We start from the raw sequence: 144,179 nt of genomic DNA, 5'->3' as shown, positions 1-144,179 counted from the left end.
CTGTTTCAGCCACTCAGGAGTCAGGATGGTGGAGACAGTCAGGAGGGTGGATACGAGTGATGGGTGGATCTACTGCACTGTGGGAAGTTTTATGTACTGGATGTGTGGCTCTAGTTGTAGGTAACAGCTGAGTCATTCTCTGTTACTTAAACGCCATCGACTTGTAGATACATGAAGTGACTCCATATCACCATCTGTACACTACAGTATTAAACTGCTTGCGAGTACTGATATGAATTATGTGTCAGCATGGATTGATAGATTTCTATCAATCCTGTTCATTATGTGGACCATCTTTGACTTAGCTCTGACATAAGTGACTATTTGTCAAATGACTGATTTAGTGGTTGTTTAATGTAGAACAATAGAATACATGCATTATGCATCGTTATGCAAAAAAATCTGGCATCGTGAAACATTATCAGCCAGAAGTCAATCGCTGTCTGGCAGACATCAGCAAAGCTCATCAACTGTCTAATTAGCAGCAAATAAAATGGGTGGGGATATCAAATTACAAAATATTCATGATATATGTACATTAGAACCAGTGAGAGGGGGGATGGGCTCTCCAATTACTCCCATCTCTCCACGATTCACAGAGTCCAATAAAAACAGGAGAGCATAAAGAAGCTTATGACACAGTTTGTGGATAGGACCCTGGGAATTTGGGGGGCACAAGGCACACCAAGTAATAGATAAGAGTCATAGACTATATCTCTCCCTTGCATGGTGAAACAAATGAACCATTGCCAGCTAGCAGGGCATGATTCAGATTTCAGACTGCCCTGGCATAGTCTGTGTATGCGACTTCCTTAGCATACGGCAGCATCGTTAAGACATAAGTGATTTTAGGGGGCATGGGTAATCTCTCTGTGGCTGCCATGTTCATGGGGGGCGTGCATTCTTTGAAAAAAGGGTTCCCGAAAAGGTTCTTCGGCTGTCCCCATAGGAGAACCCTTTTTGGTTCCAGGTAGAACCCTTTTGGGTTCCAGGTAGAAACCCTTTTGGGTTCCATGTAGAACCCTTTCCACAGAGGGAAGGTAGAACCCAAATGAGTTCTACCTGAAACCAAAAGGGTTATACATGGAACCAAAACGGGTTCTCCTATGGGGACAGCCAAAGAATTCTTTAAGGTTCTAGATTGCACCTTTTTTTCTGGTGTAGTGAAGGCTGTGCCCCCGTGCGGAGCGTGGTGAGGGCGGTGTGGGATGTAGCGTGAGAGGGAGTGGATGTGGCTGCCATGGAAACCCCTTCTCCTTGGCTCAGAACAGAGTGGCTCTGGGGAAAGCCCCAGTGTGTCTTCTCTTTCTCTCTTCTCCTCTCCTTCCCTCTCCTGTCCTCTTAGCACTGCTGCTAACACTGTGCAGATCTGCCTCAGTAGATCCGCTAAAATGATTCAGGTTCCACATTTATATTGAACAAAAGTATAAACGCAACATGCAACAATTTCAAAGATTTGACTGAGTTGCATTTCATATAAGGAAATCAGTCAATTTAAATAAATTCATTAGACCCTACTCTATGGATTTCACATGACTGGGCAGGGTTGCAGCCATGGGTGGGCCCGGGAAGGCATAGTTCCACCCACTTGGCAGACAGGCCCACCCACTAGGGAGCCACGCCCAGCCAACCAGAATGAGTTTTTCTCCACAAACGGGCTTTATTATAGACAGAAATACTCCTCAGCACCCCCCCCCCCCTCCCACACACATCCTGGGCTGGCGTGGATACACATGGTATGCGGATGTGAGGCCGGTTGGACGTACTGCAAAATTCTCTAAAACGACGTGGCAGTCAGCTTATGGTAAAAAAAATGAACATTCAATTATCTGGCAACAGCTCTAGTGGACATTCCTGCAGTCAGCATGCCAATTGCGTGCTCCCTCAAAACCTGAGACATCTGTGGCATTGTGTTGTGCGCAATTCTTTTTGGTTGTGGCCTTTTATTGTCCCCAGCACAAGGTGCACCTGGTTAATGATGATGCTGTTTAATCAGTTTCTTGACATGCCACACCTGTCAGGTGGATGGATTATCTTAGCAATGGAGAAATGCTCACTAACAGTGATATATATTTTAATTTCAGCTCATGAAACATGGGACCAACACTTTACATGTTGTGTTATTATTTTTGTTCAGTGTACATAATTGTGGGCTCAGAAACGTGTCAGTGGTTCCAATTAAAAGCATGTTCTTGTGACGTATAATGGTCTACGAGGCTGGAAGAATAAAGTGTGTTAAACCAGCTACTGTATTTCAGTACACTCTCATCTTTTTCCAGCCTCTTAGGTCCGAGTGTGTTGATTCATTATTCAGTTGGGTTTTTCCTCTCTGCTTCCAGCCCTCTCTGCCTGCCTCTGTAATGCAGTGGACTGGTGTTTTTGTTTTCAATACATGAGCCTGGCTGGTTTCATTAATCTCCTGTTCCATTTGCCTAGCAACAAAAACCTGCCAGAATGAAACAGAACAGAAGGAAAGGAACAGCGTAACGCAGGGCAGCAATTTCCACAGTGAACAAATCAATAGCCTGGGATCTACCCAGCTAACAACAAACCTCCCCACAATTTTAGAGGACATTCCCTTGAAGGTCTCATTAGGTTATTTAACTAATGATTTAATAGGAACGTTCCCGTGATGTGCAAAGAATATTCCCAAGAGACTATTCCCTTCATGTAAAATAGAACTTACCCAGAACGTGGTTGCCATGTTACCAATTTAAGATATTCATGTTCTAGACACGTTTCATGGGAACATTGCAAGAACATTCATGGGTCCAGTTTTCTGATGGTTAGTAGAATATTTGATCCATGTCCCACCAAACATGTACACGGAGCATTGTTGCCATGTTCTCAGAACAAAATATGTTAAAGTTCTATACACGTTTAATGGGAACGCTGCAAGAACGTTTCTGTGTATCAGTTGTCAGGGCATTTCCAAAGAAACGTCACCCCCCCCCCAAAAAAAAAAGTTTAATTACACATTTTAATTACACGTCACACCTTGTTACTGTTGCCAAGCCAATCAATGCCCTGATTGGTTAACCACTGATCCATTTATACAGTAATTATTATTCAACATGTCCTCGCCTGGGATCTCACAACCACTTGGTTAATGGTACACTGATCTTCCCGCTACGCCACCATGTGTCAGGTATCGGTTAATTTGAAAATTCTCATCATTGATTTGATTGACTTATTTTAGCAATTTAAGGTCTTTCTGTATAGTTGTCTAATGTTGGTGGGGCATGTTAACCTGTTTTAATGATACTCCTGAATAACATATGTTCTCTTGAGTGTACTTTTAAACAGAGCTGAGATTTACAGAAAAGGGCATTCACCCTATTGCTTACACCTATCACGTTGTTTCATTTACATGAGTGGCTAGGGAGGAGGGGTTATGGATTATTTTGGACAGGGCCTAACTATACTGGCCCAACAAGCACATGACCTAGAGATATCCCTTATTGGAACAGTGGTTAGGGCATTCGAGACCAACTAGGAGAATCACCCTACTCTCACTTTTTTTTGTTGAGCTTTTTTGTTGTTGTTACTTATACATATAATTTACATATTACATTTTATATACTACATAAATGGTACTTTTATATACAGCATTCACCTGACAAAGATATATATATATATATATACACAATACATTACCAAACGTATGGGGTTGAGGTCAGGGCACTGTGCAGGCCAGTCAAGTTCTTCCACACCAATCTCGACAAACCATTTCTGTATGGACCTCGCTTTGTGCATGGGGCTATTGTCACGCTGAAACAAGAAAGGGCCTTCCCCGGATATGCATCTGTTTGTCACAGATACCTTAAAAAAAAGGTAGGCGAGTGGATCAGAAAACAAGTCAGTATCTGGTGTGACCACCATTTGCCTCATGTAGTGCGACACACCTTCGCATGGTGTTGATCAAGCTGTTAATTGTGGCCTGTGGAATGTTGTCCCACTCCACTTCAATGGCTGTGCGAAGTTGCTGGATATTGGCGGGAACTGAAACATGCTGTCGTACACGTCGATCCAGAGCATCCCAAACGTGCTCAATGGTTGACATGTCTTGTGAGTATGCAGGCCATGGAAGAACTGGGACATTTTCAGCTTCCAGGATTTGTGTACAGATCCTTGCAACATGGGGCCGTGCGTTATCATGCTGAAACATGAGGTGAGGCTGGCGGACGAATGGCACGACACCGGGCCTCAGGATCACGTCACAGTATCTCTGTGCATTCAAATTGCCATCGATAAAATGCAATTGTGTTCGTTGTCCGTAACTTATGCCTGCACATACCGTAACCCCAATGCCAACATGGGGCACTCTGTTCACAACATTGACATCAGCAAACCGCTCGCCCACACGATGCCATACACGCGGTCTACTATCTGCCCGGGTACAGTTGAAACCAGAATTAATCTGTGAAGAGCACACTTCACCAGCCTGCCAGTGGCAATCGAAAGTAAGCTTTTTCCCACTGAAGTCGGTTACAACGCCAAACTGCATTCAGGTCAAGACCCTGGTGAGGACGTCAAGCTCGCAGATGAGCTTCCCTGAGGTTTCTGACAGTTTGTGCAGACATTCTTTGGTTGTGCAAACCCACAGTTTCATCAGCTGTCAGTGTAGCTGGTCTCAGACGATGGTCTCAGGTGAAGAAGCCGGATGTGGAAGTCCTGGGCTGACATGGTTACACTTAGTCTGCAGTTGTGAGGCTGGTTGGATGAACTGCCAAATTCTCTAAAATGACGTTGGAGGTGGCTTATGGTAGAGAAATGTACATTAAATTATCTGTCAACAGCTCTGGTGGACATTCCTGCAGTCAGCATACCAATTGCATGCTCCCTCAAGACTTAAGACATCTGTGGCATTGTGTTGTGTGACAAAACTGCTCATTTTATTGTCCCCAGCAACCTTGAGCTCCTGTGTAATGATCATCCTGTTTAATCAGCTTCTTGATATGCCCCACCTGTCAGACGTATGAATTGTCTTGGCAAAGGAGAAATACTCACAATAGCTGGGATGTAAACAAATCTGTGCACAAAATTTGAGAGAAATAAGCTTTTTGTGCGTATGGAACATTTCGGGGATCTTTTATTTCAGCTTATGAAACATGGGACCAACACTTTACAAGTCACATTTATATTTTTGTTCAGTATAGTTAGGCCCTGTCCTGTCCAGATGAAACCCTACCCCCATCCTCCCTAGGTCCTTGTGTAGATCTGAAACAACTTGATAGGTGTAAGGCTATAAGCAATAGGGTGAATGCCCTTTGAAGTAAATCTCAGTTTTGTTAAAAGTACATTCACTATACACTTGTATTGATAATAGGGATTCAGAAGTATCAGGTTATCATGCCCCACCAACATTAGAAAACTATACTGAAAGCCCTTAAATTGCTGACATAAGTCAATTAAATAAATTATTAGAATAGTTAGATAAACCGATACAAGACACATACATAGTGTCGTAGCAGGAAAATTGGTGTACCGTGAACCAAGAGGTTTTGAGTTCAAATCCCAGGTGAGGAATTGAGAATAATAATTACTGTGTAAATGAAAAGGCACAATGTAATCAGGTATCTCAAGTGTGTCAAATATGCAAGTTGGAAACACTCCCACTGGGCACAGATGTAATTTCAACACCTAGTTTTGATTTACATTTGGTTGAGTTGTCAACTAATGTGAATTCAACGTGAAATCAACAACAAAAATGTCACCATGTCTTTGAATCTAGATTGAAAGTTGGGCGAAAAAAATCTGAAATGAAGTTACGTCGGTGACTTTTCAACGTCATCACATAGATTTTTATGTTGTTGAAATGATGGTGAAACGGCGTGCTGTATGCTAAAAGCACTGCGTTTGTGAGTATCCATAACCTTGCCAACAGACAAAGAGCTGTGAATGGATCAGTAGTTCCCCAATCAGGGTCTTGATTGGCACGGTAACAGGCATGGTGTGTAATGAAACCATTTTTGGCGGAGAGAACGTTTCACTGGTTCCATCAGGCGATGACCTGACAACTGACACACAGAAGTGTTCTTGCAACGTACCCATAAAAAGTGTCTAGAACATGAATATCTTATGTTCTGAGAATATGGCAACAATGTTCTGTGTTTGTTTGGTGGAACATTGATGAAATATTCTCCTAACCCTCAGAAAACTGGAAGCATGAATGTTCTTGCAATGTTCTCATGAAACGTGTCTTGGAAATGTATATATTATATTCTGCGAACATGGTGACCACATGCTGTGGGACGTTGATGGAATATTCTCCTAACCCTCAGAAAGTTGGACACAAATGTTTTTGCAACGTCCCATGAAATGTGTCTAGAACATTAATATTGTGTATTCGGAGAACATGGTATCCATGTTCTGGGTATGTTCTCTTTGACATTAAGGGAATGTTCTCCGACCTCTAACGCCAAAACATGCTAAAAAGGTTCTCAGAAGGTTTTTGCTAACATAGATAGAATGTTCCGTTAATTAACGGAAAACTGGACACTCAAACATTAGGGGAACATTATGGGTAACATTACAAAAACGTACACTCTCCCTAGAATTGTTAGCTGGGTAACATCTCTCCTGCCCAAACTATGACTCAGAGCTCGAGGGGAATCAATATGGCCTGTAAGTGATTGCCATAATGGGAGGCAGTGGTGGTGCTTGTGTTTGTCTCTTTTTGGTTGTGTTTGTGTGTGTGTGTGTGTGTGTGTGTGTGTGTGTGTGTGTGTGTGTGTGTGTGTGTGTGTGTGTGTGTGTGTGTGTGTGTGTGTGTGTGTGTGTGTGTGTTTGGCCCTGCATTTGTCTGTGCGTGTGTTTGGTCTTGTGTATGTACTCCAGTGAAGGCCAGACATATGGGGCATGGTTCATGGCGGGCAGACTGGACCTCACTCCCAGCCGGGGGTGTATGATAACAGTAATTCAATTGAGTTGGCGAGCCGAGGCCGATGGGGTTTACAAAGTGCGGGCAGGTGTGTGTGTTTGTGTCTGCGTCTGTGTGCGTCTTTGTTTGTGTATATCTGTGCGCATGAGTGTGTATGTGTTTGCCGGTGTGTGTGCGTGCCTTTGTTTGAGTTACTGTGTGTGTGTGTGTGTGTGTGTGTGTGTGTGTGTGTGTGTGTGTGTGTGTGTGTGTGTGTGTGTGTGTGTGTGTGTGTGTGTGTGTGTGTGTGTGTGTGTGTGTGTGTGTGTGTGTGGGAGTTGACATTACAGGCAAGCCGTGATCTGTGATTGTGTGTTTTATTTCAGTAGGGGGCAACTTGAGAAGCCTGCCTCTTTCCCTCTGTGTCCAATAAAGAAATGATAAGTGGGAGTGGATTAATTATTGAAAAGCCTGTGGAGGCAGGAAGAGATGACATGTCCATACAGCTTGGGAGGTCAAGGGTCACCAATCTAACCAATGCCAGGGCCAGATTTCTCCAACACTGACATGTCTGCTGAGGCATGTCCTGTTCTCCTGCTCCTCCTCCTGCCCAGTCCAGTTTGAACAACCATACCTTGTTGGGACCTGCCCACAGTGTTGGGGAGTAGTGAACAACATTTAGTTCTAGTAATCGACTAGTAAAATAATTACATTTTGCAGTAGATTGGTGGTAGTTGAACTAAATTCAAACCTTGGTCGTGTTTTCAGTAGTTAATAACCTTTTTTGCCACGTAGTAGTGTTGCTAACTACTGGAACTACACATGACTTTCTTTTGTAAATAATTCAATATGGGTGAAGTAGGGCAAGAATGTCCTTTCTTTTTCAGCATCAGACCAACCTAATTCTCACTTTAAAAATAGTTTGTGTGCCTAATTCAACTGCGTTTAATAGGCTAAATGACACATTCTGTTTACATCTGACTCCAGATTGAACTGTTCTTGCAATTTGTAGTCTATGACATTTCAGATTTAGATATGCGGATTTTTCACAAAGTAGTTTGGATGTAATGAACTACTTTTTCTAAGTAACTTCAGTTAAAGAGATTCTCCAGTAGTTGTGTATACTTTTTAGCCAGTAGTTCTGAAAGTAGCACGCACAAGCAAAAAGTAGTCCCCGATAATTGCATACTACGTTACATACAGTACCAGTCAAAAATTTGGACACACTTACTCATTCAAGGGTTTTTCTTTATTTTTACTGTTTTCTACATTGTAGAATAACAGTGAAGACATCACAACAATGAAATAACACGTATGGAATCATGTAGTAACCAAAAAAAGTGTTAATTAAACAAATCAAAATACATTTTATATTTGAAATTCTTCAAAGAAGCCACCCTTTGCCTTGATGACAGCTTTGCACACTCATGGCATTCTCTCAACCAGCTTCATGAGGTAGTCACCTGGAATGCATTTCAATTAACAGGTGTGCCTTGTTAAAAGTTCATTTGTGGAATTTCTTTCCTTCTTAATGCGTTTGAGCCATCAGTTGTGTTGTGACAAGGTAGGGCTGGTAGACAGAAGATGGCCTTATTTGGTCATTGCTCTCTCTCGTGCTATGCTGTGTGTATCTTGCTAGCCGTCACTCAAAATACGAGAGGCTGAAGTTCATTGGCTAGAACTTGAACTGCTAGGGGGCCTACCCACGTGGGGGAAAATGGCGCAGCATGGCTTCCAGAAAAAACAATCACTTTCAAACTAGGGATTTTGTGGCTAACTGAGGTAAGACAATAATTCTGCTCATAGATTATGCATGAATGAACTACACATCCAGCCCGAAAGCGGGAGATATAAAAATGACTCAGTAGTTGCCAAAGTTCCGGGAACATGTTATTAAGTTATTAAAAATATATTCTTCTTAAGAGTAGCTTGAGTGTAGCTTAGCTTCTTCCAGTGTGAAGTACTTGGTAGCTTGGTAAGCTACATTTTCAGAGTAGCTTCCCCGACGTTGCCTGACCAAATGGAAACAAACAGCCGATTCCCCACCAAAACCACGCCATACTTCCCACATTCCCCAGTCTCCTCTCCCCTCTATTCTTCTGTTCCTGCACATGCTGTACTCTAATCCAAAGCTAATTAAGACACCAACTGTGTGTTGTGCTCTTTCTCTGTGTGTGTGTGTGTACTTGCGTTTGTGCATGCGTGCGTGTTAGTCTCTGTTGCCTCCACATGAGACAGTATTGTGCCCTGGTTGGGACGGGGAGAGATTCATGTAGCAGTGGGTGTATGTGGGGGTGGTGGGTGTGTGTGATGGATGCAAGCCCAAAATGCCCAGATTGTAAGCTCATGGTGACACTTTAATGAGAAGAGCTCAATATGCTGCCTGCCTCTGGCTTATGGGATCCCAGGCAGTCAGCCTGCAGACTGAGTGGTACCCCTGCCAGACTCCTGTCCTGTGATACTGTGACAATCCATTGTGCCCTCCAGACCCAGTTAAAATATGGAGCATGCATAGTTGGCTGAATCAGATGATGGCCAGCCTAAGGCCATATTGTCTGATATAGGCATTGGGAACAGGTGCTAGTCACCAATAAACCATGGTGAATTTGTTATATCTCGCATCAAGTCATATTGTATTCAGAGCGTTTCCTGCCGGGTCAGCTATAGCTATAAAATTGCTTCCATTCAGGTATCCCATGCATTATCCATTCAGCATTATCCAGCAGGAGCTCAGGAGCAACTCATTCTGAGAAATGTTCAAATCTCAGTTGATTAGAAGCGTAATCCTTTCATGCCCCCATTTTCCCATCCATTGGGATTCTAAATATAGGCTATGAATACTAGTAGGGATCCGGTTCACATGCAAGGTCTGATTACCACATGAGTGTAGCCCTCCTCGGGCACACGACGGTCATGGCTGGTAGAATTGTAGAACGGCACTGTGCCACTCTCAGGCTCCCATCATATTGGCAGGCTACAGTTCGACTGTAGTTAGAGCTTGTTGTTCTAGAGAGCAGGAGAGAGAGAGAGAGAGAGGGAGAGCGAGAGAGAGAGAGAGAGCAGGGCTTTAAATTCCCTATTCGTACCACCACAGACCATGGCAACTAATCTCCAAAGAAACACACTTCCTGTAGCTCCCCCTGTTCCTCTCTGGCCTTTGATTGTGATAAAGGCAGGCAGAAGGATACGTCTGACCCAGTCTCCCCTGTGCCCCCTCCCCAGCTATGTCGGGGACCAGAAGTCCACACAAGGATAGTAAAACAAGGACCATTCATAAAGTGGGGACATTTTGCCTGAAAATGCTGGTCCCCACAAGGACAGTAAAACAAAGGTGTGTGTGTGTGAGGGTGTGTGCGTTCGTTCATTCGTGGAAATAACAAATGGTTAAAGAATAAGGTTAAAGAGAGTGGACTTATCCCTTCTTCTCTTTTCCTTTGTCCCTGTAAAATCTCTGTCTCTCTCAGGCTCAAACTCTCATGCTACATCACATTCATCTTTCACATGACTGACTCATTAATACAGTTCCTCTACAGAAGTTTTCCATGGTCAATTATAGAGAGGATTTATGTGAAAAGCTAATCTAGCCAGCAATGCTGAGGTAACACTGTATCACACAGAGAGGAGCTGGAGAAACCCAAGATGATGGTCTAAATTACATAAAAACAGTAGAGGACCAGGATGTGGTTTGTATATCAGCTTCTACATGGGAACTAACAATGTTCCAGTACAGGATATGCTCAATATGGCAGATCTAATGATCTATGAACAAGACAGAAACAGGAAGAGAATATTATGAAGAGGGTAGCTCTCTCTCTCTCTCTCTCTCTCTCTCTCTCTCTCTCTCTCTCTCTCTCTCTCTCTCTCTCTCTCTCTCTCTCTCTCTCTCTCTCAGCAGGTGTAATCTTGGGCCGCTTGGCTGGGATCTGAGATCTGCAGCTCTGTGCCTCTATTTATGGCTCTCACATGCATCCTGTCTGATAACTGTGCCAAACCGGGCTGGGATAGGATGGGGTGGGTTAGATGAGATGGGGCGGGCGGGCGGGGTTGACCTGGACTGGTCCTGGACTGGTCTTGGACTTTGAAAGGGTGGGATGGGGTGGGGTTGGTTGGGGTGGGCACTAGCCCCCTGCACCACACCCTATGCACATCAAAGTCTCCATAGCGCAATTCATTTAGCCTATAGCAGACCTTCCCTGTCCCCGTGCTACTGTATGTGTAAATACACTACGACAGGGTCTACCTGGCTGGCACTTTCTTGTAGAAGGTTTTGCCTTCTGAACTAGGTCCTGTGCATTCTGCTTTTGTTTGTTCAAATAGCAATTTATGGATGTTTGATCACTGTGTTTAAGACCAAAGTGAATCCCGGTGAGGTAGCACCATTTGTTCCAACATTTTTACCAGACATGCCACTATGCAAATCTTATGCCATTAGTAATCCTAACATGCAATACATGTTGCTTTAAAAAACATACAGTGCTCTGCCTATAATACAATTAACAGACACTCACCTCTATTCCTCAAAATCAATATCTATTTACCTCAGCCCACTTACCCACTTACCCACACACCTAAACCCAATTACCCACTCACCCCAGCCCTGTTACTCCCATGCCCTAACCCTACACCCACATGTCAATACCCTAAAACTGATACAATACCGATACACCCATATCCTAGCCCTAAATGCCCTATTTGTTACTCATAGACCCCAGTTATTTTGCCAATACATGTTCATTTTCATGTTAATTGCCTATCTCAGCCCTGTTACCCACTTTCCTTATGCCTGTATTCCAAATAACCAACAGTAACCTATATCCAGCTAACCTATATCCAGCTACACATCCAAACCCTGTTATTTCCATATCTTAGTCATCAAATCAGATGTATTTATAAAGCCCTTTTTACATCAGTAGATGTCACAAAGTGCTTATACAGAAACCCTGCTTAAAACCCCAAAGAGCAAGCAATGCAGATGTAGAAGCACGGTGGCTAGGAAAAACTCCCTAGAAAGGCAGGAAGCTATGAAGAAACCTAGAGAGGAACCAGGATCTGAGGGGTGTCCAGTCCTCTTCTGGCTGTGCTGGTAGAGATTATACGAGTACATGGCCATTAAGGCTAGATTGTTCTTCAAGATGTTCAAACGTTCATATATGACCAGCAGGGTCAAATACTAATCACAGTGGTTGTAGAGGGTGCAACAAGTCAGCACCTCAGGAGTAAATGTCAGTTGGCTTTTCATAGCCGAGTATTCAGAGGTCGAGACAGCAGGTGCGGCAGAGAGCGGGAGGGAGGGAGAGAGTGAGAGAGAGAGAGGGGGGGGGGGGGGGGTTGAAAACAGCAGGTCTGTGACAAGGTAGCACGTCCGGTGAACAGGTCAGGGTTGTCAGAATTGATTTGAATGGGTAATAGGCATTCATCCAGACTCATTACCTGTATGAGCCTTGTATATCCCTAAACCCCATTACTCATACTGTATAAACCAGGTAAATCCATGGGCACACTCATATAGAAGAGGTTTACCCCAGTGCCGTAGCTTCCAGGTCTAGCTTCAACATTCATACAAACCAGTTCTACACTTGTACTTTAGCCCCAATATTCGTACAGACCAGGTGTACATCTGCAAGTCAAACTCAATATTGATTCAAACAAAACAGGTCTACTGCTACAGGTCTGTCAGCACCAATTGTCATAACAATAGGAGTACTCCTGCATTTCAGCTCCAATATTCATACAAATCAGGTCTACACCTGTACTTCAGCTCCAAATGACGTACCTATGAAGTCTGCGCCGGTGCCTGAACCCAATTAGTCAACTAAGCCAGGTCTTAATGTGTCAAAGCCTGAATACTCATAAACTGTATACCAGGTCTATCCCTACACCTCAGCTCCAGTACTCCTACAAACCAGGTCTACACCTTTGACTGAGTCCCAATACTAATATAAACCAGATCTACATCTGCATATCTTGGCCCGAAAACTAAAACGAACCAGGTTTACACCTGTAGTTATGTCCAAATTCTCTGAAAAACCAGGTCTACCCGAGTGACTATTCAGCAACTTACATAAACCAGTTCTACCATTGTGTAAGAGACACTAAACAAACGTATTGACATTCAATATTTGTTAAGTTATTACACTAATTCATGGCCAATTCTCCCCTTGAAATAACAAAATGACATTTTACAATACCTCTGTTTTTAAACATATTTAAAGGCTAATGGATAATGGTAAAATCATCTGAAAGATCGTCTTGAATTAAGTATATCCATATCCCGACTAAACTTCAATCTACTGAAACAATAAATAATCTGCTATGATTAAATATACTGTAGATAACAAATTAGACTCACTGCATTTTCCCATCGGTCACAAATGTGACGGCTCAGATAATTTCATACACAACAGGCATCATGGGTTCAATGTATTGAAAATGAAGGCACATATGTAAACTAGACCCTTTAAACATTATATTTACAAAGAAAATATTTCAACATTTCAACAATTCATTTTTTAAAGTTGTTGAATACAGACTTCTTGTGTCAAATCGTCTGTAAAAGTACACCTTGGAGATTTACGCTTGTGGTCTTCACCATTTTGAGAAATCATATGAAACTTCCCTGAATCACACTAGACACCTTAACAATGCAAAATATGGGACTTATTTGTTAATGAAGTACAACTTTAACTTCCCTAGAGGCTCTAACGTACAAACATTTCCCTTCTTCACTGTTGTGACCGCTGGGATGAAATGGGTTATTAATGGACTCTTTTAACTACTTATGGGAAAACAACTTTCATCAAAGGTAACACGGGTAGATTGAATGGAAACCCTTCAACATGGCAGCTAGCAGCTGGAGGGTTGGGTGGTACTGAACTGCCACATAGTTTCATGGCTCCACTGAACCATGTGCTCTGCGATGGAATGTGAAAAGCAAGTATCAGCACTATCGGCTCTAGAAAAAAAAAAGCCCAAACAAAACAGTAGGCATCTCTACCCCTCAGGCTGTTCCTGGCTGACCAACGACCTCCCGCCCCACTAGGTTGTTCATCTCTTGCCAGCCTTGAGAGTGAAAGGTTTAATCAGCTGAATTACTGGAAGTTATCGGTCTCAATCAATTAGGTCTTACAGGGAGAGCCGTGTGACCTCCTCCCACTGCAGCTCTGACCAATCCCAACAGCTATAGGGAGGGAGGGGATTCCTATCAGTCACATAGCACAGAACCTGCTTCCCTGCCTTACAGGGTAGAGGCAGTCAGGCAAACACACAGGCTATGCCCTCAGACTCTGTCAAAGAGATACAATCCACTCACTCCTACTCCTACTAACACAAACAGGTCTGTGTACACACTGTAACTGGCTGCACACACAGACTGATTGACGGGGGGGGATGTACAAACACACAGGCTCCTATGACCTACACACACAAACAGACTGAAAGCAAGACACGTGCCCAAGAACGACGTGCAAAAAACAGTGCGGAACTCAAGAATATCCTCTGAAAATGCATATTATAAATGCACGGGGACTGTATATTTTCAGTACATTCAGATTCTCCCTAACAGTATTGCAGACAGTGCTATAAAATGATAGCAACGGACTTTCACCACAAGATCAGAGAAGTTGGTTAAAAACACATTGACAGAGCTCATGTGGAGAAGGTCTCTGGTTATGGCAGGGGGGAGGGAGAGGGGGGGAGGTTATAGATAAGGGTGTGCCCTCCCTTCTCATTCCACAGAAGTGTGTGAGGCCTTTATCAGTCTGCCCTATCAGCCCCGCTGCTGTCATGCAGGAAAGACACTCCGCCGAGGTGAATGTCTAGCCCCTTCAACCTTTGAAACATGCTGGCTCGTCCCTCCTGCCAGAGGGAAAGGTCCGCTGTTGCTAGTTACCTACCTCTCCGATCAAGGTGCGTGATTAATGGATCTAACTGGGGAAATCTGAAGAATGTTCAGCAATTTCACGGAAGTTTGACTAGCAAAATGCATATATTACTATCAAGACCAACGATTGGTCACATTTCTAATGGTTCCTACCACACTGTACTGTACATGACCAGGTCACATGTGTTGTTGTTCTGTTTGGCCAAGGGCTTAGCATGGGTTGGTTATGCTGGAACAGAACAGAGTCAGAGCTGCATTTGTTAACTGGTGAGAATGAAGGAAAACAGCCCTGCAGATTAGATTAACAGTGGACTATGACTGACACTCACACAGCAGAGCTGTAGGCTCACCCCTCACCCATTCCACCCCCCCCCCCCCCCTCACCCCCCCTCGCCTTGTGTTAGTCCTCACATGACTAGCTCTCCTCTGCACACTGCACTGGCCCTCTGTCCTTGTGTTGTATCTCTGCTCTGCGCTCTGTTTGGGCAGTCAGCATGGCAAAGTACTATATGTGCAGGGCTGGGTGTCTCTGGGTGGCTAAATAGGCCACTAATGATCTATTTAGTCCGCCAAAACTAACAAGTGAGGGATTCTGAGCCAGCTTGTGAACAAAGCTACCATACAGTGCCAAGCTGTGTTTGACATGCGGATGTGACAGAGGCTGTGACGTTCCTTTTTCAGGCTCTTTAGATAAAACAGGATGGCACGTCCTCTAATTGTGTATGAGCATGACTAAATTGTGTATGTAAATCATTTTGGAATTTCTTTGCTTATATACTGTTAGAATGGACGGTTTTCTGACTAAGGTTGCCTTAGTCATATGTTGTACAGTATTGTTGTTTAACTGGCTGAACTAATGATTTTCATAATGAGTTTGACTTACTCTCATAGACATACACTCATGAAGACGAATATGGACATACTGTACACTCATGTAGGCATACTGTACATTCATGTAGACATACTGTACACTCATATAGACATACTGTACACCCATGTTTACATATCGAACACTCATACATACATACTGTACACATATAGATTTATGAGGACTCATAGACGAGAGGAAGTGTGACAATGATGCAGTGTAGTTATTCAGGCGCTCCAGATCCCTCCGAGGTCATGTGTCTGGTGAGAGGTTAGGCATGGCTGTGTGTCACATTGTCACCTGACCCAAAGTCTTCTGTTTTGCTGAATGAATTACAGAACAAGATTTGTGCAGAGATGTCCACATTTCTCTTAACTGGCTACCACGTGTGTTTGTGTTAGCAAAAAGCTAGTATGTTTGTGTGGGTGAGTGTAAAGTATGGTATAATCAGCTTGTGACTATGTGCCTGTAATCAGCTGTGTGTGTGTGTATATATTTTATTGCGCATGTGTATTTGTGTGTGTGTGTTATTGCGCATGTGTTTACAGTATGTGTGTGTGTGTGTGTGTGTGTTTGTGTGTGTGTGGGTGTCAGTGAGCGCTCTGAGTGTTGGGGGAAGGGTAGCTAGCTAAGTGAGTGAAAATTCAGAACAGTGCTAGCTAGTATGCATTTGCATGTGTAGATAGATACAGTCCACACGGTAGGGGGTGGATAACATAGAATTACATGAGAAGTAAACCGATAAACATGTATTTTATAAGCCATGGAGGGATGATAGACTGGCGCAGATGGGTAGTACGTGTTTCTCTTACACAATCCCCGAATTTCCATTGAGCGAAGAGAGCCGTAATCAGCACATGGAGTTCCTCCTGGAGGTCACCAGCCCCCAGAGCACCGTGTTTCTCCATCTGCAGTAACGTAACCCTTTATGCACATGCCTACATAATCATAGAACTGCGGTGTATTCACCAATGAAATGAGGATAACTATGTGGTCAATTCGCCATGTAACAAGATAATGGTTGACAATGCACCAAGGTTATAGGAGAAACAGACAGGGCCAAATAAATAGCTAGGTTTCCACCCAGTTGGCGACAGATTTTCACGCGAGTATTCCAAAATCTGTAGCCCAGAGGTCTTATTCCTTCAAACTGACTTGTTGAGGATAACATGCTGTGCGTGATGGCTTAGTGTACATAAATAACGCTTTTGCACTGACGTTTCCATGTACCCGAATATAAAGCAGAAGTTCAATGGGTTGAGATAAATAGCAAACTTTCTCAATCAGGTTTAAGTGCATGCTGTCTAAACAACAGTTCGCTGATCAAGTGGACAGGGTAGGTTATACAATGAGATATGGTGCCCTCAATATGTATTGGAAATTTGCGTCAAACTCATCACCGTCCATCACTTTACCACCATGAAAACCATCATAAATTATGATTTAATCTGCCTATAAACTCTTGATGCTTTCCAAGGTCGTAGTGGTAGCACAATTTAGCATGTCATTGAGTTTCCACCTCAATTGTGGCATAATTCATTTTACCGACACAAAAAAATCTACATTTATGAATTTGTACTGACACTTTGTGTTTCCATCACACTTGTCGTGATTTGTTTGATACGGCATGACTTCACTCGCATTAAAACTGTGGATGGAAACATAATTAATGTCATAGAAAAATCTGTATTGTAGAGCTGGTGAAACATAGAGAGACATACTGTAGATGAAGTGACATAATCCAGAAGGAAGGAATCCCACAAGACCCAACACTGTGGATTTCCGTGAGCACCGGCTTGTCACACTGCAGGCTTCTGAGAGAGAGGGAGAGAGGGAGAGAGAGAGAGAGACTCACATGGCCGAAAGTAAGTCACATGGGCTCACCATGTGCAGCTGCTCTGTGTTGGGTGGACTGGGTCGGCTGCACTGGAGCTCAGCCTCTCGGCTCCACACAACAATCCCCTGTTTGTGTGTCTCTCTCTCTCTCTCTCTCTCTCTCTCTCTCTCTCTCTCTCTCTCTCTCTCTCTCTCTCTCTCTCTCTCTCTCTCTCTCTCTCTCTCTCTGTGTCTGAGTGAGAGCCTTTGTGCTTGTGTCGCTGAATGTGTGCATGTCTGTGTGTGTATGTGTGAGTGTGTCGTTGTGTCTGTACTTGTGTTTGTCTGTGTCTCTCTGTGCATCTGTTTATGTTCCTGTGCACCCACCAGGGCCTGAGAGACTGTAGGGAGAGGGAGACAGAGAGCGCAATAAAGAGACAGAGACAGCGGGAAAGAGAGAGGCGGTAGGATGGGGATGGAGACAAAGTTCAGCATCAGTCACCGTCTAATTCCCGAGCACTGAATGCTGGCTCTCCCCGCTGCTCTAGAGTGTCTGGGTACCTAATGGAGTCTGAAAACAAACCACTGGAGCACCATAAACAGCAGCTGTCCCTACGGCCACACGGACAGCTCTGTGAAGGTATGCCACACAGACCGACACACTGCTGTCCCCATAGTTCTGCGAGGTACGCCACACAGACAGACACACTGCTGGCCCCATACTTCTGTGAGGTTTTGCCACACAGACAGACACACTGCTGTCCCCATACTTCTGTGAGTTATGCCACACAGACAGACACACTGCTGTTCCCATAGTTCTGTGAAGGTACGCCACACAGAGTGACACACTGCTGTCCCCATAGTTCTGTGAGGTATGCCACACAGAGTGACACACTGCTGTCCCCATAGTTCTGTGAAGTATGACACACAGACAGACACACTGCTGTCCCCAAACTTCTGTGAGGTATGCCACACAGACAGACAGACCGCTGTCCCCATAGTTCTGTGAGGTACGCCACACAAACGGACACACCGCTGTCCCCATAGTTCTGTGAAGATACGCCACACGGATAGAGTGGCATGAAGGTAGACCACCCCAGCAAAGCCACCCCTATATCCCATAGCTAAACATGACACACCTACCTCCTAAACAGACAACCACCCTACACAGGTGGAGGAGGAGAGGGGGGGGGTGTTAGAGGAGGAGGATGAGGGGTCAGTTGGACGGCAGTAGGATTAGCTAGGTATGGCATTCGATGACAAGGAGCAGGTCATGGCTTAACCTTGAGATCCCTGTTGTCTGGAGACCAGCCAGGTCTCCTCTCTCTCTCTCCAGGCACACAGGGCTGAGGTCCCTCAGCGCCGTTGTATAGCCAGTTCAGAGTAAAGTAAAGGGAGAAATGTGTTCAAGACAAAACACATTGCTGTCCTAGATTTCAAAAGGGTTATGTCGGTGTTGTTCTTTAGAATCCAAACATCCTGTTATTCATTGTGATCATGGCAGCCAGAGATGTAGGATCTTCATTTGGATCTTCATTTGATCATTCTTTTGTTGCTGGGAATTTTTCTGCACAGCAAGAAATGCAAACTTGTAGTGTATTTGATGTTTAAAAAGGCTTCTAAAGTTTGTAATTTCCACTTGAAAATGTCAGACTTGATTTGCCCTAACGAAAAATGTATCAACCCCTACAAAAATATTCCATTAATTATAATCCACATAATTCACATTTCCTGTTGCTGCAGGATTATTTAACTGCTGTAGCAAACCTGCTCAAATTAAGATCCTACATCTGTAGCTACTATTGTGGGGCGTAAACAGACACTGGCCCTGGATATGGAGAGGGGGCTCATCAAAATCAAGCCAGCTTCAAACAGGAGCCTGGGGTGGAGGGGTGGAGGGGTGGAGGGAAGGAGGGTATGATGTGGGTATGGAAAAGTGGGTTATGATGATGCGGGGGACATGGAGGGGTTTGATGAGTTCAGAGATGGGGCATATAAGGGTTGATGTGGGCATTTGATTAGGGTAGGGTAGTGAAAGTAGTGAGAGTGAGATGGAGGAGGAGGGGGATGGGTCCACCATGGAATGTGGTAGTGTGTAGGGGGACATGGAGGCCGGGAAGGGGGCACAGAGGGATGGTGTAGTGTGTAGGGGGACATGGAGGGTGGGAAGGGGCCACAGAGGGATGGTGTAGTGTGTAGGGGGACATGGAGGGTGGGAAGGGGCCACAGAGGGATGGTGTAGTGTGTAGGGGGACATGGAGGGTGGGAAGGGGGCACAGAGGGATGGTCTAGTGTGTGGGGGGACATGGAAGGTGGGAAGGGGCCACAGAGGGACGGTGTAGTGTGTAGGGGGACAAGGAGGGTGGGAAGGGGCCACAGAGGGATGGTGTAGTGTGTGGGGGGACATGGAGGGTGGGAAGAGGGCACAGGGGGATGGTGTAGTGTGTAAGGGGACATGGAGGGTGGGAAGAGGGCACAGGGGGATGGTGTAGTGTGTGGGGGGACATGGAGGGGTTGGCATTGAGATGGGATAGGTCATGTGGTGTGTTGCAAGAGGTGCGAGGGCCCTGGCGATAATGCAGGGCAGGCTGGGCAGTGTATGGTGGAGGTGGCTGGGGCTGTGCCCTGGGGCTGTGCTGCCTCTCCAGCCTCTGTATGGAGCTCATTGTTCCTAATCCGGTCATGAGAGAAGCCAGATCACATGCAACAGCTACACACTCCCACAGATACCAACCAACACAGATCCACCGCCGCACAGATCCACAGGGTTGTTGGTTGTCACACACACACACACACACACACACACACACACACACACACACACACACACACACACACACACACACACACACACACACACACACACACACACACACACACACACACACACACACACACACAGAGTCAATGTGTGGGGCACCAGTGGCAAGGTAATTCAGGTAATAGGTACATGTAGGTAGAGTTATTAAAGTGACTATGCATAGATAATAACAGAGAGTGGCAGCAGCGTAGAAGAGGGGGTGGGGGTTAATGCAAATAGTCTGGGTAGCCATTTGATTAGATGTTCAGGAGTCTTATGGCTTGGGGTAGAAGCTGTTTAGAAGCCTCTTGGACCTAGACTTGGCGCTCTGGTACCGCTTCCCGTGCGGTAGCAAAGAGCAGTTTGGTTAGCCATTTGATTAGATGTTCAGGAGTCTTGTGGCTTGGGGTATAAGCTGTTTAGAAGCCTCTTGGACCTAGACTTGGCGCTCCGGTACCGCTTCCCGTGCGGTAGCAAAGAGAACAGTCTATGACTAGGGTGGCTGGAGTCTTTGACAATTCTTAGGGCCTTCCTCTGACACCGCCTGGTATAGAGGTCCTGGATGGCAGGAAGCTTGGCCCTGGTGATGTACTGGGCTGTACGCACTACCCACCTGTAGTGCCTTGCGGTCGGAGGCCGAGCAGTTGCCATACCAGGCAGTGATGTAACTCGTCATGATGCTCTTGATGGTGCGACTGTAAAACCTTTTGAGGATCTGAGGACCCATGCCAAATCTTTTCAGTTTCCTGAGGGGGAATACGTTATGTCGTGCCCTCTTCATGACAGTCTTGGTGTGCTTGGACCATGTTAGTTTGTTGGTGATGTGGACGCCAAGGAACTTGAAGCTCTCAACCTGTTCAGCTACAGCCCCGTCGATGAGAATGGGGGCGTGCTCGGTCCTCCTTTTCCTGTGGTCCACAATCATCTCCTTTGTCTTGATCACGTTGAGGGAGAGATTGTTGTCCTTGCACCACACGATCAGGTCTCTGACCTCCTCCCTATAGGCTGTCTCATCATTGTCGATGATCAGGCCTACCACTGTTGTGTCATCGGCAAACTTAATGATGGTGTTGGAGTCGTGCCTGGCCCGTGCAGTCATGATTGAACGGGAGGGGACTGAGCACACACCCCTGAGGGGCCCCAGTGTTGAGGATCAGCTTGGCAGATGTGTTGTTACCTACCCTTACCACCTGGGGGCGGCCCGTCAGGAAGTCCAAAATCCAGTTGCAGAGGGAGGTGTTAAGTCCCAGGGTCCTTAGCTTAGTGATGAGCTTTGAGGGCACCATGGTGTTGAACGCTGACCTGTAGTCAATGAATAGCATTCTTACATAGGTGTTCCTTTTGTCCAGGTGTAAAAGGGCAGTGTGGAGTGCAATAGAGATAGCATCATCTGTGGATCTGTTGGGACTGTATGCAAATTGGAGTGGGTCTAGGGTTTCTGGGATAATGGTGTTGATGTGAGCTATGACCAGCCTTTCAAAGCATTTAATGGCTACAGCTGTGAGTGCTACGAGTCGGTAGTCATTAGTTAGGCAGGTTACCACTGTCAGTTTTCCTGTCCAAGCTTATCAACATGTAGAGTGGAACAGACTAAAATGACATTTTCTTTAACTGCAAATCAGTTCAGTATATGCATTACCTGCCTTGTTGCTCTTTTGATTTATTTTATGTTATTACAGACTCAGACAGGGACTATGGTGGGGCACAGGGACTATGGTGGTCTGCTTGAAACATGTTGGTATTACAGACTTAGACAGGGAGAGGTTGAAAATGTCAGTGAAGACACTTGCCAGTTGGTCAGCGCATGCTCGGAGTAGACGTCCTGGTAATCCGTCTGGCCCTGCGGCTTTGTGAATGTTGACCTGTTTAAAGGTCTTACTCACATCGGCTGCGGAGAGTGGGATCACACAGTCGTCCGGAACAGCTGATGCTCAGTGTTACTTGCCTCGAAGCGAGCATAGAAGTAATAGTTGGCTCTTGTCACTAGGCAGCTCTTGGCTGTACTTCCCTTTGTAGTCTGTAATAGTTTGCAAGCCCTGCCCCATCCGACGAGCGTCAGAGCCGGTGTAGTACGATTTGATCGTAGTCCTGCATTGACGCTTTGCCTGTTTGATAGTTGGTCGGAGGCTAAAGCGGTATTTCTTATAAGCTTCCGGGTTAGCATCCCGCTCCTTGAAAGAGGCAGTTCTACCCTTTAGCTCAGTGAGAATGTTGCCTGTAATCCATGGCTTCTGGTTGGGGTATGTACGTACAGTCATTGTGGGAACAACGTCATCGATTAACTTATTGATGAAGCCCGTGACTGATGTGATGTACTCTTCAATGCCATCGGAAGAATCCCGGAACATATTCCAGTTTTTGCTAGTAAAACAGTCCTGTAGTTTAGCCTCTGGTTCATCTGACCACTTTTTTATTGATCGAGTCACTTGTGCTTCCTGCTTAAATTTTTGCCTGTAAGCAGGAATCAGAAGGATAGAATTATGGTCAGATTTGCAAAATGGAGGACAAGGGAGAGCTTTGCACACGTCTCTGTATGCGGAGTAAAGGTGGTCTAGAGTTTCCCCCCCCTCTGGTTGCACATTTAACATGCTGATAGAAATGAGGTAAAACTGATTTGTTTCCCTGCATTAAAGTCACCGGCCACTATGAGTGCCGCCTCTGTATGAGCTTTTTCCTGTTTGGTTATGGCCTTATACAGCTCGTTGAGTGTGGTTTTAGTGTCAGCATCGGTCTGTGGTGGTATGTAGACAGCTACGAAAAATACAGATGAAAACAATCTTGGTAGTTAGTGTGGTCTACAGCTTATCATGAGATACTCTACCTCAGGTGAGCAAAACCTTGAGACTTCCTTAGATATAATGCACCAGCTGTTGTTTACAAATATGCATAGGCCCCCGCCTCGTGTCTTACCAGAGGCTGCTGTTCTGTCCTGCCGATAGTGTATAACCCGCCGGCTGTATGTTCTTAATGTCGTCGTTCAGCCAGGACTCGGTGAAACGTAAGACATTACAGGTTTTAATGTCCCGTTGGTAGGATATACGTGCTTTCAGTTCGTCCCATTTATTTTGTAGCGATTGAACATTAGCTAGCAGTACGGATGGCAAAGGCAGATTAGCCACTTGTCGTCTGATCCTCACAAGGCACCCCGATCTCTTTCCGCGAAATCTCAGTTTCTTTCTCGAGCGAATGACGGGGATGAGGGCCTGTTCGGGAGCTTGGAGTATATCCTTCCCATATGACTCATTAAAGAAAAATTATTTGTCCAATTCGAGGTGAGTATTCGATGTCCAGAAGATCTTTCCGGTCATAAGAGTCGATAGCAGCAACATTGTATATAAAATAAGTTCAACACTGCGAAAAAACGAACAAAACAGCAAGGTTGGTTAAGAGCCAATAAAATGGCAGCCATCACCTCCAGCGCCAGTTTTTTCTTGACACACTTAAATCAGTGTGCCTGGCACCTGCACTCTTAGAAAAAAGGGTTCCAAAAGGGTTCTTCGGCTGTTCTCATAGGAAAACCCTTTTTGGGTCCAGCTAGAACCTTTTTTGGTTCCAGGTAGACCTATTTTGAGTTCCATGTAGAACTCTCTGTGTAAAGGATTCTACCTGGAGCTGAAAGGGTTCTATCTGGAACCAAAAAGGGTTCTTCAAAGGGTTATCCTATGGGGACAGCCAAAGAACCATTTTAGGTGAGTGTACCAAGAGTGTACCACCATACCCTGTTCAAAGGCACTAAAATATTTTGTCTCCCCACTCACCCTCCATGTCTCAAGGCTTGAAAATCCTTATTTAACCTGTTTTTCATCTCTTTTCACCTGGATTCACCTGGTCAGTCTGTCATTAGGTGTTCCTAATGTTTTGTATACTCAGTGTATACTGTAATCACACACACTGACCAATGCGTGTGAATAAAATAGAAAGTATTCATACTTTCCTATCTAATCTTTTTTATATCCCAGTTTTTAACCTAGATTCTCTACTTGAGTACTCTTCCCTTGTAAATGACTAGAAAGACTCTCTCCACTCCTCCCCCACCGCCAGATGTGACCTATCACAAGCTCCATCTGTCTAACGCATCTCAGAGCACCAGCAGTGCCATTTCTATGACAGGGTCCAGGATACCTCTGACACACACACACACACACTCACAAACAGACCCACTCACACTTAAACACACTGTCACGCCAAATGGATGCTGTAGTCTCTAAAGGAACTAGAGTGCTTGGCAACCATTTTAGACTATCCACTGCATGAGATGCATAGGATTTATATCACATGCCTTTTCTCCATCTCGATCGTGCCTGTGTTGCAGTCTCTTGGGCGATTTTGGGGAGCTGTTTTTGAGTCTAAATGTCGATCACTCATTGTAATACTAAAGAATAAGGAATCATTAATCTGATTAACACCACCCATATATTCTGGCATGTTGTAGAGACTAATGTTTGGTTCCTTCATGTAGATAACCCACTCACCTCGCCTTGCCAGCTGTGTTCCCAATTCTTTCCACAGCACAAGATGGTGTCCCTCACTCCCACTAGCGCATGGAGATGCCTGTCTTCCCTCGGTTTGAATGTGCTCTCCATTGCTTCTACCCCGCAGCCTTCACGTGTAGGCTGCAATGCAATCATCGCTGTTGCCATGGAGAGGGAGTACATGCACCATTGGCGGTGGCGGTGGCGGTGGCTTTTGGGTATACATGGACACACGCTTGCATGACCTCGTGAGGAATAGCTTGGCGAAGGAGCAGCACGCTGCCTGAGTATGATTCTGCAATGAATCACCATGAGAAGCCGTGCACAGAACACTGCACTGCCACGCTGCTCCATCACGTTGTCATGGTAATTAGTGTTTTCTTCGTCACCCACAGAGCCATAATGCATTGTTTATGTGGCACGGCGAGGGACAGCAAGAGAGGACTCTGGGTATAGGGACGGACCGTTTTGAGCGCTTCAGTGGCATCAGCGATTTCTCTATCCGTAAATCAGCTTTGCAGAGCGAACTGTACTGTAGCCTATATGCACTCAGCTAAATCTGCTGCATGTCAGGGAGCACACCACACCACAGAACCCTGCTGCATTCAACCTTCCTTTTAAGTCTGACCTTGTGCTGATGCATTGACTGAGAGAGAAAAGAAGGGGGAAAAAAGCTTTTAGACTGTCAGCTGAATCCAGCCCTGGGAAAAAGCCAGACTTCTTCCTGTATGGGTAATTCAGTTCTGGGGTTGATACACTACACCGGCAGGCCACTGCACCTGAAACAAAATGGCCCCGTTGTTGAGAGTGACTGTGCAGTTTCTTCCCAACAGTGTGGTCTATGAGGCGTTGCCCTGAAACCGGGCCCGTGAGGTTAACAGTGGTCAGGGTGTGAGACAGGAGCCCCACTCCATGCCAGGACAGAGGGCTGGTCTGTGCCGGGCTAAGCAACTCTGTCCAGCCTGGTCTCATACACTAGACGTAACATCCGGGACACTCAAATTAGTATAATATGTTATGTTTGGTATGGTTACATAAGACAGAAGGTTACTTAAGGCAATAACGAAATTAGGGTGCTTGGTCGAGGTTAATGGGTGGGCGGGCGTATAACGTGAACATCTAGAAACCCAAAGGTTGTGTGTTTGAATCTCATCACGGACAACTTTAGCATTTTAGCTAATTAGCAACTACTTACAAATGATTTTCTACTTTGCAACTACTTAGCATGTTAGCTAACCCTTTAACCTAACTCATAACCCTAACCTTAACCCTAACCTTAACCCCTAGCGTAGCTTATGTTATCCACCTAGCTATCGTTAACATTAGCCACCTCACGTTTGCCACAACAAATTGGAATTCGTAACATACACTTTAAAACTTTTTGCAAAATTGCAATTCATTACATATTGTACGAATTGTAATTCCTAACACATCACATGAAATGGATGATGGACAAATTAATACATACCACATGAAATGTAATATATGTCAATTACCTTTATTATGTTATGCTCTACCCCGGAGTCCAGGTTGCTCGGTCGGGGGCTGGAGGAGCAGACTGGGACCCTTGTCAGGGCAGAGCTGGAGGGTAAACATCCCCAGCTCAAGTAGCCCTATCCTCCTCTCTACTTCTAGAAAGAGTAGAGTAACAGACTAAAGGAAAGAGAGAGAACCGGAGCACGGCACTCTATGACACACAAAATATATTTCCTCATTTGCGGACGATAAATGACACCTGAGCGTGAGATGGGAACCTGGACCTGAATGTAACAAAGTTAATCGTTAAGAGGCTGAGGCTAGGTAACACTGTCACCACCGATAAATCCATAATAATCGAGAATTTCAATAAGCATTTCTCTACGGCTGGCCATGCTTTCCTCCTGGCTTCCCCAACCCCGGCCAACAGCTCCGCACCCTCCGCAGCTACTTGCCCAAGCCTCCCCAGCTTCTCCTTCACCCAAATCTAGATAGCAGATGTTTTGAAAGAGCTGCAAAACCTGGACCCGTACAAATCAGCTAGGCTAGACAATCTGGACCCTCTTTTTCTAAAATTATTCGCCGCCATTTTTGCAACCCCTATTACCAGTCTGTTCAACCTCTCTTTCGTATTGTCCGAGATCCCTAAAGATTGGAAAGCTGCCGCGGTCATCCCCCTCTTCAAAGGGGGTGACACTCTAGACCCAAACTGTTACAGACCTATATCCATCCTACCCTGCCTCTCTAAAGTCTTCGAAAGCCAAGTCAATAAACAGATCACTGACCAATTCGAATCCCACCATACCTTCTCCGCTGTGCAATTCGGTTTCCGAGCTGGTCACGGGTGCACCTCAGCCACACTCAAGGTACTAAACGATATCTTTACCGCCATCATTAAAAGACAGTACTGTACAGCCATTTTCATCGACCTGGCCAAGGCTTTCGACTCTGTCAATCACCGTATTCTTATCGGCAAACTCAACAGCCTTGGTTTCTCAAATGACTGCCTCGCCTGGTTCACCAACTACTTCGCTGACAGAGTTCAGTATGTCAAGTCGGAGGGCCTGTTGTCCGGACCTCTGGCAGTCTCTATGGGGGTGCCACAGGGTTAAATTATTGGGCCGACTCTTTTCTCTGTATATATCAACGATGTTGTTCTTGCTGCGGGTGATTCCCTGATCCACCTTTACACAGACGATACCATTCTGTATACATCTGGCCCTTCTTTGGACACTGTGTTAACAAACCTCCAAACGAGCTTCAATGCCATACAACATTCCACTCCTTGGCCTCCGACTGCTCTCAAACGCTATTAAAACTAAATGCATGCTTTTCAACCGTTTGCTGCCCGCACCCGCCCACACATCTAGCATCACTACTCTGGACGGTTCTAACTTAGAATAAGTGGACAATTACAAATGACTGTAAAGACTGTAAAGTCTCCTTCCAGACGCATATTAAGCATCTCCAATCTAAAATTAAATCTAGAATCGGCTTTCTATTTCGCAATAAAGCCTCCGTCACTCACGCCGCCAAACATACCCTTGTAAAACTGACTATCCTACTGATCCTCGACTTCGGCGATGTCATCTACAAAATAGCCTCCAACACTCTACTCTGCAAACCGGATGCAGCCTATCACAGTGCCATCTGTTTTGTCACCAAAGCCCCATACACCACCCACCACCCCGACCTGTATGCTCTCATCGGCTGGCATCTGAGCAGCTAACTGATCGCTGCAGCTGTACATAGCCCATCTGTAAATAGCCCATCCAATCTACCTACCTCATCCCCATATTGTTTTTGTTTACTTTTCTGCTATTTGGAAAACCAGTATTTCTACTCGCACATCATCATCTGCACATCTATCACTCCAGTGTTAATTTGCTAAATTGTAATTGCATCGCTATTATAGCCTATTTATTGCTTACCTCCATTTGCACACACTGTATATAGACATTATTTTTGTCTATTGCGTTATTGACTGTACGTTTGTTTATTCCATGTGTAACTCTGTGTTGTTGTTTGTGTCGCACTGCTTTGCTTTATCTTGGCCAGGTCGCAGTTGTAAATGAGAACTTGTTCTCAACTAGCTTACCTGGTTAAATAAAGGTAAAAAAAAATAACATGACATCGCTGCCTGCTTGGCTGAGTGTACGGGCCCTGCACAAACACACACTCCCAAGCCCTGCCCCATCCTCCTACAGTACACTCTGTCCACCAGCCCCCTCCTCCTACAGTACACTCTGTCCACCAGCCCCCTCCTCCTACAGTACACTCTGTCCACCAGCCCCCTCCTCCTACAGTACACTCTGTCCACCAGCCCCCTCCTCCTACAGTACGCTCTGTCCACCAGCCCCCTCCTCCTACAGTACACTCTGTCCACCAGCCCCCTCCTCCTACAGTACACTCTGTCCACCAGCCCCCTCCTCCTACAGTACACTCTGTCCACCAGCCCCCTCCTCCTACAGTACACTCTGTCCACCAGCCCCCTCCTCCTACAGTACCCTCTGTCCACCAGCCCCCTCCTCCTACAGTACACTCTGTCCACCAGCCCCCTCCTCCTACAGTACACTCTGTCCACCAGCCCCCTCCTCCTACAGTACACTCTGTCCACCAGCCCCCTCCTCCTACAGTACGCTCTGTCCACCAGCCCCCTCCTCCTACAGTACACTCTGTCCACCAGCCCCCTCCTCCTACAGTACGCTCTGTCCACCAGCCCCCTCCTCCTACAGTACACTCTGTCCACCAGCCCCCTCCTCCTACAGTACGCTCTGTCCACCAGCCCCCTCCTCCTACAGTACACTCTGTCCACCAGCCCCATCCTCCTACAGTACAGTACACTCTGGCGGCACAGACATAAAGACTACTTTTTAAACACCTCCAAGTGTCCCAATCACATTTCCAGCAGCACCACTACAATACATTGAAATGCATGGCATGGTCCGGTATTTCTAAATCCGTCAGACTGACACGGAATAAGCAATCAGAGTATTTTACGATACAGTTGCAGCTCAAGTTGGTGTTTGAAGGCCCAATGGTTTCTCTGCCAAAGGATTTCCAGTTAGTTCATCCCACCCCTTGTGAGAGGAGTTACTCTTCCACATTAGTAACTTGCCCCCCTTATACTCCCCCACCCCCGGGGTAGGTCTGCCAAAGGGTTTAAGAGCACAAAGGTCAGACCAGAGCAGGGTGAAAAGGGCTGGTGCATAGCGGACCTACTCAGCCTTGAACAAGCCCCACTACCGCTCCTAGAGCAGCTACTTTTTTTTTTTTTTCAAAGGCAGAAAAAGAAAGAACACAAACTGTTTTGGCATGTGCACCCTACAGGATTCTCTGAGGTTGCTCTAGTGTGCAATTAAATCACAAAGCTAGTCTGCTCTTTGGCTCAGCAGCACTGGCGTTGAGGAGGAGGAGGAGTGGAGAGACAAGAAAACTCCTCTTTTAGCTGCTTGCTCTTTTTTTCATCTGGCGATGCAGTTTACTCTGTAAGATTTACCAGACCAGATATTTATTTATACATTTAACTAGGCAAGTCAGTTAAGAACAAATTCTTCTTTACAATGACGGCCTAGGAACAGTGGGTTAACTGCCTTGTTCAGGGGCAGAACAATAGATTTTTACCCTGTCAGCTCGGGGATTCGATCTAGCAACCTTTCAGTTACTGGCCCAACGCTCTAGCCACTAGGCTACCTGCCGCCCCATATAGCTGCTACAGATAAGGAGTCTGATTCAGATGCTGTAATTGGCGCCAGGAATCATCATTATAAAGACAGCCGTCTCCCTTGCCTGCCTGCCACCGACGTGCAATTATCTTTTATGGGTAGGTGGTGCCATGACACCCCAAGATGCGGTGACCCCGCCGTTCCGCTCCACTTCGGTCGCCGCTGCACCCCTCGTCTCAGTGGGGGTGGGATACCCCCTCTACCTGAATCCTCCACAGCAAGCAGCCCCAGATAGCCACCCAACAGGAACGTGTTATAGCCCTGGTGATAACACAATACCCTATGCACTCCCATCTTTCATTTTTATTTTATTTCACCTTTATTTAACTAGGCAAGTCAGTTAAGAACAAATTCTTATTTACAATGAGAGCCTACCGGGGAACAATGAGTTAACTGCCATTGTCACGCCCATCAGGGTGTGATGTGGGGTGGGCATTCTATGTTTTGTATTTCTTTGTGTTTGGCAGAGTGTGGTTCCCAATCAGAGGCAGCTGTCTATCGTTGTCTCTGATTGGGAATCATACTTAGGTAGCCTGTTTTCCCACCTATGTTATGGGAGCTTGTTTTTGTACAGCTCTTGTAGCCTACGGAACGGTAAGTTCATTTTGGTTTCACGTTGTTATTTTAAATAAATATGATGACCACAAATTACGCTGCGTCTTGGTCCACTTTTTCAGACGAACGTTACAGCCATGTTCAGAACAACAGATTTTTACCTTGTCAGCTCGGGGATTCAACCCAGCAACCTTTCGGTTACTGACCCAAAGCTCTAACCACTAGGCTACCTGCCACCCCAATATGATGTCCTGGCTGTTACATTATCCCCACTGGCAGAGTGCCTCCTGCCTCCTCGCTTCTGTGGGCAGCTGAACAAATGACCTTCCAGCAGGAATTTGATTACAGTGCATTTGCCGGGCATCCGCTCCATGAGATTAACAAAAAAAAACACTGGACAACGACAGCTTGCATAGCATCATCCTCCACTGCAAGTGATCCAGTACTATACATTTTTGCTTGGAATGCAGTCTTTTTATCATACGTAAAAAAGTTTTAACAATTCATTCTTATGTAATTGCTCTGTAATATAGTGCCCAAAGACCAAACATGTATTCCCTGTATCAAGCAGGACTTTCGTACAATACCATGCCATCCATAATTTGCAATCCACATAGAGTGGAAATATTTTACAGCAGCCATATAGGTACCTCTCACAAAGGTTAGCATGGCAGTGGGCCGGTCGCCTAGAAAAACACTCCATATACTCCAACAGTTATCTGAATTCTCTCCCCCACTGGGTAGGCAGGTGAACAGTCTTAAGGTGCTCTGACCTGGCCTCTCCTAAGGAAGGGTGAGATGGCTTAAAACATGATCAATGGTAATGTTTTGGCTTGAAATAGAACCGGACAGAGATTCAAGTGGACTTTGTATTGAGAGATGTTGCAGCGCTCCTATTGGATGTGATGAGAAGGAAGAAGATAACTTAAAGGATAATAGGGCAATGGTTGACTTGGCAGCCAGCACAGAGAGTTGTCGTTTACATAAAAAGACATACATAAAAGTTGCGCTTGAGAGATGACTTACTAGTGCCATCTAGACTAGCATGCCTCTGGTATACAGCGTCTATGTCTGTCTCTGTGTAGTATATTAGCTGATATCCCCTATCAAATCAAATCAAGGTTGATTGGCCACGTACACATACAATACAGCTTTGTCTCTGTGTGTGCTGCTGCGCTGGCCTTGCTATGGGGAATGGGCCACGGCCTTGCACAAGATGGCCCGGTTGAGAGCCTGGTGTGACAGAGACGTGTGCTGTCATCCACACCTTTCACTGCTCACACACTGCGAGATGCAACACACTCGGGCTCAGCCGTTGCCATGAGCACAAGGACAGAGGACCCCTTCTCAATGCCTGGCTGAATCAAAATCAGGTAACGGAAAAAGAAATACTGTGCTTAACCAGGATTCCTTAGAAAATGTCTTATCTTTTCCATAAAATTATGTTTTCTTAGATTTGCTCTTAATTGTTTAAGCTGTAAAATACAGTACCGTAATAGATATTTACGGGAAAAAAAGCTTAATAATACACGACAAAGATTGGTCCATGCCAGAGACTGTCATAATTCAATGGACAAATGCTAATGTTTGTGTTGTTGCAATGTTTGTGGGACGGTTGTTCGATAATGCCTGTGAGTTACTGTGAAGGTTAGAGCCTGAAAGTGCTATACATTGCATAGCAATTGTTTATGTGTCAATAAGGATTTATAGACAGCGAATGACAGAAATCAATCTAATCAGCTCTCATGTTGGGCTGTAGCAGAATGGCCTGCCAGTGACCCAGCCAGACCTGGCGAGTGGAAACTGAAAGAACATGTTTCCCAAAAAACTGTGCCACATCCCTTAACCCCCTCCCCCAAACAGCTCTCCCATCCCCATGAAAAGTAGGAGCTCAATGAATGCAGATGAAAGAGAAGTTCAATGGGTAGTATTGATCAGAGCTAGCTACACAGGTTTCAACTGAATTCATAAAGGTTTAGAATGGTCTCAGAGTATTGATGACCAGTAAACGTGTGCATGTATATGTCTATGGCTTCAAAGGTTAGAGGCACACATACACAGATGCATCAAACTCATCAGCAGATATATAAACCAAAGCATTGAAGCCTTTTCTCTCACACAGGTACCTATTCGCTCCCTTCCTTTCCTCCAACACCATCATGTTGCTCCGTGGCATCTCTAAGAGGACAGACAGTATGGGAGTCGACACATGCAGGGATGTCCTGTACGTAGTGTTTCTGTGAAGGTAACTGGTAACGGGAGACTAGCAGGGCGTGTTGTCCCAGGCAGGCACCAAAGGGCTGGGTCTGTCATGCTAGCCTTGGAGGGGGGTGGAGTGGTGGTGTAAATGTTTTGTGGGATTGCAGATTGCTGGTCTGATATGTTGCATCATGCCATCTGTCCCCTGCCTAGGCCTGCGTTCTGAGCGGAGAGATGGAGAAAAAGAGAAAGAGAAGCAGAAAGATGTAGTCATCGGCGCTCCCTTCCCCTGCCCATGAAACCGTAATATCAAGAGGTTATTAGAGGGCGTCATAAGTAATGATCAAAAGATATGTTAAATGGTTTCCTCATGGATTTTGTATGGTATTGATCCTGCATGGTGGTGCAGTGTCTAGGTGGGGCCGGGGATAGCTCTTTTTCATGCACAGTGCACACTGCAGGGCCTCTCCTTTGGTTCCATCGTTGTTACCTAGGCAGCAGTCCCGTTGTGCTGGGAGGCTAGGAGCATCCCAGGCAGGGCTGGGAGGAGAGTCAGAGAGAGAGATTTAAACTGATTAATAATCTATGTTATACTTCAATCAATGGGACCAACTATCAATCCGCCAGATTGTGAACTCTGCAAACTGAGGTCAATAAACATAACAGTGCCTCGGGGGGCCTGAGGGGAAATCAATCTCTTTACTAAAGCCCAGCCTCACTCTGGTCCTGATTAAAAGGTCAACAGTCCTCTTCCCATCATAAAAACACAGTGGTGCTAATCATAATGTTCCCAGGAAACAGAAAATAAAACTGAACTATGACTCTAGGATCAACGCCCTTCCATTTGTATTAACTCTGTCTTCGATTATTTATTCTGTAAGCACCGGCACCCACTTTGGAATATTGGATTGAATCATACATTAAAGCTACGGTACACTTATGATCATGTATGACCTGGAAGGCTGAAACCCAACCTGGGCATGATACAGATACAGTTTACCTCATGCATAGCCAAGCCAGTTGCCCAGACCCAAGTAGGCTACTGTATACTGAAAGCAGTGAAGAAAAGAATGGGGCTATGCCAAGCCTCAGGGAATCCATCTCAGTTCTCTTTTGTCTGGTGCTAAAACACAGGAAGTTTATGGGGACACCAAGAAACGAACATCTGGAGCAGTAATTAAGACAGAAGAATATAAGCTCGGAAAGAGAGCGAGAGAGGGAGTCAAAAGCACAAGTATCTTCCCTCCTCAGGCTTTCAAGTTTTATGATGATGATGATGGTCTCAAGCACTCCTGGGACAAGTAGATAACAGTTTAGTGACTGGCGCAACTCTTTTTCACTCTCCTTCAAATTTAAAACACTGTTTAGATTCTGTTGAAAAAGAGTCCGGTTCTTTCACATGGGAAGCCACTGCATCACAAGTGGCTGACACATAGACATTGTCCATGGGCTGACAGGGCATCAACTGATGAATGTTGAAACGCCATCCATCAGCTGAGTAGAGGTGGAACCATAAACTTTAGGCTATGTCCCCTCAAATACAGCATGGCGGAGGACTTTACATTATTGATGAGGCCCCACTATGCATCTCTGCCGGGGTGAAGGATGGCTCAGGTCGGTCTTACTCAGCACTTCTGCTTCCAAAGCTCCATTATTTAGGCCGCGTCAGCATTACGTGAGAGAGAAGAGAGAGATACATGTAGGTGGAGAGAGGGGAGTGAGGTGAGAGAGAGGGGCGAGAGGAAAGAGAGGTCGTTCTAGGTGGATTGGTAGTGTGAGTGAGATGATGCTAAGGTAGCCATTTTGATCATTCACCATCGCAGTAAGCTATGCCACTAGCTCTGGCCACTGTCAGATGTTCCCTGTCAACAGGCCAAGCTCATCAACAGTGGAGAGCTGCCCCAAAAGGAAAGTGGACCCAGTGCTGGTAGAGGGAGGATCTCAACTGTTACACACACACACAGCTGTTCCATTGTAATGTATTCCTTACAGTACCCAAAGGACTAATGAAATCAGCAAGACCTTTCTGACATCCACCATCCAACATTCCTCCCTCAAACACTGATATATTCCACTGGCCAGACCTCTTTGGCTTAATTAGTATTTCATCCCTGGGGAAAAATGCACTAGGACAAATACACGGAGAACAATATGAAAAACCCCTGGCCTGCTGTACTGGAACATAGTCCATGACTATATTCCATTCCTTTCAAACAAACTACGGTGATAAGGAATGGATTAAGTGTCAAATATAAGGAGGCAGTCTAGAAATATAGTGGAACATGCTAGTGTAAATTTAGGTTGGGCGTCTGGCACTTACATAGCAGTGGTGTTAAGCACATGTTGCTGAAAAAAACACTATGTTTATAGTATATACACAACACGTCAAACATAAATGATGCCTTTGTTGATCCTCCTGCCTTGCCCTCATGAGGACAGATGACTGCTGTGAACACAAGGCCATGCACCCAGTAGCTTTCCCAGATTGTTTTGTTTGGTGTATGTACACGGCTTGAATATTTCATGTGGCACGATACAATGGTATTACGCAACATAATGTGGCTTTGTTACAGTCTATTCTCAGCCCTCTAGGAGAAATCGCACCATAATTATGCCTTAGGTAGGGGTGATTAATTTTTTAATGGATTCAATGTTTTATTCATAGCCTCCGCGGCACTATTGCGATATATACACAGGAAGAACAGACACAGAACATGGCTGGATCTGCGATTGGTTTACATGCTACGGTGGACAAACAAATGCACATCCTGATAGGAAATACATAGTAATGCATAGTAAATACATAGTTTAAAAGCTATTATCATCCGCCAAGCTGCTCTCTCTTATAAATATGGATGTTATTTCCCTGGGTTGCATGGGAAGGAAGATGAGTTGGGGGGAGGGGGGGGGGGGGGGTTGTCTCTCTCTGAACAAGGCCAGTAAGACCAGTTCTTCTATTCATCTGTATTCTATTTGCCTACACTTCAACATCTCCACCCCACTGTGCGAGAAAAATATGTACAGTATATCAAATGTTCCCTTCCTCTGGCTCTTCCCACTATTGCCGAGGTGAATGACAAAATATCCCTAGGACCATGTTTGCTGAATTGGAGAGAAAATGGGAAAACAACGGGTATAGGACAGAGAGCTATGGAGGTGTCTACTGTCTACATCAGAGTTTCCCAAACTCGGTCCTCAGGACTCCAAGGGGTGCCTGTTTTGATTTTTGCCCGAGCACTACACAGCTGATTCAAATAATCAACTAATCATCAAGCTTTGATAGACCAAAACGTGCACCTCTTGGAGTCCCGAGGACCAAGTTTGGGGAAACACTGGTCTACATTAACTGACACTATGTAATTATTACTGTGGAAGCATTAGGCTGCTATCTGTCTCGGAACTGGAAAAACTATGGGTCTAAATAAGCATTTACTCAGTGTAAAAAAGCGGCTCCGCCACAGTTCTGAGAACAGCAGCACCCAGGGAAACAGAGTTGGTTCCCTTTTACTCCTTTACAGAAATCCTGAAATGTTGGCTGAAGTGAATGAACCCCATTTAAAAGGGACATGACACATGTAATGTCATGGCAGAATGATTGGATCTTGAACTGTTAAAAGAGATGTTCCTGAAGATTGAAAACAACCTCAGTATTTTTTAACGACCTCCCGTTTTGGACTCGACGTATAAATGTCTGGCTCGTACATGAAAAATAAACGATCTACAGTCTTTTTCCCAGTGGAAAAAGACCATCCTTACATTCTAACCTGCCGTTAAGACACGCCGTGCTTGTTCCTGTCATGTAGTGAACGTGCACTCTGAAGCAAGTTTTCAAGTGGCTGCATGGCTTACCATTAGCTGTTTTGATGACAGCAGAAATAAATTGAATAAATTGATCAAATCCATGCATCATACGTTACAAAAAACATCCGAAATTAGAAGTTTGATCTATTAGACCTCAGTATTATTTTTATGCTTATTTGCTTGTTGTAACATTTGTGCTTTTAGAAAACCTCAACATTGTGCTATTGATTTTGTGTACGTGTGGTATGTTGTTGTTGTTGTTGGTGACAGTATTATTGAAAATGTAAAATAATTGAAAGAACGACCTTGTGGTAGTTTCATTTCCCTGTCAATGCATTTCTCTGCGAACCAGAAAATGCCTGGTATGGCATCACTGCCTGGTACGGCAACTTCTCGGTCTCCGACCGCAAGGCACTACAGAGGGTAATGCGTACGGCCCAGTACATCACTGGGGCTAAGCTGCCTGCCATCCAGGACCTCTACACCAGGCGGTGTCAGAGGAAGGCCCTAAAAATTGTCAAAGACCCCTGCCACCCCAGTCATAGACTGTTCTCTCTACTACTGCATGGCAAGCGATACCGGAGTGCCAAGTCTAGGACAAAAAGGCTTCTCGACAGTTTTTACCCCCAAGCCATAAGACTCCTGAACAGGTAATCAAATGGCTACCTGGACTATTTGCATTGTGTGTCCCCCCCCCAACCTCTCTTTTACACTGCTGCTACTCTCTGTTTATCATACATGCATAATCACTTTAACTATACATTCATGTACATACTACCTCAATTAGCCCAACCAACCAGTGGCACATTGGCTAACCGGGATATCTGCATTGTGTCCCGCCACCCATCACCCGCCAACCCCTCTTTTACGCTACTGCTACTCTCTGTTTATCATATATGCATAGTCACTTTAACCATATCTACATGCACATACTACCTCAATCAGCCTGACTATGCCTGTATATAGCCTTGCTGCTGTATAAAGCCTCGCTACTGTTATTTTTCACTGTCTTTTTACTGTTGTTTTTATTTCTTTACTTACCTATTGTTCACCTAATTCCTTTTAGACATTTCACTGTTGGTTAGAGCTTGTAAGTAAGCATTTCACTGTAAGGTAAATCTCTCTACACCTGTTGTATTCGGCGCACGTGACAAATAAACTTTGATTTGATTTCAGACACGATCAGCCTACCTTTATTTTGTGTCTACGATCCATCAAAATGAAATAATTCCATGTATCCACCTTTTATCTTTCGAAACTTTCACACACAAATTCCACGTTATGGTGTAATCCAATGTGGGCACCACCGCAGCTGTTGATTGATTTGGCTGTCAACCGAACTTGATGTACAATGTTGATTGGCAGGTGGAATGATGTCCAAAGAGGTTGCAAGATTAAAGTGGGATCAGATCAGCAAAGTATTGTCCAATGAGGTTGCGGGGTGAGACCAACATACACAGGTTGTCTTTTTGGGGGGCACATGCTATAGAGGATAAAGAACAATGACGTTGTACACAATTTTCAGGGACCGGTTGTTGCTCGTGAGCGTTACATTCAAAACTACTGGCTGCAACTATACAAAACCTTTATAAAACATCTTTAAATGGCGCCTGATGCTGCATTATAATGCGGAGTAATGGAATCCATTGCAAACAAACGCCTCATTGTATTTGAATTCCGTTGGCTTGTCAAACACAACGATGGCAGCACAGGCAGATAATAACACACACATTTGAATTCAATTCAGTCAAAGCTGTTATCAGCAGGTGAAAGGACATGTCTCACTGAGTGAAGTATGAGGTTAAATAGAAATGAGACGGAACATTCTAAAATGGGCCATCATGCTCTAGTAGCCATGGCCACCACCAGCATGCGGTTACACACTCTGTAGAACCCCCAGTACACCACAATCACACTTCAAAAAAATAAAATGGGGCATTTATTTTTTTATTTGTTTCATGAAAAGGCAAATTAGAGAATTTCAGTTAGTTGTGTCCCGAGCAGCCCAGGAAAATGATCAGGCAGGAAGAGCTCGCTTAGTGGGTGAGAGAAAAGAAGACTATGTAGCAGCTTGGTTTAATTAGATCTCTGTCTGTGACACAGCTGTTCAGAGTGGAGGCTCTCTCTCGGTGCTCCCTGACCCATCATTTCACAGCCCACTGGTAATGAGATTGATCCTGCTTGCCCAAAAATGGAGAGAAGAGAGCAAGCAGGTGCCACCACCACTGCCACAGACAGCAGGCCTTTCCCTCACTGTCACAATCTGCCCCATCACCACCAACTTGCCTTTCAAAACCACAGAGATAGGAAGAATTTCAGGAAGTTGAAGAAGATATTTGCATCCCAAGCTTCCATGCCTATGGCCTGCAGTTAAAAGGCTGCATGCTCATTTAAGGCACATCACACGATCCTGGTTGTCTGTGAGTGTTTGATGGTGAATATATCTAAGATCAGAAGAGCAAGCTCTCTTTTCCATGTTGAATATTGCCCTCAGAACAGCCTCAATTCAATTGCCTTTTCTGGGTCAAGATCACTTTCCCAGTCAAAATACGAGCCGACATCTACCGCTCAATTTTTTTTTACACATCTTAATTTAACAGTTCTGTAGGAATGAGGTTTGTGCTGTAGGCTTAATACATTATCACAGCACATTGGCTATATGCCTGGCCTGACAATATTGTTCTTCTCAGACCATATCTCATATTTCAAAACTTGAGCTTTGACAAAATAGATCAGTTGGTGTAGCACTTGCGAGGCACAGCTCAGGATACATTGAAATAATCATGGTGCTTTCAAGACAACTGGAAACTCGGGAAAAAAACGAGGTCAAATCATGACGTCAATGATCATCAGGTTAGAGATCTAGGGTGTGTTCATAAATTCAATCTGGAGTGCCAGAGTGCACTCGTAAATTCAGAGCGTATCGCTCTGGAAGCGTCCAGAGTGCACTCGACGCTCTGGCCGAGGAGTGGGGTTGATCCGAGCGTTCTGACTTCACAACGGCAGTCAAGTGCCCAAGCTAATTGGCTAACGTTGGCTAGCTACTTCCAGACACATATGAGAGAACACCTCACTCTGACCATTTTACTCGCCCTAGCAGAGCTGGTTAGGCTGTTTTCATGTTATCCAGAGCGTTGGTGACTAACTGTACTGCTGGCAACAATTTAATGACCCTTTTTTTGCCGACGTTTACTGACACCGGCCATATTCAACGGGTGTTGAGTGTTCATAAATTCCTCAGTTATTCTGCGTTCTGGCACGACATTCGTCTCAGAGCAGCAGAGGGTCAGCCTCTCATGGTCCCTGCTCTCTCCTTCCTTTCTTCTGCTGAGACTGACCAGAGACCTGATGGCGAAACTCTAGTCGCACACCATCATGCACAAATTCATTTTGTTCCTATGACCAGAGAAAGTGAAATATTATTCGATATTCATTCACTCATTCATTCCAACTGCAACGCGTGTGGACATAGAGAGACGCGCTTTTTATATTTTGTAATAGTGATGAATAAAACAGTGTTGACAGTGTTGGATAAAAACCTAAACAGCCTAAACATAAACTAACTGATAACAGCAGCTCTTTGCTGTATTCTTTGACAGTCCCTCTCTGGTCATGGTTTAAAAATGATGAAATCTCAAGTAGGCTAGTATCAAACTGTGCTGTGGCAGGGGTCGTAGAAGCTGTAGGCACGGTGATTTAAGCTGTCTGATTGGCCAGCACAGTAGGCACACTCAATTTGGTCACAGATCTCCCGGTCCGCCAGGTAGGCAGAGTTTGTCTTTTCAGACAAATGAAATGGTCCCAAAATAGGAACACTTTGCCTATCCAGTGTACAGGGCTTTATCGTTGGCTTTTCTACAGAAAAGTTTGATGATCTATTAGGGATGCCTTGAAGATTGACCGCCTAATGACCACTGGACAACAAGGTGTTGAAGCATTCCACAGGGATGCTGGCCCATGTTGACTCCAATGCTTCCCACAGTTGTGTCAAGATGTCTGGATGTCCTTTGGTTGGTAGACCATTCTTGATACACACGGGAAACTGTTGAGCATGAAAAACCCAGCAGCGCTGCAGTTCTTGACACTCAAACCGGTGCGCCTGGCACCTACTACCATACCCTGTTCAAAAGCACTTCAATCTTTTGTCTGTCCCGTTCACCCTCTGAATGGCACACATACACAATCCATGTCTCAAGGCTTCTTTAACCTGTCTCCTCCCAATCATCTACACTGATTGAAGTGGATATAACTAGTGACATCAGTAAGGGATCATCACTTTCACCTGGATTCACCTGGTCAGTGTCGTGGAAAAAGCAGGTGTTCCTAATGTTTTGTACCCTGTGTATATGCATCTAAGTGTAAGGTAGGACTGTCACTATATCATCATAACTACAGCCTGGTCAATGCTTTAATTCTGCTCAGGATCCATACCATTCACCTTTTTCAATCTTTCTGTAGGAGGCTCATGACATCGTTGCATAAGATACCGTGCATGGAATGCAATTTCAGCTGGATCTCATCTCTCACGATTCCACCCTACTAGGTGGAGACTTGGCGTGAAGAGAATATGCATATCACGTTAAAGACCTTAAAAGGCGGACACATCTTTCGCATATGCGCCTTATTTGGAAAAAATGGGTGAGGCTACTTTTTGTATGACCAATTACACGACGCTGTCTCACGAGGTGTGGGTGGTGTCACGAATTGAGGCGAGGCTCTCAGCCATCCGTGGGAGGGCTTTAAGAAGGGGGCAGAGCTCTAACCGGAAGTGTCTTGCCGATGAGAACCTTGTCATTTGGCCACGGTCGGTTCTGAGGAGAGGTAGAGCTACGGCGAAGAAACACAGGAACAAGTCAGTTGACTAGAGAAACATTTGAAATAATTTAAACAATGAAACCGACCGAATAAGCCACTACACTTAACTAGTATTGAATTAGTTGTATATATTTAATTCAATGACGTATTTTTTTTTTTATACAGTCAAGGTTAGCGCTCTCCAGAGAGGGCTGTGCCATTGATCAGGCAGGACACGTCAGGAGAGAGAGAAAAGCTGTTTAGCCATAGCTACTGTATGAGCGAAAGGCATAGAAAGACCATATCGCTTGAGTCAAACTTTCTTTTAATTATTTTAGCAGACACATCGAGGTTGCAGGTTAACTACAGGACGGATCGAGTCATCGCTTGGATCAAGGGTAGCGACCAAAAGGTGAAAAAGGGATTTTATGATCGATGTTTGCAGCGTCGCTTTAGCCAGATTATTCAGAAGTTAGCTAGCTAGCATCTACGACTATCGACTTGATGATATCCGTTTCATATTTTGCCTAAAACAACCAGAAACTATATAAATAACGAGATGGCTAACGCGTTAGCTAGCTACGTCATAAGTTTTATGTAATTAAAGGGTCGAGTCCAAATAGCACCCACACAGGTAATAGGCTTTGACAGCTGTCACGCAAGGTCGCTTGTCTGTCATATTTTCGTTATAAATTTACCTAGCTAGATACATTTTCCAAATACTCTTGAATAATACTATTGCAACTATACAGCTAATTGCGCCTGTTATCGACAAAATGCTAGCTATTAAGTTAGTATGACTTAGAAATGTTGGATCAACTGTCGACTGTCCGAAATAGCAGGCTAACGTTTACTAGCTAGGTAGGCTAGCTTTCCGAGTTGCTAGCAAATTGGCTAGCTGCTAGCGCGTAACATATTCGGACTGTGGCAACGTCACGAGCCTGTAGTTAAATATGTTTCTAGCTAAACAGCTAGCATGCAAACAAAATAGTTAACTACATGGAACTGATGTGGCACAGAAACATGTCTCGTTAGTAAGGTTGTTATATTGACAGCTATTCTCGACAGACGTTAGCTGAGTATAGCTAGCTAACTGTTATTCGACTAGCAAGATGGTTAGCAACAGAAAATTAGAACGCTGGAGTGCTATCAATGTCCTGTCTGATTTCTCTATCGGCCTGATTCTCATTTACAAACATTGAAATAATAACGGGTGTATTTTGTCCCCCCCCCTCTCTTTAGGACCTAAAGATCAAGGGATAGCAGATATTGTGTGTGGGAAAACAAATGGGGGATTACGGGTTTGGAGTCTTAGTGCAAAATAACACTGGCAACAAGTCTGCTTTCCCAGTTAGAATTCATCCACATCTGCAACCTCCACACCATCATCAGAATGCGTCTCAAAGCCCTGGTGCTTTTATAAACAGTACCACAGCTGGTAATGGCAGTAACAATGGGTCACCTTGGCTGTTTTCAGCCACAGCTGCCCACAGCAGCATGCAAGATGAAATTCTTGGGTCAGAAAAGCCCAAAGCCCAGCAACAGGAAATGCAAGAAACGCAAGAAAAACAGCTACTATCCCCTGGCCACCCGGAGTCTGGAATCGTATCTGAGTTAGAGAAGGCGAGGTCAGAGGAGAACAAGGTGGAGGGCGGCCCCTCTGAGGGTAGCAATGGAAAAGAGAAGCTGCGCCTCGAGTCCCCAGTACTGACAGGCTTCGACTACCAAGAGACATCAGGTCTTGGGACTCCGTGCCAGTCCAGTACCTCCTCGTCCCTGACTGGCTTCAACAACTGGTCAGCTGCTATTTCCCAGACCCCCTCCACCATCATCAATGAGGATGTCAGCTTCTTTAACCCAGCTGCCTCTGCTAATAACGGGCCCCTCCTGTTCCAGAATTTCTCCCACCATGTCAGCCCAGGCTTCGGAGGAAACTTCTCTCCCCAGATTGGACCCATCTCCCAGCACCATCCCCCACACCCCCACTTTCAGCATCCCCACAACCAGCACCAACAGCACCGAAGGTCCCCGGCCAGCCCCCACCCGCCTCCCTTCCCCCATAGGAATGCTGCCTTTAGCCAGTTGCCGCATTTGTCCAATAACCTGAATAAGCCCCCGTCACCTTGGGGTAGCTACCAAAGCCCTTCTCCCTCCCCCTCCTCCACCTCCTGGAGCCCCAGTGGGGGCTATGGTGGCTGGGGAGGCTCCCAGGGGCGTGAGTACCGTCGGGGCCTCAATGGAGGCATGACTCCCCTGAACTCAATCTCCCCATTGAAGAAGACCTTCCCCAACAACCACGTGCCGTCGCAGAAGTACTCCCGCACCAGCCCCGGCTTCAACCCCAAGTCCTGGATGGACGAGAGTGTGAGCAGGAGCGAGAACATCTTCCCCTTCCAGGTCAGTGAATAATTCCCTCTGCTTTTATACCTCTTAATTCTGTAATCATACTTAGAGCCACTCAGCGAGATGTAATTGTGTTTTATGTACCCAAAGGCCCTACTCTCCGTTATATCATGAATTTTCACGATATTAATGTTAGTCCTATGCTTTAATTGCCAGATACCCCTTATGACTAACATAGCTTTGCCACTGCAGTGATGGGTGCCACGTATATGAGATAGAGAAGCTATGACATAGCCTAGAACGAATCAGATATTTTTCTTCATCCAGAGAACACGCGGTAGAGAAATAGATGGAGCATCAATTACCTATCTTCCCGTGAAATAGTGATTTTAACATTACAGGGCTAATAATAACCCAAGACTACCGGTCTACGCCGTCTTTATAATGCACTCATTTTTAATGCAATTTGATAGCACACAATTAAGATGACTTAGATAAGTGTTATGTGCAGAGAACACTGATAGGATTGATGGAAAGGGCATGGAGGTTATTTTATTGATTAAGCACCGGGGTGTCTGTGGGGTGAAGGTGGGTGCGGGGGTTGGGCTGATATAAACATGTGCTGGAAGGCCTGATTTGAAGGCTTTGAGGATCTCCTTCCCCCCCAGAAGTGCTGCATCAGCCATGATGCCATACCGACCATGATACATATTGCTAATAGCCTAGCTACTATGTTACTATATCACACAGCAGTGCTGTGCCCTTGTTGGTTTATAATCACCCTGTGTAGCTCAGGCTAGCTCGATTATGACACTCTGCCTTCTAAATGCATTGGGGGTAGAGGGCTAGATTGGGGGTTTTAGTTTCCCTTATGCAGGCTGTAATATTTAAATTTGTCTTTTCCAGAGGCTGAATATTCTCACACGTTAGGTTGGGCCGATCGGCAGTTCAGGATGCAGAGCGTTGAATAGAGACTGTCAGAATGAAGTTGTGGTCTTAAAATCCATTGGAAATGAGGTTGAATTCTCTGCAATGGTCTCTATATTCAACGGTTGAGTAGAGAAAGGACAGGCTACTTTTGTGTGACTGGACAGAGGGATCTGTTTTGGATCAAAATGCAGTATAGTAGGCTAAGGTTAGCTGTTTGAAAGTGCTGTTGATTTATTCAATTTCTACTGTGCACTCATGTTTAGTCACACTAGGCTAACTCTCATGGTTGTGTTCTATTTTGAGTGTTTCCTCAGCAGTGGTGGCAAGGTTGGTGGGGGTGAGTGCATTGCTACTAGCGTTAGCGCAATGACATGCTAGCTGTTCCCATCGACTTCCAATTATTGAGCCAACGACTATCCAATTAAAAGCACATCTCGGCAATTTTTAAAAATATATATATACTATTTTTGTGGCGTTGGTAACAATGGTCAGTCACCGCCACTAAATTAATTTCGGGGAAACACAGATTTTTGTAGTAAGGACATTACTAGGACTACTAGGTTTCCTGTTTGTCTCTGTCCCTGACCAAGCAATGTTTTCAGCTTAAAGTGGACAGCGATGGTGAACACAAGCCCATTTCCATGGATCACATGCCTTTCTCGTGTGACTGCCAGGCATTTCCAAATGGCTCCACATAGTTTCCATTTTATCACAGAGGCAACATGTAGATGTTGTCCCCCGTTTGTTCACTCCCTATTCATTCTTAACCACTCACCTGTTTTAAAATAATAGATTGCAGCAGCCTATAGGCTCACCAATTTCCTTTGTTAATGTTAATCAACACTGGATGTCTGTTTGTAGCCTATTTTTAAAGGAGGCTTCAGTAATTGTTTAGGTGTATGCCTTAGGGACTTAACTAGTTACATTGATACAAGTGATGTGATACCCATCTCTTAGTCAAAGCTTAATGGCACTGTAAGTTTCAATAGGCCTCCTGTATCTCAGCCTAGAATAACTCATGTTTGGTATGAAGGCAGAGGCGGTGGGGTAGGAGAGCACGGGTTCCATGCAAGCTGACACAGGTGAGGCGTTCATGATTAGGCTAACTAGCAGCTTAGGGAGAAAATAAGAGAAGGGAGGTGCTGCTCCCACTCAGGGGAGAACAAAAACGGGCAACAAAAGGTTTGTCAAGAGACAATGGTGCTAAAAACAAAAGGCCCCTCCTTTTTATTTAGATGTGACGTGCATCTTGTGATGGCCTTGGGCTGTGCTGCTGATCACAGATCAGTTCTGTACAGGGCAACCTAGACTACTGTAGGAAGGCTGTTTGTTTTGCTGGCTAGGCCACTGTACTCTGTTTGTTTCTGTATTAGAGTAGCTTTTGTCATTGGGTGCAGGTGCCCATGACAAATAGTCGTCTGTTGCCTAGGTCCAGTGTCATCTTTCAGGGATTAGTGATTGTGCCTCCCAGAGAGGGATGTCATGATGATATTATACAACGTGGACGAACACACACACACACACCAGTATCATCTCTCATGATATTCTTTCAACGATTGTACATAGGAGACAGTTTGTTTGAAGGGCCCTGGTCCCTACTATACTGTCTTTGGGTATGGTACTAGAGCTGTGTTATTAGGCCTCTCTGCACTGAGGCAAAGCAGGTCTTTCACTTTTTAAAACCCAAACTTCCTCTTAGCCCTGTGTAAGCTGCTCTACAGCCTTCCGTGACTGGGAGGAACAGGGCCTGCTGCCCGGTAACATGCCTTTTGGATTTGGGGCTGGGCAGGCACCCAAAGGGCCACATTAGCAATCTACGTGGGAAGTTGTTAGTAGATGTAGGTTATGGTATTCTGGTTAGCTAGTTTAAATGAAGGACATACAATTGCTTGAATGTATAACAGCTCCAAAAATGAGAATTGAGATTATCATAATCATTTATTTTTTTCATTGAACCTAATAGAATTATGGAGACATTGGGCTGTGCACAAGGACCTTATTGGTGATTGCATTGTGATTGCATTGTCCTTGTATACAAGGCTGAACGTTTTGAATCTGGAATTAATTTAATATTTTCTCATTTGAAAGAGATTCATAAATCCTGATTGAATAGGTATGACTGAAATACCTGTAAGTCATTAGTTTATAGTAGACCTTGCTGCTTTGTGTTTTTACAATCTATAAAGCATTACGAACATTCCAATTAGTCTGATATCCATTGGGTCACATTTAGAGGTCGACCAATTATGATTTTTCAACGCCGATACCGATTATTGGAGGACCAAAAAAAGCCGATACCGATTAATCGGCCAATAAAAAATAAAAATAAAATAATAATCCTTAAAAAAAAACACATATATATACTTTTTTGTAATAATGACAATTACAGCAATACTGAATTAACACTTTTAACTTAATATAATACATCAATAAAATCAATTTAGCCTCAAATAAATAATGAAACATGTTTTTGCATTATTTAAACCAAATTGAACAATGTGCCATGTAAGAAAGCAAACGTTTAAGTTCCTTGCTCAGAACATATGAAAGCTGGTGGTTCCTTTGAACATGAGTCTTCAATATTCCCAGGTAAGAAGTTTTAGGTTGTATGAATTATAGGACTATTTCTCTCTATACCATTTGTATTTCATATACTTTTGAATATTGGATGTTCTTATAGGCACTTTAGTATTGCCAGTGTAACAGTATAGCTTCCGTCCCTCTCCTCGCTCCTACCTGGGCTCGAACCAGGAACACATCGACAACAGCCACCCTCGAAGCAGCTTTACCCATGCAGATCAAGGGGAACAACTACTCCAAGTCTCAGAGCGAGTGATGTTTGAAACGCTATTAGCACTCACCCCGCTAATTAGCTAGCCGTTTCACATCGGTTACACCAGCCTAATCTCGGGAGTTGATAGGCTTGAAGTCATAAACAGCAGAGCTGCTGGCAAAACGCACGAAAGTGCTGTTTGAATGAATGCTTACGAGCCTGCTGGTGCCCACCATCGCTCAGTCAGACTGCTCTATCAAATCATAGACTTAATTATAACATAATAACACAGAAATATGAGCCTTAGGTCATTAATATGGTCGAATCCGGAAACTATCATCTCGAAAGCAAAACATTTATTTTTTCAGTGAAATACGGAACCCTTCCGTATTTTATCTAATGGGTGGCATCCATAAGTCTAAATATTCCTGTTACATTGCACAACCTTCAATGTTATGTCATAATTACGTAAAATTCTGGCAAATTAGTTTGCAACGAGCCAGGCGGCCCAAACTGTTGCATATACCCTGACTCTGTGTGCAATGAACGCAAAAGAAGCGACACAATTTCACCTGGTTAATATTGCCTGCTAACCTGGATTTCTTTTAGCTAAATATGCAGGTATAAAAATATATACTTCTGTGTATTGATTTTAAGAAAGGCATTGATGTTTATGGTTAGGTACAGTTGTGCAACGATTGTGCTTTTTTCTAAATGCTCTTTTGTTAAATCATCCCCCGTTTGGCGAAGTTGGCTGTCTTTGTTAGGATGAAGTAGTCTTCACACAGTTCGCAACGAGCCAGGCGGCCCAAACTGCTGCATATACCCTGACTCTGTTGCAAGAGAAGTGACACAAAGAAATTCATGTTAGCAGGCAATATTAACTAAATATGCAGGTTTAAAAAGATATACTTGTGTATTGATTTTAAGAAAGGCATTGATGTTTATGGTTAGGTACCTTTTTCGCGAATGCGCACCGCAATCGATTATATGCATCACAGGACACGTTAGATAAACTAGTAATATCATCAACCATGTGTAGTTAACTAGTGATTATGATTGATTGTTTTTTATAAGATAAGTTTAATGCTAGCTAGCAACTTACCTTCTTACTGGATTCACGTAACAGGCAGGCTCCTCGTGGAGTGCAATGAGAGGCAGGTGGTTAGAGCATTGGACTAGTTAACCGTAAGGTTGCAAGATTCAATCTCCGAGCTGACAAGGTAAAAATGTCGTTCTGCCCCTGAACAAGGCAGTTAACCCACCGTTCGTAGGCCGTCATTGAAAATAAGAATGTTCTTAATGGACTTGCCTAGTTAAATAAAGGTGTAAAAAGAAAAATACACATTTCCGATTGTTATGAGAACTAGAAATCGGTCCTAATTAATCGGCCATTCCGATTAATCGGTCAACCTTTAGTCACAATGTGGCAGGATGTCTTGTTGTTCACATCACTGTTGTATCAGTTAAGTGTACTAATGGGAATATGTTTTTGATCGTGTGGACTGGACTGTGTGACTGACTGCTGTTCTGAGGTCAGTTCCAGATTGAATCTTTTGTTCTACTGCTGTAGTAACGAGCCTCATTCATTGTCATTCAACACCTCGTTTATGGCCAGAACACTCTTCCAGCTATTAACATTTTGAGGACATCAGACAATTATGGAATGATCCTATGGCGTTAAATTCTGCAAATGTCCCTGGAATAATGAAATAACCTTCAGTGACTAGCGCATAACTGTGTTGTGTTCTATTCGCCCTTCTCCTACCCTTGAATGCCGTTTTGAAACAGGAAGCATCTTGTGTGTTGTAATGAGAGAGAGATGAAAGAAATGAGAGCGAGAGAGAAAATAAATGTCAGAAGTGTCACAGGCATTTAACACCCCTTCTCTGATTAGGCTCTGTTGCTGTTCATTAATTACTTTATCACCAAAGTAGATCTGGGTCCCCCGTGGGACCAGTCTGCACCCCCTGCCTCCCTAACCAGGCTCTGAGGCTGGATTAATGGGCTTGAGGGTGTTTTAATGTGCAAGGCTTTGAAATACTCTGACCAGCATCACAGAAATCAACAGTGTCAAAGCTGGGCCCCCTTATACCTACCTCCCTCCCCCCGTTCCATTCCCTTTTTCATTAGTATAGCTGTGACATTGTAGATTAATGTTGTAGCAGAAACACCCTTAGCATGCCATACTTAATCATTCTGCTCAGGGTGTTTCATCAAGGCCTATTCTGTTGTTCTTCACATTGGATAGTTTGGCCCTAGCTTCAAGCTCCCAGACACAGGCTCTTTGCCTGGAGAGAGATATTATGATACAAATGGGTTACACTGGTTTGTTCTCCTTCAGTTTCCTTTGTTACACCGGTTTGGTCTCTCCCTCACTGTTTCCCTCGATTCTTTTGTCTCTGTAAGGTGCAACTTTTTTTCCTCATAGTTGGGGTCGGGGGAATTCTTTGATTACATTCCTGTATATGTGCAACTCGCCTATTATGTGGACTAAAGGCGTCGTCATGCTTCAGTTTGGCTGGCGGCTAGCCGAAGTTCGTTAGGCGAACTGAAAGTGTGCTGGCATACTCCCTTAAGCCCTTTTGAAAAAAATGGCAATAGTACTGTTTGGTTATTTTGAGACGCCGTTGCCAGTACACACTACCTCAAAATAGTCTGAATTAATCTAATCTGTCATTAATTTAAAGTTTTTTGCAGTGCGTATCTTAGGATGTAAAACGACTCGTTTTCTAAGATGTTTGCTGCAGTATTTCTCAATGAAAAAATGTGCGTGAATACAAGTCGTCTCGCGTTGAATGACAACAGACTTTATTGAACAATCCCTACAGTTCACCAATCACAGACGAAGGGGTATGGACTTCGGGTCCCGAACTTCTGCTGGCTTCGAGGAAAACATTTTGTTTGCCCAAACAGCCGAAAAAACAAACAAAAATGTCAATGTCGCCATAATATATGCAAAATAACTCTTCTGAAACTGATTCGACTAGGAAGCATTTGTATGCCTAAAGCCTGACTTTTTATTTTATCATTTTTAAAACATTTTTTCAAAGGTTATTGTTGAGCTTGGTAAGGAAGTGCCTTATCTGACCCGTGCACCTTTCTATCTGTGTACCTTGGAGATTAACCAAACTTCTGAGGCTGTGAGATAGATACTGAGGGCCAGGCAGGTTCAGCTGGCCCATGCCATGTGTGCTATTATGGGCTGTTTGTGTGCACCTAACTACGTAGCCTGGGCCCTCTAAGCTTCCAGGGATGAGTGTTGCTGCCTGTTCATCAGATGGGTGGAGGTGCGTGAGAAAGGAGGGCAGAACAGATAGTTAATCGCTACGGTTGCCAATCCATTCAGATGCTTAGCAACAACAGCAGCCATGCTTGTGCGGCGTCGTGGTGGCGGCGGAAGGGTTTTACAGGATCTTGCACAATGTCACACCTTTATGGCATATTGTTACTTAGTACTGTACTAGAATTTAATTTGTAATGAGTATTTTTCTATTAATCTCTGGTAGCCTATTTGACTAAGTAGTTCATGTCTCAGCATTTTAGACAATAAACCACAGTCTACTGGAGCACCAGCCTGCTGGTAATAGTTTGGTTGTCCCTGTCAAGGCCATGGTTGTTAATGTTATCACTTTAAATGGTGGCCATGGAGCATTAAACGCCTGCTTCAATTCCCACCGCCTAGCATGATGTGTATTTTACCTGAAGGTGATAGGATGTTGCGTACATTTTATTCAAAGTATGGATTTTTCAGTAAACGGTATTGAAATTCCTGAAATGGGGCCTGTGTAGAAATCATGGTATTTGATTCCATGACATATGAGACGTGAACACCACATGAGCCTTCATACTAGTGCTTCCCCTGTCATTTGACAGCCAGATCTTGTCTGGCCTGGGTTGAAGGATACTGTGAATCATTTCCAGCTCTTGCGCAACAAGCCTCGCATTATCATCAGGTAGGACTTGTCTTGTGTTATTCATGGCTGGCCTCTGGTATGCCATTCAGTAGAGGGGTTTAACCTGCTTGCTGCTCAAGTAATTTTTAGAAATGAGTCGCGACTACCATTGTCATGGGAAGTGTTGAGTGTCCATTGAAAACCTTCAAGTCAAGGAGAGCGAGTGAGAGGCTGCCTTGTTTTAGTAGTAGGCCTCAATATTGTTTCTGTATACAAGTTTAACTGCTGGCTTGAGAACGTGTTTGGTTTAGGTTATGAGCGCTCTCTTATCGCACTGCCACGTCGTGCCCGACTGACTGAAAGAATTGAACGTTTCCAGTTTGGTCGTGGTGTCGGCCCTTTTTCATGGTCTGGTGTTTAAAGTTCATCTCAATCATTGCTTGCCTGAGCTTCCTCTGCGTGCACAGTGAGCGTGTTTTTGAGCCGACGACCTGCGTTCTGTACTGAATCATACTTGCAACGAAAATGTGTAGATACAGATTGACTTCTGTAAGAGATAAAGCTATAAAATAATTATAACACTGCAGCAAAAAGTAACGGTCACGATTGCATTTACTTTATTCACAGTATTCTGTATTCCATGCATGAAGTGTGTGTGATGAAAGTCGAATGGAAATTTCATGGCGTCGGACTCCGAATATAGGCCAACAAATGTAACATTTAACCAGCGGCGGCTCCATCCCTCTAAAGCAGAACTCTCATCTATCTTTTACACAGGAGCGCACCAGATCCTTTGATGGCTTCAACATGCACTCCCTGGAGAACTCTCTCATTGACATCATGAGGGCTGAGCAAGATACCCTGAAAGGTAAGATGACAATCACACAACACCAGGATCGCATGTCCGGTCACAAAATTGCTGTTAACGGCCGTATCTTACAGCCTTTGTCCTCCCAAATCTGCTGCAAGGTCATCAAGGACAGCCTTGTCAGATAACTGCTTATTTTGGGTTTTCATTTCAGTGGCCCTAGAGTAGACTAGGAAGTAAGGTGTGGTGTAATGGTACGCATTTGTGTACGGGGACCTCGGTCCGGTAAATGCATAATAATGATATAAATAAATAAAACCCCTAGGCATATAAGCTATGCCGGGTTGTATGCCATTGCCACTTGAGTAAATCTGAGCTGAAAACAAACATTGTAGGCTATTCCATTAAAGCTACACCTGACCAGATTCACATAGAAATTTGTGTTATAGATCTTTCATTCCTGTTGAAAGCAATTCTAAGAAGTGTATTTCTATTTCTGTGCTTCCTTTTCTGATATTCTTTAGTTTTTTACTTTCGGTTTTGTACACCAATTTCAAACAGCTGACTATACATTATTTTGGGTTATGGAAATATATTTCAGTGGTATAGATGGTACAATGATTCTCTATAGAATGACTGCTTGTTTTGTCACAAACTGAAATTAGGCAACCTATTTAAAATTTTAGCAACCAGGAAATGGTAGAGCGATTTCTGCCACCTTTTTAATACAACTAGAGCCAATACGCACTTCAAAATGCTAGGCTTTTCTACAGAGGGTGCAAATTGAGGTCTATTCCTGATCTGGCACATCTGCGTGTCACTTTCAGCATTCAACTGTTTGTAAAATGGCTTTCGCAATATTAGGCTTTATTTGTTGTGAGAGCCACTGCAATTTGCTAGGTTATTTTCATCAAATGCACTGTTAAATGTTTTACTGGAATAAAAGTAGCCTAAGCTACCACTGGATACTACCTGGCTATAGCCTTCCTCCCGTGTGGCGCAGCTGTCTAAGGCACTGCATCTCAGTGCTAGAGGCGTCACTACAGACCCTGGTTCGATTCCAGCCTGTATCACAACCGGCCCTGATTGGGAGTCCCATAGGGCGGCACACAATTGTCCCAGTGTTCGCAGGGTTTGGCCGGGGTAGGCCGTCATTGTAAATAAGAATTTGTTCTTAACCGACTTGCCTAGTTAAAGTTTTTAAGTAAATAAACCTAATCGGGGCTTATATTTTATTTTGATTGTCCAGGTTCACCATGAGTGGTAGTTTTACTTGAAACAATTAATATGGTCATTTTTAGATATACAGAGTGAAGTTGATACTTTCTTAACAGGGACAGCAGTCACTTTTGCTATAGGAAGAGGAGCTCACTCCGAGAAGCTCACATCGCGTCTGACAACTTCCAAACGGTCCAAAACATTAATAAAAATGCAACCCCCCCCCCCCCCCCCCCCCCCCCCGAGCTGATAGTGGGGGTTGTAGTTTTTCTCACGGCTCAGCTCAGGTGCCTACATACCCATACACATTCACACACCACACACAGATCCAGCTCATAAGTTCCATCAGCAGCAGATGCTAATTTACAATGGAAAACGAACGTGTTTGCATCGATTCCTTCCTCTAATTAAACCGTAATGTTGAAATGCCACGGCCCCCACTTGACATCTCAACTTTGCATTGCATTAGGTACGAAAGTCCCATTTCAGGTGTGAAGTCAAATGGAACAGACATGCAGAGATAATCACTGATGGGACTAAGTTTTCCTTCCCAACTCTTCCTTCTCGTTCATAGTTGCCTGTAGTTCCCCATTTTTGAGGTCGTTGCAGATGGATTTTGAGCAGCTGCCCAACTTAGGTCCATTAGAGCTGTGCGGCTGCACACGTACAATGCCGTGGCGCAGCAGACTGGTGTTGGCAGCAGCTACACTGACCTATAAACGCCAGCACCTCTGAAGGAGCAGACCTCCACAGGTGCATCTTTCCCTGGCCCAGCATGGAGCACTTGTGCTGGGTGTGCTGACAGGCCATCTCCGTGGTGCTAGTGATGCAAGGATAATCCTCAGGATTAGTCAGGCTGATCCAGGATGTGGAGGGTGGAGATGTTGTGACGTGGAGGAAGGGACTCCACCACTAATAAAACTGTCTGGATTTTGAATCAGTTTCTAATGATGTAAAGTGAGGCGTTTTAGAGGTCATCTTTGGGGGTTAGCTGCTGGTTGTGTGGGCGGTATTTTCATAGCTGCAGCTAGTGGGGTTTGTTGATTTCGCAGAGTTTTAAAAAATAAATTTAATAGGGCATGTAAATACAACGCTTGCGACAGTCTCTATAGGTTGTCCGTCTGGTTTGTGACGCAAACATTGCAAACCGGAACGTTCCTTTTGTCAGTCAGTGAGGACAACCTACTCTACACCTAGCCTACTCTTTGGTTTGTTTGGGTAAGGACAGACTGGGTCACGATTGGTTAGAGGGAGTAGCTTAGGCATGGGTTTCTAATGTTTATCTCTTCAGTAGCGTGTGTATTCATTTTTACAACTCCGTATTGAGCTGTTAAACCACACAGTGAAAGTCAACAACTTTGTCACACACAACAGCTCATCACCTCAGGCTCTCTGCCTCTCAGATGTTCTCCAATCTAGTTTGTGCCTTTGCTGATTATTGGAATGACGCTCCCAGTGCTGCGTGCCAGCTACAGAGGGCAGAGAAAAACATAATTCTGATGCATTATTTGCCTTGTGAGCAGCAGCAGTTCCTCGCCACTGTCTCCAGGGCAATGTGTTTCTACATTAGAAATATCCACACAGATGCAGGCCCTACTCCGGCTGTGTCCTGACCTTACAGGGTCGCTTTGGGTGAGCTCCAATGGTACCAAAGCAGCACCCCGGCCCCCCCTATCCCTAATTGAAAAGAATGATCTGACCGTCAAACGTGGACCTCTGTAGAACAGATTAAAAGGAAAGAGGGGAAAAATGGACTGTAGAAGTGGCTTTGAATCGATTCCAGCATTGTCCTCTGCGACTAAAAAGAGCACTCTGTTCTCTGAGAAGTTACAAAATGGTGTGTTGGCTCTGTGTCACCATTGACTGCTGAGCCTGTCCACCAGCCTGTTCGCTCTCTTTGATTGAATAGGTGGAGGGAGGGGAGGGGCTTAGAGAATTTGTGTGACGGAACGGATTTCACCAATCACGGCACTCTTATCTAGTCCACACAGGAGCCATCTGTATAGAGAGTTGGTCAAAGCAAATTATTGTTCCAATTCTAGACATGAAATATTCCCCATGTAATGCTTATGGGGCGTTGACATGGCTGCCATAGAATGTTGAAGTGTCATGTAAATGCATCAACGCTGAAACCTCAATTGCTCAACTCTAAATACGTGGCTCTGGTCCACACCAGTCACAATGGGTTTACTATTACGAGTTTTTCCTCTCATTATCCCCTTCACCAAGGCATCCCAGCATGGCACAGTTCAACACTCAAGTACATTTGGCAGGAGGTCATGGGAGGAACAGGGTGCGCGCAAATGGCTTAGTGTATATTGTATGAGGTGCCAGCGAGCAGGCGGCTGGGCGATGGACTACGTGGGCTAATGTAACCACGGCTCAGTTTGTGTATTGCAGCATATGCTTGTAACTGAATCTCTTAATGATTTATACTCTGTTTCCTCTCACCAGGTCGCATAGGATTCACACATCCAGGGGGAGATAGTCCTTTGCCCATAAATGATATGTAAATGGTTTTATAGCGCTAGTGATCTGATGGCTTTACCCATGCTAGCGGATGGATGGATGGATGGAGGGAGGGAGGGAGGGAGGGTGAAACAAGCCATATGTTAATGTAGTCAGCAAGATTGGCAGCACCATGTTTGTGCTTAGCGCGCTCTTGAGGCACCAGTGTGGGTTTGCTGCTCTGTGGATGATTCTTATGCCATTAGTTCTTTTAATGATTGATGTGGATTTATTGAATAGTAATCTCTTGTGGACAGATGCATGTAGAATTACTGGTGTTGTAGCATCTGTCAACAGACTATGGATTGCAACCAGGTGCGTAGATTCTTCAGCACGGGTAATTACAACAAATCACAATTTCGCAGGTGTAAGCATCATTTGAATTTCGGATGGGATGGGGACATTTGGCCCATAGACTTGCCTGTAACCTCCAAAAAAAGAGGGGGTGGAGCTCCTCGTTCCCCTACCGCTCCTCATTCTAGTATCTTTTCTAACACGTCTCCCCCAGAACTGAATCTTTAATTTTTTTTGCTCTGGATGTCAGATTAATTGAATAGTGATAGGATTGGAAATCTACGGTAGACTAATTTACCAAATCTACTGCAATCTTGGATCTTTTTGGTAATTAACAGAATGTATTGTAACTTAAGTAATTTTTACTAGAATACTAGAATAAAACTAGAATAAAAAAATGTATTCATAAGCCTCCCAAGTGGTGCAGCGGTCCAAGGCACTTCATCGCATTTCTTGAGGCGTCACAACAGATCCGGGTTCTATCCCGGGCTGTGCCGCAGCCACCCGGCCTGACCTGGAGAACCATAAGGCGGCGCACAATTTGGTCCGGGTTAGGGGAGTTTTTTTCCGGCCGAGATGTCCTATCCCGCTCTAGCGACTACTGTGGTGGGCCGGGCGCATGCATGCTGACACGGTTGCCAGTTGGACGGTGTTTCCCCCGACACATTGGTGCGACTGGCTTCCGGGTTAAGTGAGCAGTGTGTCAAGAAGCGGTGCGGTTTGGCAGGATCTCGACCTTTGGCGCTCGACCTTCGCCTTTCCCGAGTCCGTACGGGAGTTGCAGCGATCGAACAAGACTAACTACCAATTGGATATCACGAAATTGGGGCAAAAAAGGGGTAAAGTAGTACAACAACAATGTCATAGTCATTTTTAAAATATTATACCATATTGTCCATGAGTTTCTAGTAGATAGACCATATGGTTCAAGAGAGAATAGCCTAATCAATGAAAAAGCATCTAATCAACAATGGTATTATTTTCTATTAACTCTGCAACTCTTCCAGCTATTGACTTTTTTCACAACTGCCACAAGTTTGGCGCCAACACATTTACAACAAAGACATATTGACGTAGTAAAATAAAAATAAGGGTGTTAAACATTAGTAATAAAAGACATTTCATGCTGAGTCCCTCATATTAAATAGCAGTGGAATTCACTAAGTTGATGGTTTATATTTAGGATAATGTTTTACAGCTTTGTCATTCTAATTTCTGTTTTTAAATCATGTTTTGACACAGAGACTCTGGGAGAGACTCCGTGGTGGATCACTGGACTCTCAGTTGCACGTCGGCTTATGCATATCGAAATGCAGTTGAGGAAGCTGTATGTTATATTTTTGAAATGAACATGTCACCATCTCTAGGCAATGGGTTTCATTCTCAAGTAAGAACACAAATGGGGAGCTTAGTTCTTTCATTGCATAGGCAAGCTATTATTTTACATGTGATAAGGCCACAGAGGGCCAGAGGCTATGCTATTTGCATTCAGCCAGACCTCTAATTTGCCTAGCTATGCAATGAAAGAACTAAGCTCCCCATTTGTGTCCTTACGTGAGAATGAAACCTATTGCCTAAAGATAGTGACATGTTCATTTAAAAAATATAACATACAGCTTCCTCAACTGCATTTTGATATGCATAAGCCGACGTGCAACAGAGCCCAGTGATCCACCATGGACTCTCTCCCCGAGTCTCATAGTGTTAGCCTATATTGCTCGGTCATATGGTCAGACAGTGATCAAACCGTACAGATGGTGGTCCTGCATAGATACCATTCAGAGAGTACTAGTCTTAGAGAGGCAGTCACACCAGCTGGTAGTTTCTCTGTGGAATGCACACACGTGTATCAGAGAGCGTGTAAAACCACCCTCCACTGACTTCCTGAAGAGCTGCTCGCCATCTGACCCATGGAAGGGAGTGGGTGCGGGATCCTCATGACACAAGGGCATCCTCTGGCTCTCTCTGCCATGTACTGCTGGGCACTGAGGAGGCAATACAGCACTAATCACGTGTAGGATTTGACTGCAAAGGAGAAGGGCATGTGCTGTGCCTGAAAGAATGAGCATTTCAATGAAACTGTCACTGTTGATGTTCTATGCATTCGTTTGTTCACCTGTCTTGTTTTTACATGCAGCAAGGAATTATGGGAGGAGACGAGGTAAATTTAATCATTTTGGGTTATTCAAGTGGATTATGTTTGTTTGGTTTTACCTTAGCTGGCATAGAAAGACCCTGTCTTTTGCAGCCATGTCCAGTGTTTATGAAGGGGGACTGTATGTGTTTGCATGTAGTTGTCATGCTTCATTGTTGGTCTGTGGTGTTGTGGTTGTCAGCATTACATTTGTTTGTGTACAGAGCGAGACACACAGACACACACGTCAAGCAGTGACCACAAGCCGGCCCCCGCCCAGTAGCGTGCCCTGTACTTTAGTCACTGTCACTAGACGGCTACCACCCAGTTAGTCTACAATGCACCTTAGAGGCTGCTGCCCTATGGAATACTGGTCACTTAAATAATGTGTACATACTGTTTTACCCACTTCATATGTGTACACTGTATTCTAGTCAAGGCCTATCCTATTTAACTGTTGCTGCACGTGTACTATTATTCAGGTATACTACATATTCTATCCATATAGTGTCCATATTGTCTATACATCCCATCACATATACAGTACCAGTCAAGTTTGTACAAACCTACTCATTCAAGGGTTTATATATATATATTTTTTTACATTATAGAATAATAGTGAAGACATCCAAACTATGAAATAACGTAGTAACCAAAAAGTGTTCAAAGTAGCCACCCTTTGCCTTGACAGCTTGCACACTTTTGGCATTCTCTCAACCAGCTTCACCTGGAATGTTTTTCCAACAGTCTTGAATGATTTCCCATATGTTGAGCACTTGTTGGCTGCTTTCCCTTCACTCTGTGGTCTAACTCATCCCAAACCATTTCAATTGGGTTGATCGGGTGACTGTGGAGGCCAGGTCATCTGATGCAGCACTCCATCACTCTCCTTGGTCAAATAGCCCTTCCACAGCCTGGAGGTGTGTTGGGTCATTGTCCTTTTGAAAAACAAATGATAGTCCCACTAAGCGCAAACCAGACGGGATGGAGTATCGCTGTGGTAGCCATGCTGGTTAAGTGTGCCTTGAATTCTAAATACAACACTGACAGTGTCACCAGCAAAGCACCCCCACGCCATCACACCTCCTCCTCCATGCTTCACGGTGGGAACCACACATGTAGAGATCATCCATTCACCTACTCTGCGTCTCACAAAGACACGGTTGGAACCAAAAATCTCAAATTTGGACTCATCAGACCACTGGTCTAATGTCCGTTGCTTGTGTTTCTTGGCCCAAGCAAGTCTCATCTTATTATTGGTGTCATTTAGTAAAGTTTCTTTGGAGAAATTCTGCCATGAAGGCCTTTTTTTACACATTCTCCTCTGAACAGTTGAGACGTGTCTCTTACTTGAAATCTGTGAAGAACTTATTTAGGCTGCATTTCTGATGCTGGTAACTGTAATGAACATGTCCTCTGCAGAAAACGTAACTCTGGATCTTCCCTTCCTGTGGCGGTCCTCATGAGAGTCAGTTTCATCATAGCACTTGATGTTTTTTTTGCAACTGCACTTGAATAAACTTTCAAAGTTCTTGAAATGTTTAGCATTGACTGACCTTCATGTCTTAAAGTAATGATGGACTGTTTCTCTTTGCTTATTTGAGCTGTTCTTGCCATATGTACTTTTACCCTATTTGGTAAAAGTCCATCTTCTGTATACCACCCCTACCTTGTCACAACACAACTGATTGGCTCAAACTCATTAAAGAATTTAACTTTTAACAAGGCACAACTGATAATTGAAATGCATTCCGGGTGACTACCTCACGAAGCCGGTTGAGAGAATGTCAAGAATGTGCATTTGTGGTTACTGCATGATTCCATATGTTATTTCATAGTTTTGATGTCTTCACTATTCTACAATGTAGAAAATAGTTAAAATAAAGAAACCCTTGAATGAGTAGGTGTATCCAAAATTTGTGTGTATTTTTATATTACATTATTTTACTTTTAGTTTTCTGTGAATTGTTAGATACTACTTCACTGTCAGCGCTAGGAACACAAGCATTTCGCTACACCCGCAATAACATCTGCTAAAAATGTGTATGTGACCAATAAAATTTTATTAGATTTTGACAATACACACAGTGTACAGACTCAGGGTTAACTCTCTCACGTAAAGCTGCTCAGCTCTGGTTTCCGTCACTTGGTTAGGAATAAGGCTGGGGTGGCTCCAGGACACGCGGCCGGGAACAATATTTTAGGCCTGCACGGCCTCTGCTGCTTCCATGGGCTTGGCTGCAGGCGCTCATGTGGGTGGGTGTGTGGACTGTGTTTTGAGCTGAAACTGGGGGGTGGCTGGTGTAGTTCTGTGCTGGGGGACGGATGTGGAGAACGGGAGATTGATTAGTATCCCTGGCTCAGTCCCTCTTAACACAGCTCAGCAGGGCCTTATTGTAGCATTGTTTCTGGCACTCAATGATTCATGTCAGATGAACTACTGGAAAATGGGCATGTTGTTGTAGCTAAAATTGTTAGACCATACCTAACCATGCAATGATATCCCCCCACTCAACTCAGGTTGATGATAAACCTAGGAAATAAACCGAATGAGTATTGATCTTTTTGTTGTTGTATGAGTTGTGTTTAGTCATGCTATCCTCTGTTATTGGCTGACTGCGTTGTCTGCGATCCTCTCCTCAGTCCATTCTTCCCTGTTCCCCATGGAGGATGGTTTCCCTGACGACGAGCGCGGCGAGCAGAGCCTGCCTGGCCTAGGCTCGCCCCACTGCTTCCCCCACCAGAACGGGGAGCGAGTGGAGCGCTACTCACGCAAGGTCTTCGTTGGAGGTCTCCCCCCTGATATTGATGAAGGTAACCTTTTTTTTAAATAATTAAAAAAAAAATATATACAAACATCTTCACTGAACACCACTGCTGACGATGGTTACGTGGGTGGAGGCAATGAACTGTGAACACAAGGATGATACTGGACTGGATACCTGGTTGATGGGGTGGAGGTCTAGAACGTGCATGTCTTCATGGGCTGTAGTCTAGGGTTACACGACGGATGTTGAAGATGTCTCCCTTTTGGGACCCATTTCTGCCGTAAGAGCAGCGATGCGTAGTGAAAGTCTCTTGTCATTTTTCTCCCTGCACAACACAACATCTTGTGTTATTTTGTTCAGTTTCTGCCCGGTTCTTATTGCTTCCTGAGGGTTTTGGCTCTTAAGTAGGCATAGTTGTAGTACATTCTCTGTGTATTTTTTTCGAATAAGGAGTGGAGGACATCTCGTGTCAGATTGGTGTTGCTGGCGGGGGACTAGAGAACAGCTGAGGCCCTGCTTGTTTTCTTGATGCTACCATCTGCTCTGCTTTATTCTCCTTGTTTACCGTTACAATCTACACCCAACGTAGTAGGGACTCCCATATCCCTGTAGTCTACACCACTAAGAACAGGCATCTGATGTTACACACATGCACCATATCACAGTATAACTACTGTGAAGCAATAGTTGAATGTTTTTTTTCTTTTCTTTTTCGCCTTTTAGATGAGATAACGGCTAGTTTCCGTCGCTTTGGACACCTCTTTGTGGACTGGCCTCACAAGGCAGAGAGCAAATCGTACTTTCCCCCGAAAGGTGAGTCGCGTTTTAAGTCAACCTACTGCACTTATCGTCAGCCACATACGGCATTGCCATCAAAATGTACTATCAGAATTTACTATTGAGGCCTAAATAGTCTAAAATATTAAAACAAACTCACGAGCAGAGCGGTCTTACCGTTGACAGTCATTTCCAGCAGCAGATAAGAGAATGAAACGGCAGAGGTAAGTCCTCTAGTAATCTCTGTGACGTTGTTCCGTGTAGGTGGTTTGAGTGACCTTGTCCTCCGTTTGCTCTGTAGGTTATGCCTTCCTGCTGTTCCAGGATGAGAGCTCTGTGCAAGCCCTGATCGAGGCCTGTATTGAAGAGGACGGCAAGCTCTACCTGTGTGTGTCCAGCCCCACCATCAAAGACAAGCCGGTGAGCGGATTGCCCCATCACCCATCTGCTATTATCTTCTCTCCCCTTCTCTCATACTATTGTGAAAGGTATCAAGACGCAGCGCCACAGCAGCGTTTTACGGCTTCATTTATTATTTAGTGAGCCCATTATCTAGTGAGCCCATGAATGGGCTGACACTTGGTCAGCCCATTCAGTGGCTGACCAAGTGAATAGCCAAGCAGCCACCCTTCTTTGTGGAATTGGCTTTCCATCATTACAAGCGTAACATGGTAGACATGACAAACGTTAAGACGTAACATGTTGTGATGCATACGTCTCCCTGTGTGTGTGTGTGTCTAACAGGTCCAGATCCGCCCCTGGAACCTGAACGACAGTGACTTTGTGATGGACGGCTCCCAGCCTCTGGACCCCAGGAAGACCATATTTGTGGGTGGGGTGCCACGCCCTCTCCGTGCAGGTAACCTATTGACCCTAGTCCACACTCCCATTGGCACTTTAGTCCTGGGCTGTGTTCCAAATGGCACCATATAGTGCACTACTTTTGACTAGGGGCCCATAGAGAATTTGGGATGCAGCCCCTAGCTCCTCTATGGTATATTAAAACCGGTTAGATGAGCGTCGCATTTCATCACATCAGCATGTGTGTAATGGGGGGAGAAGGGAGGACTTTCGTACAGCTATTTGGAATATTATGGCCAAGTTCGGAATGTCACATTAAATCTATGAGGCTAGATCCTGGAACTGTGCTGTATTTGAACCCATCTGTAACCTGTGTTTCCCTCTTTTCACAGTGGAGCTAGCAATGATCATGGACAGGCTGTATGGAGGGGTGTGCTACGCCGGTATCGACACAGACCCCGAGCTCAAGTACCCCAAGGGAGCAGGGCGGGTCGCCTTCTCTAATCAGCAGAGCTACATTGCTGCTATCAGCGCTCGTTTTGTCCAACTGCAGCATGGAGAAATCGATAAACGGGTTAGTGAAGACTTTTTGTTTTTTTCCCTCTTTCTCTTTAAGGAAAATGCAGCATTACACACACAAATATGCAGAAGGACAGAAATGTTGTACAAAACAGATAATAGGCTCTTGTCTCCTGTCTTTTAAAAGGACAAATTGTTCTTTATTGTTCTGGTTTTAAAAGATTAAAGCAAAATATTTGTTGGCATTTTGACTGTGGCATACGAGGACAGAAAACAAATGCCTTGTACCGTTAACCAGCTGCCTCCTGCAGAAGAATTTGGCTATTTCACTCGGTCAAACTGGAATAATTGTTTACAAATTAGTATGTGCCAAGCCAACATGTCTCTATTTTTGTAGTGACTTGAGAATTTTTGTAGATAAAATGTTTTTGTAAAAAGGATGACGTGCGTAATGTCAGTACAATGATGTGTTATGTGTTAAATCTTTGAAGATACACTATATATCTATATACAAAAATATGTGGACACCCTTCAAATTAGTGGATTCAGCTATTTCAGCCACAGCCATTGCTGACAGGTGTATTAAATCGAGCACACAGCCATGCAGTCTCCGTAGACAAACATTGTCAGTAGAATGGCCTTACTGAAGACCTCAGTGACTTTCAACTTTGGACTCTGGAGCAGTGGAAATGGGTTCTCTGGAGTGATGAATCACGATTCACCATATGGCAGTCCAACGGACGAATCTGGATTTGGCGGATGCCAGGAGAACGCTACCTGCTCGAATGCATTGTGCCAACTGTAATGTTTGGTGGAGGAGGAATAATTGTCTGGGGGTGTTGTCATGTTTCGGGCTAGGCCCCTTAGTTCCAGTGAAGGGAATCTTACCGCTACAGCATACAATTACATTCTAGTCGATTCTGTGCTTCCAACTTTGTGGCAACAGTTTGGGGAGGTCCATACAGAAATGGGTTGTTGAGATCGTTGTGGATGAGTTGGAATGCCGACTGAGAGCCAGGCCTAATCGCCCAACATCAGTGCCTGACCTCACTAATGGGTGATGTAGTGTACATTAATGTAAATGAATCCTAGCTTTATTCTTTAGTGGGTGTCTGACAGATTGTTCTCTCCTCTCTCTATCTCTCTCTACAGGTGGAAGTGAAGCCATACGTCCTGGACGACCAGCTGTGTGATGAGTGTCAGGGAACCCGGTGTGGGGGCAAGTTTGCCCCCTTCTTCTGCGCCAATGTCACCTGCCTTCAGTATTACTGTGAATACTGCTGGGCGGCCATTCACTCACGCGCCGGCCGGGAGTTCCACAAGCCACTGGTAAAGGAAGGAGGGGACCGGCCTAGGCACATCTCCTTCCGCTGGAACTGACTAACACACAGAGAAAGAGGCAGAGAGGGGAGTAGGAGTCGCAAATCATTGTACAAATAAATGCACTTTTCAGTTGCTGGTTACTTTTTAGCTCTAATTTGAAAAAAATGTTTAATTTTAAATTCATATTTATTTTAAAGATGAGAAACTGGAATTATATCCAGATATGTCAAGGAAGGAAAAGAAAATGTTTAAATCCCATTCTTTACTTTCTCCAGTTGATTTTATATTTTATTAGTGCATATAGACATAAAAAAAAAGGGCTTTCAATTCTCACTCTGCTATCCAATTTGGCGTGTCATTGACCATGAATTTCAAAGCAGTATGTTCAGTTGTAATTCAGAGCAAATGTGAATATAAAAGGTGTCGCTAAAGAAGAGTGCACTTATTTATTTACTTTAGAGTGCAGATGATTCAGTATAAAATCCCAGTAGTTTAACCAAAGCTTAATCTCAATTGGTTTGAAAAAGAAACGACTACAGATCAAATGTTTGAAATAATGTTTTAAGACCATGCTAATATTTGATGTTACTGGACAAGATCGATTTCACAACAGGCGTTTGAGTTTGATCTCCATTTTGACATGCAAAAACTAATACCTCAAGCTTAGCTGCTAATGTACCGAATAAGTTAAAGAAAAGAAGCTGGTCTCCACCTTTCCCTTAGGACCACAATCAAAGGGAAACGGCATCAGCGAAAAGGCACACTTTTCTAGGCACTGCTTTGTCACTTCCTTATTTTTGTAATCCAACCAGGGTTGTAGTAAGAATGAACAGAGCATCTTATTGAGGAATGTATGGCGTTGGAGTTCCCAGAGGCCCTGAGTGCTGGCCGGTGTCGGGATGATAATAAGTGAACCCCCCTCTCTGTGTCTGTGGTCTTGCTAGCTCGGAGAGGAGGAGGGGATAGGGTCTAGTTCTCATCAGGGCTGCATGTGAGCAGAAAGCCCTGTTTTTTTTCTTCTCTCCATTTATTATTATTAATGCAGGTGTGCAAATCTCCCAAGCCTTTATCCACAATCCTATTTTGTTTTTACCCCCCCTTAAAAAAAGAGAAATTAATTAGAAAAGTCGGGGGTTGTCATCAACACACATTTACACCTAGAGGAGTTGATATAGCTAGAACAGCGACCTCTTTTCCTGTGCCAGCCGAGCTAACTCAGCCAGTGTTTTAAGCATAAATGAAGATACTCCATGTAATGTGCTCTACTATGTGCGTCCCACATGCAGTTCATTCACTCAAGACTGCAATAAAGAGTTTATACATAGACGCTTTAGGGAAGCAAAGACGGCTGTGCAGTAGTGAGTAATACTAGCTAATTTCTTCTAAACATTTTTTAAAGAGTTTTCATTCTCGTTTTTATATAATTTCTACCCTTTCCTTACGAATACCAGATGGACACCAGTAAACCAAAGATTGGCCTTGAATAGATAACAGTGCAGTCAAAATCCAGGAAAACATTAGTGAAAACAACTGGATTTATTGAGCTTACAAGCACCCAGGCCTTTTCACCAGTCAATCCGCTCATTTCCAAAGGTCAAAATGGAGAAGCTTCTTGCTAGGCAGTTGTGTAACTTGGATAGATCTGCAAAAGGTTTGGAAATGTAACACAAAAAGCTAAACAAAGACTCACAGTTGGTCTGGTTAATATAGTCATACAGTATCTGAATCTACTAGCGTTAAATATGTCAGGGAGTAAGTGCTGAAATATAACTTAATACACTAGTGAAATACGTATCCTTGTGTTGGCTTGATGGTGTGCTAATGCACCAGTTCTGCACCATGAATTTAGCTTGGGTGTGGTGGGTGAACATTTTAGAAGTTAAAAACCCTTTTTGAAGAATTTGCTGTTAATGAGAAAAAGATTATTTTATACATGGCCTGCTGATTTTTGGTACAGTGTTTTCTAGCTAAATTATTTTGTCATGCACATATAAACATTTATTATGCACTACTTTTCTAAACATTTTTTTCAACAGTCATTTTAGGCACATTTTTTCACAAATGGGAAAACTCCTTTTTGCAATACCTCAATTTTTCACATTGTGAAAGGTAGCTTTTGTACTTTTGTTACTGAGAGATCTGCATATATGGAAATTTTAATTTAAAGAAAAAAGTTGAGTGATTTCAATATATTATTTTCAATTATGCTTTTTATACATTTCAGTGCTGAGGAATCTTTACAACTAAGTGCACACTTGTGTTGATGCGACTTCAAAACTGCAGAGGAATGATGAAAGTGTATTGCTTAAGGTATTAGATCTCATACACTAAATGTTTCACAAAAATCTGATCTTAACAGCATGGTGAGAAAAAGTTGTCATTTAAAATGAATGTTTAAAAAAATGGCTATCCTAGTTGGAAAACGGTAACTTCTATTATTTTGGTTTCCTCTCTCCATAGCTGGAATGTAACAATTATAAGGAGAATGCAAATGATGGTTCATAATTAGGCTGAATCTCGTATCACAAGAATGGATGTTTGGTGTTTAGATATTTTAACATTGGAAAATGTATATTCTTGAACTTGCCAACTAGCTCCTATTATAATCCTTAGCATGCATGATAAAAAAAAAAGAAGATAAGTACATGAATTAGCTATTGAAATGAATTGTTGTAGTGCACCAGATGTTTCACAACTTTTAATTTGTTAAGGACACCCCCACACCTCACTCCCCTCCCATGTGTTCATCTCTTTGCCTTCCCCATACTCAGACCTCTGCAGGATGCACAGAAAAATATACAAGAAAATAAAAAATAAAAACTCTAAAATATATTTTAGCGGTGCAAGACTTGAGCATCTTTTAGGACACTGTTGAAAAGACTTGATAACTCATCTCCACTGTCTGTTGAGGCAAATCAACCTAGTTGGAGGAAGGGGAACATTAAGACTTGAATGTGGTAAATGTTGCAAGTTAACTTCGAGTTGTTATGTGCAATACTTTTTTTGAACTTTTTTCCAGAATAAGACTTTGCAATGTAATTCTTTAATGCCGTTTTTAATTGCAGACATTTAAAGAAGATGTTAATATGTTTTTCACAGTCATTTTCTACTGTTATTGTAATCCTTTTCATGCTGGTGTTTGTAAAAAAGAAAAGAAAAAGAAATCAAACTATTTGTACTAATATAAATAATTGAAGTTATTTTTTAAAACATTTAAAGGTTTTGTGCTCATTTGCTTAATTTGTTTATTTCAAGCTACTGTGATTGATTGCATTGTAATTATTAGGTCAATAATGTATTTAGCTGTTTATTGGTATATTTTTAATTGGAATGTATAATTTTTTATAATTTTGATCAGATTTTTGTTATATTTTTGAGGTGAAGCTTTTAATATGTTAGTGTCTAGTTTTTACTAATTGCTATATTGTGCTCCACAATATATGGTTCACATTTTCTGAAGGAAATAAATATTTAAATATTGGTCTGTTAATGATGTTATTACTTAATGGCAAAATGTCAATAGTTTTTAACTGTGTATGGGAAGGTTGTATTTATTAATATTTTTTTTAAACTGAAGATATCACCTTAATTTTTATTGTCATTTCACTTTATAAGTTACTATTTTTGTATTTTCCTTTCAAATTAAGTTATGTAATACAAAATGTCCATATTTCTAGGAGTTGGTCTGTAGAAGTGCTAGTGAAATGAAAAAGAAATCTAATGTTATTTAATTGTTTGCAGCCAACTATTTATAACAGTATGCATAACTTTTAAATATTTGTAATGTGAAACGTTGAATGAATAAAACTTAACTGTGACAATAAGGCCCATTGTGTTTTTCTTTGTGTGGACAGTGTATTGTGATTTCTGTAGATGCTCATTGGTTGCTGCTTTCATAAAGCTAGGCAGCAGCCATTGCTGGGCCCTGGCTGATTAAACCTCTGAATGAATTCAGATATCTTTACTACATACAAGAAAATAAGGTCGCAATGAGTTATGAGCGTTATGCTGTGTGTGAGCGAGAGAGGGTGTTAAAATGGCGACCACCAGCAGCTTTTGCAAATGTCGGTATCAGATTAACCATTAATATTTTATGAGCTGTTATTTTGCAACCATTATTTCCTTTTCCAGACTAAGAAGTCGGTGTGTTTGTATGCCAGTCGTTACTGGATCCTTTCAAAGAATGTCACTGTAATGCTACTCGTTCCATGGAGGGCCGGGTGTCTGCAGGTTGTTGTTCAACTTTTGTACTCGGTTGATGAATTCAGGTCATTGATTAGTAAGGAACTCCCCTTACCTGGTTGTCTAGGTCATAATTGAAAGGAAAAAACTAAAACCAGCAGACATGAGGCCCTCCATGGAATGAGTTTGACACCCCTGCTTTATACAAACCGTAGCTGATGAAGCCAGTCATTCAAAGTAGATGTATCATCACACATGCCAGGGTATTGATAATCTTGCCGAAATGTCCTGGGATAAAGAATGTGATTAATGTCAGTCTACAAACACACTGTAAGTGATCATATTCATCAGACTCAGCAGCTCCACCTGCCTGCTGACTGGTACATTACCAATATAAAGCACCACTCAGAATTCACTCTAATGTACTGTAGTCTTCTAATAATGTGTCAAACCTGAAAGAAAACCATTAGCTCACTAACCTTGGGACCTTATGTACCGTAGGTAGCAGCACTCACATTGCCTGAGTAAGTGTAAATCCTTCAATGTAGGCAAAACCATGAATTACCTTGCTATCATCAAAATAGGTAATACAAGAGAAAAAGTTGTAGGTCCCTGGGGTTGTGCGGTGCATTTGGGAAAACCTTTCCTCATGAGGTTGCATCAAAAACAGTAGTTGGGCTCCAGTCAATATGGACCCCAACCCTGTTCTCGGATGGCATTGCATGGATATACCGCTGCAGGAAGTGTACATATGCTGAACAAAAATATAAACACAACATGTAAAGTGTTGGTCACATGTTTCATGAGCTGAAATGAAAGATCCCAGAAATGTTCTAAATGCATAATAAGCGTATTTCTCTCAAATTTTGGGCACACATTTGTTTACGTCCCTGCAAGCGAGCATTTCTCCTTTGCCAAGATAATCCATCCACCTGACAGGTGTGGCATATCAAGAAGCTGATTAAACAGCATGATCATTAACCAGGTGCACCTTGTGCTAGTGACAATAAAAGGCCAATCTGAAATGTGCAGTTTTGTCACACAACACAATGCCACAGATGTCTCAAGTTTTGAGGGAATGTGCAATTGGCATGCTGACTGCAGGACTGTCCACCAGAGCTGTTGCCAGAGAATTGAATGTCATTTCTCTACCATAAGCCACCTCCAACGTCAATTTAGAGAATTTGTCAGTACGTCCAACCGGCCTCACAACCACCGACCACGCGTAACCATGCCTGCCCAGGACCTCCACATTCGGCTTCTTCACCTGCGGGATTGTCTTAGACCAGCCACCTGAACAGCTGACGAAACTGAGATTTTTTTTTGTCTGTAATAAAGCCCTTTTGTGGGGAAAAACTAATTCTGATTGGCTGGGCCTGGCTCCCAAGTGGGTGGGCCTATGCCCTCCCAGGCCCACCCAAGGCTGCAACACTGCCCAGTCCATAGATTAGGGCCTAATGAATTGTTTTCAATTGACTGATTTCCTTATATTAACTGTAGCTCAGTCAAATCTTTGAAATTGTTGCATGTTGCATTTATATTTTTGTTCAGTATAGAATAATAGTGACAAAAAACTTGGATGAAAGATCCAGATGACATCACGCCTGTCTCTCTGACAGTGGAGACAATGGTTCTGCTGAGCCAATTCATTCTGCGACCGGATGCCTGCCTGTCTCTCTCTTTCTCTCTCTGCCTCTGTAGCAGCCAGCAACCAGGTCACAGAGACATGGACCCCTCATTAAGCACAGCTAGGCCGTGGTGTCTGGTAAGACTCATAGCAAGGAAAAGCCTCTGCCCTGGACATGTTGTCCCTTAGGTAGTACATTTGTAAGAAGGAGTACTCTAGGACAGGAATTTGAAATCTCCTTAGATTATTGTTATTGAACACTGTTTTGGTCCTATGTGCCCTGGTCAAAAGTAGTACACTGAACCCTTGAAACAAAGAATGCAACGTTGTGACTACTGTTTCATGAAGGAGGGAAACGAGGTACATCATACTATGGGGAGTCGCACTCTCGCGACTTCGCTTGAAGGATCTACAATCACGCCTGACAAAGCCAATGAAATATGTGCCTCGATGGAAGCCCCGCCTTCCACAGGTGATAAGCGTGAGGCTTGGATTCATTCCTTCAATTTAATAATGCTCTTCACCAAGCCCAGGAACGGGCGGTGCGGGGCCAAACAGGTGTTGTATCTCCTTTCCCTCCTTCAGGGAACAGTAGTTATAGTCATAACGTTACGTTCCCTTTAAGTCAGTCAACTTTGTTAAAACGTACTATGGGGAAATATAATCAGGCCCCAATGGCCCATAGCAGACAACCTAGACCTGACACCACCAGATGTGACAGTCTGGGTATTGAGCACACGGTGCGCTGCCTAGTGACTTTCCCCTGTCCTTGCTGTAAGAAAAGTGTGTGGTGATGCCCGACTCGCTGCAGCACAAATATCTCCTATAGTCAACCCTTTAAGCAACACCCAAGATGCCAGTGGAGTGGGCGCTTACTCGTCTAGGTAACCCCTGCTCCTTGCTGCTATATGCCAGGGAAATATGCCACAATCAAATCAAATCAAATCAAAATCAAATCAAATTGTATTTGTCACATGCACCGAATACAACAGGTATTTCACCTTACAGTGAAATGCTTACGTACAAGCCCTTAACCAACACATTTTAAGAAAATACCCCCCAAAAAGTAACAAATAAAAGTAACAAATAATTAAAGAGCAGCAGTAAAATAACAATAGCGAGGCTATATACAGGGGGTACCGGTACAGAGTCAATGTGCGGGGGCACCGGTTAGTCGAGGTAATTGAGGTAATATGTACATGTAGGTAGAGTTATTAAAGTGACTATGCATAGATAATAGAGAGTAGCAGCAGCATAGAAGAGGGGAGTGGGGCAATGCAAATAGTCTGGGTAGCCATTTGATTAGAATTTCAGGAGTTTTATGGCTTGGGGGTAGAAGCTGTTTAGAAGCCTCTTGGACCTATACTTGGCGCTCCAGTACCGCTTGCTGTGCGGTAGCAGAGAGAACAGTCTATGACTAGGGTGGCTGGAGTCTTTAACAATTTTTAGGGCCGAGCAGTTGCCATACCAGGTAGTGATGCAACCCGTCAGTGAGAGAGATGCTGCTTAGAGAACACCATGCACTGCCCGAAGTGAGAGTAAATGGGCTCTGCTCCACAGCAACAGGAAGCCAAGGTGAGGAGGGGGAGGAACCGAGTTCCCCCTGCCTGTTGATGTATGCAACCGTTGTCATGTTGTCGGATCTGACCTGCACATCACGGCCCGGGCAACGCGGGACTAGGCGCCTAAATGCTAAGTACACAGTCAAAAGTTCCAGGTAATTCATATGCCAGGCACTCTGTGACACTGTCAATACTGCCCAAATTGAGTAACCATCGTACAGCGTGCCCCACCATTTGAGGGACGCATCTGTTGTGACCACCTTGCGAGACAACACCTGGCCCATAGGAGCCCCTTGTGACAGCAGCCGGGGATCCCTCCGCTGGGCCAGTACCCGAAGGAATGTAGGGGACACCTGAATCGACCAGTTTAGGTGGCAAAATGCATCCAAGCTCGTTGCTAGTACCCACTGCTGGAATGGCCGCATCAATAATAGTCCCAGTGGAATGACCACTATCATAGAATCTACTATCCCCAGTAGGCGCAGTAACTGGCAAAAACGTACTGTGAGCCCCAACCGAAATTGGGCCAAGCAGAGCTGGAACGCGGACACCTTCCCTTGACTCTGTTGCTATCAGCCAATCGTCCAGATAGGCCTATACCCTCAGCCCCTGGCTACTCGTGGGTGCCAGAGCTGCCTCCACCACCCTTGAAAAACAATGGAGACGAGAAGCTCGTAGGCTTGCCTCTTTAAGGAATCTCAGGAACTTTCTGTGACTTGGGTACATGGGCACATGAAAGTTTACATCCTTTAGGTCAATGGTGGTGAACCAACACACGGACTGTAACAGCCACTGATTTGTGAGCATTTTGAATTAGTAAACTCTGAGATGTTTGTTCAGGGCATGTATGTCTAGAATGGGGCGTAAACCCCGTCCCTTTTCGGTACCAGGAAATTCCTCCCTTAATACCGGTCCTGAGGCCGGGAGAACAGTCAACTTCATGACAAAGCAAACAAATAGGGTACGTACAAGAATTTGTACCACGATGTTATGGTTTGCATTACCCAGGGCGACACTGTGCATGCGAGCAGGCAACGAGTCTCCCGTAAAGGGCCATCTGAGGGGGTATGACGTCTGTCGTGGACAGGCAGAAATAGGTTATTTTTGTATCTTAAAAAAAAATCTCCACCACTCTTTACAACCTTGTGTCTGAATGTGGAGGAGGGACATGCTTTATTGAACTCACATGAAGAATTACACAACACTCTTGAAACCCGAAAACAATGGGGTTGAAACAATGTGTTTAGGCGCATATGTTTGCCTGAAGCCCGGTCCACTCTGGATTTGGAGGCATCATGACGTACCCCGATTGACCGTGCTGTTGTCACCACGGGTGTTTGGGGCAGATGGCAAGGCAGGACCTGACCCCGTGCCACCCCGTGCCACCCCGCATCCCTGAGCTACGTATGCGGGGGCTGTCTTCTTCCCAGTGAGGTTGCAGGTCCCTCTCTCACCTCGCCCCTGGGTGCGGGGCAGACTGGCGTTGCGGATGGGAACCATGCCTGTCTGACCTGGTTCTGACCCGAACCCAGGGACAGCCCGCTAAGCCGGCAGAGCTCCACTTGCCGACCTTCCAGAAGCTGCCCCACCGGCATCCCCAAAGTACCTCAGAGGAAGAAAAGCGTGCAACCCCTCTTCCTGCTTCTTTTTGGCCTCACTAGCCTCCATGGCCAAGCTTAACAACCCCGTGGGAGATATTGGCTCATCGATATATACATCTGTCTGTTCCTCTATGGCACCTGGGAAAACATCACAAAAGATGACGTTGTGCCACCCCTTGTAGTTGCCATGCTTTTCCCAAGCGCCAGAACGGTGCACCGGGAAATGCGTAGAATGAAGTCAGCCGTAACGCGGATCTCATCCAGGAGCTCTGCGTGGGGCTCTCCTGTGGCCAAAGCCATACCGAGCTCCTACAGCAACTCGGTCTGGTAGACCTGAAGCGTAGTGACAGACAACAGGGACCGGGCAGCCACCCCTTCTGCACTATACACCTTCTCCAGCTGAGCAGCCGAAAAGCAACCGTGCTTGTTAGGGAGCGTAGGATTCGCATTAGCAATGCTCTGGTGTGTGTACCAGCCCTGTCCATTTCATCCTTTCCAGAAGGGGGCACACCCAGGCAGCAACAGCTTAGCTGAATGTAGGTTGGACCAGGGTGTTGTCAATTCTTCGATGAAATCCAGAAACAGGGGTAGGTGGTGTTTGACTTTGGTCACCTCCAAACGCATAGCTACCCTGCAACGCAGTTCTATGAACGATGCATTGTAAACTATGTTTTCCCCTGTGACTCCCGTAGAGTGAGGAGGTGGCTGTCTCAGAACCAAGTCCTCTTCCTCATCCGAGAAACTCCCGGAGCCGTCCAGAGACACCAAGTCGTCATCCGAACCTGGGCTTTGTATGTAACCAACTGTCTCAATATCCCCCTGTTGGGATGCTAATTCCATCTGTTCCGACCACAGCCCCAAGTCTCTCTCCTCTTCCGGCACCTCAGTCCAAGCCGAGGTACCTGCATTCGGGAAAGGAAAATCGCCATCGGCAACTCCAAGCTTCCTCAAGAATGCTACATGTCTTTCCAGGGAGTTTGTCCGCACGTACGTGGCAATAGGCACACTGACTGGTTCGAGCGAGGGCCGCCTGAGCGTGTTCCAAGCCAAGACAAACTACACATAAATCGTGAGTATCTTTCAGAGAAATACTATAACCGCATGACTGGGGTCATGATCTCCACCACAAACCCAGCGTAGCCACCGTCGTTTCGGTTGCTTTCTTAGCCATCTTACTCATTGCGCTAGCAAATAGTTTGTGATTAGGAAACTAATGAGAACAAGTACAAACTTCAGCACAAAACGTCCAGCGGGTGAGCAGGCTATAACACTATGCAACAGTTTAGACAGTCTCATTTTCCAATTGTTTGTTTTCGTAGCGTGACTCGTTCCTGTTCACACCGAGGTGAAGAGAGGAATAATTGAAGGAATTAAACCGAGCCTCACGCTTATCACCTGTGGAAGGCAGGTTCCCAGCGTGGCATGGATTTTATTAGCCTTGTCAGGCTTGATTGTAGAACCTTCAAGCGAAGTCGCGAGAGTGCTACTCTCCATAGTATGTTGTACCGAAAGTTGACTGACTGAAAGGGAAACATGCATGTGCGTTTAGAAAAATTATGACATAGTCAAAACAAAAGGGGGGAGGGGATTTGTACTCCACATCAAGTGTCATTATTAAAAGAAACCTCTCTTTCAATTCTACTTGTTTTCAAATGTACTTGTTTTCATACATATTTTCCATAATTTTTATAATGATTCATGAAGTCTATTTAATTATTTTCAAAAGGCACATATATGGTTCTTGGATACATCCACTATTTATATCTACAGTACAACAAGTACACTGAGCGTACAAAACATTCAGAACACCTGCTCTTTCCATGACATAAACTGACTAGATTAATCCAGGTGAAAGCTATAATCCCTTATTTATGTCACTTGTTAAATCCACTTCAATCAGAGTAGATGAAGGGGAGGAGACAGGTTAAATAAGTATTTTTAAGCCTTGAGACAATTGCGACATGGATTGTGTACGCGTGCCATTCAGAGGGTGAACGGGCAAGTCAAAAGATTTATATAAGTGCCTTTGAACGGGGTATGGTAGTAGGAGCCAGGCGCACCGGTTTGTGTCAAGAACTGCAACGCTGCTGGGTTTTTCACGCTCAACAGTTTCCTGAATGTATCAAGAATGGTCCACCACCCAAAGGACATCCAGCCAAGTTGACACAACTGTGGGAAGTATTGGAGTCAACATGGGCTAGCATCCCTGTGGAATGCTTTGGACACCTTGTAGAGTCCATGCCCTGTTGAATTGAGGCTATTCTGAGGGCAAAAGTTTGTTTCGCAAGGTAAGAGACAAATGGAGCTAGGGTTAGGGTTATGTTTGAGGTTAGCATTACAGCTGTGATAATAACGGCAAACCCTAACCCTAAAAGGGTATAGCAATGGCCCTACAGCTGTAATGCTAAGCACAAACCTAACTCTAACCATAACCCGCCCATAGGTCTCCCCCACCCCAGCTCCCAATTCCACCTTTTTTTACTTGTTCATACAGTGGATTGATGGGATGGATGCATGTTTTCCTGTATATTTGCACCCTCTTGTGGTGTTTAGTGAAACAGATTTTGGTATTGATGGCCAGATTAAACAGGTGGAAAATACAGCCCTTTAATATAACGTACATACAGACAGATAAAAACATAGGCTAACACTTTCAATGCACTAGATTTACATTTGATGATGGACAGATCATTGCCTTTCTCATCAGATTATCTTTTCCATTAATTGTGCCGTAGGGGCTATAGCTGGATATACAAAACAGATGGCTTGGGACGTGGACCTATCTTGACATTAAATAACTTTTGATGTCTCAAAACATGCGTCGAATTTGGACTTTGAAGTGCAATAATGTTCCTTTTTACGGTCTTGCACTTTAGTCCTTCTTTACCTAGCCTATATAGCCTCTAGTGGATAGACTATTATGCAGAGGGAGAGACACAGACACCGCACAGTTCTAACTAAGTCTCTAGGTGGCGATAAAGACTAAAAAAATACATCTGAATGCGGTTTGTGGTCCTTTTTAAGTCACGCATAACAAATGTGCGATTTCATTCAAAAATCCCTCTAGCGGCGCCAGATGCAAGCATAAAGTGAGGAGGCAGTGTTTGGAATTGGGTTCTGGGTTGCTTACGGAGCCCGCTAGTCTCTGTAGGGATCGGGCTGTCTAGTTTCCTGCATCAGCATCGCTGAGTTTTGATTGCAACTACGCCCGGTCTGCCTTCACGCATCTGCTCCTTGCATCCTGTCTTTGATATAACAACAGCAGACGAAGAAACGAAAAGGACTTATACAAGTGCGTCCATCGTAAGTAGATGTTTTTGTTTGAGATCTTTTGTTTTTGGCCGATAAGAATGGCGAAGTAGGCTAGGCTACTGCAGGTGCATCCCTATGCACAGTTAGCCTATGAACGAACATAGGATTTATTTTGACGCCTGCTCTATGGCGTTGGAAAATGGTATTTTCCACCTTTTTTTTTTTTACCCCCAATATTTAATTTATCCAATATTTAGGAAATTAAAACGGGGTTTCAGAGCGTTTTATTAGACTGTAAAAAAGTATTATAAAGGTAAAGTTTAAATCCAATGAATGTAATGTCCAAAGAAAAAACATTGATTTGCGTGCTCATTAGATGTTTTATTGTTTGATAAATTAGACATGTACAATTAACTAACAGTGTCTGTCATATTTACAGCATCTGCTTGAGAAGTGCACTATTTTCTATTGGTAAAGATGGTTAAACTGGGGAGTAATCTACAAGACAAAGGCGCTAAACCGGTCAGTGTGGAGGATGGCTTCCAAAACGTGCCGCTCATCACCCCTCTGGATGTCGGTAATCTCCAGTATGGAGCCCCAGACAAGGTAAAATGGACTGTCTGTCTGCTGAGATTTCCTCTGATTCACACACACTCCTTGATTTATGGCCAAAGCCATAACAAATAAAACAGCAAACCCATCTCTTTGTCATCTCAATTGCCCTGTTGCCTCCTTTGTTTAAAACCCAGATTAAAGAAGCCCTTTTTGGTTTATAACTGGGATGCACATCATCCATTCTAGGAAACCAGCAAACATGTCATCCCTAATTTACTTTGACAAGGGGTTTTATTTTTGAACCAGACTGCTGCATCTTATTACACAGAATGATTAATGAATTGACTAAAGCCATATAACAGTTTCGACTATTACAGGTCCAGCGCTGCCTCGCTGAACTGAATATGTTAATATGATTGATATGAGTGATGATAGTTTAATAATGCACATAATTTAATCTTACTTTGAAGTGATTTTCAATCAAAACAGCTCCATATGATCAAAGTAGTTTAAAAAAAAAATATTCCATAGGAGTGAAGGACAGGTCCTTTGTTGTGTTATCACAAGGCCCACAGTACCTGCTGGAGTCATTTCATGCATGTTTTACTTCAGGAGTGAATGCTGATATGCTGAAATGATGCTCCTCTGTGATTTATTTGTCAGCTCCTAGCTTATCGTAAGGCTTGTGTTTTGGCTTATTTGATCAGCAGCACAGAAGAACCCATGGCCCCATGCAGGCCGAACCCGTCACTCTGTAGTAAACATTAAGGGAAGAACCCTGACACCTTTGCAGAGTGGTGCTTCAGCCCTTGTCTTGGATTCTGCTGTCTTAACCATGCCTGCCCGAGGAGGAATTGGAGCACCATCCAGGATTTTCAATGGGTTGATACATGTTTTTTTTTTTTTAAAGATATACCATGATAAGTACATATTTTGTGGTTGTTTGGAGATGGAGTTGTTGAAGTGGACTAGGGGCCATGCCAGTAGATTTCCCCAAGGTGGTTGGATAAATAGAGAAATTGTAAAGACTCTATTTGGCATACAGCCTTGGTAAATACCAAAGATTTTGTTTTTTAATGCGGAATTATTGACATTTGAAACAGTACAGTTAAGGCTCATTTCATGACGTGTTTACAGTGGCCCTGTGTTTGCTGAACAGGGCAAATTACATGGTTCAAGAAACACAAGGAAATCAGATGGTTTGAAGGGGCTACTTGGTTTGTCGTCTTTGAATATATGAAGAGTAGACCTCACTAGCTCCTTTTATCCCTGGTTCGAACATGCAACCTTTGTCCTGATCTTGTCCACATTCTGATTGTGCCAACATTTTTAGACAAGTGTAGACAATCAAAAGACACATTGTGATCAGATCATCCTGCCCACCTCCGCAGGTAGTCAGGCAGGCATTGTGTCTGGATATCTTACAAGTGTAGATGGATCTGGACAGTAAAAACATTTGAATCATCATTATTCCACCCTCTAAAATCATTGACCTATGGCATCAATATGTGTCAAAATAAATATTATGAAAGAATGTCAAATAACTTGCATATAGGGAGGGATGCGGATAAGATGGCAAACGTACAATGTTTAGACGCATGTCTGAAAATGTGGCCACAATCATAATGTGAACAAGATCAGGACACATTTGAACCGGGTATAAATTAGGCTACAGTCTCCAGATTCCACTCAAAGAACGGTCATTCTTGCATCCAGTTCATCCCCGTCAGAGATTGAGAGGTGGTCCATGCAGGCTCTGGGGTCAGTGGTGTGAGTAGAGTGGGCACAGGGCGGTTTCGTTGGGCTACAGATAAGGCATAGCTGTGGGAACAGTTCACATTCTGCTTTACGCAGATTCTATTTTCACCCTCATGTAAAATGCCTCCCAAGCCTGAGGTGATGCTAGAGTACCATGTTTTCTCAGAGGTTCTTGGCTGTATGAAAATAATGTCCCTGTATTACCTTTAAACATTTCTCAGATGAATGTATAAAAATGTTTGAAATAGATGAAAAGGAAAGTCAACCATTACTCCCCCTCTGAATATTAGAAGCCTGGTATAGAGGGTATTTACACATTGTACCTTCAAAAATAACACTATGGGAGGAGTTGTCAGTGAGCTACAGATGCTTTTATCGTGCTAAACACTGCTGGCTGTGGGACCAGGGCTACTGGGCAGCAGTGAGACAAACGTGCCTGATAAACACAATCCTCAGTAGGCCAGTGCTGAGGGATTGGGGAGGAATTAGCCTTGATCCCATCTGGACGGCAGGGGATGCGCCTAAAGGGGCACCAATATCTTGATTGGATGGACAGTGATTTCAGGGCAACTAGCAGAGCTTGACTATAAATAGTTGACCTGCGGAGTGTAGGGGAGAGTGGTATATGCAGCACTTTGAATAAATCATTTTCTTAAGAATTCAGGCTCCAGGCCGGGCCTTTAAATTGCACTTCTTTCAAGAACAAGCTGCTGTTTGCCAAAGTGAACTGGATGACTTATCACTTGGCCCAGAGATCTGAGAGCATGTTGGATGAGGGATGCCATGTTGTTACTTGTACAGTATAAATTAGTCAATATATAACTGCAGTGCTTTTTAGCAAAGCGAACACATCAAAACATCAACAAGAATATAGCATATGTAAAGAGCATATTTGGGTGCTTTGTATCTTGGTATTCTTCCTTTGGAGTTTCCATTTCACCTCGTCACTCCTGGTAGCAGTGATTCATGTGCATTATTCAGACAAGAAGTCATGGGATACGTCCCAAATGGCAGCCTATTTCTTATTTGGTGCACTACTTTTGACCAAGCCCTATCCCTAAAAGTATTGCACCATTGAGCATCTTGACTGGCTGCTTCACCGCTTGGTATGGCAACTGCTTGGCATCTGACTGCAAGGCGCTACAGAGGGCAGTGCATACAGCCCAGTACATCACAAGGGCCGAACACCCTGCCATCCAGGATCTCTATACCAGACGGTATCAGGGGATGACCCAGCCACCCAAGTCATAGACTATTCTCGCTGCTACCGCATGGCAAGCGGTACCGCTGCACCAAGTCTGGAACCAACAGGACCCTGAACAGCTTCTACCCCCCAAGCCATAAGACTGCTAAATAGTTTGTTACATAGTCCAGGCAGCTATTGGTTAATCCTCTGCATTGACCTTTTATTTATTTTAATTTTTTAAATGTTTAACCCCTTTTCTCCCAAATTTTCGTGGTATCCAATCACTAGTAATTACTATCTTGTCTCATCGCTACAACTCCCGTACGGGCTCGGGAGAGACGAAGGTCGAAAGCCACGCGTCCTCCAAAGCACAACCCAACCAAGCCGCACTGCTTCTTAACACAGCGCGCCTCCAACCCGGAAGCCAGCCGCACCAATGTGTCGGAGGAAACGCCGTGCACCTGGCCCCCTTGGTTAACGCGCACTGCGCCCGGCCCGCCACAGGAGTCGCTGGAGCGCGATGAGACAAGGATATCCCTACCGGCCAAACCCTCCCTAACCCGGATGACGCTAGGCCAATTGTGCGTCGCCCCACGGACCTCCCGGTCGCGGCTGGCTGCGACAGAGCCTGGGCGCGAACCCAGAGACTCTGGTGGCGCAGCTAGCACTGCGATGCAGTGCCCTAGACCACTGCGCCACCCGGGAGGCCCTGCATTGACCTTTTTTGCACTAACTTTTTTGACTCATCACATCAATGGGTTGATACTCCCTGACGAAGGCCATGCAGCCGAAACGCGTCGGTTTTTAAAACTTTGTTTCTATTGAACATGCCATACTAATAAAGGCATTTTAATTAATTATATGAAGAGTGCCTTGGTCCTCCTTTCTTTTTGATGACCAATTTACCCCTTTTACCAAAGAGCACCTTCTGTCTACCAAAATGTACTATTGTGTACCTTAGTAACGCTTCCCTTCCTCCTCTTTCTATGGTTGATACACGCCTCTGAATGTTTTTTAAAGATATACCATGCAGAGGGTCAGATAAGTACATATTTTGTGGTTGTTTGGAGATGGAGTTGTTGAAGTGGACTAGGGGCCATGCCAGTAGATTTCCCCAAGGTGGTTGGATAAATAGAAAAATGTAAAGACTATTTGGCATACAGCCTTGGTAAATACCAAAGATTTTGTTTTTTAATGCGGAATTATTGACATTTGAAACAGTACAGTTAAGGCTCATTTCATGACGTGTTTACAGTGGTCCTGTGTTTGCTGAACAGGGCAAATTACATGGCTCAAGAAACACAAGGAAATCAGATGGTTTGAATGGGCTACTTGGTTTGTCATCTTTGAATATATGAAGAGTAGACCTCACTAGCTCCTTTTATACCTGGTTCGAACATGCAACCTTTGTCCTGATCTTGTCCACATTCTGATTGTGCCAACATTTTTAGACAAGTGTAGACAATCAAAAGATACATTGTGATCCGGTAGTCAGGCAGGCATTGTGTCTGGATATCACTGGGGCCAAGCTCCCTGCCATCCAGGACCTCTATACCAGGCGGTATCAGAGGATGACCCAGCCACCCAAGTCATAGACTATTCTCTCTGCTACCGCATGGCAAGCGTTACCGTTGCACCAAGTCTGGAACCAACAGGACCCTGAACAGCTTCTACCCCGCCAAGCCATAAGACTGCTAAATATTTTGTTACATAGTCCGGGCAGCTATTGGTTAACCCTCTGCATTGACCTTTTTTGCACTAACTTTTTTTGACACATCATATACGCATCTGCTACTGTTAATTATCTATCCCGTTGCTTAGTCACTTTATCCCTACCTACAGTGTCTTCTGGAAGTAATCAGACCTCTTGACCTTTTCCACATTTTGTTAGGTTACAGCCTTATTCTAAAATTGATTGTTGTTTTTTTCCCCCCTCATCGATCTACACACAATACCCCATTATGGCAAAGCAAAACCAGTTTTTGACATTTTTGCTAATCTATTAAAAAAAAGACATTTACATAAGTATTCAGACCCTTTATTCAGTTCTTTGTTGAAGCACCTTTGGCATCGATTACAGCCTCGAGACTTCTTGGGTATGACGCTACTGTACAAGCTTTGGACACCTGTATTTCTAATGTGTCCTGAACTTGTCCACATTATGATTGTGGCCACATTTTCAGACATGCGTCTTCTCTACAGATTCTCTCAAGCTCTGTCAGGTTGGATGGGGAACATTTCTGCATAGCTATTTTCAGAGATGTCTCTCCAGAGATGTTCGATCGGGTTCAAGTCCGGGCTCTGGTTGGGCCAATCAAGGACATTCAGAGACTTGTCCCGAGGCCACTCCTGCGTTGTCTTGGCTGTGTGCTTAGGGTTGTTGTCCTGTTGGAAAGTGAACCTTCACCCCGGTCTGAGGTCCTGAGCGCTCTGGAGCAGGTTTTCATCAAGGATCTCTCTGCTCCGCTCTGTTAGTCGTTGCCTCGATCCTGACTAGCTTCCCAGTCCCTCCCTCTGAAAAACATCCACACAGCATGATGCTGCCACCACCATGCTTCACCGTAGGGATGGTGACAGGTGTCCCCCAAACGTGTGTGCTGCAGATGGTTATCCTTCTGGAAGGTTATCCCATCTCCACAGAGGAACTCTGAATCTCTGTCAGTGATCTCCCCCGATTGCTCAGTTTGACTGGGAAGCCAGCTTTAGGAAGAGTCTTGATGGTTCCAAACTTCTTCTATTTAAGAATGATGAAGGCCACTGTGTTCTTGGGAACCTTCAATGCTGCAGAAATGTTTTGGTACCCTTCCCCAGATCTGTGCCTCAACACAATCCTGTCTTGGAGCTCTACGGACAATTCCTTTGACCTCATGGCTTCTTTTTTGTTTTGACATGCACTGTCAACTGTGGGACCGTATATGGACATGTATGTGCCTTTTCCAAATCATGTCCAATCATTTGTTGTACATCTCAAAGATGATCAATGGAGACAGGATGCACCTGAGCTCAATTTTGAGTCTCATAGCAAAGGGTCTGAATACATCTGTAAATAAGCAATTTTTTTTATTAATAAAACAATGGGGGGTAAAAAGGTCTGAACCTGTTTTTTGCTTTGTCATTAGGGGCTGTTGTGTGTAGATTTAGAATGAGGCTGTAACGAGTGGTGATTTTAACATGTACATATTGGTGGGGCAAATTTTTTTAAATAAAAGTGGGATGCATGCCAGCAAAGCTACTACACAACACAAAACAATGCATTAATTGCACTATAATGGTGACTAACGGTTACATAAAACTGTCCCAACAGCAGACCAAACCTCTTACCACTGCTACATCTGGCTACCAGCGGAGCCTTGTCTGGCAGCAAAACAGTTAATTCAGCCTCATATACTGCCTTTAAAAAAAAATATGGCTGACTTGCTTAATCAAATGTGGTTTCTAATGAGGGGATGACAAGCGGATAAAAGGCAATCTGTAATTTCAATTAAGACATTAATGAGCGAACTAGGACGGACGTAGTCAATATAACTATTTGTTTAGCACTTTTGAAATGTACAGCGACAGAATTCAGAACATGGGCCGTTCTTACAGTGTTCTCCCTGTACACCAAGTCAGAACCGTAGGATAAATAAAGGAGCATATAAGCAGACAATGAAAGCTCTTAAAATCTTTGATTACATTTCTATAAAACAGGTTATAGGCTACACCAAGTCAGAACAGTAGGCAAAATTAAGAGGGGTAAATAGACCAAATTATTAGGGTGAGGCACATGGGCTACTAACATCTTACTACACAACACACTTAATATTACTTTCATAGCTAAAGTATACATATCCCCCTGACATATTACATCATTTATGCAGCAGCATACAATACATTTTTGAACTCACTTTGTTGTTCTGCGCTCATTTGAACAGGAAGTTGGCGTGCCTGTCCTTCGTGGGAAAATTTTGTCATCAAAGTCTGGCATTCTCTGGATTTATGGTGCTTTCAAAACAACTGGGAACTTGAAAAAAACAAGGTTGAATAATGATGTCGTTGATCTTCAGGTCATGGCTCTAGAAAGAGGCCGGATTTACAATTCTGAGTTGGATGACCGTTCAAAACGTATTTTCCGACTTCCCAGTTGTCTTGAATTTACTGAAGTCAAGTTTTCGCAGTTCTGAGTTAAGTTGTTTTGCGCACGGCACAAATCATGCTTCATTGACAGCATGGCCAATGTTGAATGTTAATCATTTTAAACTTGAAAAAGAGCCTCTTAATCCCAGATTTGGAACCACACAGCCACTGTCACTGATTCCTTCCAAATCACTCATTGTTGAATTTGCGATTTTCAACTCGTTGTGTAATGTTTATGGCCGTTGAGCACCGATGCGTTTGATCTATAATTTCTCTTTATATGACAAGGATTAAAAAGGATTTGCCAGTAGATTGTCGACTTCATTCATGATGATGACTGCTAGCTAAGATTTTCAAAGTATGATGTTGACATGATCAGCCCAATCAAAGCTACTGTACATTTAACGTCATTCTATCTGTGGCCAATGACCCTGAGCCTTCTTGGATTGGCTCTTCTAATGTAACTCTATAGCAGCACCCAAGGGGCTCGAATTTTCGATGTCTCCCCTTAGACTTGGCGGTGACGTAGTATCCCTATGAGTGACAGAACACTGAGCCAATCACGGCGCAACGCTCCGTATTTTCTGCTGGCTTGCCCCACCACCACAGAAAGCACTGAAATTGTCTGAAACACTTGCATTTTGGAGCTGCCTTACTCAAGAAAACAAAAAAAGAGACCGTGTTTGAATACGGCTTTATTAACTCAATGATACAGTTGAAGTCGGAAGTTTACATACAGTTAGGTTGGAGTCATTAAAACTCGTTTTTCAATCACTCCACAAATTTCTTGTTAACAAACTATAGTTTTGGCAAGTCGGTTCTACTTTGTGCATGACACAAGTAATTTTTCCAACAACTGTTTACAGACATTATTTCATTTATAATTCACTGTATCACAATTCCAGTGGGTCAGAAGTTTACATACGCTAAGTTGACTGTGCCTTTAAAAAGCTTGGAAAATTCCAGAAAATGATGTCAAGCTTCTGATACCTCCAATTGACTCAAAAGATGTCAATTAGCCTGTATTTGTGGATGCATTTCAAGGCCTACCTTCAAACTCAGTTCCTCTTTGCTTGACATCATGGGAAAATCAAAAGAAATCAGCCAAGACCTCAGAAAAGAAATTGAAGACCTCCACAAGTCTGGTTCATCCTTGGGAGCAAATGCTTGAAGGTACCACGTTCATCTGTACAAACAATAGTACGCAAGTATAAACACCATGGGACCTTGCAGCTGACATAACGCTCAGGAAGGAGTCGCGTTCTGTCTCCTAGAGATGAACCCACTCTGGTGCGAAAAGTGCAAATCAATCCCAGAACATCAGCAAAGGACCTTATGAAGATGCTGGAGGAAACAAGTACAAAAGTATCTATATCCACAGTTAAACGAGTCCTATATCAACATAACCTGAAAGGGCGCTCAGCAAGGAAGAAGCCACTGCTCCAAAACCGCTATAAAAAAGCCAGACTATGGTTTGCAACTGCACACGGGGACAAAGATCGTACTTTTTGGAGAAATGTCCTCTGGTATGATGAAACAAATATAGAACTGTTTGGCCATAATGACCATCGTTATGTTTGGAGGAAAAAGGGGGAGGCTTGCAAGCCGAAGAACACCATCCCAACCATGAAGCACAGGAGTGGCAGTATCATGTTGTGGCGGTGCTTTGCTGCAGGAGGGACTGGTGCACTTCACAAAATAGATGGCACCATGAGGGAGGAAAGTTATGTGGATATATTGAAGCAACATCTCAAGACAGGAAGTTAAAGCTTGGTCGCAAATGGGTCTTCCAAATGGACAATGACCCCAAGCATACTTCCAAAGTTGTGGCAAAATGGCTTAAGGACAACAAAGTCAAGGTATTGGAGTGGCCATCAGAAAGCCCTGACCTCAATCCTATAGAAAATTTGTGGGCAGAACTGAAAGCATGTGTGAGCAAGGAGGCCTGAAAGAAAGAAATGAAAGAAATAAAAGCTGAAATAAATCATTCTCTCTACTATTATTCTGACATTTCACATTCTTAAAATAAAGTGGTGATCCTAACTGACCTGAGACAGGGAATTTTTACCAGGATTAAATGTCAGGAATTGTGAAAAACTGAGTTTAAATGTTTTTGGCTAAGGTGTATGTAAACTTCCGACTTCAACTGTATATACTTATTTTACATTGTTTGCAAACTGATATGTGGCAGACATTAATGCCAAAATAACATGCAAAACAGGCAAGCCCACCCAAAAATATTTATACACTTCTGGTCAAAAGTTTTAGAACACCTACTCATACGAGGGTTTCTCTTTATTTTTACTATTTTATACATTGTAGAATAGCATCAGCATCAACTTCCGGTAGACAGGCGAAGTGCTAGTACGCTCAACTGAAAGGCATACCGTTCATTTACAGTATAATAAAAGTATATAGAAGGTAGTATATATTCATTATGTATGTAGTATACAATGTGTTAGTATGGGTATTCGAACACAGCTCTTGTCTTTTTATGGGGCCCACGTCATAAGAACTATATTCAAAAGTTTGTTTTTATTGTGTGTAGCAATGTCACAGAACATTTTCTTTAATTGAGACAAAGCCTTTTCATTGTTAAAATAGGCCTATGATTTTTTTTTTCTTCCAAAAAATGAATACTCTTGCAAGTATTCAAATACTAACGTCCGTTTGGATATTTGAATAACCGTGCCCATCCTTTTATTATTAGCCATTTTGATCCATGTAAATCATAATGCAAATACAGTCCCTTTTGATTATATGACTCAGGAGAAGCTCCTAGTACATCCATTGACTAGAATTACCTACCTGGGAAACTGCAGGTCCTCACCCGAGGGTAGCCTACACATTGCTTTTATCTATGAATGAGAAATGAAATGACAGTGGTAATGATAACAGGGTCTCTCAAATAATAAAGGGGCGCATGGAGAGAAAAATGGGTGCAGACAGCCTGGTAATTCAGGGGGAAAATTAAATGTCAAAGTGATCGGGAGGGAGTCGGAGGCTGTAATTGCAGTAGCCGAGTCTCTTCTTGGAGACTTCAGGATAATATAATGCCATTCATTCCAGATTGTGAGGTGGAGAGAGGAGCTACCAGGGGTTTGTGGAAGGCGCAATTATTTTGGAAATGTATTCCTTGATCCATCATTACTGGAAGTGCTAGCGTCACTCAGTTCCTGTGATTTTTGTCAAGTTAGAGAGGTTCAGGTGAATAGTGTCTAATAGCTGAGAGAAACAGTACAGTGACCTGTAGAAGTGATAAGGAACCAGCAGTACAAACTGCTGAATTCATCAGTCATTTACCGCATAGTACTTTCTGCCGACACCTTGGGTGTGACATTCATACAAGCAGCTAAATGAGGCTCACACTTGCACATTTTGTATCTCTCTCTCTCTCGCTCTCTCTCCCCCTCTGTATTTTGACTGCAATTCTGAGGCAATTTCAGTGAAAAATAGCAGAGTGACATTACTAGGACAGCCCCTTGCTTACCCAGCTCTCTGTTCTTCTACATCATGTTAAAAGAGTTGATTTGTTCTGATTGGCGGGCATCATACGGGACAGTGCCTAAAATAGCCACCCCCTGACAGTTGCTTGGCAGAGGTTTTAGTTTTTCTCTCTGCCTTTGCCCTTAACACAGTGATGACGTAACAGTAAGACTTTGTGGTATGATGGCTTATGGCTCTGTCTAACTGAAGTTCAGCCAACCCATTAGTGATAATGTGCTGTGTCACTGTAACCGACTATTGTTGTCCTCTCCCTGCAGGTGGTGGTGAAGACACGGACTGAGTACCAAACGGACCAGAAGAAAACCAAGCTGAAGGTGCCCAAGGTGGAGGAGTTCACTATCAGCTTCACTGATGGAGTATCAGAGAGAATCAAGGTACTAGGAAAGTTTATTTCTTAATTCACTGAGACATACCAACTATTCCCTCAGCGCTAAGATATGCTAAACAGCTACGTTGTTGCCGGAGGAGGCTGGTGGGAGGAGCTATAGGAGGATGGGCTCACTGTAATGTCTGGAATGGAATTCATGGAACGGCATCCAACACATCAATCATATGGAAACCACATGTTTGACTCAGTTCCATGAATTCCATTCCAGCCATTACAATGAGCCCATCCTCCTATAGCTCCTCCCACCAGCCCCCCCTGGTTGCGGCTAGCGTTTTCAGTATTATAATTTTGGTCCTAAGCACATAACCATCGTTCCTGATGAGGAGTTATCTTTGGGAAAGCGTCAACTTCATTGGATCCGGATGTTAGTTTAATTTCTTAGGTGCTCTACGGGAAACAAAATGGTAATGTGGTTGTCATGGTAACCAGACCTCATGCATAAACTCATGAGAATCTCTAATACTTGAGCTAGCAAGCTTGTACTGAACGCCTGTATGAATATTACAGTGTGCGATCCACAGCACCTGAGTAAATTCTGGCTGTGTCGTCTGAATTTCTCACATTATTTACATACAAATTAGATATCCAGAATGATATTCAAACCAAGATGCACTACTATCTTACCCAGAGCAGCTCTGTCTCGAACAGTGAGTGGAGACCCAGAGCATAGAGTGAAATGGATTGACCTCATCCATAATTAACACACCCTCTGCTTTGATGAGTGTCAATAGCAGTGGTCATTGTCCCCTCCACACCTCAAATCAAAGAGCTGCAATTCCTTATACAGTCGATGAGAGTGAGGGCAATAACCATTTGGTACTGTTACATTTTGATGGAAGAGTGGGTTCTGCAGAGTGTTTGACTATAATTCATGTGCGATGGAGGAAGGAGAGCAGAGAGAGGGGAAGTTTGGCTTTGCCGTTAAAGGTCATTTGAGGAGCCAGCAGAGAGGAGAGAGAATAAGATATTCAACACAAACAGAGGCTGTGAAGCTTGTCTGAGTGGGGTTGCGACTGACTGAGAGGCGGATATCTTCTGCCTTGCTCCCTCCGTGGCAGACTGGAGAGGCTTGATCGACCATGCCTGGCCTTTCCTCCCACACCGGTAGATGAGACGGAGACATATGACCCGGAAACAAGGAGGGCCCTCCCTTGCAGACTGCAAGGTGCAGTGAGCTATCAACTTCTGTTGGGTGGAAGGGAATTCAAATGAGACTTTTTTTTTACTCAGCCTGATTTGTGCACTGTAGGGACTTTTGGGGGGGCTGCCTGCCTTGCGTGACTGATGGACCTGGCCCAGCGCTGACTGAGGAGAGAAAGACGGATCTGTGTAGAAAGCTCGCACATCCCCTCTCCAAAGCCGTGCAGATTGTGTTGATGGATGAAGTTCTCCGTGCGATTGCTCCCTGATGAGCGCGGCCAAATTCCCCCTAGTTACTTTATCCGGGAAACAGGGGAGGAACGTTCTCCCTCATTAAACACACAAAACAAATGAAGACGGAGGTCTCTTGGTATCTGATGCAGCAAAGCGGAACATATTAACATATCATGTTGAAATAAAAGGGGGAATTAGAAGGACTCAATTAAAGTGGGGAGGCGGATTGAGGGATGGATGGATGAGTGGGTGGATGGATGGATAGGTGGACGGGGTTTAAGCCGGCTGCTGGGGCTCGGAGGGCAGGTTATGGCTCTCTCTTTCCTTTCCAGGCAGGGCGTTTGACACACACAACCTGCCAAGTAGAGCACACAGCAGCAGCCACGTCCAGAGTCCTGCCCACACCATACAACCAGAGAGACTCATCCAAAGCAATTATCCTATAATTATCTTCTGAGGAAATCAAAATCTGAGGATAAAAAGGCCTGTCGCAAGTAATGCTCCACTCCACCGAAGTGTTAGTGTTCTAACAGGTTGGAGATCACGGATGTTCTACAAACAGCCATGTGACCTACGTAGTTGTTTCAGTTGGATGAGTAATGCTGCCATACAGAATGTTCAGTGTGTGATTATTTTGTGCTAGTCATTTGTTGTTAGGCACGCACACATGCGCGCGCACACAACGGAAAATTGGTTCATCTGTAACAATAGCTAGGCTCTCCCCATGTGCACATGAGGAGCGAGAAAATGACGTGAAAGTGCAGAGATCTGAGCTGAGATGCCTCCCTCTCTGTCAAGGGACTCGTCCTCTAGAGAAGCAGGCAGGCTGCAGAATGAGAATGAGGGACAGGCACTGGCTGGGTGTCTCAGCTTGCAGAGAAATCTCCACATATTCAACAATACTGCTAGTTTAGACCCCGATGCTGTTTCGCCATTTTATCAGTGGACACAGAGAGAGATGGAGTAGAGAGTCGGGATACAATGCGAAGCGGCGCAATTTTTAAAAAACTGTTTGTGTGGGTGTTCTCTTTATTAAGAGACAACGTACACTCACCGGTCAGTTTATTAGGTACACTCATCTAGTACCGGGTCGTACACTCCTTTGCCTCCAGAACAGCCTGAATTCTTTGGCATGTGTTCTACAAGGGGTTGTAAACGTTCGTTGCTCAATTGGTATCAAGGGACCTAATGTGTGCCAGGAAAACATTACACCACCGCCACCAGCCTGTACCGTTGACACCAGGCAGGATGGGTCCATGGACTCATGCTGCTTACTCCAAATCCTGACTCTGCCATCAGCATGACGCAACAGGAACCGGGATACGTCGGACTAGGCAATGTTTTCCCACTCAATTGCCCTAGTGTTGGTGATCGCATGTCCACTGGAGCTGCTTCTTCTTGTTTTTAGTTTGTAGGAGTGGAACCCGGTGTGATCGTCCGCTGCAATATCCCATCCATGAAAAGGATTGGCGAGTTGTGCGTTCCGAGATGCCGTTCTGCACACCACTGTTGCGCTGCTCTGTTACTTGTCTGTTTGTGGCCCGCCTGTTAGCTTGCACAATTCTTGCCATTCTCCTTCGACCTCTCATCAACAAGCTGTTTCCGCCCACAGGACGGCTGCTGACTGGATGTTTCTTGTTTGTCGCACCATTCTTGGTAAACCCTAGACACTGTCGTGCGTGAAAAGCCCTGAGTTACTGGATCCGGCACGCCTGACACTGACGATGATACCACGCTCAAGGTCGCTTAGGTCACTTGTTTTGCTAATTCTAACTGAATGCCTTGATGTCTGTCTGCCTGCTTTATATAGCAAGTCACGGCCACGTAACTCAACGTGGTGGTGGACCTAATTAACTGCCCAGTGAGTGTATGTTTTGGATTGTGAGACATCGCATTGATTTACATGGATTCTCTGTGGAACTCTGAATATGTTACAAAGAAATGTATCATTTCCATGTAGAGAGGCTGTTACGTACGCCTCTTGGAGGAGGGAACGCAACTCCCTGCTACAACTCAACTCCCCGGGGAGTGAAAAAGGGTATGTGATTATAGGTGCGGGTAAGGATGACAGAGAATATTACAGTTTACAGGGAATTTATTCTTCCTTCACACGGTAAGGTGGGGAAAAGGGGCTGGACGGAACCAAAGCAAAGAAAGTAAAAGTTCCTCTCCTACCTACCCACTGGTTACCTATTCTTAGCATAACCTGGCGCGCTAACCAAAATACAGGGGGTGGTCTGCCCGGGGCTTACCTAGTGTGCATAGACATAGTAAATACTACGGGTATATGTATGCTAGCAGTCCTCTTGCCTAACACTCCCAAGGTGCCTTCCCCAGGAACAAATTAAACAAAATAATTCACCAAACTTAGTGAACAATTTGAATAAACCAAAAACACTAGGTACTATGGTATACCTCTACAGGAGCCCCTACAAACCATTTTCAACAAATGTACCTGACCAACACAGGACATACAAAGAAGCTCTCTCTCCTAACAAAGGAAAACTGGCTTTTCAAGCTGCAGAAGGCGTCGGTAATTGCAGACAGCTGTATCCCCTGACGAGAGGGTGGGGTCAGAGCTCCAATTAGTGATGGGCTGATCAATCAGCTGCTTTGGAATCCAGGAAGCCATTTCCTGAAATACGCACATACATATACACAAACTCACAACAACACAGACACTGGGGAATGTAAACAGAGGCTATTCTCCCTGTATTCAGACAGCCCTTCAGACTGACAATAAATTATGCACTAGTTCACAGCATCCCCAACGAGCATATTTACGTTAACATGCTTTCCTCAGCTCTGCCACACAACTGAGGCATGTCAATGGCCAGTATGGATCAGCCTTTGATACAGTCAGTCCTCCAGTCAGTAGCTGTGTTGTGGCCTCTGGCCAGCGGCAACCACCAGTCCTCTACAATTCTGTCAGTCTGTCACTTGCGCCGTAGGAGGGCTGCAGACCAGCGAGTAAATACAAACACTCACCCTCTGACCCACCCACCCTGGAGCCATGGAAACACTGCCAGGTCCTAGTGGTAGCCAATTAGAGACACCTTCATGGTGAACGCTGGCCATTGATTGGATCAACATGGCATTGCATGGGGAGGTTCAACTTTTAATGGTTATGGCATGAGTGGATAGGAGGCATTTTTTGATAGCTAAGATTGAGCATGTGGAGAAAGTGTTACAATGAATTGCTTTCCCCATTTATTGCCACTCACACATACAAACAGGCTACAGATGGGAAATATGATATGCTAATTTATGACTGCTATTCACTGTTCCATTTGACCAAAAAGAACAACAAAAGACGGTTGTGCATGTGCGCCAAAGGGGCATTTTCTTTTTGTGATTTGTCATTTCAAAAAGGACAGCGTATTTGAGGTGCCATGGGGGACAAGGGCTTTTGTGTGAACAATGCCGGAGATGATTTATAGAGCCAGATGGCTTTTTCTCTGTTCTAACGCTGATTAATCCCACCTCTCAGCTGCCTCCAATACCTCACAATCATTACATCTGAATATAGAGCTAATATTAAATCCAATGAACTTTGTCCCTAATGATTACACATTCTGTATAAAGTTTCAGGAGGAGTTCAATTATCCGTCAACTCTACCAGGTTAACTTTCTGTAATCTGTTTTTCACTCCCTACAGAAGTGATTGGAACATTTGATCTGCCATGATGTGGGAATAGAAAGATGCTCACATTGAGGAGGTAGCATAAAGGTATCTTATTTGTGATCCAAGCAGTCCATGTCAGGGATGCTGTGGTTTGTTTCTGGTTAGTGTGACTGACACTTTCCATAAGCACTGTGCATGTTGTGAGGCCATGATGAAAACAGTGGGACTCTCATTGACTGCTGTGCTCTGTCAGAGCTCTGTCCTCCATCAGACTACGGCATTTGGGGCCCCGGGGCACCTACCTTCAGGGGGCCTCCATTCCTGTCCTGCCAAGGTGAGCTTGGGGATCAATTAGTGGCTCCAGATACAGAACAGGTTTTGTTTTTCTCTCTCTCGCCTCCCCAATTCTCTCTGTGTGTGTTATTACTGTATGACACTTGCTGGGCTCTCTCTCTCTCTCTCTCTCTCTCTCTCTAGATTTATATCTGTTCATCTTTCTCCTCTACTCTCTCTACTCTTTCTCTCTGTACATCATTACATTTCGGCCAACTAGCCTGAGGATCCCTTGGCACCGTGGCGGTGGAGCCACTGCTCAGGAGGACCAGCCTTGTTGTTGTGCCGCCGATGATGCTCTCAGACAGTGACTCAGTGGAGTAGGCATTAGGTACTATAAACTAAGCACTAGGTAGCACACAGCCAGGCAGGCAGGGTCCACATAGGGCCATGTGGAACTCTTTTCATCTCCTCATCAAGTTGCTCCTCCTCTCCCTACATCTAGCACATAAGAGGTGTGTGTGAGACGCTGGAGACTGAGTGACCCGAAGATACTAATGTCTAAGGGATGTAAAGAGGAGGTTTGAGGACTGTTTAGTTGTTCTTTACCAAGCCCAGGGGGGGTTGTCGGGTAGATTTCCCGAACACATCAGCAATAATATCTCCTCTTTCTCCTCAGCAACTTTGTGTCTCTGACATGCTGCTTATTAGCCAATCCAATTTGTTTTGTTTGCATATCCTCTGAACCTCGTTAGTGGTGTGTTTACTCAGAACAGGTAGATGGCCAGGATTCCACTCATTTAATCGCAAAAAAATAAAATAAAAATGCCATCACTCGCTTTGAGTGAGTGCCCTGCTGTCAGAAAGAAGATGGGGCTCAGCTCCGGTCTCTGATGTTTACTCCAAGTCCTCTTCTTTGTGCATGCGTGTATTCATAGAACACCACCACAGTAAGTCTTCCGAGTGTTGTCCCTAATAAAAATTGAGACTGTGTCCCTAAGTTCATAATCTTGAGCCAGGGACTGTCTTTATTAGACATGGCAGTGTGTTCTTTCACACCCTTGAAGTTCTATCTCCTGAGAGACCTGTCCTAATTGGGAAACATTAACATAATGAGAAATGAACTCATACTGAACATGACACTGCCACTTATCCATTAGAGAAGGGAAGCATTCTATTAGTATTTGTGTGTAAGCGTTATTGTGTGTTGATCATTATACACATACAATCAGGTCCATAATTATTGGCACCCTTGATAAAGATGACAAAAAAAAAACAATACAAATACTGAGCTATATTGTATGCTCGGAAAATTGGGAAATTATATTATGTTATACTTTTAGAATAGAGAAAGAGATTTAGTTTAACAAGAGTTTAAAAAGATGGGGGTTATTGTCACCCGTTTTCAATACTCTAGCATCCTCCCCTAGCGAGGATAACGACACTGAGCCTTTTTCTAAGAATGTTTTATGACATCGGAGAACAGGACCAGTAGATGCAAGTTATGAGGTACTTCTCTGCATATTCTTCTCTTTTTCAACGGCAAACCCACCACTGGTGTGTGTGGCCAAACAGCTCTATTTTCATCTGATCATCTGATCATAGCACTGCCTTGGATTGGAAGCGGTGCTGTGGTCAGATGACATGAAATTAGAGCTCTTTGGCCACGCACACCAGTGGTGGGTTTGGTATTGAAAAAGAGAAGCACATGCAGAAAAGTAACTCATACCTACGGTAAAATATTATGGTGGACCTTTAATGTTATGGGGCTATTTTGCTTACACTCGTCCTGGGGCCGGGCCCTTAAGGTCAATGGCATCATGAACTTTACCAAGTACCCGGACATTTTAGCCCAAAACCTGGTTGCCTCTGCTAGGAGGCTGAAACTTGGCCGCAAGTGGATCTTCCAGCAAAACAATAACCGCAAGCACTAATCAAACCTACAAAAGAATCATTTTGCAACGACCATCTCAGTCTCCGGAGTTGAACCCCATTGAAAAGCTGTGGTTTGAATTGAAGAGGGCAGTCCATAAGAGCAGATTAAGTATATTGAGGATCTGGAAAGTGTCTGTATGGAGGCGTGGTCTAAGATCCCTCCCAATGTGTTTCCCAACTCGTAAAACAATTTAGAAAAGGCTCAGTGTCGTTATCCTCGCAAGGGGAGGGAGCTACAGTATTTACATGTTTTTACTTGTTAAACAACATCTCTTTCTCTGAGCAATTGTATGAGTATAAAATAATAATTTCCGCATTTCTTGGAGCATACATTATAGCTCAGTATTTGTATACAGACTTTTTTGCTCATCTTTATTAAGGGTGCCAATAATTATGGACCCGACCTGTCGGTATCATAATTGTCATAATGATTGTACTGTACAGATATCGGATTTTGTTGCATTGAAGATGTACGTGCTGCTGTTTTAGAGCTGTCCCGAGAGGCAGATGACATCTCAACAAGAGCGAATCGGTTTGTACTTTGTGGTTGTTCTAGACATTGTTACCTCCACAGGATCATCAACCCGCATGGGGACATCCAGTCTCTCGTGGCACGTCTCCTGTGCGACACTCCTCCCTTCGCTTCCTCAGCTACTACAGTACCATGCCCTAGATGGGTATTCCCCTGCAGGTTGCCATGTTGCTCACTCCTCTGAAACCATTTCATAAGAGCATTAGCAGGAAATCTAAGATGATTACATCCAAGGGGGGAAAAAAAGACAGTTGTAGTTCCCTCAGTCTTACAAAGCTCCCTCCATTTTAAGAAGTCTTAGACTCAGAGATACCGTTATCTGGTCGATGTCGTGAAAATGGCAGACGAAGATGATTTTCTTCGTGTTATTTATCTTACAACAGAAGGAAATGGTTTATTTTCTATGCCTGGCTCTGTATTGAGCATCGGCTTCAGCAGAATATGAAGATCAAGCACAGACAATGGGTCTTCATTCCTCAATCAGGGACCTATTGATTTACTTATGACTTATCTTCCCATTGTTCTGTCAGCACCACCTGGTGCTAGAGGAAGAAGACCAGATTCTCTCTACCTCTCTCTAGCTTGCTCTCTGCCTCTCACTATCTCTCCCCCTGGAGCGACTGTAAGAGTTTTTGCTCTAACATATGGCTGGAAAAGTGGTCTTGCTGTGAGGGTGGCATTCTAACAGCATACGGGAAGGAGACTGGAATTACAAGGCTGGGCAAGCGTTAGGAAGGAAAGGGAAGATTAAACTGACACTTATATAGCAAAACCATATGTCTGATGGTGACAGAAATGGTGCCGAAGAAACATAGCAGCCATATGCTGACATTTCCCCCTGCATTCGGGAACCAACAATAAATCAAGATTTGAACAGCAACCTATTACACAAAAAGCCACAGAAGATTCAGTGAACTGCTGAACAACATGTGGGGGAGAGGAGATTAGGGGTGATAGACAGAAGGGAGTGAGAAAATGAAAACAAGCAGTTGTAGTGTTGGGGGGGGGGGGGGGGTTAACGGAGTCGTTGAGATGTCCAGCCATCCACAGTATGGGCTCAGATCAGGGAGAGCGACACAATCACGTCTGACTCTTTAATCTGTTTGGATCGTCTTTTTGTTTCCTCAACGTCCTCCATGGCCAGCTGAAGAATACAACCTCTCTGTACTGTACCACTCTGACTGTGTTGTTACTGTAGCACCGTAACACATCCACCCTGCTGCACTCCAGGGATGTTTAACCAGTGAATAAATCCCACTGCTGCCGGGGGATTATGAGCCTCCGTCTATATGGATTATACTGACGTCAGATTATGACGCCAACAACAACAACAGCAGTAGAAACATCAACCTTGAGCCTCAGCAGCAGGGCAGAGTAGTAAACTAACATCCAGGCAGAGAAACAGTGCTGGCATAGGAGAGGCGAGCAGATGGTCTAATGTCTCGCCTATGTCTGTCTGCACTAACTAGACTAGAGCTGCAATGTTCGGGGCAAAATTGACCTCATTTGATGACGTCCCTCCCTGACCTCATTGAAGAGTTAAGTGCTAAGGGAATGTTCATGTAGGCCCACAATTGGCACAAGGACAAATACACTTTGGCATTGCCACTAGCCGGAAAAAGCTTTAGAAAATGAAACCGTGTGTATTGAATCAAAATACAGATCAAAACAAATAGGGTCATGGCGGTTCAGATACCAGACCCTTGACTATCCCAGTGAAATAATGCCAGCACTTCAAATGGGCCAATTTGATGGCACACAGGGTCATCTGTCACTGCACACCAATGTAATCCCCATTACAGTCCAAGCAAGTCCAGGCAAAATAGGTCATCCTATTCTCAACTAACCCAGTGCCAGCGTGGAGCACACATCTGCCAATAACCACATGAAAAAATACTACAGTTTACTAAAGAATACTACAGTACTTCCTACAGAATTCTGTAGTATACTGTAGAATAATTAAGTGATAATGCCCGAGAAGCCGGTGTTTGGCGGTTATATTGGCACGGGTGTTGTTAGGCCCGAGACGAAGTCAACCTTTTTATACAATTAGGTTACCAACATATTCAAATAATGATTGACATATTTTCATAAACATGATATTTATTCATACTTTTTCGTCCTGACACATCTAGGGTTGCTACTCAACCCGGCTGGTCGTTCGTTATATCGGTTCGGTTGCCAGAGAAGCGACCCAGTCGTTCAGTATTTTTGTTCTGTATCTAGGGACCCCGTCTTTCGTTCTAAATGTTCCATTGCCATACTGGCTGGCAATGTTCTTATCCCTTGCTTGCTAGCTAGCCAACTATGGCTAACTTACAGTCACATCAAACATTGCAGCCAGATTAACAGCAAAGTAGCTGCATTTGTGTTTGTTTAAGCTGTATTCTAGTGACATTTATTTGGATACATCCATAACAAAGAGCTAATGATGTGTGATTTCGCCTGGCGCAGAAAATGTGCTCATTCGTCAGGACACTGTTGTTCAGAGGAGCTGGCCAACAACACAGCTAACACAACCACTTCAAACTGAAGCTGGAAAGACTGCAAACTAGCTGCACTTCATTTTGTTTACCTGTTTTCTATTTATAGTTCTTTGTATATATCCATAAAAATTATGCTGATTCATGATTTCGACTGGCTGAGAAAAGCTGCTTGCTTATCGGTCTCATCCCAACTCCTGACACATTCATTACTATGGGACAGCTGGAGATCGAATTTAAATATTGAAACAATGTTGCAAATTTCGGAGAGACATACAGCAAGGTTTATACAAATCTCCACTGTTGAAAACAAAATGTTATTCTAAAAGAAATGTGAGATAATGTAAAGATGATTTTTTTAAATAGTGGAGATCAAGTTCATAAATTGCCTGGCTGGGCTGATGAGACAGTGGATTGCGCAGTCAGATGGAACAGAGTAAATAAGCATTTCAATGTCATAGATTTAGCCGGTGGTAACTCAGCATTCAGGATTAGACCCTCCCCTTGTATAGTACACTACACACTGTAGTATCCCTTGATCATGTGTAGTACTTACTATAGAATGTTGTAGTATACTCTAGAACAGTGTTTCTCAACTGGGGGGTCAAGGATTTGAAGGGGTCGCAAGACTTGTGCAAGAATATATATAAAAATATATATTTTATTTTGAACGGTAACTGCCGCACTTCAACATTTATTTTGAAAGGATACCGCCGCACCGCTTATTGCTGCTGACTTTACACAATGTTACTGCTACACACAGGCGTGCGTGCGCTGTACTGCTTATTGCTGCTGACTTTGCACGTGCAGAACGTCCGCAGTGATGAAATGGCTAGCTACGTTCGGACTCAGAGGGTTTTCGCGCTGCACATACTCACTGACCAAAACAATAACGTTCTCGCCCCACACATACCCACTTCAAGCGGAGATTGCTGCGTTTCTTTCAGAAAACATGTCACCTCGGGCTGAACATTTCGATTGAGAGGAGTAGTTCACGAAGGTTGCCTACCTGGTGGATTTTTTTAAATAATCTGAATTCGCTCAATATGTCAAAGCTCGGGACGGGGGCACAATCGATTTGAACAGAGGATGGGGATGCCTTCAAGATGAAGCTTACCGTTTGGGCAAATCCTATTCTAACGGGAGGGTTGACATGTTTCCCCAATACTGATTTCGAGATTGAGAATCTGATCAACAAAGCGCACAGCGACACACTGAAAAAAAACCTGTTAAACAGCATCTTGTCAAGCTGAAGGGTAAGTTTTGTGAATACTTCCCGGATGAGAACAGGAGACGACTGGATACAGGACCCCTTACTAGTGGGGATGGGAAGCGTCACGTTGCCAAGCAAGACGATCAGCTGGTGGAGCTGTCATTTGAACGTGGACTGAGCATGACACTGAAAATGACACTGCCACAGTTCTGGTGCAGCGTAGTGGGAGAGTATGCTGTTCTCGCCTGTCATGCAATCAGAATCATGTTACCGTTTAGCACTACCTATCTCTGAAAGTGGCTTCTCTGCTATGGCCGTGCTGAAAACGAAAAGCAGAAACAAACTGGACAGCCAGCATGACCTCCGAGTTGCCCCGTCAACCATCACCCCAGACATCAATAAACTTATCAAACTGAATAAACACCCCCAGGATTCCTACTGATAGGCCACACACACGCATTAACTAAACAGGTAAATGAGTTATTGTTCAGTATGTTAGCTATTATTGTTAATTAATTCTGACATTCATATTACATTTTATTGAACTGGTTAAAAATGTACAACTTCAAGGTTGTGATGCTACTCATATGGTAATTATGATTACGAAACCCTAATAGTTTTTTTCTTTCTATTTTAAACAGTGGTATGTGTTACTGTTCATTTAACATTATTGGACTGGTTTCGATATCATGTTCTGAATCTGATCATTTATTACACCCACTCCTGAACTGGTCGCCTAATTAAATGGCTTATTCTCCTGAATTGATTATACATGTTTTCTCAGTTAATATGGCTATGTAATGACTTTCTTTAATACCATAATAGTAGCCCATTGACATGCTGACCACACCGCTCGCAAAAGAAATTTAAACATACACGTTATTCAATTATTGCACCCACACTGCTCGCGCACACCAACGAGCATCTGCATTGCCAAGGGCTAAAATAGAAGTCAGTTCTATTTGTGATGCTGATCACGTTGCAAGTCCTGCCTCTCCCATCTCCTCATTGGTTTATAGAAGCAGATACCCATGTGCCATCTCCTCATTGGTTATACCCACGTGGGTGATTGGAAGATGAACTGAATTTGGTCGGTCATCATGGTAACTGAGATGACAATCGCCATATAAAGTCCAAAGAAGAAAAAGCCCGGAAGGAGGAGAGATGACTAGAAACGATTCGGTTGACCGTTTTATATATGGATTAATTGAGGATCTTGTGCATTTTTCAGGTAAAATAACAACTCAACATTTATATCCTAGGAAAAATTAGCTAGCAACAGCAAGCTAGCTAAATAAGACAAATTAGCTAGCAACTGCAAGCTAGCTAGCTAAATTGCCATAAATGTTTAATGCTTTTCGACCTGTCCCCAAATTAATATAATTGGTTCAGTGTTTGTTTTGATATTTATCCTGCGTGTCGTGAACGCGTTTGGTGTGGGGGGACAAAATAAATTTGCGCACGCATACCGCTGGTTTGGGTACGGTGTGAGACAGAGTCTGCGGTCCAGAAGATTGCGCCGAAGAACATGGCTGACGTTTTACATTCTCCCAACCAATTGTGTTGTTTTGTTAGTTTTTCTGCATTTTGTGTGACTTATTTTTTTAACTTATTGTGTACATAAAGTTGCTGCTACCGTCTTTTGTGACCAAAAATGACTTCTGGACATCATGTCCGCGGACTGGAAGAAACTTTTTCCTTTAACGAGTCCGACGAGAAGGATATCCTGCTTTCACTGGAACATGCCCAGATCCCCACCTTTTGCGTGAAGAAAAGACGCAGGAAAAGGGGCTGCAGATCGGTCATCCTTCTGTCACGCTTGTTGTATTGAGTAGACCAAAGCGCAGCGAGGTGTGAATGCATGATTTAATGAAAAGACGGAAAAAACACGAAGTACCCTAAAACAAACAAACAAACTAACAAGACGAACATGACTGCTAAAGAAACACTGTGCTAACAAGCAACATAACATAGACAATCACCCACAACCCACAATACAAAACAGGCTACCTAAATATGGTTCCCAATCAGAGACAACGCATCAGAGAAAACACCTGCCTCTGATTGAGAACCATATCAGGCCAAACACAGAAATAGACAAACCAGACATACAACATAGAATGCCCACCCAGATCACACCCTGACCAAACAAAACATACAAAACAAACTATGGCCAGGGCGTGACACCTTCTGAAGATTCGTAGGCGAGCGAGTAAACTCCCACTGTCATCCGTTTTTCTTGCTAACGTGCAATCATTGGATAATAACATTTGATGACCTACGATTAAGATTATCCTACCAACGGGACATTAAAAACTGTAACATCTTATGTTTCACCGAGACGTGGCTGAATGAAGATACGGACAATATAGAGCTAACAGGATTTCCATGCACTGACAGAACAGAGACGCTGCCTCTGGTAAGACGAGAGGTGGGGGGGCGTGTGTTTATTTGTCAACAGCTGGTGCGCAATGTCTAATATTAAAGAAGTCTCGAGGTATTGCTTGCCTGAGGTAGAGTACCTTATGATAAACTGTTGACCACACTCATCTGTATAGTTCCTAGCTGTCCATTTACCACCACAGAACGAAGCTGGCACTAAGACCTCTCTCAACCAACTATATTTAAAAATATATATATATATTTCACCTTTATTTAACCAGGTAGGCTAGTTGAGAACAAGTTCTCATTTACAACTGCGACCTGGCCAAGATAAAGCTAAGAAGTTTGACACATACAACAACACAGAGTTACACATGGAATAAACAAACATACAGTCAATAATACAGTAGGAAAAAAAGTATATATATACAGTGTGTGCAAATGAGGTAAAAGGGAGGTAAGGCAATAAATAGACCATGGTGGCGAAGTAATTACAATATAGCAATTAAACACTGGAATAGTAGATGTGCAGAAGATGAATGTGCAAGTAGAGATACTGGGGTGCAATGGAGCAAGATAAATAAATACAGTATGGGGATGAGGTAGTTGGATGGGCTATTTATAGGTGGGCTATGTACAGGTGCAGTGATCTGTGAGCGGTCAAAGGAGGAATTGGCTTTGGGGGTGACCAGTGAGATATACCTGCTGGAGCGCGTGCTACAGTTGGGTGCTGCAATGGTGACCAGTGAGCTGAGAAGGCGGGGATTTACCTAGCAAAGACTTGTAGATGACCTGGAGCCAGTGGGTCTGGCGACGAATATGAAGCGAGGGCCAGCCAACGAGAGTGTACAGGTCGCAGTGGTGAGTAGTATATGGGGCTTAACGGATGGCACTGTGATAGACTGTTACAGAAGTCAACAAATGAGAGCACCTGGGGAATAGGAGTGGAGCTAGGCACTGCAGGGCCTGGATTAACCTCTACATCACCAGAGGAACAGACGAGGAGTAGGATAAGGGTACGGCTAAAGGCTATAAGAGCTGGTCGTCTAGTACATCCAGAACAGAGAGTAAAAGGAGCAGGTTTCTGGGCGCGATAGAATAGATTCATGGCATAATGTACAGACAAAGGTATGGTAGAATGTGAATACAGTGGATGTAGGCCTAGGCATTGAGTGATGATGAGAGAGATATTGTCTCTAGAAACATCATTTAAACCAGGTGATGTCATCGCATGTGTGGGAGGTGGAACTTAAGGGTTGGCTAAGGTATATTGAGCAGGACTACAGGCTCTACAGTGAAATAAGACAATCACTAACCAGAACAGCAATGGACAAGGCATATTGACATTAAGGAGAGGCATGCGTAGCCGAGTGATCATAAGGGTCCAGTGAGTAGTGAGGCTGGTTGGAGACACGGCGATTCAGACAGCTAGTGGGGCGGGGTTAGCAAGCTAGTAGAAGGGCCTCAGAGGGACGTCACGACGGGGGAAGTCTGTTCATAGCCTCTTCGTGCAGAGCCTCCTCATGCGTTTACGTCGGTAGACCAGTCGTGATGGATTAGTAGGGTTCCGTGTGGTAAAGGGGCCCAGTCCAGTTGGCAGAATAGGTATAGTGGCCCAAGAAATAGTCCGATGGACCTATTCAGCAAACAGCCGACATGCCCTAGACAGCTAGTGGGCCGCGGCTAGCAGGCTAGCAGATGGGCTATCAGGTGACGTCGCGACAGAATGGCCAGTTGAATAACCCCCCCGTTACGTCGGTAGTCCAGTCGTGAAGGACCGGCGGTGCTCCGCCCCGGCACTAAAATGGGTCCAGGCCCATTGGCAAAATAGGTATAGTAGCCCAGGAGTGGCTGATGGAACTCTTCAGCTAGCTGGGAGATGGGCCTAGCATGGGCTAGCTCCAGGCTAGTTGGTGCTTGCTTTGAGACAGAGATGTTAGCCAGGAGTAGACACTCGGATTGCAGCTAGCTAGCTGCGATGATCCAGGTTAAAAGGTTCAGAGCTTGCGGTGGGAATCTGGGGATATGGAGAGAAAATAAGTCTGGTATGCTCTGGTTTGAATCGCGTTGTGCAAACTAGCGAGAGTTTTCCGAGCTAAAGGTTAGCTGTTGACCGCTAGCAGTGGTTAGCTGACTACTAGCTAGTAGCTAGTCAGCTGGCTAGCTTATGTTGGGGTTCTGATTCAGGAGTAAAGAAAATACTTTAGAAAAATCAGATCCACACCACATTGGGTGAGGCATGTTGCAGGAGAGTATTTTGAATTTGAGGTTTAGAAAAAATATGAAAAGATTTGCGAGGAAAAAAAGATATATACATGGGACACGACAAAGACGAGGAGAAGGACGTCTGACTGCTACGCCATCTTGGACTGCAACTCTATAAGCAAAGAAGAAATTGCTCACCCAGAAGCGGCGCTCTTAGTGGCCGGGGTCTTTAATGCAGGCAAACTTAAATCAGTTTTTCCACATTTTTACCAGCATGTCACATATGCAACCAGAAAAAAAAAATCCAAGACCACCTTTACTCCACACACAGAGATGCATACAAAGCTTACCCTCGCCCTCCATTTGGCAAATCTGACCATAATTCTATCCTCCTGATTCCTACTTACAAGCAAAAACTAAAGCAGGAAGTACCAGTGACTCGCTCAATACGGAAGTGGTCAGATGACGCGGATGCTACACTACAGGACTGTTTTGCAAGCACAGACTGAAATATGTTCCGTGATTCATCCAATGGCATTGAGGAGTACACCTCAGTCATCAGCTTCATCAATGTGCATCGACGACATCGTCCCCACATTGACTGTACGTACAGTACATATCCCAACCAGAAGCCATGGATTACAGGCAACATTCGCATCGTGCTAAAGGTTAGAGCTGCCGCTTTCAAGGAGCGGGAGGCTAATCCGGATGCTTACAAGAAATCCCACTATGCCCTCAGTCGAACCATCAAAAAAGGAAAGCGTCAATACAGGATTTAAGATCGAATTGTACTACATCGGCTCTGACGCTTGTCGTATGTGGTAGGGCTTGCAAACTATTACGGACAACAAAGAGAAACCCATCCATGAGCTGCCCAGTGACCCGAGCTTACCAGATGGGCTAAATTCATTTTATGCTCATTTCGAGGCAAGCAACACTGAAGCATACATGAGAGCACCAGCTATTCCGGAAGACTGTGTGATTACACTCTTCACAGCCGATGTGAGTAAGACCTTTACAACTTCTTAGGGCTGCAATCCCATTAACGGGATCGATATGACAACAGCCAGTGAAAGTGCAGGGCGCCAAATTCAAACAGAAATCTCATAATTAAAATTCCTCAAGCATACAAGTATTTCACACCATTTTAAAGATACACTTCTTGTTAATCCCACCACAGTGTCCGATTTCAAAAAGGCTTTACAGCGAAAGCACCACAAACGATTATGTTAGGTCACCGCAAAATCACAGAAAAAACAGCCATTTTTCCAGACAAAGACAGGAGTCACAAAAAGTACAAATATAGATAAAATGAATCACTAACCTTTTGATGATCTTCATCAGATGACACTCATAGGACTTCATGTTACACAATACATACAGTGGGGAGAACAAGTATTTGAAGCACTGCCGATTTTTGCAGGTTTTCCTACTTACAAAGCATGTAGAGTTCTATAATTGTTATCATAGGTACACTTCAACTGTGAGAGACGGAATCTAAAACAAAAATACAGAAAATCACATTGTATGAATTTTAAGATTTTTACTATAGTTGACTAGTAAAGTCCTCAAAAACACTACAGTGAATACTATAGTATTTATACTATAGTATTCTTCCATGTGGGTAGTGTTGTATTTCTGTAGGACATTTGATGTGGTGGAAATTGGCCAACGTATCCTCACCTAGAGGAGGAATATATTAGATTGCGTGATTCAGACTTCCCTGTTCAATAGTAGGGTTCCATTCCCTCAATATACTGTAGTGTTCTGACTAGAAGGACACAGTGACAAAGCCAACCATTGTATTGGCGATACCTGACGAGGGAGACAAACTAAATAAAAATGGATGTTAGCTGTGAGATGAGTCTTATACAGGCTTAACAAATACTGGCCACCAGTAATGGAAATATTATGATATACAATACCAGTCAAACGTTTGGACACACCTACTCATTCAAGGTTTTTTATTTATTTCACTATTTTCTTCATTGTAGAATAATAGTGAAGACATATGGAATCATGTAGTAAACAAAAAAGTGTTGAACAAATAAACATTTATTTTATATTTAGGATTCTTCAAGTAGCCACCCTTTGCCTTGATGACAGCTTTGCACACTCTTGGCATTCTCTCAACCAGCTTCACCTGGAATGCTTTTCCAACAGTCTAGAAGGAGTTCCCACATATGCTGAGAACTTGTTGGCTGCTTTTCCTTCAGTCTGTGGTCTAACTCATCTCAAACCATTTCAATTGGGTTGAGGTCGGGTGATTGTGGAGGCCAGGTCATCTGATGCAGCACTCCATCACTTTCCTTCTTGGTCAAATAGCCCTTACACAGCCTAGAGGTGTGTTTTAGGTAATTGTCCTGTTGAAAAAAACAAATGATAGTCCCACTAAGCGCAACCAGATGGGATGGCGTATCGCTGCAGATGGCCGTGGTAGCCATGCTTGTTAAGTGTGCCTTGAATTCTAAATAAATCACCGATAGTATCACCAGCAAAGCACTCCCCCACCATCACACCTCCCTGCTTCATGGTGGGAAGCACACATGCAGAGATCATCTGTTCACCTACTATGCGTCTCACAAAGACGGCAGTTGAAACCAAAAATCTCAAATTTGGACTCATCAGACTAAAGGACAGATTTCCACCGGTCTAATGTCCATTCCTCGTGTTTCTTAGCCCAAGCAAGTCTCTTCTTATGGGTGTCCTTTAGTAGTGGTTTCTTTGCAGCAATTCGACCATGAAGGCTTGATTTCATGCAGTCTCCTCTGAACAGTTGATGTTGAGATGTGTCTGTAACTTGAACTCTGAAGCGTTTATTTAGGCTGTATTTCTGAGGCTGGTAACTCTAATGAACATGTCCTCTGCAGCAGAGGTAACTCCGGATCTTCCTTTCCTGTGTCGGTCCTCATGAGAGCCAGTTTCATCATGATTGTTTTTGCGACTGCACTTGAAGAAACTTTCAAAGTTCTTGAAATTTTACGGATTGACTTACATTCATGTCTTAAAGTAATGATGGACTGTTGTTTCTTTTTGCCTATTTGAGCTGTTCTTGCCATAATATGGACTTGTTTTTTTACTAAATAGGGCTATGTTCTGTATACCATCCCTACTTTGTCACAACACAACTGATTGGCTCAAATGCATTAAAAGGAAAGAAATTCCACAAATTAACTTTTAACAAAGCCTCATTAAGCTGGATGAGAGAGTGCCAAGATTGTGCGAAGCTGTCATCAAGGCAAAGGATGGCTACTTTGAAGAATCAAAAATATATATTTTTATTTGTTTAACACATTTTTTTGGTTACTACATGATTCCGTATATGTTATTTCATAGTTTTGATGTCTTCACTATTGTTCTGCAATGTAAAAAATTAAGAAAAACCCTTGAATGAGTAGGTGTGTCCAAACCTTTGACTGGTACTGTAGATATGGACATATAGATAGATCAAGAAAATCCAATGCCTACGCATGTCAAATTTAGTGTCATGGCATTAAACCAAACCCTGTGAGGTTTAGGGTTCATTGAGTTTATGAATAATGTAAAAAGTTCATCATTAATATTAAGAGACCACATGCTTCTGTCAATATTATCAATACTCTACAAATCTAGGTTAAAAGCTATCAATTGAATGCTTAAACACTCCCGTACTGGAACCATGTGTTTATATGTCATATGGATAACTGCCAAAGAATTGCCGTTAAAGCCCTAATACCCTTTAAGCAGCCATTTCACATGTTTAGGGTGTGTGATAAGCAAATGTACATTCATGAACATTCTGACAGAACCAAACATGTGTCCTCGCATTAACACCTAAGTCATTGGTCAATTAGCCTCTCTGCTCCCCTTTTAACAAATCACTCTCCTCTCTGCTGATTAGCACGCTAGCTACATGTAAATCCCCTAGCCTAGCATCCTGCCGAGATGGCGTGAGATGGGCGATATGGAGGGAGGCCATTGGAAACAGGGAAATGGTTTTATGGTGCATTGTGAATAATTGTGAACGTGAGGATGAAAATAGCCCTTCGGTCACTTGATTTGACACTGTACTAAACCAGAGTTTTACTGGTCTACCCCCGCATTTACATTACGGTAGAGCTTTGCCGTGTGTACACGTTCTTTCACTCCTCTCTAAAGTAATCAGATTGCAAAACCATTCTAACATCTCTCAGCTATCATTTTACATACATTTGCATAATGTTAATTAACCAATCATAGATTCAGGAGGAACAGGGAGAAAATCGGTCCTGTTATATGTTAATCTCCCACTATAAAATCATCTTGTCTACCAGGGAAATACACATTTGAAGCACCAAATTTCTACATCAAGTAGTTATATAGATGTACTTATTTGGATCACTCTATTGAAAGTAATGTATTCTGACATATTGGATTGTCTTTTTTAGGAATGTGGTTATGGAGCTATTTTTTCCCAGCGTCTGTCTGCTTCAACTGCATTTTGTGACCACTTTGGCTGCTGGGTTGTGAAAAATGTAATTAGTGAAGGTGTTTATTGAATCTGTTCGTCTCCACTGGGCTTAATATGGCAGGCAATGAACACGTTCTACCTCTACTCAGATGGCATTTCTGGAGACAAATGATGTTGAGTTATATCCTGTATATTGACTTGTTTTCTCTCACCTTGTCACCAGACAAATGATGGTAGTAGTTGTTTGAGTGCTCTTTTGAACATATACCGATATTATAGTGTCAAACTCCATCGAATCTATTAAATAACAGAACCTTGCTTTAAGATGTTTTAGATCTCCGTTTTGACAGGAAACCTGACTTCGCCGGCAGCTATTAAATTCAACGGTGTGTATCTCTCATTCGCAGGTCACTATCCTCATAGTCCTGGCCTTGGCCTTCCTGGCCTGCATAGTGTTCCTGGTGGTGTACAAGGCGTTTACCTACGACCACAGCTGCCCAGACGGATTCATATACAAGGTGAGTGGGCCCTGGAGGGTCTTAAGGTTGTGTCACAAATGGCACCCTATTCCCTATATAGTGTATTTTGACTAGAGCCATATATGCCCTGGTCAAAAGTAGTCCACTACATAGGAAATAGGGTGCTATTTGGGACAGTGTTAACTACACTGGTTAATTGTCTGTACAGAGTCACCTTTAGCGGTTTTTGCTGTGGACTACAGGCATGTTTAGCTGAAGTAAATCTCATTTAGACACAGCCACTGCGCTCTCCAGAGAAAAAAAAAAACCCTCTTCACCAGAAAAAGCCCTTAGTGCTGTGCAACAGTGTGTAAATGAGGAGAGTATGATATTGAACCCTCCCCACTCTCCCCCCCCTGCAGCATAAGCGGTGCATCCCTGCCTCTCTGGAGGCCTACTACACTGCTCAGGATGCCAACTCCCGAGGGCGCTTCTATACGGTGATCAGCCACTACAGCATGGCCAAGCAGACCACCTCTCGCTCCGTCTCTCCCTGGCTCCCTGCTGGCGCTGCGCCGCACGACGCCAAGCCGCCCAACACAGACGGGCACTGAGTCTGCCTGCCCAACCCTCCCACCAACCCCACCTCGTCTGCCCGTCTCCATTCCAAGCTTTTAACAGGGAGTGTCTGTCTCCCCAGTGTCTTGCTCGGCTCAGAGTACTCTCACACCCGCCTTCCTGCCCATATCTGAATCTCCCTTCCCTCCCGGCTGTATCTGTTCTCTTTTCATGTCTCATCCCTCTATGTATTTATTATTTATCATCACTTTTTTTTTTACTTGTTATTGCTGTTTTGTATTTGATATCAAACAACTGTTTGTACAAAGGCACGGGGTCAATGTTGAAATCCACTCAGAGTCCGTTTTTCTGAGCTGCTACTAACAGAGTCAAACTTCATTTTTCAGATGTGTGCGCCTGTTATCTGCTAGGCCTCCTGTAGTGTCATGACTGTGTGTAGTGGAAGGCATGTAATGATAAACACTAGGAACATGTTTCTAATTCAAGTCCAGGCATATCTATGTCACTCTGTGCATAATCATACTGGAATACATTCTTATAAAAAAGTTTTTTTCCCCGAGTGAGTATCGATTTGTACGTCTATGGAAGTTGAACATGAACACCGGTATACAATAGATTTCCTGAATTATCTGAGCAAAGCTAGCTAAGTATTCTCTATCATGACGGTTTGATAACGGAACACTTTTCAAGGTACTGTACTGTATGTCATAGTTCCGTCATTGAGGCAAGCTGTATAAAGCCCAATGCATTCATGCTAGTTTCTGTGTGTGCATTGTTGTAGCTAGGTTTCATGACGTTTGAAAAAAAGAATTCAATGGGAGAAAAAAATGGCCTTATTGCCAGTTGTTTCGCTTTAGAAAACAGTCCAGATACTGTACACAACATGAATATGTGGACCTAGCTAGGGATAAATACCCAAGACGTGGAGATGATGGGGAACAGTGTGCATAGCACTGTCTTTGCTAAAACTCTTGGTTCTGCAATGTTTAGATACATTTTTAGATAAGCTTCTCTGCGTGGTTTAGTTCTGTTACCATTTTTTTATGTTGTCAAAAAAAAAACGCTTTTTGAACTATTGTGATTTTGGTAGATGGATATGTAGCAAAGCCTGGAGTAGTTTCTCAGTGTGCATCCCATAGGTTTGAAATGAAAAATAAAGCAAGCTGTGACCTGTACAGAAAGTATGTGTCCGGTTGTTTTTAATGTTCCGGACTTCAAATCTCTTCATTATCCTGGTCCACATCTGTACAGTAGCGGTTGGATTCAATCTGTAGCTCCGAAGATCGGCGTTGTAGCGTGATTCAATTGAAGTTAATGTCTTTTTTTTCCTCCTCATCAATCTACACACAATAACTCATAATGAGCAAAAAGTTTTTTTAAATACATTTTTGCAAATGTATTAAAAAAAACTGATATCACATTTACAGTGATTCGGGAAGTATTCAGACCCCTTCACTTTTCCCACATTTTGTTACGTTACAGCCGTATTCTAAAATAGATTTTTAAATTCTTCCCTCATCAATCTACACACAATACCCCATAATGAAAAAGCAAAAACAGGTTTTTAGAAATGTTTGCAAATAAAAAAACTGAAATATCACATTAACTAAGTATTCAGACCCGTTGCTATGAGAGCTATGGTGCATCCTGTTTCCATTGATCATCCTTGAGATGTTTCTACAACTTGATTGGAGCACCTGTGGCAAATTCAATTGATTGGACATGATTTGGAAAGGCACATACCTGTCTATATAAGGTCCCACAGTTGACAGTGCATGTCAGAGCAAAAACTAAGCCATGAGGTCGAAGAAATAGTCCATAGAACTCAGAGACAGGATTGCGGTGAGCCATAGATCTGGGGAAGGGTACCAAAAAAGGTCCCCAAGAACACAGTGGCCTCCATCATTTTGAAATGGAAGAAGTTTGGAACCACCAAGACACTTCCTAGAACTGGCCTCCCGGCCAAACTGAGAAATCGGGGGAGAAGGGCCTTGGTTAGGGAGGTGACCAAGAACCCTATGGTCACTGAGCTTTTTTAATCATAGCCCGAAAGTGGTTTATTAAATTCTTCCAACGTTTCGTGACTTTGTCAATCAACTTGCTCTTAAAAAATCAGAATAATTGTGTTGTGTTACTGTATCGATATGGACTTCAGTTCTTTAACCCATGGTAATGTTAGAAGATTAGTGTACCTAGATAAGTGTACAATTAGAATAGGGAGAATAGGGTGTCAATTGCCTGCACTAACCATGGAACTGTGTGATGACACAGCCCAGTATTGCACCATGTGTCGTGTTTAAACAGTTACGGCTTGGTCTGCGCTCCACTCCATAACTATTTAATTAGCCTACACGTCTTCTTTTATATGATCAACTGTTACTAATGATCCTCAGCAACAACCACATGGCCGTGACGGTGTTAAAGAGGAAGCAAATTAAGCTAAACGAAACAATGGAATTAAATGGAAAGATCATGTAGGCTATACCAACTGAAAGTAACTAACAGTAAATTGGCATTTGAATCTGTGTTGTTATTAGGCCTACTGACAGTGGTTAATATTTAACAAGTTAGAAATAGGATACAGAGAAAGTCGGGTAGCCTATAATTAAGACATTAAGAAAGTGCCCATCCCAAGGCCGTTGATATGTTGATATGCTTCAGTTTGCTGCCATATGTCTGGTTTCACATCTGTCTCCAGCGATTATAAGGTTAAATATATCTAAAGCAAATGTCATTTATATTTACAATTCCCTGATCCAAACGGATTATTCATTTATGTAGCTCGTAATCAATAGCTTTCATCAAGTTGTAAATTACAGTGCATGGAGAATGGTGTTATTTATATCTGAAAAAAATAGTAGATGCTTTTTCCACTTGGAACCGGTTCTCTAGACCAGGGTTTCCCAAACTCAGTCCTGGGGCCCCACCCTGGGTCCACATTTTGGTGTTTGCCCTAGCACCACACAGCTGATTCAAATAACCAACTCATCATCAAGCTTTGATTATTTGAATTAGCTGTGTAGTGGTAGGGAAAACACCAAAACGTGCACCCAGGAGGAACCCCAGAGTTTGGGAAAGCCCGGTCTAGACCTTCTTCATAGTTTCCTCCCACGTAAAGGCGGTGGAATTAAGCCAAGGTCAGAATACAACCTATCTGTAGACACACCTTCACCACACTTTCATTTATATGCTTAAGTTCAAGGTCAGAATAGGCATAGTGTAACGGCAGTCCTCTTCATCTGAAGAGGAGGAGTATTGAGGGAACCAAGGCGCAGCGTAGTGAAATGACATATTTATTTAACGAAAACACGAACTTGATTAAACTAGCAAAAACAACAAACGGTGTAGACAGACCTAGACGACGTACTTACATAAAACAAGAAAAACGCACGAATAGGAACATAGGCTACACAAACCGAACAAACCGTAAACAGTCCCGCGTGGTGTAAAGACACAGACACGGAAGACAATCACCCACAACGAACACTGTGACAACGCCTACCTAAATATGACTCTTAATTAGAGGAACGCCAAACACCTGCCTCTAATTAAGAGCCATACCAGGCAACCCAAAACCAACACAGAAACAGAAAACATAGAATGCCCACCCAACCTCACGTCCTGACCAACTAACACACATAACAAACTAACAGAAATAGGTCAGGAACGTGACATAACCCCCCCCATAAGGTGCGAACACCGGGCGCACCAGCACAAAGTCTAGGGGAGGGTCTGGGTGGGCATCTGACCACGGTGGTGGCTCAGGCTCCGGGCGAGGTCCCCACCCCACCATAATCAATCCTAGCCTCCATCTACCCCTAAAAATGTCCACCCATATCTTACCCCCACAAAATCCTCTTAGTAACATCCATGACAGGGACAGCACCGGGACAGAGGGATAAATCAAGACAGAGGGATAGCACAAGACAGAGGGATAGATCAGAATAAAGAGGTAGATCAAGATAGAGAGGGAGATCATGATAGAGGGGCAACTCCGGACTGAAAGGCAGCTCCGGACAGAGAGACAGCTCTGGACTGAGGGGCAGTTCTGGGTACATAGCCGTTTCTGGCTGAAGGGCAGCTCCTGGCTGACTGACGAATCTGGACGCTCATGGCAGGCTGACGGCTCTCGACGCTCATGGCTGGCTGACGGCTCTCGACGCTCATGGCTGGCTGACGGCTCTCGACGCTCATGGCTGGCTGACGGCTCTCGACGCTCATGGCTGGCTGACGGCTCTCGACGCTCATGGCTGGCTGACGGCTCTCGACGCTCATGGCTGGCTGACGGCTCTCGACGCTCATGGCAGGCTGACGGCTCTCGACGCTCATGGCAGGCTGACGGCTCTGGCCGCTCATGGCTCTCTGACGGCTCTGGCCGCTCATGGCTCGCTGGCGGCTCTGGCAGATCCTGTCTGGTTGGCGGCTCTGGCAGATCCTGTCAGGTTGGCGGCTCTGGCAGATCCTGTCTGATTGGCGGCTCTGGCAGATCCTGTCTGGTCGGCGGCTCTGGCAGATCCTGTCTGATTGGCGGCTCTGGCAGATCCTGTCTGGTCGGCGGCTCTGGCAGATCCTGTCTGACGGACGGCTCTAGCGGCTCCTGTCTGGCGGACGGCTCTAGCGGCTCCTGTCTGGCGGACGGCTCTAGCGGCTCCTGTCTGGCGGACGGCTCTGTAGGCTCATGGCAGACGGGCGGCTTTGCAGGCTCATGGCAGACGGGCGGCTTTGCAGGCTCATTGCAGACGGATGGCTCAGACGGCGCTGGGGAGACGGATGGCTCAGACGGCGCTGGGGAGACGGATGGCTCAGACGGCGCTGGGGAGACGGATGGCTCAGATGGCGCTGGGGAGACGGATGGCTCAGATGGCGCTGGGGAGAAGGATGGCTCAGATGGCGCTGGTGAGACGGATGGCTCAGATGGCGCTGGGGAGACGGATGGCTCTGGCCGGATAAGGCGCACTGTAGACCTGGTGCGTGGTGCCGGAACTGGAGGCACCGGGCTAAGGACACACACCTTCATACTAGTGCGGGGAGCAGGGACAGGGCACACTGTACTCTCAAAGCCCACTCTATACCTGGTGCGTGGTACCGGCACTGGTGACACCTGGCTGAGGACAAGCACATCAGGATTAGTAGGGGGAGAAGAAACAGTGTGTACAGGGCTCTGGAGACGCACAGGAGGCTTAGTGCGTGGTGCCGGAACTGGAGGCACCGAACTGGATACACGCACTACAGGGAGAGTGCGTGGAGGAGGAACCGGGCTCAGGAGACGCACTGGTAGCCTAGTGCGTAGTGTAGGCACTGTAGGTACTAGGCTGGGGCGGGGAGGTGGCGCCGGAAATACCGGACCGTGCAGGCGTACTGGCTCTCTTGAGCATTGAGCCTGCCCAACCTTACCTGGTTGAATGCTCCTGGTCGCCGACCAGTGCGGGGAGGTGGAATAACCCGCACCGGGCTATGTAGGCGAACCGGGGAAACCATGCGTAAGGCAGGTGCCATGTATGCCGGCCCGAGGAGACGCACTGGAGACCAGACGCGTTGAGCTGGCCTCATGACACCTGGCTCAATACCCAATCTAGCCCTACCAGTGCGGGGAGGTGGAATAACCCGCACTGGGCTATGCACTCGTACAGGAGACACCGTGCGCTCTACTGCGTAACACGGCGCCTGCCCGTACTCCCGCTCTCCACGGTAAGCCTGGGAAGTGGGCGCAGGTTTCCTACCTGCCCTAGGCCCACTACCTCTTAGCCACCCCCCAAGAAATTTTTGGGTGTTACTCACGGGCTTTTTGGGCTTCCGTGCAAGACGCGTCCCCTCATATCTCCGGTTGCCTCTGCTCTCCTCAGTGCCTCCAGCTGTTCCCATGGGAGGCGATCCCTACCAGCCAGGATCTCCTCCCATGTGTAGCAACCTTTCCCATCCAATACATCGTCCCAAGTCCATTCCTCCTTCTTTTCCTGTCCCTTACTCCGTTTACTCCGCTGCTTGGTTCTGGAGATTTGGTGGGTGATTCTGTAACGGCAGTCCTCCTCCTCTTCATCTGAAGAGGAGGAGTATTGAGGGAACCAAGGCGCAGCGTAGTGAAATTACATATTTATTTAACGAAAACACGAACTTGATTAAACTAACAAAAACAACAAACGGTGTAGAAAGACCTAGACGACGTACTTACATAAAACAAGAAAAACGCACGAATAGGAACATAGGCTACACAAACCGAACAAACCGTAAACAGTCCCGCGTGGTATAAAGACACAGACACGGAAGACAATCACCCACAACGAACACTGTGACAACGCCTACCTAAATATGACTCTTAATTAGAGGAACGCCAAACACCTGCCTCTAATTAAGAGCCATACCAGGCAACCCAAAACCAACACAGAAACAGAAAACATAGAATGCCCACCCAACCTCACGTCCTGACCAACTAACACACATAACAAACTAACAGAAATAGGTCAGGAACGTGACACATAGAGAGAAAAGTGTATAAAAAGGGAATTAAGTTCCATTTATGTGCTCTTAACTCGGGTCAGAATTGGGCCCTAAGTGCAACTTGTTAAGATATTTTGTTTGCTATAACAAAAACATTTAAGTGACTTTGAGGATTTGGCCATGTTTTTTGAATCATTCTGCCATAGGTACTACCAATCCCATTGTGTCACTAGCGGCAACTGTGGGGTAATGCTGACTGTGGGGTAAGTAAATAAAGAAAACTAAGCCATATGTTTGGTCATTGTCTCTCAGGATCAATGGATGAAACACTTTTTGTCAATAAAATTACTTATATTTCAAATTTTGGTGTACCGTCCCTGTCACGTTCCTGACCTTATTTCCTTTGTTTAGTCTTTGTTTAGTTGGTCAGGACGTGAGCTGGGTGGGTGTAGTCTATGTTATGTGTTTCTATTTGTAGGTTTGTCAATTGGCCTGATATGGTTCTCAATCAGAGGCAGGTGTTTTGCATTGTCTCTGATTGGGAACCATATTAAGGTAGCCTGTTTGCACTGTTGGTTTGTGGGTGATTGTTCCTGTTCGTGTGTTTGTGTATTTTGTGTTCCCATGTTCAGTACTGTAGCTTCTTTGGTTTTCGTCTGTTTATTGTTTTTGTTCGTGTTGAAAAGTATTCCAATAAATATGGAAACGCACCACGCTGCGCTTTGGTCCTCCTCTCCTTCCAACGACGAAAGCCTTTACAGTCCCTTTAAATTGCAGTCATTTTTACCACATAAATATGCCAGAATTCATATTTACTTCAAAATTCTAAAAACGAAATAATACTATAATACAATTATGGTAAATCAGCTTTTTAGTTCTAATGTGGACTGTACAGTCGTGGCCAAAAGTTTTGAGAATGACACAAATATACATTTTCACAAAGTCTGCTGCCTCAGTTTGTATGATGGCAATTTGCATATACTGCAGAATGTTATGAAGAGTGGTCAGATGAATTGCAATTAATTGCAAAGTCCCTCTTTGCCATACAAATGAACTGAATCCCCCAAAAACATTTCCACTGCATTTCAGCCCTGCCACAAAAGGACCAGCAGACATCATGTCAGTGATTCTCTCGTTAACACAGGTGTGAGTGTTGACGAGAACACGGCTGGAGATCACTCTGACATGCTGATTCAGTTCGAATAACAGACTGGAAGCTTCAAAAGGAGGGTGGTGCTTGGAACCATTGTTCTTCCTCTGTCAATCATGGTTACCTGCAAGGAAACACGTGCCGTCATCATTGCTTTGCACAAAAAGGGCTTCACAAGCAAGGATATTGCTGCCAGTAAGATTGCACCTAAATCAACTGTTTATCGGATCATCAAGAACTTCAAGGAGAGCGGTTCAATTGTTGTGAAGAAGGCTTCAGGGCGCCCAAGAAAGTCCAGCAAGCGCCAGGACCGTCTCCTAAAGTTGATTCAGCTGCGGGATCGAGGCACCAACAGTACAGAGCTTGCTCAGGAATGGCAGCAGGCAGGTGTGAGTGCATCTGCACGCACAGTAGGGTGAAGACTTTTGGAGGATGGCCTGGTGTCAGGAAGGGCAGCAAAGAAGCAACTTCTATATTCTGCAAAAGTTACAGGGATTGGACTGCTGAGGACTGGGGAAAAGTCATTTCCTCTGATGAATCCCCTTTCGATTGTTTGGGGCACCCGGAACAAAAGCTTGTCCGGAGAAGACAAGGTGAGCGCTACCATCAGTCCTGTGTCATGCCAATAGTAAAGCATCCTGAGACCATTCATATGTGGGGTTGCTTCTCAGCCAAGGGAGTCGGCTCCCTCACAATTTTACCTAAGAACACAGCCATGAATAAAGACTGGTACTAACACATCCACCGAGAGCAACTTCTCCCAACCATCCAGGAACAGTTTGGTGACGAACAATGCCTTTTCCAGCATGATGGAGCACCTTGCCATAAGGCAAAAGTGATAACTAAGTGGCTCGGGGAACAAAACATCGACATTTTGGGTCCATGGCCAGGAAACTCCCCAGACATGAATCCCATTGAGAACTTGTGGTCAATCCTCAAGAGGAAGGTGGACAAACAAAAACCCACAAATTCTGATAAACTCCAAGCATTGATAATGCAAGAATGGGCTGTCATCTGTCAGGATGTGGCCCAGAAGTTAATTGACAGCATGCCAGGGCGGATTGCAGAGGTCTTGAAAAGAAGGGTCAAGACTGCAAATATTGACTCTTTGCATCAACTTCATGTAATTGTCAATAAAAGCCTTTGACACTTATGAAATGCTTGTAATTATACTTCAGTATTCCATAGTAACATCTGCCAAAAATATCTAAAGACACTGAAGCAGCACACTTTGTGGAAATTAATATTTGTGTAATTCTCAAAACTTTTGGCCACAACTGTACTTTGGGGGAAAAAAGCTGCACATTATGTAAGGGAAAAGTGTATATTTTCATTTGACAGAAAATGCAAATGAACTGTAATTGTGCTAAAATTCTGTTTTGTAAAAAAAAAAGAAAAAAAAAAGGTAATATTATGTACACGTCTAATTATATTTTGATAGGAATTAAGTTGATATTTTTCAATGATTATTGCTTTTTCCAATAGTTTCTTCCTGGGTCAGTTTGTAACCCATGCACAGAACGTAAAATATGTTGGTAGTATGAGGGTTAAAGTGCATACAGAGCTGGTCGAACATGTGCATCACAGGATCATATAAGCACATTCTACCTGGGAATACCTGAAACAGTTCAGACCAAAACGGAACAGATATCCAGAGATATACCATCAGTGGTGTAAAGTACTTAAGTAAAAATACTTTAATGTACTACTTAATTCGTTTTTTTGGGGTATCTGTACTTTACTATTTATATTTTTGACAACTTTTACTTTTACTCCACTACTTTCCTAAAGAAAAAAATGTACTTCCTACTCCATACATTTTCCCTGACACCCAAAAGTACTCCTTACATTTTAAATGCTTAGCAGGACAAGAACATTGTCTAATTCACGCATTTAAAGAGAAAATCCATGGTTATCCCTACTCCATCTGATCTGGCAGACTCACTAAACACAAACACTTTGTTTGTAAATTATGTCTGAGTGTTGGAGTGTGCCCCTGGCTATCCGTAAATTAAAAAACAAGAATAATCATGCCATCTGGTTTGCTTAATATATACGGAATTTGAAATTATTTATACTTTCACTTTTACTTTTGACACTTAAGTATATTTTTGCGGTTACATTTATTTTGACACTTAAGTATATTTAAAACGAAATATGTTTTTTACTTTTACTCAAGTAGGACTTTACTGGGTGACTTTCACTTTTACTTGAGTCATTTTCTATTAAGGTACCTTTACTTTTACTCAAGTATGACAATTGGGTACTTTTTCCCACCACTGTATACCATTCATATATCACAAGGATATACCATAGGTACAGATATACAGTACAGTAATACCTTACATGTTCTTTGTTATTGCTGCCTCACAGGGAGGCAGTGTGTTTTGCCTCTGCAGAGAGTCAGTGACTGACAGGGTTATTATATCTACCGTTCTAATTAGCACTTCTTCTCGGAACTCTCTGCTCCCCATATGCTCACAACGGGAAACCTCAGACACATCTTGAATGTCAACATTCAGATCAAAACGCAACCAGGAGCTGGGAAAACACATGTAATTAGATATTCATAAGGCAGAGGCAACGCAAAACAGGAGAGATTTGTTGCGCAAACATTGAACAATGTCAGTAAACAGGATGATTGAATAACTCCAGGGACAATACAAGCAAGATACAGCACATTCCTTTACATACACTGTCTTCAAAAAGTATTCACACCCCTTGACTTTATCCACATTTTGTTGTGTTACAGCCTGAATTTAAAATGGATTAAATTTAGTTGTTTTTGTCACTGGCCTGCACACAATACCCATAATGTCGAAAATGTTTACAGAATTAATACATAATGAATTAATTAATTAAAAGCTGAAATGTCTTGAGTAAATACATACTCAACCCTTTTGATATTGGCACGCCTAAATAAGTTCAGGAGAAAACATTTGCTTAACAAGTCACATTAAGTTGCATGGACTAATAGCAATAATAGTGTTTAACATGATTTTTGAATGAATACTTTCTTTCTCTACCCCACAGGTATAATTATATGTAAGGTCTCTCAGTCTCTCAGTGGATTTCAAACACAGATTCAACCACAAAGAACAGGGAGGTTTTCTTTTCTCCTATCACAGCCATTCAACTCTGTAACTGTTTCCCTGAGTGGTTTCCTTCCTCTCCGTCAACTGAGTTATGAAGCACGCCTGTATCTTTATAGTGACTGGGTGTATTGACATACCATTCAAAGTGTCATAACTTCACCATGCTCAAAGGGATATTCAATGTCTGCTTGTTTTATTTTTACCCATCTACCAATAGGATCCCTTCTTTAGATAGGTAAAAATAAAACAAGCAGACATTGAATATCCCTTTGAGCATGGTGAAGTTATGACACTTTGAATAGTCTGTCAATACACCCAGTCACTATAAAGATACAGGCGTGCTTCATAACTCAGTTGACGAAGAGGAAGGAAACCACTCAGGGATTTCACCGCCAATGGTGACTTTAAAACAGTTACAGAGTTGAATGGCTGTGATAGGAGAAAACAGGATGGATAAACAACATTGTAGTTACTCCATAATACTAACCTAATTGACAGATTGACAAGAAGGAAGCCTGTACAAAATAAAAAATATTCCAAAACATGCATCCTGTTTGCAACAAGGCACTAAAGTAATACTGCAAAAAAATATGGCAAAGCAATTCACTTCTTGTCTTGATTACAAAGTGTTATAATTGTGGCAAATCCAATACAACACATTACTGAGTACCACTCTCCATATTTTCAAGCATAGCGTTGGCTGCATCATGTTATAGGTATGCTTGTATTCGATAAGGACTGGGGAGTTTTTCAGGATAAAAAATACATGAATGGAGCTAAGCACAGGCAAACTCCTAGAGTAAAACCTGGTTCAGTCTGCTTTCCACCAAACACTGGGAGACGAATTCACCTTTCAGCAAAAACCCAAAACACAAATCTACACTGGAGTTGCTGAGTGTTCCTGAGTGTCCAAGTTACAGTTTCTTGAAAATCGATGGCAAGACTTGAAAATGGTTATCTAGCAATGATCAACAACCAATTTGGCAGATTTTGAAAGGAAAAATGGCCAAATATTGTACAATCGAGGCGTGCAAAACTCTTAGACTTACCCAGAAAGACTCACAGCTGTAATCATTGCTGAAGGTGATTCTAACACGTATTGACTCAGGGGTGTGAATGAGATATTTTTATATTTCATTTGTTAATAAATTAACGAAAATTGCTAAAAACATGTTTTTTTCTTCGTCATTATGGGGTAATGTGTGTATATGGGTGTAACATTAAGGCGGTAACACAACAAAATGTGTAATAAGTCAAGGGGTATGAATACTTTATGAAGGCACTATGTAGTAGATACAACCTGACTGCAATTAGCATTGGTCTTTGGTTCTCATTCATCATCTCAAAGCAAGCCTTAAGTCATTAAGAGAGGGTGGATTGTTAATATTGAACCAATATTTACCTCAATCAAAGATTGACTCCTTAATGGGGATTTTCATAATTGAAAATAGCCTCAATTGTTAGGCTGTCCAGGTTTATCAAACCCAATAAACTCTGCACTAGTCAAGTCACTGTTAGAGACGTACCTTTTGTCTTTGTGGACAGTCTTTACTATCTGTGAAGAGAGCAGGACAGGAGATAATAGAGGGCTATGCAGCCTTGGCACTGACTGACACGTGGAAATGAACAGCCATTTATTTTCTCACCAAAACAGCCATGTTTAAAACACCAATTTTAATACTGACGCTTTGATTGGTTGTTTTCAATGCTGGCCGATAGTACCCCACCTTCCTCTCCCTCCTTCTCTCTTTTATTTGCTTTATCTTTAATTGAACAGACTTCATTTTCAAAGACACTCTTTCCTAGTTGCAGGATTTCTTGGTGAGTTTTTAGAGAGCATAGAGCACCATTTCCAGATTTCAATATTTCAGGCTGAATATGAAAAGCGGGTGGCGTAATCACAACAAGGTGTATTGTCAGACTGCAATGTTTGACAGAGTGGCTCCAGACTGAGATGCCAATGATTCAGGTACATTGGATGCTGATCTTAGGCATCGCTAGAGGAGTGTTGTGTAGGACTTACCCACTGTAAGCCATCTGCGTGGATGTGTCCCAAATTGCACCCTATTCCCTATATAGGGCACTACTTTTGACCAGTTGGAGCTGGTCAAAAGTAGTGCACTACATAGGGAATAGGGTGCCATTTGAGATGCAAACTGTGTGTCTACACCTTCATCTCCTCCACCTGCTGTCGTGCTGTCAGAAAAAGGCTGCAGCTCAGCTGGACACCCAGGCAGGGGGACGCACAAGCACCAGGAGAGACATTAAGTAAACAAGGTCAAAACAGAACACATACACATAACACGCACACACTCACACACACAAAAACACAGACATGCACACACACACGCACAAACACACACACGAAAACACAGACATGCACACACACGCACAAACACACACACAAACATGCACACCCCCCCCAGACACAACGAATGTTTTATTAAGTTTTGACACTTTTAATAGTCCTGACCTCTGTGAGGCAGTTAAAGTTGAAGCCTCATTTGTTGAGCTGACAAATGTGTGGAAAGGGCACCAGGGATCTATTCACCACAGACGATTCTATTCTGTTCTATTTAAGGACTGATTTGTGACAAATAAGTTCATTCCTATCTACTGAAAAAGAGAAAACAGGGAACCATTGGTCTCTGAAACAGTAAGAATTGGATTACCCATAGCCCTGCTGCCTGACTCTTGTTTTAGTCCTTTTTTATTTATTACTATTTTCAAGTTTCAAATTTTGTCACATGCACAGGCTACAACAGGTGTAAAACAGTACAGTGAAATTCTTACCTTGAAATCTCTTTCGAAACAATTCAGTAATAACAATAATACATGGTAGATAATAATAGAAAATAGAATTTTAAAAAAACACACAAGAAGTACGAGACAGGTTGAAGAAACAGGAGAGTGCAAGTATATACAGGTCAATGCCAATACCTTTTTCAATTTGAAAAGTTCAGCGGCGGGCACTGATTGGCTGAATACCTGGGACGTGAGGTGGTTGGAGTGAACAAAACATCATAACAGAAATATGATGCCAAGTTATCGAACTACCGGTAGTTTCTTTGAAAATATATATGAAGTGATCTGTGCATTTGAACAACAGCATAAAAACACCTATTTCACTTTTGCATTTCAAAAACTGAATGACCACTCCTGCACATGCTGCCACTGTTTTGAACAGATTAACATTACTATTTAGAACGAGCATCCAGCTCAAGAAAGAACGAGTGCACCAGGGAGAATGCAACGAGCATGCATATGCAATAAGTGAAAACACATGATCTAACTGGGGATAGCTAGCTAACATAATGTCACAAAGCGCTAGTCAGTTAACTTTCATTCTGAAATAACTTCAAATGGATGACATTAGATATTAGCTTTGAAAGACTTGAAATTGGCATTGGAGCTAACTAGCTAGCAAGTTACCAGCTAGCTGCTTATCAAAGGTAGAGAGCTAACTGATTAATTTGACCCAAAAAAATCAACCAAGAATGTCTCAATGTTTCTCAGAATTACTGTAGCTGGCAAATTCATTTGATCATGCTTTGGGATACACTCGGTTGTAAGCTGTTTTAGTCCACACAACATGTTGCCGTTTCACCTACAGTAGAACCTTATAAACAACATCGGTGGGAAACAATACAATTGGCCATGCTTTTTGTCCTACCAGATCCACAATGAGAAGGTTCTAGCCAGTATATCCCTCTGTCCTTTGACTCTTGTTGGATGAAGTCATCTGGTTTATCAGGCACAGTTTCCCATGACTGTTCTGAATATTTATTTACAAGTTAATTACTTTGCTTTTGGCGTTAGCTCAATCTGTACCTGATAGAGCACATGTTGTCCCACGTGAGGAAGTGAGTATTTACCATATTTTATGAGCATTTAAAATTATATAATATATAGAGAGAGATTTTAAACACATACAATACCAGTCAAAAGTCTGGACACACCTGCTCATTCAAGGGTTTTTGAACTGCACTTGAAGAAACTTTAAAAGTTCTTGAACTGTTCCGTATTGACTGACCTTCATGTCTTAAAGTAATGATGGACTGTCATTTCTCTTTGCTTATTTGAGCTGTTCTTGCTATAATATGGACTTGGTCTTTACCAAAAAGGGATATCTTCTGTAAACCACTGCTACCTTGTCACAATTTTTTATTTTTATTTTTATTTAACCAGGTAGGCAAGTTGAGAACACATTCTCATTTACAATTGCGACCTGGCCAAGATAAAGCAAAGCAGTTCGACACATATGGAGTAAAACAAACATACAGTCAATAATACAGTAGAAGAATAAGTCTATATACAATGTGAGCAAGTGAGGTGAGATAAGGGAGGTGAAGGCAAAAAAAAGGCCATGGTGGCGAAGTAAATACAATATAGCAAGTAAAACACTGGAATGGTTGATTTGCAGTGGAATAATGTGCAAAGTAGAGATAGAAATAATGGGATGAAAAGGAGCAAAATAAATAAATAAATACAGTAGGGAAGGAGGTAGTTGTTTGGACTAAATTATAGATGGGCTATGTACAGGTGCAGTAATCTATGAGCTGCTCTGACAGCTGGTGCTTAAAGCTAGTGGGGGAGATAAGTGTTTCCAGTTTCAGAGATTTTTGTAGTTCGTTCCAGTCATTGGCAGCAGAACTGGAAGGAGAGGCGGCCAAAGGAAGAATTGGTTTTGGGGGTGACCAGAGAGATATACCTGCTGGAGCGCATGCTACAGGTGGGTGCTGCTATGGTGACCAGCGAGCTGAGATAAGGGGGGACTTTACCTAGCAGGGTCTTGTAGATGACCTGGAGCCAGTGGGTTTGGCGACGAGTATGAAGCGAGGGCCAGCCAACGAGAGTGTACAGGTCGCAGTGGTGGGTAGTATATGGGGCTTTGGTGACAAAAGGGATGTCACTGTGATAGACTGCATCCAATTTATTGAGTAGGGTATTGGAGGCTATTTGTAAATGACATCAACGAAGTCGAGGATTGGTAGGATGGTCAGTTTTACAAGGGTATGTTTGGCAGCATGAGTGAAGGATGCTTTGTTCCGGAATAGCAAGCCAATTCTAGATTTAACTTTGGATTGGAGATGTTTGATGTGAGTCTGGAAGGAGAGTTTACAGTCTAACCAGACACCTAGGTATTTGTAGTTGTCCACATATTCTAAGTCAGAGCCGTCCAGAGTAGTGATGTTGGACAGGCGGGCAGGTGCAGGCAGCGATCGGTTGAAGAGCATGCATTTAGTTTTACTTGTATTTTAGAGCAATTGGAGGCCACGGAAGGAGAGTTGTATGGCATCGAAGCTTGTCTGGAGGGTAGTTAACACAGTGTCCAAAGAAGGGCCAGATGTATACAGAATGGTGTCGTCTGCGTAGAGGTGGATCAGAGACTCACCAGCAGCAAGAGCGACATCATTGATGTATACAGAGAAGAGAGTCGGTCCAAGAATTGAACCCCATGGCACCCCCATAGAGACTGCCAGAGGCCCGGACAACAGACCCTCCGATTTGACACACTGAACTCTATCAGAGAAGTAGTTGGTGAACCAGGCGAGGCAATTATTTGAGAAACCAAGGCTGTCGAGTCTGCCGGCGAGGATGTGGTGATTGACAGAGTCGAAAGCCTTGGCCAGGTCAATGAATACGGCTGCACAGTATTGTTTCTTATCGATGGCGGTTAAGATATCGTTTAGGACCTTGAGCGTGGCTGAGGTGCACGCATGACCAGCTCTGAAACCAGATTGCATAGCGGAGAAGGTATGGTGGGATTCGAAATGGTCAGTAATCTGTTTGTTGACTTGGCTTTCGAAGACCTTAGAAAGGCAGGGTAGGATAGATATAGGTCTGTAACAGTTTGGGTCAAGAGTGTCCCCCCCTTTGAAGAGGGGGATGACCGCAGCTGCTTTCCAATCTTTGGGAATCTCAGACGACACGAAAGAGAGGTTGAACAGGCTAGTAATAGGGGTGGCAACAATTTTAGAAAGAAAGGGTCCAGATTATCTAGCCCGGCTGATTTGTAGGGGTCCAGATTTTGCAGCTCTTTCAGAACATCAGCTGACTGGATTTGGGAGAAGGAGAAATGGGGAAGGTTTGGGCGAGTAGCTGTGGGGGGTGCAGTGCTGTTGACCGGGGTAGGGGTAGCCAGGTGGAAAGCATGGCCAGCCGTAGAAAAATGCTTATTGAAATTCTCAATTATAGTGGATTTGTCTGTGGTGACAGTGTTTCCTATCTTCAGTGCAGTTGGCAGCAGGAGATGTTCTTATTCTCCATGGACTATACAGTGTCCCAGAACTTTTTTGAGTTTGTGTTGCAGGAAGCAAATTTCTGCTTGAAAAAGCTAGCCTTGGCTTTTCTGCCTGTGTATATTGGTTTCTAGCTTCCCTGAAAAGTTGCATATCACGGGGGCTGTTCGATGCTAATGCAGAACGCCATAGGATGTTTTTGTGTTGGTTAAGGGCAGTCAGGTCTGGAGAGAACCAAGGGCTATATCTGTTCCTGGTTCTACATTTCTTGAATGGGGCATGCTTATTTAAGATGGTGAGGAAGTCATTTAAAAAAAATAACCAGGCATCCTCTACTGATACAACTGATTGGAAAGAAATTACACAAATTAACTTTAAATTAAATGCATTCCAGGTGACTACCTCATGAAGCTGGTTGAGAGAATGACAATAGTGTGCAAAGCTGTCATCAAGGCAAAGGGTGGCTACTTGGAAGAATCTCAATTTCAAAAATAAAATATATTTAGATTTTTTTATTTGTTCAATACTTTTTTGGTTACTACATGATTCCATGTGTGTTATTTCATAGTTTAGATGTCTTCACTATTATTCTACAATGTAGAAAATAGTAAAAATATTGAATGAGTAGGTGTGTCCAAACTTCTGACTGGTACTGTGGGTGTTAATTCAGGGCTTTTGATTGGGGAAGCAGTGAACCTTCACTGTGGGGACAATGTCAGTGATGCATTTCCTCATTAAGCTGGTGACGAAGGTGGTTGCTCGTTGATGCTATTGCCAGAGTCCCGGAACAAATTCCAGTCAGGGCTAGCAAAACTGTCCTGGAGCATGTCACGGGTACTTCCTGTTTGAGCTTCTGTTCACTCCTAGTGGCAAAGGAGACGTGTTGATAGTACATTTTACATTTTAGTCATTTAGCAGACGCTCTTATCCAGAGCGACTTACAGTAGAGTGCATACATTTTATTACATTTTTTACATTTTCTTACTGAGACAAGGATATCCCTACAGGCCAAACCCTCCCTAACCCGGACGACGCTATGCCAATTGTGCGTCGCCCCACGGACCTACCGGTTGCGGCCGGCTGCGACAGAGCCCAGCCTGGGCGCGAACCCAGAGACTCTGGTGGCGCAGCTAGCACTGCGATGCAGTGCCCTAGACCACTGCGCCACCCGGGAGGCCCATAGTAGTTGGGTATCACGTGCCTTAGTGATGCGGAATTAAAATCCCCGGCAACAAGAACATTTTATTTTATTTTTAAACTTTATTTAACTAGGCAAGTCAGTTAAGAACAAATTCTCTCCTCTAGCACTGAGATGCAGTGCCTTACAATGCTGCGCCACTTGGGAGCCCTTAAAAAGCAGCCTCCAGATGCATGGTTTCCTGCTTGTTTATAGCCTCATCCAGTTCGTTAAATCCCCGCTTGTTGTTGGTGTCCTGAGGTGGATTATATACAGCAGTTTTGATAACAGATGAAAAATCTCTCGGTAGGGTAGAAGGGTCCGCATTTGACCGTCAGGTATTCCAAGACGGGTGAACAATAGATTGAGACTTCTACTGCGCTACAGTCTGCACACCATTTGTTGTTGATGAAGAGACATATTCCTGCCCCTCTGGATTTCCCAGAATCCAATATCCTTCGAGTTGGACAGCCATGGGGGGTATCTTTTCCAAAAGCCTGTTTCAGAAAAACAGGGAACATTGCAGTTAAGAGAGTCCCATTGATAGCAAATCCGCGATCAGAGGTCACCCAGGTCACCCTTATGGTAAAGTGACTAACAGTTGCCCAGAGAATGGAGGGAAGTGGGGCCAGTTTTCCCTTTGCCTTAGTCTCACAGCGGCCTTGCGAGTGTTGACCAGATAAAAATTCTTCCTCGCGTCGGCCTCGAGATCAATACCACCCAGTCCTTTGGGACAGCAGGGGCTTTCATGCATGGCTTGATGTTATTTTTGTCGAAAAGTGCATTAAATGCATTGAGTTCGTCTGGTAAAGGCATTGTTGGAAAGATCTCGGCTAGGTCTTCCTTGTAATCTGTAATGGACTGTTGCCCATTTATCTTATTCTCAAGTGACTAATAGAGTGGCCCATAGAATGGAGGGAAGTGGGGCTAGTTTTCCCGCTCTCCTGAAAATTACTGAAGATGTTTGCCTTACTCATGTCATCCTCGAGAGCAAGATCACCCAGTTCTCTGGGGTGGCGGGGGCTCTCAGGCATGGCTCGGTGCTCCTGCCTCTTTTATGCTCTTGCCTCTTTTTCGCTGGAATTTCCTCTTGGGTAGCCCAAAGATTGGGTCGGAGGTACACAAAGAGCCCAGGGCAGATGAGTAGAAGTCGAAGTTGAAGCTGGAATTGAGGTTAGTAACTTCCGAACTGATGTTCAAAGGTTCTTGCCGATCATAAGAAATGATAGCGGATACATTCTGTGCCAATAAAGTTAAGATAAACGGCAAAAGTACAGTACGCCGCCATCTTTTCGACCGTTTAATGGTGTTAGAGTAGGATATCAGACAACAGAATGATAGTCTGTGTGTCATTGTGGACAGAGTTTTCTGACCTGTGAGTCCTCCTTCAGTCTTCTGGTCTCTCTTAATGGAGACTTGGCTGGGTCCCCTGAGGAAGCCTAAGAGTTGTGTGTAATTTAGGTTTGGCCTAGTTTTTTTTGAGACATTTAAAGCCGGCTTTGTACAGTTCTTCACTGGTGTGCTTTGGGGACCCCCCTTTAGTTTGGTACATGCAATATTCAAAGCGTGGAGAATCATTTAATTATTTAGAAAATGTGTCTGGCGAGGACATGTAAATCCCTGTCTCGACGGCTGAAACATACTGTACCAAGTGCAGAGCCTGAGTTCAACACAAACCTGTAATGGTGATTCCATCCATTCCCTCTAGTGTCTGCCTGCCGGTCTGCCTGCTTGTGTCTGCCTGCCAACACTTTTAGCTTCTGTCAGAAACTAAATCTAAATCACACACCTCAGTTCATTATATAGGACCTTTCTTGTAATGTATTGTTAATTGGAAGCGAGTTTTATGCATATTTTTGTTTTCAAAAGAATTTAAAGGAGCAAATGTTTCAGTTAGCTATTTTTAGGTTGGTAACTAAGGCTTATGTAATTACCAGCAATAGTCTATATTCATAGTGGTAATTCATAATTTAGTCATACTGAATTAATGGCTCATTCCCCAGCTTAATTCCATTTAGCGTACTCGCACATTCAGTTAAAACAACTTCAATGTATTTCATTGCAAACAGACAGAGTAGACCAAGTGCTAACAGTGAAACTGGGTCATGGGATAATCCCCTGGTCATGTCAATCATATTAAATAACTCCAAGTATGCTGACACACTGACTGCAGTCACAGATGACACATACTGCAAAATACACTAAGTGTTGCCTTCTGAATAATGAGTATCCAACACAGGATACATCATATACAATGCTATGCTAAGTCAATAAAACTTTGCAGTGGATTAAGAAACTGCATTCTGATTAATTGTATTCTTATGACAGGACACGTCAGCCGTCACAGGATAGCCATAGAATTTATGGGTAATTCCAATGGTAACAGAGTGATGCTGAGACTCAGAGTTTTTACTTTAAAATGTACTGTATGTAAAACAAATCAAAAATTATTGAAAAGTTAAACAAACTATACAACCCTATGCACAAGGACAACTTTTAACAATTTACAAAAAACATTTACATGAAGAAGAACAGTGCATATGCAAAGTTTGGTAACATAATGATGGTTTGTGCTGTTGGTGCCATAATTCTGTTACCAAACTTTGCATCTGCACTGGGCTCGTGTGGTGGAGGAGATCTTCGTGGCTATAGTCCGCCTTGTCTCAGGGTAGTAAGTTGGTGGTCTGTTGATATCCCTCTGGTGGTGTGGGGTCTGTGCTTTGGCATAGTGTGTGGGGTTATATCCTGCCTGATTTGCCCTGTCCAAGGGTATCGTTGCACAGGGCCACGGTGTCCCTCGACCCCCCGTGTCTCAGTCCCCAGTATCTATGCTGCAATAGTCTATGTGCCGGGGTGCTAGGGCCAGTCTGTCCTATCTGGTGTAATTCTCCTGTCTTAGCTGGTGTGCTGTGTGATCTTAAGTATTTTTTCTCTCTCTCGACCTGAGCCCTTGGACCATGCCTCAGGCACACCTGTCCTGGCGACTCTTGTCTGTCCCCGTCTCCAGTCCACCTGGTTGTGCTGCTGATCCAGTTTCTGTTATTCTGCCTGTGGCTATTGAACCCTGACCTGTTCGACTGACTGACTGACTGACTGACACTCTCTCACTCTCTCTCTCTCCTGAGGTGCTGACTTGTTGCACTCTCTATACCCACTGTGATTATTATTTGACCCTGCTGGTCATCTATGATTGTTTGAACATCTTGAAGAACAATCTAGCCTTAATGGCCATGTACTCTTATAATCTCTACCAGCACAGCCAGAAGTGGAATGGCCTTCCCTCAGAGCCTGGTTCCTCTCTAGGTTTCTTCATAGGTTCCTGCCTTTCCAGGGAGTTTTTCCTAGCCACTGTGCTTCTACATCTGCATTGCTTGCTCTTTGGGGTTTTAGGCAGGGTTTCTGTATAAGCACTTTGTGACAACTGCTGATGTAAAAAGGGCTTTATAAATAAATGTGATTGAAATTTGATTGATTCTTCAAGTAAATGTGTTTTTGTAAAATTTTCTGTGGAAATTGTTAAAGGTCATCCTTTTGTCAAACATTCTAAAGTGAAACATCAGAGTCTCAGCATTACTCTGCTACCGTGGAATTGCCCTTATATCACCAAGTAACAGAGAGACTAAGCAAACAGTGAAAGTCAAGCTAGTGGTAAGATTTCTGTCCCTTATCAGGGAATCTCCTTTCCAATTCCCCACACTAATGAAGCTTTAATTGGGCCCTCATTCATTGGCTTATCAACCAGATCATGCCACTGCCTGGCTATTAAACCTCATCTGGAGAGGCAACATTAACCAGGCGAATAGCTTTGTCCTCCTGACTCTGGCTGAACCTCTTCACACTCAGACCCAGAGGCTGTTCCACTATCTTCACAGGCCTGGCTCCTCTCGGATGAACGGTAGCCATCATTTATTATTATTATTTTTTAAATGTAACCTTTATTTAACTAGGCAATTGAACTATCTCACCAAAGCAGAGGATATTTTACATTCTTAGTAGATGTTCTTATCCAGAGTGACTAGGAGGAGCAATTAGGGTTAAGTGCCTTGCTCAAGGGCACGTTGACAGATTGTTCACCTCATCAGCTCAGGAATTTGAACCAGCAACCTTTCTATTACTGGCCCAACGCTCTTAGTAACTCCTAGGCTATCTGCCAGATGGCAATAATATCACTTTCTGGGATGATTCAATGGGGGAAAAGGTTCCAGGTTTATTTGAATAGCAAGAAAACCTCTGAAAGAGAAGAAGTCCTCTGACAGCAAGTTCAACGTACTGTCTCATCTACTGACTGGTACCTTTGAGCCTCTAGCCTAAAGGGGAGAAAAACACTACGAAAGAGTATAGGAAGTGGACGAATCTCCCAAAGGACACTGTTATATGTTCTTGAGCAAAATATCCTGCATTACTTGAGTATACATGTAAATGCATCATTTTTATGCTGCATAAGGTAAAGTAAAAAGCTGAACTGCATATGTAAACAGGATCTATGTTTGAGAGACTGGTGCAATTCTACAGTATATGCACTTTCTGTATGATCCAACATGTCAGATGAGTGACTGACTGGCCTGCTTTGCTCATGGATTGAGATAGTCAAGGACGGGTGACTCTCTCCCTGCTCACCATCAATGGTCCATCTGTTTCCCACACACTGCACGACTAGACTGCTTCATCAACCACAGGACATATACTGACAGGCACAATATGTAGGCTAGATAGAGATAGGTAGATAGGACACAGGCACACTCACATGCAGACACACACACACACGCACACACACACACACACACACACACACACACACACACACACACACACACACACACACACACACACACACACACACACACACACACACACACACACACACACACACACACACACACACACACACACACACACACACACACACACACACGGACCACTGGGGACTGGGTTGTCTGACGCTTCATCTTGAAGCTGCCATGACTGACAGTGCGTGAGGTGGACGGGTGCATCCAAGGGGAAAGTGGTCAGCAGACAATGTCCCACACTGTTAACACGACACCAAATGCCCAGTCTCCGCCGAATGGGACCGTGGGACTAGACCACTGTAGCAGGAAGAAATCAATACCATAAGAATTGTACTTTTAAACTCATACAATGCAGAGATGCTAGTTGTGGGTCCCAAGCAGGGTTGCAAAGCTACCGGTAATTTACCAAAGTTACCGGAATCTTCTGTAAATTTGGTAATTACATTTACATTTACATTTAAGTCATTTAGCAGACGCTCTTATCCAGAGCGACTTACAAATTGGTGCATTCACCTTATGATATCCAGTGGAACAACCACTTTACAATAGTGCATCTAACTCTTTTAAGGGGGGGGGGTTAGAAGGATTACTTTATCCTATCCTAGGTATTCCTTAAAGAGGTGGGGTTTCAGGTGTCTCCGGAAGGTGGTGATTGACTCCGCTGACCTGGCGTCGTGAGGGAGTTTGTTCCACCATTGGGGTGCCAGAGCAGCGAACAGTTTTGACTGGGCTGAGCGGGAACTGTACTTCCTCAGAGGTAGGGAGGCGAGCAGGCCAGAGGTGGATGAACGCAGTGCCCTTGTTTGGGTGTAGGGCCTGATCAGAGCCTGAAGGTACGGAGGTGCCATTCCCCTCACAGCTCCGTAGGCAAGCACCATGGTCTTGTAGCGGATGCGAGCTTCAACTGGAAGCCAGTGGAGAGAGCGGAGGAGCGGGGTGACGTGAGAGAACTTGGCAAAGTTGAACACCAGACGGGCTGCGGCGTTCTGGATGAGTTGTAGGGGTTTAATGGCACAGGCAGGGAGCCCAGCCAACAGCGAGTTGCAGTAATCCAGACGGGAGATGACAAGTGCCTGGATTAGGACCTGCGCCGCTTCCTGCGTGAGGCAGGGTCGTACTCTGCGAATGTTGTAGAGCATGAACCTACAGGAACGGGTCACCGCCTTGATGTTAGTTGAGAACGACAGGGTGTTGTCCAGGATCACGCCAAGGTTCTTAGCACTCTGGGAGGAGGACACAATGGAGTTGTCAACCGTGATGGCGAGATCATGGAACGGGCAGTCCTTCCCCGGGAGGAAGAGCAGCTCCGTCTTGCCGAGGTTCAGCTTGAGGTGGTGATCCGTCATCCACACTGATATGTCTGCCAGACATGCAGAGATGCGATTCACCACCTGGTTATCAGAGGGGGGAAAGGAGAAGATTAATTGTGTGTCGTCTGCATAGCAATGATAGGAGAGACCATGTGAGGATATGACAGAGCCAAGTGACTTGGTGTATAGCGAGAATAGGAGAGGGCCTAGAACAGAGCCCTGGGGGACACCAGTGGTGAGAGCACGTGGTGCGGAGACAGATTCTCGCCACGCCACCTGGTAGGAGCGACCTGTCAGGTAGGACGCAATCCAAGCGTGGGCCGCGCCGGAGATGCCCAGCTCGGAGAGGGTGGAGAGGAGGATCTGATGGTTCACAGTATCAAAGGCAGCCGATAGGTCTAGAAGGATGAGAGCAGAGGAGAGAGAGTTAGCTTTAGCAGTGCGGAGCGCCTCCGTGACACAGAGAAGAGCAGTCTCAGTTGAATGACTAGTCTTGAAACCTGACTGATTTGGATCAAGAAGGTCATTCTGAGAGAGATAGCAGGAGAGCTGGCCAAGGACGGCTTAATTAACAGGTAATCTATGGCACTGTATGGTAACTTTGGTAATTTATAATAAGTAATTGCTTACTTGAATTAAATAATATAAAGTATACATTTTTTGTATATACAGTATGTGTCCATATTGTCCATGTGTTTTAGTGGATAGGCCATATGGTTCAAGAGAAAATAGCTGAATTAAATTGAAAAAAAGGATCTAATCAACAATGGCATTATTTTCAATTAACTCTGCAACTCTTCCAGCTATTGACTTTTTCACAACTGCCACCAACAAAGACATATTGACATAGTAAAATAAATGAGTGAGTGCCGGTCTCACCAGGACACCAGCCCATCTATGCCTGCAGTTTTGGTAGCCCATGAAACAAAGGAATAGGGTCCGGTGTGAACAAGGGAACAGCTGAGTCACAGTTGGATTTGAAGTCAAGAGGTTAGTAACTGTCGATCTGATTTCAAAAAGTGGCGGTCATATGTGACAAAAGTATGAACATTCTGGACAATTCTTTTTTGAGGAATATATGAATACAGTGGCTTGCGAAAGTATTCAGCCCCCATGGAATTTTTACAGTCTCTTGGGTATGTCTCTATAGGCTTGGCACATCTAGCCACTGGGATTTTTGCCAATTCTTCAAGGCAAAACTGCTCCAGTTCCTTCAAGTTGGATGGGTTCCACTGGTGTACAGCAATATCTAAGTCATACCACAGATTCTCATTGGATTAAGGTCTGGGCTTTGACTAGGCCACTCCAAGACATTTACATGTTTCCCCTTAAACCACTCAGGTGTTGCTTTAGGAGTATGCTCATTGTCATTGTCCTGCTGGAAGGTGAACCTCCATCCCAGTCTCAAATCTCTGGAAGACTGAAACAGGTTTCCCTCAAGAAATTCCCTGTACTTAGCACCATTCATCATTCCTTCAATTCTGACCAGTTTCCCAGTCCCTGCCGATGAAAAACATCCCCACAACATGATGCTGCCACCACCATACTTCACTGTGGGGATGGTGTTCTCAGGGTGATGAGAGGTCTTAGGTTTGCACCAGACATAGCATTTTCCTTGATGGCAATAATGCTCAATATTAGTCTCATCTGACCATATTACCTTCTTCCATATGTTTGCGGGTTTCTCACATGCCTTTTGGCGAACACCAAATGTGTTTGCTTATTTTTTTCTTTAAGCAATGGATTTTTTTCTGGCCACTCGTCCGTAAAGTCCAGCTTTGTGGAGTGTACGGCTTAAAGTAGTCCTATGGATAGATACTCCAATCTCCGTTGTGGAGCTTTGCAGCTCCTTCAGGGTTATCTTTGGTCTCTTTGTTGCCTCTCTGATTAATGCCCTCCTTGCCTGGTCCGTGAGTTTTGGTGACCAGCCCTTTCTTGGCAGGTTTGTTGTGGTGCCATATTCTTTTCATTTTTTATAATGGATTTAATGGTGCTCCGTGGGATGTTCAAATTTTCGGATATATTTTTATAACCCAACCCTGATCTGTACTTCTCCACAACTTTGTCCCTGATCTGTTTGGAGAGCTCCTTGGACTTCATGGTGCCGTTTGCTTGGTGGTGCCCCTTGCTTAGAGGTATTGAAGATTCTGGGGCCTTTCAGAACTGGTGTATATACAGTTGAAGTCGGAAGTTTACATACACCTTAGTCAAATATATTTAAACTCCGTTTTTCATAATTCCTGACATTTAATCCTAGTAGAAATTGTCTTAGGCCAGTTAGGATCACCACTTTATTTTAAGAATGTGAAATGTCAGAATAATAGTTGAGAGAATGATTTATTTCAGCTTTTATTTCTTTCATCACATTCCCAGTGGGTCAGAAGTTTACATACACTCAATTATTATTTGGTAGGATTGCCTTTAAATTGTTTAACTTGGGTCAAACGTTTCGGGTAGCCTTCCACAAGCTTCCCACAATAAGTGGGGTGAATTTTAGTCCATTCCTCCTGACAGAGCTGGTGTGACTGAGTCAGGGTTGTAGGCCTCCTTGCTCCACACACTTTTTCAGTTCTGCCCACACATTTTCTATAGGATTGAGGTCAGGGCTTTGTGATGGCCACTCCAATATCTTGACTTTGTTGTCTTTAAGCCATTTTGCCACAACTTTGGAAGTATGCTTGGGGTCATTGTCCATTTGGAAGACCCATTTGCGACCAAGCTTTAACTTCCTGACTGATGTCCCTCCTGCAGCAAAGCACCCCCACAACATGATGCTGCCACCCCCGTGCTTCACGGTTGGAATGGTGTTCTTCGGCTTGCATGCCTCCCCCTTTTACCTCCAAACATAACGATGGTCATTATGGCCAAACAGTTATATTTTTGTTTCATCAGACCAGAGGACATTTCTCCAAATAGTACAATCTTTGTCCCCATGTGCAGTTGCAAACCGTAGTTTGGCTTTTTTATGGCGGTTTTGGAGCAGTGGCTTATTCCTTGCTGAGCGGACTTTCAGGTTATGTTGATATAGGACTCGTTTTACTGTGGATATAGATACTTTTGTACTTGTTTCCTCCAGCATCTTCATAAGGTCCTTTGCAGTTGTTCTGGGATTGATTTTCACTTTTCTCACCAAAGTACGTTAATCTCTAGGAGACAGAACGCGTCTCCTTCCTGAGCGGTATGGTCCCATGGTGTTATTCTTGCGTACTATTGTTTGTATAGATGAATGTGGTACCTTCAGGCATTTGGAAATGACTCCCAAGGATGAACCAGACTTGTGGAGGTCTACCATTTTCTTGGGCTGATTTCTTTTGGTCTTTGCTGATTTCTTTTGATTTCCCCATGATGTCAAGCAAAGAGGAATTGAGTTTGAAGGTAGGCCTTGAAATACATCCACAGGTACACCTCCAATTTTACATTTAACATTTAAGTCATTTAGCAGACGCTCTTATCCAGAGCGACTTACAATTGACTCAAATTATGCCAATTAGACTATCAGGCCTCTCGAGTGGTCTAGGGCACTGCATCACAGTGCTAGCTGCGCCACCAGAGTCTCTGGTTTCGCGCCCAGGCTGGGCTGGGTTCGCGCCCAGGCTCTGTCGCAGCCGGCCACAACCGGGAGGAACCACTCGACTTCGTCCCTACGTTATATCGGCATCAAATATGTCAAATCAAATCAAATTTTATTTGTCACATACACATGGTTAGCAGATGTTAATGCGAGTGTAGCGAAATGCTTGTGCTTCTAGTTCCGACAATGCAGTTATAACCAACGAGTAATCTGACCCTAACAATTCCACAACTACTACCTTATACACACACAAGTGTAAAGGGATAAAGAATATGTACATAAAGATATATGAATGAGTGATGGTACAGAACGGCATAGGCAAGATGCAGTAGATGGTATAGAGTACAGTATATACATATGAGATGAGTAATGTAGGGTATATAAACATAAAGTGGCATAGTTTAAAGTGGCTAGTGATACATGTATTACATAAAGATGGCAAGATGCAGTAGATGATATAGAGTACAGTATATACATATACATATGCGATGAGTAATGTAGGGTATGTAAACATTATATTAAGTGGCATTGTTTAAAGTGGCTAGTGATACAATTTTACATAAATTTCCATAAATTCCCATTATTAAAGTGGCTGGAGTTGAGTCAGTATGTTGGCAGCAGCCACTAAATGTTAGTGGTGGCTGTTTAACAGTCTGATGGCCTTGAGATAGAAGCTGTTTTTCAGTCTCTCGGTCCCTGCTTTGATGCACCTGTACTGACCTCGCCTTCTGGATGATAGTGGGGTGAACAGGATGTGGCTCGGGTGGTTGATGTCCTTGATGATCTTTTTGGCCTTCCTGTGACATCACGTGCTGTAGGTGTCCTGGAGGGCAGGCATTGTGCTCTTGTGATGCGTTCGGCAGACTGTACCACCCTCTGGAGAGCCCTGCGTTTGCAGGCGGTGCAGTTGCAGTACCAGGCAGTGATAAAGCCCAACAAGATGTAAAAGGTTGTGAGTTGGAGGCTTGCCTGGCCACGCAGTCATGGGTGAACAAGGAGTACAGGAAGGGGGAATGTTTTTCCAACAGTCTTGAAGGAGTTCCCACATATGCTTAGCTCTTGTTGGCTGTTTTTCCTTCACTCTGCAGTTCGACTCATTCCAAACCATCTCAGTTGGGTTGAGATCGGGTGATTGTGGAGGCCAGGTCATCTGATGCAGCACTCCATCACTCTCCTTCTTGGTAAAATAGCCATTACACAGCCTGGGGATGTGTGGGTCACTGTCTTGTAGAAAAACAAATGATAGTCCCACTAAGCCCAAACCAGATAGGATGAGTAGGTGTTCTAAAACTTTTGACCGGTAGTCTATTTGCCATATATTATTCAACTGTGCTGTGATGTTTCACAAAAGTTCTGAACCTTTCTATTCTCATAGTTTCTACAGATTGTAAATTAAAGATAATTTTTTTTGCCTAAAGTATTTTCTTGTTATGTTACCTTACTACAGCTACACTTATGTGACCGTTTGAGAGTCAACTACCGTGGCTGTCGTTTCTCTTATTAGTAATTCATTTGGAATGACTTCCTTATCTGTGGAAGTCTTGTTATCTCATTCATGTTTACCACATATACTACAGTAACTCCACTGCTGAGGTAAACAACACCAAAACAAACCGACTACTGTTTCACAAAACGTTGTTAAATGCACAAGCTACCTAGTAGTCATCGCCCGTATAACACTGTTACAGCATACTGTACCATTAACTGACAAGGACAGCTGCTGCAGGCAGGACAAATTGCAGGGCGGCAGTGATAACAATCTGGATACTGCGAAGGTAATAAGCTGTATACTATACAGCGACGGCCAAGGTAGACAGAATCCCATGCACATCGAATTTCCCGAAATGAAAGTAGTAAATGTGCAGTAATAAAATAACCAAATGTGCCATTTCAGATAAACTACATTTCAGAGGAAAGAAATCTAAATTATTGCATTGTACAACAATCATAGTTTTATTTCTAAGGCTGCTGGTTTAAAGACATAGCCTACTGTAGTGTTTCCTGTTGATGAAAAGCTCTGCTGCAAAAGGCCATGTTCTATCCTTATTTTTGGCCTTGTACAGCAAAGCCTCTGTGGGCTCCTGTTCATTTTACTTCTCACTGCTCAGGTCAATTATGCCCAAAATGGAGCTTGTAAAAGAGCCAGCTGTCCTGCTCTTTGTCATTTATAATTTTGAACCAAGGCCATGTTGAGATTTGCATGGACATTAGGTTGGGGATGAAGCACTGTGTGTTGTGCTGGTGAAGCTGTCAGTGCCAAGACATCCTGTGGCCCACTGACCAGGCTTCACCTCAGCAGCAGCAGCAGCAGCAGGAGGAGCCATCAGTATTGACGGATGACTGGCAAGAAGGCCTTGGAGAAAAATACTGCACAGTGCTATTACCAGCCTCTGTCAAGGTGTTGTATTAGGGGGCTGAGAATGGCAAGGTGATCTACAGCTCCAGAAAGGGCATCGCAGGAAAATGGCACCATTTGTCAAAACAATAACAGGACACCTACCCAGCAAATAGGTTTCTAACTGTACTTGTTTGTTTTAGAGTGGGATGAGGGGCAAGATACTGTATGTGAAACACACTACAACTATTCTAGTGTGTTTCATATTCTAAAGGGAAGGGTTGTCGCTTTTGATCTTATAAAAGAGGACAGATTTAGCAGCATGCATCTGCTATGAATCATTTGATGTTCCAGCTAGCGGGAGGACTGTGCTCTTGGGTAGGCTGAGAATGTTTATACATGAGTCACAGAGGTGAATGTTCTATAGACTGTAAACTGTGGTAGCTTAAAATATAAATGATTAATGCCTCCATTTTTTTCCTATTGTATGACAACACATACAGAGTTGCCCATAAAAACAACAATTAAGGCATGACTTTGCCCCTAAGCTCCCCACTACACATAAACTTGTTTGTTTCCTGCATACATTTCTTATAGCTATTCAAAATCCTCACTGCCGTGTTTATCACCACTATAACTGTACAATAGTACAATAGTTCACGGTGTAGCATTTTTATCACACAGGGCCATAGGGAAAGGCTAGCTGTCAACTGCTTAAACAACCAAGATAAAAATGAAACTCTGGAGTCAGCGAGATCAGAAAGCCCAGCGTGTCGGCAATGATGTCTGTAGAGATGAGATCAGGATTACCAAATCTCCTGTCTGACACTTCGCACTTCTGTCTGTTGCTGTCCTGTTGGGTCCAGTCGTGAATAGAATAGGACAGGGCAGACAGACAGCCAGGCAGACAAGACAGGACAGGGCAGAAGAGGACGCTTGGTATGGCCATGTGTTCCTGTAGGGATTTGATGGCATCCACTAGGGGAGTTATTGCCTGGTGAATCCAGACCCGAGGCCATTCTGCTCTCTGTAGCCTTCTTTCTTTCTCTCTAGCCCTCTCTCTATCCCTCTCCAGGAGCCATGACCTGCCTTTCAAGGTCAATTTCAACCGTATGCTACACAGACCCAGACTGCAACAGACAGGCACACTGGGGACATATGTGCCAGACTGCACTGGAAGGTGACGAGATTGCTGAATATATTGCTGAATATATATATGCACTAAGAATGTGATCCCTATAACAATGTTTTTGGAATGTCTATCTGAGGAAAAACACAATTTGCGGTGAGCTTTTAAAACAGGACAATCTAGACAATCATACAAGAGCTAGGGTATACTGTATGGTGCATTCAGAAAGTATTCACACCCCTTGACTTTTTCCATAAAATGTATTAAATTGAGATGTTATGTCACTGGCCTGGAATTATATTTTTGGAAATTCTTACAAATTAATAAAAAATGAAACCTGAAATGTCGTGAATCAATAAGTATTCGACCCCTTTGTTATGGCAAGCCTAAATAAGTTCAGGGGTAAAATTGTAATGAACAAGTCACACAATAAGTTGCATGGACCCCCTCTGTGTGTAATAATAGGGTTTAACATGACTTTTGAATGACTACCTCATCTTTATACCCCACACAAACAATTATCTATAAGGTCCCTCAGTCAAGCAGTGCATTTCAAACAAAGATTCAAGCACAAAGACCAGGGAGGTTTTCCAATGCCTCGCAAAGAAGGGCACCTATTGGTAGATGGGTAAAAAAAAAGGTCAAGCAGACATTGCATATCCTTTTGAGCATGGTGAAGTTATTAATTTCACTCAGTTGCCAGAGAGGAAGGAAAAAGCTCAGGGATTTCACCATGAGGCTAATGGTGACTTTAAAACAGTTACAGCGTTTAATGGCTATGATAGGAGAAAAACTGATGATGGATCAACAACATTGTAGTTACTCCACAATACTAGCCTAATTGACAGAATGAAATTGAAACCTGTACAGATTATTATTTTCCCCAAAACAGGCATCCTGTTTGCAATAAGGCACTAAAGTAAAACTGCAAAGAATGTGGTAAAGAAGTTCAAAAAATCCACCTGTTCGTCAATCTAAGTAACATAATAAAAACATACAAAGCATTATGTTTGGGGCAAATTGTCACGTCCTGACCATAGTTCTTATGTGTTTTGCTTGTTTAGTGTTGGTCAGGACGTGAGCTGGGTGGGAATTCTATGTTGTGTGTCTAGTTTGTCTGTTTCTGTGTCCAGCCTAATATGTTTCTGTCACGCCCTGGCCTTTATATCTTTGTTTTCATTATTATTTTAGTTAGGTCAGGGTGTGACATGGGGAAGTTTGTGTTTTTGTATTGTCTAGGGTGTTGTATGGTTTAGAGGGTTTAGGTGTATAGAGGGTTTAATGTTGTGTGTAGTTGTCTAGAAAAGTCTATGGTTGCCTGAATGGGTTCCCAATTAGAGACCGCTGGTTTCTGTTGTCTCTGATTGGGAGCCATATTTAAGGTAGCCATAGGCTTTAGTTTGTTGGGGGTAATTGTCTATGGTGAACGTTTGTAGCATGTGTGTGTGCACTACGTTTATAGCTTCACGGTCGTTTATTGTTTTGTTAGTTTGTAAGTGTTTTGTTTCGTTTTTTCCTTCTTCACAATAAAAAGAAGATGGCTTATTTTCCACATGCTGCGTTTTGGTCCGTCTCTCCCCCACACGATCGTGACAGAATTACCCACCAACATCGGATCAAGCGGCGTGTAAAGCGGCAACAGGACCCACCTACACAGGATTCTTGGACATGGGAGGAGATACTGGAGGGTAAGGGACCTTGGGCACAACCGGGAGAATATCGCCTCCCTCGTGAAGAGCTGGAGGCAGCGAAAGCCGAGAGGAGGCGATATGAGGAGGCAGCACGGAAGCAAGGCTGGAAACCCGTGAGTAATACCCAAACATTTCTTGGGGAGGGGCTCATGGGGAGTGTGGCGAGTCCAGATGGGAGATCTGCGTCAACTTCCCTTGCTACCCGTGAGGACTCTAAGAGGGAACCTGAGCCAGTCGGGCTGATATTGGAGGTGAGCAATGGGAATGATACAGAGACTGTTAAGGATTTATTGGGGAGGTTGGAAGAGAGTGAAATGAGGGAGCTGCTGTGTTGGTGCGTGAGGCACAAGATCCACCCGACAGAGCGTGTGCGGGATGTGATGTTACCTGAGTCAGCTCTCCATGCTCGTCCTGATGTGCGTGCTAACCGTCTGGGAATGACAGTCCCACGAACCAGGTCTCCTGTACGCCTCCCTAGTCCTGCACCTCCTGTATCAGCCCCACGTACTAACTCTCCTGTGACAGTCCCCAGCCCAGTACCACCAGTGCCTCCTCCACGCACTAGCCCTATGGTGCGTGTCTCCAGCCCTTTACCACCGGTGCCTACACCACGCACCAAGCCTCCTGTGTGTCCCCAGAGTCCTGTGCGTCCTGTTGCTGCTCCCCGCACTAGCCCTGAGATGCGTGTCCCCAGTCCGGTACCACCAGTTCCGGCACCACGCACTAGGCCTAATGTGCGTCCCCAGGGTCCAGTATGCCCTGTTCCTTCTCCCCGCACTAGCCCTGAGATGCGTGTCCCCAGCCCGGTAACACCAGTTCCGGCACCACGCACCAGGCCTACAGTGCGCCTCAGCCGGCCAGAGTCTGCCGTCTGCACAGCGATGCCTGAACTGCCCGTCTGCCAAGCGCCATCTGAGCCATCCGTCTACCCAGCGCCATCTGAGCCATCCGTCTACCCAGCGCCATCTGAGCCATCCGTCTACCCAGCGCCATCTGAGCCATCCGTCTACCCAGCGCCATCTGAGCCATCCGTCTGCCCCGAGCCATTAGAGCAGCCCGTCTGTCCCGAGCCGTCAGAGCCGTTCGTCAGTCAGGAGCCGCTAGAGCCATTCGTCAGACAGGATCTGCCAGAGCCGCCAACCAGACAGGATCTGCCAGAGGCGCCAACCAGACAGGATCTGCCTGAGCCGCCAACCAGACAGGATCTGCCAGAGCCGCCAACCAGACAGGATCTGCCAGAGTCGCCGACCAGACAGGATCTGCCAGAGCCGTCGGCCAGCCATGAGCAGCCAGATCCGTCGGCCAGCCATGAGCAGCCAGATCCGTCGGCCAGCCATGAGCAGCCAGATCCGTCGGCCAGCCATGAGCAGCCAGATCCGTCGGCCAGCCATGAGCAGCCAGATCCGTCGGCCAGCCATGAGCAGCCAGATCCGTCGGCCAGCCATGAGCAGCCAGATCCGTCGGCCAGCCATGAGCAGCCAGATCCGTCGGCCAGCCATGAGCAGCCAGATCCGTCGGCCAGCCATGAGCAGCCAGATCCGTCGGCCAGCCATGAGCAGCCAGATCCGTCAGCCAGCCATGAGCAGCCAGATCCGTCAGCCAGCCATGAGCAGCCAGATCCGTCAGCCAGCCATGAGCAGCCAGATCCGTCAGCCAGCCATGAGCAGCCAGATCCGTCAGCCAGCCATGAGCAGCCA

At 44.0% G+C, this 144,179-nt stretch overlaps 2 protein-coding genes across 4 annotated transcripts; both read left to right on the top strand.

Moving 5' to 3' along the window:
- Positions 1 to 41,225: 41,225 nt before the first annotated feature.
- Positions 41,226 to 68,162, top strand: LOC129821360 (cytoplasmic polyadenylation element-binding protein 4-like). Of its 2 annotated transcripts, XM_055878968.1 has the most exons (10): positions 41,226 to 41,658; positions 42,489 to 43,643; positions 51,966 to 52,056; positions 58,154 to 58,177; positions 60,794 to 60,964; positions 61,642 to 61,731; positions 61,997 to 62,115; positions 62,440 to 62,554; positions 62,889 to 63,070; positions 64,168 to 68,162. In XM_055878968.1, exons 2-10 carry the CDS (start codon positions 42,534 to 42,536, stop codon positions 64,393 to 64,395), a joined length of 2,130 nt encoding a protein of 709 aa, XP_055734943.1. In that variant the 5' UTR covers positions 41,226 to 41,658; positions 42,489 to 42,533; the 3' UTR covers positions 64,396 to 68,162. The 2 variants fall into 2 exon arrangements, with proteins under 2 accessions (XP_055734943.1, XP_055734951.1); XM_055878976.1 differs by lacking the exon at positions 58,154 to 58,177.
- Positions 68,163 to 76,303: 8,141 nt separating this feature from the next.
- Positions 76,304 to 110,741, top strand: LOC129821349 (neuronal vesicle trafficking-associated protein 2-like). Of its 2 annotated transcripts, none has more exons than XM_055878955.1 (5): positions 76,304 to 76,602; positions 77,002 to 77,168; positions 87,942 to 88,058; positions 108,931 to 109,041; positions 109,404 to 110,741. In XM_055878955.1, exons 2-5 carry the CDS (start codon positions 77,040 to 77,042, stop codon positions 109,593 to 109,595), a joined length of 549 nt encoding a protein of 182 aa, XP_055734930.1. In that variant the 5' UTR covers positions 76,304 to 76,602; positions 77,002 to 77,039; the 3' UTR covers positions 109,596 to 110,741. The 2 variants fall into 2 exon arrangements, with proteins under 2 accessions (XP_055734930.1, XP_055734921.1); XM_055878946.1 differs by having other exon boundaries at positions 76,306 to 76,613.
- The last annotated feature ends 33,438 nt before the right edge of the window (positions 110,742 to 144,179 follow it).

This window comes from Salvelinus fontinalis, chromosome 2 (genome assembly GCF_029448725.1).
Source record: "Salvelinus fontinalis isolate EN_2023a chromosome 2, ASM2944872v1, whole genome shotgun sequence".
NCBI lineage: Eukaryota > Metazoa > Chordata > Actinopteri > Salmoniformes > Salmonidae > Salvelinus > Salvelinus fontinalis.
The sequence above is the reverse complement of the archived record's forward strand: the minus strand, read 5'-3'. Positions and strand labels throughout refer to the sequence as shown.

Coding starts and splice junctions, on each gene's coding strand:
- LOC129821360 (XM_055878968.1), top strand. CDS start 42,534: ATGGGGGATTACGGGTTTGGAGTCTTAGTGCAAAATAACACTGGCAAC. Junction 60,965..61,641: donor CCCCCCTGATATTGATGAAG/GTAACCTTTTTT, acceptor TTCGCCTTTTAG/ATGAGATAACGGCTAGTTTC. Junction 61,732..61,996: donor ATCGTACTTTCCCCCGAAAG/GTGAGTCGCGTT, acceptor TTTGCTCTGTAG/GTTATGCCTTCCTGCTGTTC.
- LOC129821349 (XM_055878955.1), top strand. CDS start 77,040: ATGGTTAAACTGGGGAGTAATCTACAAGACAAAGGCGCTAAACCGGTC. Junction 88,059..108,930: donor GAGTATCAGAGAGAATCAAG/GTACTAGGAAAG, acceptor TCTCATTCGCAG/GTCACTATCCTCATAGTCCT. Junction 109,042..109,403: donor CAGACGGATTCATATACAAG/GTGAGTGGGCCC, acceptor CCCCCCCTGCAG/CATAAGCGGTGCATCCCTGC.